The sequence below is a fragment of the Carassius auratus genome, chromosome 4 (assembly GCF_003368295.1).
Source record: "Carassius auratus strain Wakin chromosome 4, ASM336829v1, whole genome shotgun sequence".
Lineage (NCBI taxonomy): Eukaryota > Metazoa > Chordata > Actinopteri > Cypriniformes > Cyprinidae > Carassius > Carassius auratus.
Window position 1 is genome coordinate 24,578,551 of NC_039246.1, and position 144,179 is coordinate 24,722,729.

The window sequence follows — 144,179 nt, forward strand, 5'->3', positions numbered from 1 at the left end:
TTTTACTCACCGCCTGCGGTTCCAACACACGATCGTGACCCTTTTTCGTAGGGACTGTATTATCCTTAAGAAATAAACGATGTGCAAATCCGGCGTCACACTGGGCCTTGTTTGTAAAACAAGCATCTTTGAAATGCAGGGAACAAACAAAAACACTTGCCCAACTCAGTTGATGCTCTCTAAAAATAAACTCCATCCACTGGTCCCTTAATGCTGTTTTTTTTTTTTTTTTTGGTAATCTGTGCAGGGTTGTCCTGCCCTGGCAACCAAAAACACACTTATTTTGTGACATTTTGCGACGCTCTCTCTCTGATCAGTGAATGTCTCGTCTCTGCTCTGCTCTACGGGAACACGCGCTCTTCCGGCAGAAGTGCCCTTAGGACCCATATAAGGAAATTCCGCTCCATCTAACGTCACACAGAGCCATACTCGAAAAAAACTTTCCGAAACTTGTGACAAACCGGAAGGAGTATTTTTGGAACAAAAATACTCCTTCAAACGTACAACTTAATTTTTGAAACTTTGTCCATGTTTAGCATGGGAATCCAACTCTTTAACAGTGTAAAAAACTCACTATGCATGAAATAGTATTTCACCCCCCCCCCCCTTTAACTCATAGAAACGTCTTGTTATAGCTCATGCATTCACACAACCCTGACACATCTTAAATGACTTAGATTTTGGGAGCATGACATGTTTTGATGCTTTTTTTAATGTCTGAGTATATTGCTACAAAAGCTATACCGAGAGCAAACTGTCCCACCCATGAGCATGTGCACCTCAAAGCACACACAAAAAGAGAGCTAAAAAGATAGCTAAAAACTGCCAGCTAGTCTGCTTTGAAGGACACCTTCAGGCCAACCATTAATAAAATCAATGCCCTGTTCTTGCAGGTTACTTCACTTAATAAAACCGTCTATATGCTATATGATTTTATATCTATATAACAATATGTTGGCCTACAGTTATAGATATTTAGACTTTTGAGACACTCCCTAACTTGGATTGGACTGTTTTTTCAGTTTTTATTCTTTGAATAAAAAAATTCTTAAATAAGTCTAAATCACCATCAAATTGTTAAGTATAACTTAATACTATCTTAATATTAATAACAATATAATAAATATAGGCTATAGCCTATATAAAAAAGTAAAATATTATGTAGCTATACCCAGGGCATGCTCATCGGTAGCTTACTGGTTATTTGTTGTGAGAATCCATGTTGCTTTTCCACAACTCGTGACATTCTCGATCAATATTCTGACACAATAAATAGGCTACAACATTAAAGTTTACATTTACTTACATTTACCTGCCAATTTACCTCCCAATCAACATTAGAATGCCACCCTCAGACTGAATTACGCAAGTACAGAAGGGCGTAGGCTAGGCCTATACCTCGGCTAAAAGTGTCCTGCAAGTACTCTGTCATTTGAATATAAAACTTAAGCTACTAATCAATCATAAAGCCTACAATATCATTCTACCCAGAATCAGCCTCATCTAAATTTAATATCATTATTATCATCTTCAAGGCTTCTTTAAATAAAATAAAAATAAAACAAAATAAAAAAAGAAACTTTCAAGTGTGTTTACACCTGACTGATGATTGATGCAGGATTTTGTACCTCCAGGAACAGAATTAGATAGCACTGTTACATAGGCTAATAGATAAAATCTATTTGCAACACATGCTCTCTCTCTCACACACACACACACACCCACGTGGGGAATAATCTGTGAATCTGATCAACCACTCCTTCAAAGAGCAGCTCTCAGTCTTCATATTTAGAGGCAGATATATTGTTTACTAACATAGGCCTACTGCATTTTTGATATCTAAGATCATTTTATTATATAGGTTCTAACTATAATTGTTTTATTTTCATTGTTGATATTATTACTTTTTACTTTATTGTTGTTACTTTTTAGCTATTTTTGCCTTTGTGCATAACATGAAATATATTGTTTGCAAATGAAGTGTACAGTGAACGTCAAACCACTAGGTGACAGCATGTTGTCGTTTTAAATTGTGACCATTGCTAATTCAAGCATCACAGAGATCCATAATCATTAATGTCATTCTGTAAGAAATCTAACAAACAAGCTACTTTCCTAATCCAAGCCACTACTGGCTGTTCTCAAGTTTAATCTTCTTTCTTTCCCTGTCTTTTTCCATTGTGCTGTCTAATATCCTGTACTGCACACATTTATCACATGAAACCAATTTACAATGTCCGAAAGGCGCTCTAATTGAGGAAAATGTTATCATTCAGCACCCATGCTAACACAGTAGAGGAAAGTAAGATCAGTGATAGCAAGGATGCAAGTGCTAGTTTAATCGTGGTTTTGAACTGTAATATTGCAGTCTGGGTCTGTTTATAGTTTATGTGAAAGCACCTTGTGGTTATACTGTGACAGTTTACACAGAGAGACAGGGAGTGAGCGAAAGAGATTGTTTATTTAATAGAGTTGCATGTTTCCACTCTTTCACTTGATAATTTCTTTATCTGTCTCTCTGTATTTACACTGATTATTGACTTTATAAATACCCATGATTCTTGAGACGTTTAAAAGACTTCCTGTCCCTTGCTAACCACCTCAATGAACTCAGCATTATGAGCCAAGTGACAACACTGGGCTAACTCAAGTGCTATATGAGGGCTGAAGTTAAGTTAAGTTTTTTTAGAAACAAATACATAAAATGTTTGTTGAAAGATCCATTTTAAGCAGGTAGCTTGGAACATGGAAACTGGTTTCTAGCTGGTTTAAACTCATCGTTAGATAGTTGCAGAAAGTTAATAGTTGTTTACCGGTCCAACCTCCTCAACATAATAGAAGTTATTTAGAAGAATGTTCATAACCAGAAAGTTTCTGGTCCCTGTTGACTCAAAAAAATTATTTATTAATTTTTTTTGGTTACCAGTATTGTTCCAAATATATTCTTTTGTGATCAACATAAGAGGGGAAACTCATACAGGTTAAGAACAACAACATAATTTTTATTTTTGGGTGAACTATTCTTTTAAAGCAGCCTTATATAGCTGCTGTTGCCATTTGTGTCAGTAATGTAAATCAAACAACAGAAAGAATATTACTCACTGTCCTTGACTGAATCACTTTTTGTAGAATAAGAATGAATGTTTATTGAATTTATACAGTGAATACTATTCAGTCTATTTATACATTTACTTTATACAATGTAATATTTCTTTATTTGTTTATCAGTTTATCAAGTAGGTTGATTTGGTATGTATCTTTGTTCTGTTATAATTTGTGACTGTTTACTTGTGTTCAGTAAGCTTGGTTTTACTTGAACTAGTATTTTTTTTTGTGATATTGAAATTTGTAACAAGAAATTTCTGTGCATCAAAAAATGTTGATGGCATTAAAATCCTATTTATCATACACGCACACACACACATATATGCATACATACATACATACATATTATTAAATATTATTACTTATTGTGATGGGGCCCTGCATTAAGTCATTGCCCAAGGGCCCAGTGAGGTCTGGAACAGCCCTGTCCATTAGCTGTTGAAGCTTTTCATTAGCTGGACTAAGCAGGTCATTAGCTGGTCCGAGCTGATTTGAGTTGGTCATTAGTTGGTTTAAGCTCATAATTAGCTAGTCCAACCTGGTCATTACCAACCTCAACCTGTAATTAGATGATTTGATCTTTTCATAAGCTGGTTCAACCTATACCGGTCCTTACTTTTTCAGACTGGTCCTTGGCTGGTTTAATCTGCTCATTAGCTGACTTAAGCAGATAATTCGCTGAGTCAAGCTGGTATTTGGTCATTAGCTGGTTCAGGCTGGCCATAAACTGGTTTATGCTTGTCAATAGCTGTTCAAGCTTGTCATTAGCTGGCCTAACCAGGTTTAAGCTGGTCTGAGTTATTTGTTAGTTGGTTTAAGCTGGTTATTTATCAGGTAAAGCTTTTCCTCAGTTTGTCCGAACTGGTTATTATCTGGTCCTTAGCAGGTCAGTTGATGGTTCGAGCTGGTTCAAGCTTGTCATTATCTGGTCTAAACAAGTCATTATTCGGTTATTATCTGGTCTTTAGCTGATTCAAGCAAGCAAGCATTTCATGGATAATCCAAGATAGTCTACTAGCATGCACTAGCTAAAGAGCCATTTTGAGCATTATAGACCAGTTTAGCTTCAATGTTCCAAAACACAGTGTCTGGCTCAAACAGAATTTTTCAGCACAGTTATAAAATACATGTCAGTGCAGTATAATTGTTAGGACCCATCTCTTTAACCTGGCTTACACATAACATACCAATATGCTTCTAATATCCAAATCCGTTAAAGGACTTTTAGGCTGCATTAATTAGGTGAACCGGGAACACTTCCCATAATGTACTTGCTACATCATTAGTAGAATGGCATCTACACTAATATTAGTCTGTTTCTCTCTTATTCTGAGGTCACTGTAGCCACCAAATCCAGTCTGTATCCAGATCAGAGGGTCATTGCAGTCATCCGAATCCAGACCAGACCAGATGGTGGGTCAGCACCTAGAAAGGACCTCTACAGCCCTGAAAGACAGCGGAGACCAGGACATCTAGAGCCCCAGATACAGATCCCCTGTAAAGACCTTGTCTCGGACGACCACCAGGACAACACCACAGGACAACTGCACAATCTGACTTTGCTGCAGCCTGGAATTGAACTAATGGTTTCGTCTGGTCAGAGGAGAACTTTTTTCTCCATTCTGTCACCGATGGAGTTTCGGTTTCTTGCCGCTGTCATCTCTGGCTTGCTTAGTTGGGGTCACTTTATCTACAGCGTCATCGTTGACTTGATTGCAAAACGAATGCCAGACACTATTTAAACTGAACAGAGATGACATCACTGAATTCAATGATGAACTGCCTTTAACTGTCATTTTGCATTATTAAAACACAGTTTTTCCCTAATGAATGTTGTTCAGTTGCTTTGACGCAATGTATTTAGTTTAAAAGCGCTATATAAATAAAGGTGACTTTACTATAATTTTAATAGAAGATCTACTACATGCTCTTACAACACAAAACATGGGTGGCATTGCTAAATGTTATGCATAATTCTTTGATATGTATTACTGTGAAATAGGCACAGATCCAAAGGGAAAAGAGAAATAACAAAACAGGATTGGGTAACATTAATTACTCCAGTGTCAATTGATGACGCACAGCACATGCATACGTGTGGAAACCGCCGATTCTCAGCTTAGTTATGGGAAACTGAAACTTTCTCAAAGAGGTTGTGTTTGACCCCCTGGCCTCTAGAATCCTTCAGCTTCAAGTGCATCCCTCTGTCCCCAGCCACAGCACCTCGTCCCAGGCTCTGGGTGTCACAACAGGGCCTTTGATGGCTCACACATGGGCTGCTTCCTGTACTACTTCCTGTGGTTAATGGGGGAGAGCCTGGGTCGGGGCTGCCCCCTTCTGGTCTCTAGGGAAACACAGGGGATGTGACTGTTTGCACACACACACTCACACACTGAGAAATACACTCCCATAATCCCCATTCAACCCAAGCGCTTTCTCAACCTCGCACACACCCTTACTTCCTTCAGTCACACACACACACACATACACTCACACTCCCTGCAGCAGTTCTCACCACGCTTCAGCCTCCAACCCATCTGTGACCTTTGAGCTCCGTCCCTTTGGAGTGAAAGTCCTGCTTCCCATGAAGAGCCAGCATCAGTCAATAGGTGGCTCTGAAGAACACTGACATTTTGCACATGCCAAACAGGGTTTCCCTATTGCTCAAGATTTTGATTTTGCATTGCTAAACACTTAAAAAACAAAGAAGTAACAGTAACTATTGTGATCAATCTTGTAATTACCAACAAATGTGTTTATACATCTGTGTGGATGAAATTTATTATGTGCTACTTTGCATGTCTGTTCCTTCCCTTTTATTTTTTTATTTTATTTTATTTTATTTTTTTAATGAACACACCATTTGTTTGGATATTTATAATGAGCCTCTTTAGCCTTATTGATGGGACAGTAGAAGCATCAGTCAAGGTTGCTTTTTGATTTATGATGGATGTTTAAAATAAATATGAATAGACAGACTGACACATAGAACAGACAGAAAGACCGAATGATAGACAGAGAGAGAGAGAGAGAGATTTTTAAAATGCCTATAGCCCACATGCGAATCCCCCCCAGCCCCCACCCCCCTGCTGAATGAAATCATGCATGACTTCCAGTTCTTTATGTGCGTCGTAAATCCTCTTTATTTTAGTGAGTTATATTATGCACCTGTCAGTGAATCTTCAGGTCTGATCCAGTTATTCTTGATGTGACCTACATCAGGAGCAGCCACGCTCGTGCACGGGCATCCCTCCTTTATATCTGACGCCATAGCAACGCTACGCTGAAGCAGTGATGCGCGCTTTCTTCAATACCACAAGGACAATGAGATACAACACCATCGCGTTCACTGTCTAACCGCTGATGTCGTAGCGTATTTACTGCAAGTATCGACAAAACCTACAACCGGAGACATCTAGGTGAGTGTGTCCGCAGTCTTGGCGCATTACATCTTAAATTAATTCAATCAAATCCCAAAGGTTGATTCTGAATGACGTTCACTGCCTTATCTTATTTACAATGGCCTGTTTATGTTTCCGTGCTGATATTAGGCTACAGTGCCTTTTTATTAAATTTTACGCGCGGTTTTAATGTCGTAAGGTGAATATTACATGGTTAAATGTGCTCATGTAGAGATACGTCACTTATAAATTATGAAAACTATCGAGGTTTCATTGTTTTCCTATGTCAGGTAAGATTGTTTTACAGAAGCAACAACCATGTGACTAGGTGTACCGATTACAGTTGACTGTAAATGCAGTATTTACGAGTAACATCGATAAAACAAATTGTAAGCAAAATTAGATTCGATAATAACATATAAACTTGATGTTTATAACATCAAGAAAGCTCATTAAAATCGCTTTTGTAGTTGTACAATTTTGTAATTGTAACAAATACCTTTAGATTAAGTGACTATAGCCTATAATCTTAAAAAGATTTTCCTATTGTTTACGTTTTGACTGTTCATCATTATTTAAGTATCTATTTTTTAAAAATTTAAATGGAGAGCAAATGCACATTTAAACAAACACTCTTCTATGGCAAAACAACAACAATAATAATAATAATAATAAATTAATAAACAAATAAAGCAGTTAGAAGTACCAAACATATTTAAAAATCTCATGTACTTAACATGAAAAGGGTAACAATCAACTAACAAATGATTTTAATAGAGCAAATAACACATAATAACATCCACAAGACAATAATGTACAAAACGTGGTGACAAAATTAAGAAAAAAAATAATAATTAAACTGGCAAACTAGTAAAAAAATGCTGCCATAATCGTTCATGCCTCAGTGCATGCTGGGAAAACAGAAATGGTCAATGGTACCTTTGCCGGAAACTGGTTGAGCAAAGGGTGCACTTTGACAGAATGTGCTCGTAAACTGTTTATGAACATTATGTTGAACTCATTTAATAATTTTAGAATATTTTTTCCAGAAATTATGCAGAGTGGTACTAAATAAATAAATAAATAATATTTATTATTATTTATTTAAAATGTAAAAAAAACAAGAATGTAATTCTGTTAAATATAATATACATTACTGATATTTAAAATAAATTGCTTTATGAAATCGACACAGAATCATTTGAATTTAAGATAAATATTGAACATTTAAAAATATATATTTAAATTATTAAAATCTAATTAAAATCTTTTTATCATTTAAATAGCATACATTTTCTTAACTTTTCGGTCAGTTTCTAATTGAAACATTGCTATCCCAACTCTGTGTTTGCTAGTTTCTTTACCTAGACTGCTTGTTTGGGCATCACACACACCCATGATGGCCAAAAATGCTGTGTAGGCAGGCAGCTCACAAGATTATGAGACACAGCCACAGTGTCACAGTCGATCTCTATTTTCTCAGGAGGGTCCGTACATTCATGCCAACATTCCTGTTCAAGTTTGGAAATACGATCCAAGAGCTAGAGAGAGAGAGACCATGAGCATCTGATACACTGCAGCTAAAAATAATATTCTCTGTGAATCACTGTCTCTAACACCAGCAACGGTTATGAAAAGCTACTAAAGCAGAGCAATTATTTTGGTAAGTTCTTATTTAATAATTTTATATGGTTGTCACTGTGGGTTTTACTATTATATTAACTATCCATGCTATTCAAAACTCATAAGTAGAGGAGAGACAACTTCTGGCTGTTGGCTATAGAGTGGGTGGCATCTTATAATAATAAACATGAACAGCAGTTTTACACAATAGTATTGAGTATGAATGAGGAGACTATTGTACTGTAGTCTATTTAATGCACTTGTCATGGGCTCTACTTTGTAATTCATTACACATCAACCAAGACACAGCAATGCATTCTTTGGTTTCTATAGCACATTTTCTGTGAATAATATTAATAAGACCATTCATGATTTTTAAGTCCTGCAGTGTCTTAAATTTGCATTAGGTACTGTACATTTAATAAATTATGACATTAAGACAGTCATATCAGTAGCCTAATATAAGCTGTTTTGTTTAACATGGAGAGGTGCCTCATGAGGGCCGACATTTTGTGATCATGTGACCGGCCACACGTTGTTATTATTTATATATTATTTTATCGGACACTTTGGTTGCGGAATAAATGATTCAATATTTAATAGGCTTCCACAGCAATATAAGATGTTAATTTTAGCATTTCTAACTAAAAAGTTTTCTTTACTTTTCATAGGTTTTTGCAAGTTTTTGCAAAATGCATAAACGTAAATGCAAAACTTTTTTTTTTGCCAATATAGTCGTTATTTTATGTGATATCATGATGATATGACCATGTCTATTACAGTTAACTAAAACTAAATCCATCAAACAAATTTTATTACTTGAAATGCAATAAAATATATATAAAATGTATTTTATTTCAGCTAGTTGCTAAAGCAACTTCTCACATTTTCATTTAGTTTATCTTGATGTTCTAAAATAACAAACTAAAACTGAAATAAAAATTTATTAAATTAAATAACTATGTAGACACATTTTGAAAAAAAAAACATACAAATCCCCAAAACATGACAAAATTACTAAAACTTTAACTAAAATTAAAATGAAACCAGAAAATATAAAAATGAAAAATAATTCAACATATTATTATTATATAATAGTTATACTAATACATCCACAACCATAATACAGATATGTTCGTGTAATTTAAATATTTGTCAAAAATATATATATATATTTACATTATATTTTAATGGTGATTTTAATAATCATTTTCATATTATTATAGGATCCACAGCATGCAAGATTCAATCTAGCAGAGATTATTCTGCCCAAGCAAACATTACTGTCTGTTGTGATGTTGTATAATGCAGCTATCCTTTATGAGAAATTAAACTTAGCTGGTAAATTATTTGGCTGAGAGGTACAGGCAGTGTCCCCAGAGAGGGTTTGTTAATCTTGCTCTTACACTGATTGTCAGCAGAGAATCAATGTCAGACAAACACTTTGTCGGATCTCATAGTCAATAATGAATACAGGAATACTGCTTTCACTTGGGCTCAAAGCTGGCATACTGCAGACTGAAAGTCTAAATGAACACTTGATTTTTCATTAAATACATATTTTTTTAGATTATAGTTATCTGTAATGAATTCGATATATTCAAATCTAACATACATGTGTTTTTCTTTAGCCCAGTCAGGTGACATGGCCTTGTCTTTCTGTGGGAACGACAGAGGTAATGCCTACAGTGTGGACAATGGAGTCCTGGACAATGGCTGCTTCGTGGACGCCCTCAACCTCGTCCCTCATGTATTTCTTCTCTTCATCACCTTTCCAATCCTCTTCATTGGTATGAATGCCATTGTCTTTCTTCCCTTCAGAATTGAAATATATAAAATTCAGAATTTAATACGGAATGCCTTTTAATTAGTACTGTGAAACGATTAATCATGATTAATCACATACAAAATAAAAGTTTTTGTTTACATAACATATGTATGTGTACTGTGTTTATTTATATAAATACACACACATTCATGTATATATTTCAGAAAAATAAGTTACATTTATATATTAAATGTATTTGCATATAATATAAATTATATGAATAGAAATATAGATATGTATGTGATTAATCGCGATTAATCGTTTAACAGCACTACTTTTAAGAATCCTAGTATTTTATTTTATTTGATGATATGATACATTTAATGTATCCAGGTGTTTTTTATTTTATTTCATTTTATAATTTTTTACCTAGAAAAGCATACCATTATAATTCTTCATTATAATTTAAATATAAGGAAGTAGAATAAAATTGGAATGGCAACTGTAATTTTTCATAATTCATATTATATATTGACAATTCTTGTTTTAATTTTAATTGATCTAATATTAATAATTAATAAATGTATTTATTTGGAGCCACACAAGATAAAACTTACGAAGTGGAACCCTTACATTGAATGCCTGTTGTGTGATATGTGAATTTCTCTGGATTAAAGCTCAGTAAATTCTAGTTCTTGTCATTCCGATTCCAATTTCTGTGACTTGTAGCCAATTTTCAAGGAAGCCAGTTCTTAAATGGTTTATGGCATACATCATGTTTGGTTCATGGCATACATCATGCCTTCAAAAGCTAAGGGGCCTAGGCATTATCAGAACTAAATGGGCCAATTCATTATCTGTATTGGCTCCCCAAAGAGCATTTAGTCATCCTTCTCGAAAAATCATTTTCTCTGGCGCCACAATGGTGTCAGTGCCATCCCTCATTCAGTCTCATAATGAAAAAAAAGTTTCCCATATCAGAATTACTACTCTTTTAGCCAAAGAAAAGAAAACAATGAAAAATCGAGACAGGCGGGGACAGATACAGGATGGTGATTAACAAAGTAAATGTTAACTGTATTATATTAGACACACAAGGGGATAATATAATTACACGTGTGTGTGTGTGTGTTGGTGTCCAGGCTGGGGTAGCCAGAGCTCAAAGGTACAGATCCATCATAACACCTGGCTGCACTTTCCTGGCCACAACCTGCGCTGGATCCTTACCTTCACACTGCTGTTTGTGCATGTGTGCGAGATCGCCGAGGGAATCGTCTCCAATACGTTGGTTTCAACACACATTCAAAATATCCGAGTGTTTATGACCGTTATGCATTTATGTTTATGTCTTTGTGTTTGAATGGATCATTGTAGACGGATGGGGTCCTATCACTTGCACCTCTTCATGCCAGCGCTGATGGGCTTCATAGCGGCCACAACATCAGTCGTCTATTATCACAATATAGAAACCGCCAATTTCCCCAAACTGCTGCTGGGTAAATCAATGTCCATTTCATTATGCAAATGTGAAGCTGGCTGTTAATAATAAAATGTACTTTGAGTGTTGCCGTTTCATCTCCTACATTATATAACAGTTAGTGTCGGTCCTCTAATTTAAATAAAACACTTTCAGTCTGGATGTTGCTTGGCAACATGTAAAGGTTGATTCATATTTTAGTCAGTTTCTGTCTTTGTACTTCTGTATGAGAAAGAGAACTAACCTCAGAAATATTCTTTCACAGCTTTATTTATTTATTGGATTCTGGCTTTCTTCACCAAGATGATAAAGTTATGGAAGTTTGCAGAGGCGAAGTTGGGGGTGAACGAGCTCCGTTTCTGTATCACAGCTGTGCTAGTGGTGCTGTACGGCTTGCTCATGGCTGTCGAGATCAACGTTATCAGAGTCAGGGTGAGTTTGAACTGGCCGGGTTTAGGTTTAGGTTTAGGCTGGATTAGCTGATAGACATATAGCCATGATTTTCACCATCAAAACTGCTTGACCAATATTATTTCTGGTTGACCAAGGTAGTTAGGCTGTTTAAGTAGTTAAAGTGAACACAAAATCGAAATCCAACATAACATCCAAAACCCAACATAGTAGTTTGTTCAGTAGGGTAATTACATACTACTAACAAATCATATGACCTGAATCTTTTATTTTTCTCTTACCTGCAGAAGTATGTGTTCTTTGCGAACCCCCAGAGGGTCAAGCCCCCAGAAGACTTACAGGACTTGGGCGTGCGATTTCTCCAGCCCTTTGTCAACCTCCTCTCCAAGGCAACATATTGGTGGATGAACCCGCTCATCATTGGAGCCCACAAGCGACCCATTGAGCTGAAGAAGATTGGCAAACTGCCAATCGCGATGAGGGCCTTGACTAACTATATGCGTCTGAAAGACTCCTATGAGGAACAGAGGGTATGTGCAGAAGAACAAATGTTATTAAATAAAGGAACAACATTTTCGTATTTGATGAATATATTGTAATAATGAAGAGTTTCAGTTGACCAGAGTCTCTTTGCTTGTATAATTCTGACAGCAGAAAACAGAGGACCCAGAGAAATCCCCGTCCATATGGAAGTCCATGTACCGTGCATTTGGAGGGCCAATACTCCTCAGCAGCACTTTCCGGTACATGGCGGACTTGCTGGGCTTTGCTGGGCCACTTTGCATCTCTGGGATTGTGGAAAACCTGCATAATTCAGCAAACATTGACAGGACAAACAAGGTGTGTGTTACATCTCATTTTAGAGTGTTCAATATGGTTGTCTTGTGTGTGTCGCCGATGAAAACTCCTACAAATTCATATTCAATAAGGTCAGGCGAAAAATAACGTACCTGACCTGACAGTACTATTTTAACGCCAAAAGACAGTTTGCACTGATGTAAGCTGTTAGTAATTCTGCCCCTGAGTCTTGCTTAATTTTAAAAAGTGAGTTTTTGTGTAATATTTGGTTCTGTTTTAAGAAAGAATTTACAAAAAAACAAGTCATTTCGCCTTCAGTTACTGTATATGCATCTTGATTTATCAATGTATAGTACTAGAAAACAAGACAGAAATACAAATGAAAAAAAAAAATCTTTAGGATAAACCGGCATGATTTTGGTCAATAGGACAATTCAAGGATACCAACAACTGTCAATCCCAAACACATATCAGAGAGACAGTAAAACAGGGAAATGGAGGGATAAAGGAAACTACACAACTTATGTGTTGGAAATATATCATAATCCAGTCACTGTCGCACAGCACTTTGATATGATCTCTCTTACTTTGGAACCCATTCATAATGTGCCTTATTAAATAATTTAGGTTGGATGTTGATCAAATAGCTGTCAGTTAAATGATTTGCTGCAGATACATGGTCTGCTGGTTATGCTGCTAATTACACTATATTTATTTTTCCTGGGTGCAACGTGACAGTATATTGTAGAGAATGATCTATAGTCTGATATCTGATCTTGCCTTGCTATTTATCACGTCCTGTGTGATGTCACAGAGCCACCATCAGAGCTATTAATGAGAGGACTGTGTGTCATTGCCTTGTGATGACAGCATTTATTAGATTTCCCACAGTGTGTTTTTCCCTGCTCAGATGAACATGATGTCATGTGTGCTTGAAGGTTTAGATAAGGATGGATTCTTTGTGGATAACCCAGGATGTGTGAACTTTCAAGATTATTGTGAACTTGCAGGACTGGAGACTGGAGTAACAGCTGCTGAAAATTCAGCTTTGTCATCATAGGAATACATTACATAATAAAATATATTAAAATAGAATACATTTATTTTAAGTGTGGCTTCAATCAAAATACATTTTGGGGTCACTGTAAAAATGTGTGTGACAAAATGAAGCTCAAATTGCACTCCTTCTTACACACACATTGCTGCCAGCAACACTCTGTTAAAGTGACTCCTTCTTTTTATTTAAGTGTGTGTGAATGCTTGTGGATGACCTCAATAAGGGGTTGAAATGCCGTTTTTTTTTTTAATTAAGTTTGTTCACACTCTGTTAATGTCCTGTCAGACAGCGAACATGACTTTCGGGGTGTACTTCATGTCTTCCACTGAGCTGCTGAAGAATACGTCTGTTCTGGCAGTTCTGCTCTTCCTGGCACTTGTGCTTCAGCGAACATTCCTGCAGGCCTCCTACTACGTCACAATAGAAACCGGCATTAACCTGCGCGGGGCGCTGCTTGTAAGTTTCAGAGTTTACTGGAAGTCAAACATGAAGTGAATTATCAGACAAATTGATATTTTAAGAGTCTGCACTACACACTTCAAGTTGTTTTGTACGGCACAAAATATTATTAGACAATTTCTTAGTAGGAAAGTGAAGTTGCTTTATTCTATTCTGTTCTATTCTATTCTGCTTTGACCTGTTTGATTCTCTACTACTGTTCTTTGTCCCATTATTCATTTCTACTCTACTTTGTCCCATATTCTGTCATTTTTATAATTTATACTCTGTTCTATTGAATTCTATTCCATTTATTATATTTGATTATATTTCAATTATGCTTCATTTTGGTCTGTTCTGTTTTTTCTGCTTTGTCCTATTCTATTCTATTCTATTCTGGTTTGTCCTGTTTGATTCCATACTACTGTATTTTGTCCCATTATTCGTCTACTCTACTATGTCCCATATTCTGAATTCTATTCTTTCTACTCTCTTCTGTTGAATTCTATTCTATTTATTCTATTCTATTCTATTCTGTTGTTCATTTCAATTATGTTTTTGTTAATCTATTCTATTTGGGTCTATTCTATTATTACCTGTTTTGTTCTGTTCTGTTCTCTTCTGTTCTGTTCTGTTCTGTTCTGTTCTATTCTGTTCTGTTCTGTTCTGTTCTATTCTATTCTGTTTGTAAGTGTTATTGTAAACATACAAAACGTTTTCATTGAAATGAAGCTGAAAAGAGTATAAACATCAACAGACTAGAGGTTCTAAAAAAACTACAACTATTATTAAATAAAGCTAAATATAAATATTTATTACAACAAAAAGTAATAAAAATGACAAAATTACTAGAACTAATTCTTTTAATAAATATACAAATAATTAGTTAATTATTCAATTATATTAAAAATAACATAATGTTATATAAATATTACCACAATAAAAGTGTTGACAAATATACTATTCTATTATATTCAGTCTGTTCTGTTATCTGTGATATTGCATTGTATTCTAGTCTAGTCTTTTCTGCTGTATACAAGAACTAAAATCAAAGTCAGCATTAAAGTGTTTTTTTGTTGTTGTTGTTGTTGTTGTTGTTATTCATGTGTTGGTTCTCATCCTTAAGGCTATGATCTACAATAAAATTCTGCGTCTCTCCACGTCAAACATGTCCATGGGAGAGATGACCCTCGGCCAGATCAACAATCTCGTTGCCATAGAAACCAATCAGCTCATGTGGTTTCTCTTCTTATGCCCAAACCTGTGGGCCATGCCAGTTCAGGTATATCATAGCTTCTGCATTTGTGAAAACATTAAATCAGTTGTGCACATATGCAAAACATAACTTTTTTCTGTACATAGATCATTATGGGAGTGATCCTGCTGTATTATTTGTTGGGTAACAGTGCGCTGATTGGGGCCGGTGTCATTTTGCTGCTGGCCCCGGTTCAGTACCTCATCGCTACCAAGTTGGCAGACACACAGAAGAGCACGCTGGTGAGCTTTACTTACACCTTCGTGCACGTGCATGCTGTCAACACACTACCAAGTTCATGTTAGAGACTTCAAAATATTTTCTCAGGACTACTCGACAGACCGTCTTAAAAAGACTACAGAGATCCTAAAAGGAATAAAGCTGCTGAAGCTCTACGCATGGGAGAACATCTTCTGTGACCGTGTAGAAGAAACCAGAGGAAAAGAGCTCACCAGTCTCAAGACTTTTGCTCTCTACACATCAATGTCTAGTATGAGAGGCTCCTCCCTCTATCATATGCCCCACCCACATACATAACCACCTCCCACCTTAAAAAACTACTCTGCCCTCAATAAATATTCTCATTTGTTAAACTTTCAGAATCAGGGTTGTTTGGTTCTAATAGTTTGTTACGTTTTCGCATCTTTTTGAAAATACCTGCTGGCTCTTTTTATCTCCACAGTATTTTTGAATGCCGCCATCCCTATTGCTGCAGTGTTGGCGGTAAGAGATGCATCATGCCAGTTTTAATCACTTCTATTTTATCCACCATGTAGACCGTAGTACTCTTCTTGTTCTTGTAGACCTTTGTCACACATGCCTATATTGAAGAGGTTAGGCTCAGTCCAGACAAGGCGTTTGCATCTTTGGCTCTATTCCACATCCTGGTCACTCCACTATTCCTGTTATCCACAGTTGTCAGGTTTGCCGTCAAGGCCCTTGTCAGGTATGTGGCTTAATCATACAAGCAATCAGATTCAACATTACTTCATAAAATTGCCTTTCCTGGAAGAATCTGATCATCTGGTTGATGTCTGCAGTGTACAGAAGCTCAGCGAGTTCCTACAAAGTGATGAGATTGGAGATGACAGCTGGAGAAACGGAGAAATGCCCATGTCTCCTGAGGTCTGCAAAAAATACAAATACCAAGAGAATGTGAGTGCTCACATACAAATTTGAACCTTAAATGTGTTGTCACATTTACAGTCGCTTATTAAATTTTCTGGGGCAAAATCCAGTCATTTTAACAAGGATCGACAAAATTGGGAATTTCGCGTTAGGGTCAAAGGTTTCCATGCAGATTTCTCAACAGGTTCAAGTTGGTTACTCAAATTTGCTGTGTTGACCAACAGAAAGCTGCTTGGTTTTAAAGCAACTTGCTTTATTGCTACAATATTGACAATGGACCTATTATGCCCACAAAATTACTCTGTGACTGCAACTTAAGACATTTCTCAATACTATTCCAAGCCTTAATGTTCAGCAGAGCTCCTTTTAGAGGAACTGTTGCTGATCTTATATAGACTATTTGGATGATGTTGGACACCTAAACTAGTTGGGATGTCATGTGATAATCTAATTTCAATATTAGATTCAATATTTTTTTTAAAAATGCATTCTGTAATATATTTGGCGTCAGAGCAGCTTTTTATGAAGTTTAAAAATGGATATAATGTTCTTGGATCAGTTTTAGGGGAGAAATATTATATGTTGATTAACTGGGACTTTTCTTGCCCTGTAACTGAACAAGAGAAACAAATTAATATTATAAACAAATTACAGTAAATATATTATTTCACTGGAAATTCAGTAAAAAAAATAAAATAAATAAAAATACCAAACATGGAGAACATAATAAGTGGCCATTAATTTAATTTACAAATTTGTACATTTTTTGAGGAAGATATGAGGGCTGAATGGCCATGCGAAACTGTAGAAGGGCTCTTAGTGTTTTTTAGAAGGTTGCTAACTTTTTTTGTGGGAATTTTTTCCACACATTATATTTTCTGCCATGTTAAAATCAAAAAAGGTAATAGTCAAATTCTCCTCAACAAGCCAGACAATTAAAAAAAAGAATTTGACATTTAATAACACAATTTAACAGTTTAACATATTTAGCAACTCGAGTCAATTGCGGCATGAAATATTATCAAAACTCTTGTATTTGTGACTGTGAAGTGTCTCGGGGATTCTAATTGACATAAACTTGACGTCATAACACTCTACATGACCTCCGATAACATCAAACATGAGACTCCACGCGGTCATGTCTCTAGAGATAACTATCCCATGTTTAGGGGACAGAAATGGGAGCTGGTCATTCCTGAGCCAGCATAGCTGAGATCTCTTAAACGTGTTAAAGAGAAGCTCTCTCTTTAGTCAGTCCATGGGCCCTCAGCTGTTCTCTGACAGAGGCACAAATATATGATAGGACTAAAGCTGCACATCCCCAGAGAGGAGCAGAGCTGGAGCAAAGGGTGAGAAAAGGGAGGGAATGAGAAAGTGGGGTTAAGGGTGGAAATGTACACTGTGACAGGAAGAAGGGGGTTCCAGGAGAGGAAATAGTGTTAAGCTTGGAAAATCACATGGCTAGATGCAAGCGGGAACTCATGTTCCGTTTTTTAGGACCTGACAGCAGCTTTTGAGTGCCATGTGATGTTTTGCTGATCCAAATTTCTATCATGTTTTTTAAAACCCATGTGCTGTTGTTTTTCACTGGAACACATAAGTAGAAATGTGAGCCGCTCCATCTTTTTGAGTCGTTTTGACATAGAAAACACATTTTGAGTTGTATGCTTTATTATTATTTATACGTTTCTACTCCACCCCAGCCTCATGATATAATAATTGAAATACGGGGTGTGATAAAATTATTTTTTTTAAGTCCAAATGGAATCAAATTGACTTGATTTAATTTACTAGCGCGCATTGCTAGTCTTGATGCAAACAATTAATCCGTGCAAGTTAATCTGCTGAAAATATCTTTTATCAAAATAATCTTTAATCAAAATCTGGACATTTATATCCGCTCTGAAATGTCATTCCTTTTCTGATGACGTCAGTTTGACGGCTTGGGCAGAATATCCTTAAACACACCCCTCCAACTGTTACCGTAGATTGTACTGAGTGAGCGACAGAGAGGAGGAACGCAAACATAAAACCATGCCCTCTTGTCAATATTCCGATGTCACTACACTGAAATAAAGTCGGCAGCAACTTCCGGTTCACGCGAACTTTAAGAAATTGGAAAAGATTCCAAGCAATTTTGAGGATTTTTACAAATATTGACTAATTATTAAAAACGTACAAATATTATTAAATGCTTTAAAAAGAAAATATAATAATTAAACATTTATTATATTTCTATTACAGTGCATATATTGAACAATATATTTAAAATTTTAGAAATATGTTTTATTGTAGCAATATAAGTTTCTGCCAATGTGCCACACCATATATTACATTTTAAAATATTAAACAAATATAAAATATTATAAAATGAAAATATAAAAATATATTTGTTATTAATGAATTATTTACAGTATTTTCTTTTTAATTAAATTTATTTCAGTGCATGTATTTACAGTTTTAGCTATATACATTTCTGGCAATGTCACACCACATATTAAATAATAAATTATTAAATATTATAAATATATTAAATATAAAATGGATATCAATATATAGTTATTATTATATCACAGTGCATATATTTAACAACCTATTTACATAATTAACAATATATTTACATATTTACATTTATGATTTATTATAGTGATACATTTATCCTTCACATCACATTAAAGCATTATTTATTGATTGAATATTATAATAAAATTGACAAGTTGGTACCTTGTTTTATTAAAGATAAAACATGAAACTGTCTTTTTTTTCTGTCATGTTTATCTTCAAACTGCCCCTTTTGATTAAAAATTATATGGCATGCACAAATATTAGAAGAATCTTTTCCAAACAGCGACAGTTTGTAGTGATCTGGACAACTAAAAGGATGATTAAAAACAGCATTTGAAAGTTGAATTATTTCTTTTAATTGTGTCTTAATCTCTCTGTTTGTCTTTATAATTTTAGACGAAGGCGATCAACAGGAAGGGCCGTTATCGTATGGATAACTACGAGCAGCCCATGCGCAGGCAGCTGCGGCCCACAGAGACCGAAGATGTCGCCGTAGAGGTCAGACATCTCTATCCTCAGCAGAGACACTGATTCTCGGGTGTTTCTCGCTCACAGAGCATGTGCTAAAGTTCATTAAGACAACTCAGGATCTGCATGTTCTCATCCAGATGCCAGTAACCTTTAAGTCATGGCTAATAAGTTGTTTTACTCCTGCTGTGCTGGAAGAAGTGTTCGAAGCCCATTTCTTAACACACACGGATGCTTTTTTTCCCCTTTTTTTTTTGAGCATGTTCATTCCTTTCTCAGCTTTTTTCAAACTCGCCATATGGGGTTTGTGATAGTTTCTCAGACATGGTGGTTTGGGTTCAGCTTCCCTCCGAGTGCAGTTTGGGATTCTCACGAGAAGAAAAACTGGGACTAAAAATCAGAAGGACATTCATTTCATGTGTTTATTTTTTTGGTTTCGCCTCTGTCTCTCGGTCCCCCGAGGGTCCACTTCCTTCGCCATCCCTCGAGACTGGGGTTGGAAATCGTAAATAATGTGCAATGATTCAACTGATTCAGCTTAATCATTCACATTCCTTAATGATTCCATTAATAATTCTTTCTGTAACTTAAACAGGGTCCCACTTTATATTAAGTGGCCTTAACTACTATGGACTTAACATTTAAATTAATCATTTGGTGCAGTGTACTTATTGTGTACATGCATGTTTTTACATTGTACTTTAAAATACCTGCATGTAATTACATCTGTGATTAATTTCTGTATATTTATAATTACACTGTTGACCCATCCTTTACACCTAACCCATCTTTAAACCTACCCAAACGTCCAACCCTGTCCATAATCGTACCCTTTTCCCACCTCAATAGCAGCAAAAGTGTTTTGCAATACAATATGAACACAGTAGGTACACTGTACACTTTATTTTAAATGCAACAGGTTCTGGAAAACAAAAGTCTTATCTAATGAGTTTATAGTGGCTGAACACATAAACACACACGTCCTCATGGACTTTCCCACAGTGACATCCGCTCACTTTTGTTATGAATATGGCCTAATCTATTCTGACATTTACACTCGTTCACTTCAGTCATTCTCAACCATTACTCCCAGTTTACCCTCTCTCTCTCTCTCTCTCTCTCTCTCTCTCTCTCTCTCTCTCCCTGCTCTGGTTCTCACAGATGTTTTTGATTGTTCAGCGTTCTCCCTTTTCCCAGTATTCTGTTCTGGCCTACTGTACTGCTCTGATGGATGGGAGTATTATCATTATTGTAAATAAACATTTAGAAAATAGATTTCAGAATGCATCCAGAATTTGTAAGCGTGACAGAAGAAGATTGTACGAGCAAAGATGAAAAGATCATATCACGTGCATTCTGCTCTGTGCTGGTTTGTTTCCATTTCTAACCCATATGTTTTTTTGTTTGTATTGGTGAATGTGTCATTCAGGTGAACGATGGCTTCTTCACATGGGGAAGCAACTTGTCCACGCTATCGGACATCAACATCCGAATCCCTACAGGTACACTCTAATAGCTACTAATTTTCTCTTAGAGAAACAATGACTCCTTATAATAATAATAATAATAATAAGTACATAATAATATGTTTCTATAATATATAATAAATAGTCTTAGATGAAGACAGCTTGCTATTTATTTAATTATAATAAATAATATATAAATGTTGTAAATTAATGCATATACTCTTAGATACCTTAGAGTCCTTGTCAATTGTTTCTTTATGTATTTATTTAATGAATTATTTATTATAAATAATCTGTAACTATAATAAATAAAACAAATAACTATATATATATTGTCAATAATATTATAAAGTTTTTGGTTGCACTTTATTTTACAGTACGTGTACTAACATGTACTTATAGTGTACTTACAGTGTATTTATCTAAGAAAGTTCTGGTAACACAAGGTAACTACATGGGGTAGGGTTAGGTTTAGGGGTAGGTTCAGGTTTAGTACCTAGTTATTACATAGTTATTGTAATTACTATAATAAGTACACAATATGTACATGAGGAACGGGACTGTAAAATAAAGTGCTACCAAGTTTTTATCTGTCATACTTAAAGTTTAAGTATACAGAACTAACAAATATTGCTACAAGTGTGATTGCATCATATAATAATTGCTGTTAGTGTTCATCGTCTGGTTGACTACACATTGTATACATTTTTATGCACATAAACAGACAGTCACCACTGATAAGCGACTACAAAATATTGTAGAAACTTTATTTTCTGTAAAGTTTCTTTGCAATGATTTGCATCGTAAAAAGCGATATACAAATACACTTGAATTGAATAGAAGTGAACTAATTATAGTTATATATTATTAAATATATTATACAGAGTATTTATATTATCACTTTCTTATTAATCTACAATACAGGAAGGGGATCATCATCTCAATGAAGATCAAAATGTAATATAAATGGTTAATGTTTATTTTCAAATAGATGTTAAACATAAAAAAATCATATAAAAATCAATCAAAACGCTGAAAATATGAATTCCTAATAGTTATTGTGTTGGCTCAGGTTTACTGTTCTGGTTTAGTGGTTTGACAGCCTCATTAAATCAGTGAGCTGAGCACTAACTAACTAGCTTTTGCCAATTTAACAGATGAGCAATCTACCACTGACACTGAACATCACTAAAACCTGTGTGTAGGGGCAAAACCTGTTCATATATAAAACTGAGATTACCCTTCACCTTGTTTCCCTCTTCAGGTCAGCTGACCATGATTGTGGGCCAGGTGGGTTGTGGGAAATCATCCCTGTTATTGGCCATGCTGGGGGAGATGCAAACCATCAGTGGCAAAGTCTACTGGAGCAAGTGAGAATTTACACATTTGCATAGTTACTGTCAAAAATATTGTGATGTTTATGAACATTTATGGAGCTTGTGATTTGTATTAAAACTCAAAGGGACCAAAACTCCCCCCTGTTGTCTCTTGCCCCCTAAAGCAGTTGAATGTTTGCGATAATGTAGCAGAAAACAGGGGAGTACATCTGCATGCCAGATCCATCAGATGCTAATCAAAGTTTTCATCTGTACAAACACACATGCACATAAATAGCCCTATGTCCGATGCATCCGCTGTTATTATGATGTATGTACCACTGTGTGCATACACAGATGTGTGTGAGGGCCGTCTTACTCTTTGCGTTTGTGCGTGTGTGTGTATGTATGTGTCTTACTCCATTCATTACTCTTTCCACTGCTCTCTGATTTCTTCTGTCCTCTTCCCCCACATGTCATTCTGTCATCTGTGTTATCAGCACACAAGGGAAATGCTTTTCTTTCTGTGGATCTCTCCATCTCTCTGCTGGAGATGGTCTCTGATTAGCATTTGGAAGCAAAGCCAAGCAGATCTGTATGTTTTCATAATTCATTGATTATAGAAAGTCTTAAGTCCTTAAAAAGGTATATACAGTGGCTCCAACACAGTATTTTCTTAAGTCACATTTAAAAATGTTAATTACATTAGATGAATAAATACTATACCGTCTAAATGCTTTGTCATTTGTTGCCTTTTTTGAGAATTTACATTTTTAGAGCCTTTCCTTTTTTTTCTTTTTTCGGCAGCCACATGATGACTCCAGTTAATTAGTTTTAGTTCTAAAACACAGATACAAAACAATCAGATTTTATTAAATTCAAATCTATTGTGAAATCTATTTTGCTATTGTTCTCAAGACAGAAAATACATATAGAAAATACTGAATCAGAATCTTGGACATTTGGTTTATTAATTTAATATAATATGTAAACACTCTTGGTTTCTGTTAACAACACATTTGAAAACATGCTTGTTTACTTTATCATAAATATTATTATAATATGGTTTTCTTTAATACTTTATTGTCTAATGCAATTGCATACAAACATTTTTAAATGTGCCTTAAAGATAACTTTAAACTCTTTATAATTTAATTCAAAATGGTTTTAAATTAAATCCCATATAATTGTTTTTTTTTTTAATGTACATACAATGAAAGTGGACCCAGTGTAGCTTTGGTCCCCACTGAGTCAATGGCATTGACTTTCATTGCATTGACAGAAACCACTGACTGTCCAAATACTTTAATTGTAATTAATGAGGAAATCAAATTTTAGACCATTTGTAATACTTAATTAAATTGTGTTTTGATACAAATTCAGTCTCAGTTCTGGCAGGACTGTCTTTGCGAACAGCTCAATGAATGTTTAAGGCGTTTTCCAGTTTCAAGTTCTATAATGACAATGACATTACTCTCCAGCTAAAATATAACGCTTGTACATTACTACACTAGTATTTGGAGCACAATTATATCTCAAATTATCACTCTTCACCTCACAAGGAGAGTATGCCAGTGTTATTACAGAACGGCACGCATCCTGAAGCACTCACTAACTCTGGTCATGTGTGTGTGTGTGTGTGTTTCTTTGTGCCCTCTTCCCAAATGGTGTGCTCAATCAGACTGCCTGATTATGAGATACTCTTCGATGGGAGCATAAGGTATTTCACCGGGGCTCTTCACATGCTTACATGTTACACAGCCACATAATGACCTCTATAAAGCAACACTGAGGACATTTTGTAATATGTAGCGAATGGCCAAATGGATTTTAGCTAGTCAACTTTAAATTTAGATTATCTATTATGATTCCAGCAAGGTTATTCACTTTCTGTCAGCTAACTAGATATTATGTTCTGGCTGATAACAACTTTTAATGTACCTGACTTGCAGCGGGCACGATACATGCCTGTCTCATGAAGAACAGAGGTACACGTTTGTGAACCCTTTCAGCAGATGTGCCATAACCCCCACATGCATTCATTTACCAATACATTTATCCTTTTACATTTATGTGGCCTCAATATAACGGGTGTTTTTTTTTTGTTGTTGTTGTTGTTGTTTTTCATTTGAGATGTGCAGTGAAAAGTGTGTGAAAATGCCGGGAGTCTTCACCTCTCTTGGACATAATGGGGTTTTCTTGTACAGTTACTGATTACGACCGATATTTGGTTTAGTTACAGCCAGACCCCTCCATTGGAAAGTGAAACAGATCTGTTTTGTCTAACAACAGAAGGCCATTCTCATTATCATCAGGTTTATTTTTTGGTTTTGTAGCCATTAAATATGTGCGATTTCAGCGCCTCTAGTGGTTGCTGAGTGTAATTTAAAAAAATGAATGCTACCAAACAGGTTTGGAAACTCATGCCTTTGACTGGGCCAACATTGAAAGAGTACATTTTTGCCAAATTTAACATAGAAATTATTTACTTTCATGAAAGGGCAGGAGGAAATGTCGTAAACAAACACATCAGCTCTCACAGTGAAGGGCTCCCTGCATTTCTTTAATCTGTAGTTTTAATCTACAAATCCGATTCCAAAAAAGTTGGGACACTTTACAAATTGTGAATAAAACAAAATGCAATGATGTGGAAGTTTCAAATTTCAATATTTTATCCAGAATACAACATAGATGACAAATTACATGTTTAAACTGAGAAAATGTATCATTTTTAGGGAAAAACAAGTTGATTTCAAATTTCATGGCATCAACACATCTCAAAAAAGTTGGGACAAGGCCATGTTTACCACTGTGTGGCATCCCCTCTCTTCTTTTTATAACAGTCTGCAAATGTCTGGGGACTGAGAAGACAAGCTGCTCAAGTTTAGCAATAGGAATGTTGTCCCATTCTTGTCTAATACAGGCTTCTAGTTGCTCAACTGTCTTAGGTCTTCTTTGTTGCATCTTCCTCTTTATGATGCGGCAAATGTTTTCTATGGGTGAAAGATCTGGACTACAGGCTGGACATTTCAGTATCCGGGTCCTTCTTCTACGCAGCCACGATGTTGTAATTGATGCAGTATGTGGTCTGGCATCATCATGTTGGAAAATGCAAGGTCTTCCCTGAAAGAGACGACGTCTGGATGGGAGCATATGTTGTTCTAGAACTTGGATATACCTTTCAGCATTGATGGTGCCTTTCCAGATGTGTAAGCTGCCCATGCCACATGAACTCATGCAACCCCAAACAATCAGAGATGCAGGCTTCTGAACTGAGTGCTGATAACAACTTGGGTTGTCCCTGTCCTCTTTAGTCCGGATGACATGGCTGTTTCAACATCCCAGTTTTCCAAAAAGAACTCAAAATTATGATTCGTCTGACCACAAAACAGTTTTCCACTTTGCCACAGTCCATTTTAAATGAGCCTTGGCACAGAGAAAACGCCTGCGCTTCTGCATCATGTTTAGATATGGTGTCTTTTTGACCTATAGAGTTTAGCCAGCAACGGCGAATGGCACGGTGGATTGTCTTCACCGACAATGTTTTCTGGAAGTATTCCCATGTTGTTATTTCCATTACAGTAGCATTCCTGTATGTAATGCAGTGCCGTCTAAGGGCCCAAAGATCATGGGCTTCCAGTATGGTTTTCGGGCCTTGACCTTTACGAACAGAGATTGTTCCAGATTGTCTGAATCTTTGGATGATATTATGCACAGTAGATGCTGATAACTTCAAACTCTTTGCAATTTTTCTCTGAGAAACTCCTTTCTGATCCTGCGCCACTGTTTTTCGCTGCAGCATTGGGGGAATAGGTGATCCTCTGCCCATCTTGACTTCTGAGAGACACTGCCACTCTGAGAGGCTCTTTTTATACCTAATCGTGTTCCCAATTGACCTAATAAGTTGCAAATTGGTCCTCCAGCTGTTCTTCAACACTTTCAACATTTGATGTGTTATCTATATTCTATTATGATTAAAATATAAGTTGTAAATTATTCCATTCCTTTTTTACTCTCAATTTGTACAGTGTCCCAACTTTTTTGGAATCGGGTTTGTAATCATTAACAAGGATATTTTACCTTCATTTCATATCAGAACCATTGGTGTTTGCTGTGTTGGTAAGCGGAGTGTGTTTTTACACATTTCAAGGTTATCAGTTGTTTCTTTCTTTCTCTGTTTCTCATCCTGTCCTGGCTCAGTAAAAACAGGTACTCTGTGGCCTATGCAGCGCAGAAGTCATGGCTGCTGAATGCAACTGTAGAGGAAAACATCACGTTTGGAAGTCCTTTCAATAAACAGAGGTGAGGTTAAAAAGATCTTCGTGAGAAAATGGTATTATTTTAGACCTCTTTGTTTATCAATTTAATTTGTCAAATTCCGTCATCTGTCGACAAAAAGTCAATATTGACCCAATTTACCTTCTTAAGACATAAATCCTCAAATGGTAGGTTCTACCAAAAATTACAATTCTGGCATTAATAACTCACCCTCATGTCTTTCTAAACATGAAAGACCTTTCGTTAATCTTCAGAACACAAATTTAGGTATTTTTGATAAAATCTGAAAGCTCTCTGACCCTCCATAGACAGCAGAACAGTATACTCCTGGTCTTATTGGGAATGATTCACTGGTGCGAATTATTTTCAAAATTGTTACCTCCAAAATTGTGCTCCTAATCAATAATAAAAATAATACCTTTCAATTTTGTTGAAATTACATCATTTAGGGTGGGATATTAGTTTTCGTTGTTTGCATCAGTCATTTCCTTAAATTATGTTCTAATGCTATGATAACTGTTTTGAATAAAATGGATGAAATAAAAAAAAATCTCAGAAACAAACATGGAAAAAGAATACTTCAGAGTCATTATATTAATGACATTATATTAAAACAGGATCTTTATTTATTACATTATTTTATGTTGTAACTTGAATTTATTCATAATATAATCAACAATATATCAAACCTGACATTAGTAAGTTTCTTAAAGCACGTTCCTGCATTGTGAACATTTTTTTACAATGCATCTTTAATCAAAATAATAACTTTAAATTATGACACTTAGCTCATATGAGGTAATGTTGTTGTTGTTTTGAAATAGAATATATGTTTTAGGTTGTGCATGACACAACATTCAGTTTACATTCTCTTAACCTTTTTGCATAGTTTGCACCGTTTTGCATAATGTTGCATAACTTTTTTAGAATTCTGTTACTGAAAAGGTTGCTTTTTAGCAACCAATCAATTCTCAATAGATAAAATGAAGGCATATTCCATATTTGAATGTCTCTTTTTACTTGAAATGTGTTATATTTAGGAAATAAAATTGGTTATGACTGGAGATTACATTGACTTTAAGGCCAAAAGGTGCTGTGAACTTACCATTACGGATTGTAGCTTCAACACCACTTTGATTTTAAATCAGTCAGCACTTATACTGATTTATTGAAGTTTAATGGGTCATTTTTAAAAGCATTCAAAGCTCAACTATAATAAAACTCACTGTGGAAACTCTGGGTCATGACATTTTGCTCCCTCGAGAGCTCATGTTCAAGATAAAAGTTAAGTTTTTGAGGAAACGTTTTTATGTTTTTGAACTCTGAATTTGTCGGACAGATACAAAGAGGTGATTGATGCCTGCTCGCTTCAACCAGATATAGACCTCCTTCCTTTTGGAGACCAGACTGAAATCGGAGAACGGGTAAGACAGGGCTGTGCACTGTATCTGGGCTTGAGACCAGCTCTCTGACCTCAGCTGCTGTGAAACTAATTAAATAAAGAGACTGTTATTGAGACTACCATGACTTTGACGTTATGTCATCAGAATCAAAAGTGTTTAATTGGTGTTTGTGTGTTGTACTCCTGCAGGGTATTAACCTCAGCGGTGGTCAGCGACAACGGATCTGTGTGGCCAGAGCTCTGTATCAAAACACCAACATTGTTTTCCTGGTAGGACCAACTTTTCCAACACAGATAACTTCATGATAGTTTCTTACCTCCACCCTCTACGAGTGATGTACCTGTATTATGAATGACCACAGTTTTAATTTTATTTAAGAGGTCTTCCCAGAGGAGGTTTCTGAACTGATGCATGATAGCATGGTAAATTGTGGTAGTGATAGCAGAAAAACACAATGATGTGTAAGGGTTGTTATTGGATTACTGTACATAACTACACACCCTTCTGGATAGGATCATGAATTCACCTCATTCTTTGGAGTGATGCTATGTCTCACATCCTAGAAAGTCAACGGGGTTGTTGTGGTGTCTTTTCGGGTCAGTCGAGAAGTGATTTAAGCACATTTATAGTACATTTCGATTGAAATATTTACTCTCTACATTTGAACAGTTTTCTGAATGAAAGGGTAATTTCTTTTGCATTTACATACTTAAAAATAAAGGTTCTTTTTTGGCATCCATGGTTCCACAAAGAACCTTTAACATCCATTGTACAAAAAAAGGGTTTGGAAAGGTACTTTATTTGTTACAAATATTATTCTTTAGATGTTCTTTAAGCCCCATTCACGCCAAAAATAATAACGATAATAGCATTCACACCAGCGAACTATATCATCTTTTTTCTAAGCGCATGCACATCTGCTGCTTTAAATTCTCTATGTCATTATAGAAGGAATGATTCTGATTGGATGTCACTTTTTGTATCATTCATCGGCTGGCAAAAAAACGTTCTGAAAGTTATTCCAATGATATTGTTTCTTTCTGCCTTTATAATTATAGTTGTGGTGTGGACTCTGCTACACTTTAATATAGTGAACGATTTTTAGAACCATATCTTATATTCTTATCTTTAAAGTTATCGTCCTTGGTGTGAATGGGCCTCTACACTACGAAAAAAAATGGTTCTTTTAAGAATGACTGAAAGGTTCTTTGGGGAAACCAAAATGTAGCTTTATGGCATCTCTTTGAAAATCTTTTGAAACCTTTATTTTTAAGAGTGTAATGAAGCAAACATTAAGCAAAGCTAATTTAAAACATGACATTATCATGTCTAGATAAGACTTTATTGAAACTTAAGTTTCTTTATTTATTGATTGCGAGTAGATATTGAAGTAGAGTCAACCTAGTTTTGGGGTTTGTTACCTTTAGGATGACCCGTTCTCTGCCCTGGACATCCACCTCAGTGATCATCTGATGCAGGAGGGGATACTGAAGTTCCTTCAGGATGACAAACGGACAGTGGTCTTGGTCACTCATAAACTGCAGTACCTCATCCATGCTGACTGGGTAACTACTGGAGTTTCTTTGCTGACTAAAGATCTAGACCATTTTGAGGCTGGTTCTTCATAAAACTTTGATAAATAACTTGAAAGTAATCAAAAACAAATGACTTCAAAGTTTGTCTTAATTTGGTAGATAATAGCCATGAAGGACGGTTCAGTGCTGAGAGAGGGGACATTAAAGGACATCCAGACACATGATGTGGAACTGTATGAACACTGGAAGACCCTGATGAACAGACAAGACCAGGAGCTTGAAAAGGTCCTTCTGCTTTAAAAACCAGCGCATCTATACAGTTTTTAAAACGGCATGCATGATACACTTACCGAATTTGTGAATGGTTACAGAGAATAAATCTTACAATAAATGACTGGGGATCACATACTACCAGAAGTCATTCTGAACACTGCAAACTCATGCAGAAACATTTGCCTTTTGCAAGGAGATGCATGGCAAATAATAAAAACACATTTTGTATCATTTGACTAGATAGAATCATAGTCTGATGCTAAATAAGTATCCGTGCCCATTATATGTCAACTCAAGCAGCCCAAAATCCACAAACTGGCTTTGAATTTTGGCAACTATCATTCACTTATCAAAACTGCAAATAGGTGCAAAAGTTGTGTAATGTATTTCAGCCTTAAAACAAAGAATGTCAAAAATGAACACTAAACAGTTTTGAAGAAGCATGTGAAAAACTGTTTTTGATTCTATGTTTTAGGAGACTGAAATGGAGAGTCAGACCACTCTGGAGAGGAAAACTTTGAGGAGAGCGTTCTATTCCAGAGAGGCGAAGAACCACGTTGACGATGAGGATGAAGGTAATAGTTCATCAGCATTTCAGGACAACCTTTACTTTTTTAACTTGTAAAAACATCTTGGACACCTTTTTACTGTTCCATAGAGGAGGAGGTGGAAGAGGAAGACGATGACAACATGTCCACCACCACCAGCCGACGTTCTAAAATCCAATGGAAGATGTGCTGTCGTTACCTTTCCTCAGGTGGCTTTCTCATGGTCTTCCTGATGGTGTCGTCCAAGCTGGCCAAGCACTCAGTTATGGTGGCCATCGACTATTGCCTCGCAGATTGGACGTCCCTAAAACGGCATAACCAAAGCCTCAATGATTCGTTTGTCAATTCAACCAATTACACACAGAATGATGACACACAGATCGCTCAGGTGACACGTCACTGCTGTTTCCTCTTTTAAATGTTGTCTTTCATATTCTACATTATAGTTATACTGAAATTGTGCTTTTTGGGTGTTTGACAGCATCGCTCCTATGTGCCAGTGTTTATTATCCTGTGTGGAGCAGCGATAGCACTTTGTCTCATCACTTCCTTAACAGTGGAGTTTCTAGGAGTGGCTGCAGCTACAAACCTACATCACAACCTCCTCAACAAGATCATTCACGCTCCCATCAGGTACTTAACACATTATAAACCCTACTGCCATCGACTGATATCGACAGGAACATCATTATAAAACGTCCTTTTATATCATTGTAAGATTCTTTGATGTCACCCCGCTTGGACAAATCCTGAACCGTTTCTCAGCGGACACCAATATCATCGATCAGGTGAGAGAAAGAGAGACAGAAAGAGATCTGTTCGATTCAAGTGTCAAGTACGTCTCTTTCATGTTAAGCCCACTGAGATGAGCAGCCTTGGTTTTCCACACAAACATGAGACCTCAGTGCTGCAGTAGTCAACATTATCACATTAATGAGATGAAGAATGTGGCATATGCATGCTAATGTGCATCTTTTTTCTTTCTCCACAGCACATTCCCCCGACACTAGAGTCTCTTACTCGCTCCACTCTACTCTGTCTCTCAGCAATTGGGGTCATTGCTTTCGTCACCCCTACCTTCCTAATCGCACTGGTGCCCCTTGCTGTGGCTTTCTACTTTATTCAGAAGTACTTCCGGGTTGCTTCCAAGTAAGTAGTTCTCCTAACGTGATTCAGTCATGGTTTTCAAAAATGTTCTTTATTCAAGACTTTGTATAGGATCAACTTAACTGAATTGAGTAAGCATAGCTTAATGTATACAAATCATAATAACTTGACTGAATTAAGTTAATGTTTTTTTTTTACTTCATGTTTAATCAAAATGTGATAACTTGATCTTCTGGTGAAAATGACAGACTTTCCTCTGCTGATGTACGCTGGACTTGCCCAATCATTTAATTTTCTTAAACCGAACCTTTCTTAAATTTGATTTTTGAGCACAATTCCCACTCCACATTTGTTTTCACACGCAGATGTTTGCCACAAGAATAGGTCTATTAAGTCAAGCCACTTTTATTTTTATACTGCTTTAAACAATACAGATTGATAAACAGGAAACAGCAGAATCAATTATGGAAACTCAACTATTGATTCTACTCTAAAGCAGCTCTAAAAGACGATAGTATAATTTCACTACTAATAATGCTCCTTTAAAGTCAGCATCAGATCAATTAAAGTTAACTATGATTATTAGAATGACATTTTTCCAGAACCAGTCTAAGAGCTATTGCCTTTTGCTGTTCTTTGTCTCCAACAGAGATTTGCAAGATCTGGATGACTCTACTCAGCTGCCTCTTCTTTGTCATTTCTCAGAGACTGCAGAGGGCCTCACCACCATTCGAGCATTCAGGTCAGTAAACTGAGGGTTTTCCGAAAACACATGGTTGTCTGAATAAACCACACTTTCTCTCTCTGTGTTCTTCTAGACTGGATGCAGAACTAAGTAGTTGCATATTGAAAACAGAATTAAATGCGTTTTTGTGATGCAAAACCAATTGTGTACAATATCAGCCATGCAGAGGTGATGCAGTCTTAGTGGCTCCACGCCATTTCTTATAAACACATTGTGCTTATTCACGCATCCTTGACTTAAAGTAATCCAACAATAAACATTAAGAGATTGAGATTTCATCTCCTTTGTTAAGTCTCCAGAGTGTTTACGTGAATCAATTGAACACTCTTATTCGTCACAGCTGTGTTAGCTCTAGTCAGTCATGGATCTGTATCACATTGTAAATGGTTTTGACACAAGGTAAAAGATCTCTGTTTCCAGGCATGAGGCTCGCTTTAAACAGCGGATGTTGGAGCTAACTGACACCAACAACACAGCCTACCTGTTTCTCTCTGCTGCCAACCGGTGGCTGGAGGTCAGAACTGTAAGTCAAGTTGAGTTTTTACTGTAGTATAGGTTGTAAAGAAACCATCTCCAACCGACTTTCAAACACAACGTTAATATAAAGAATGTAGTGTATGTAATGTTTAAAATTACAGTCTTGCTGATTAATTTATCATCATTATTTAATTAAATAAATAATATTGACTAGCTGGTTTTCCATCAAAAGTCGCGAATTTAACTTACGTGCAAAATTGGAATTAAACATTTGCGTGTAAACACTGTTTCCATCAAAGTGGTCAAACAAAACAAAAAAAATGCTAATTCCTGATAAACAGGCACTAAATATCACTAAGAAAATTAGTTTTCGCTTTTGCATATGAATTTTTACAATCCCATTTGTACACTTTTGTTTGATATTCTGAGATTCGCTCCATTAAAGGTTAAGTTTAGAGTTGGAGCTAAACCTAAATTGTATGTTTTTGTATGAATCATATCCTACACATCTGTACAAAAACGCCAAATCATAAAATAGACAAACCACTGAGAGCATCATGAAAGTTTGTTTAATGTAGAAAGACCAACACAGTCTCATAACTATTTTACTTTTTGGCAAATTACTGGCTAATTCATATAAATTCGAACGATGCAATTTGTAAGTTTTTGTAAAATATGTTTACGCCCAACTGAGGGTTAATTTTAGGGGTGGAGCTTTATGGGTTTTAGTAATTTTTATATGATTGTGTTGTAAAAAATTCATTCAGATGTACTGCATTAAAGCACTAAAATACTTATATTTTCTCATGAGATGTAGAATAGAGATACTTTTTAAAATTGTAATTCATTAATATTTATTAATAATTAACTTTTTATCTAAAGAACGAAACGTACAAAGGAATTGTAGTATCAAAATACATACTTTCAAATACTTTACTGTTGTGGTATCAAAGTACAGAGGATTATAGCATTTAATTACAGTAATTATCAACTACTAAAACTTTGGTATCTTAAAATCTGTATATAATAACATTTGTATTTTCCTCTGAGGATTATCTGGGTGCTGTGATTGTCCTCACTGCAGCAGTGGCAGCGATCTGGTCCACATCTGAATCTGGACTGGTTGGACTTGGTCTAACATATGCCCTCACTGTGAGTTATTCATTTAAACACAGCTTTATTGAATTTCTAGTGGCCATCTGTGATTTAAAAGCACTTAGAAGTCCTCAACATGCTTTGTGTTAAGGTGACAAACTACCTGAACTGGGTGGTGAGGAATCTGGCAGACCTGGAGGTCCAGATGGCTGCGGTAAAGAAGGTCAACAGCTTCCTCAGCACAGAATCTGAGAACTATGAGGGATCCATGGGTAATAAATCCTTTCCTGACACTATAAGTATTGTTTCTAATGATTATCCAGAGTACTATTTAGACTCTTTATCCCTACTAGATTAAACCCCGTATTTCTAGCTTCCAAAGCACTGCTACATGTGCATTTTCTCACATTTTAGTGCATTAGGAACACAATGACACAATCCACTGAGAGCATCATGAAAGGGCGTTAAGTACGTAGAGTCTAAACACTTACCTCTAGAGACCAAGCAGGAATGAGCTGAGAAAAAGGAACATTTTTAGCAATAGCCTTTTAGCGCCGCTGTTAGACTTAGACGATAGCTTATTCCCTCTCAGTGACTTAATGGAAAACTGGCCTGGACAGCAGTACGTATGAGTCTAAACTTTGACATTTGGACACCATATATAGCTGTGTTAATTGCAGCTTGTTAAAGTGCTCACTTGGAGTGTTCTGAGTTATTTGTTGCCATTGATGTATCAGTGTTATGTCTACTTTATTCTCTCCTCAGATAAGTCATGTGTGGCGGCACTTAATCCACTGACTGTGCAGAAAGGAAAATTCTGTAGTTAACCATTCTGTAAACTAAATTATACCCATAAACATGCTTTAAATGTTAAAGGTGCAGTACGTTTTTACACTTAAAACGTTTTTGTGTCTAAAGAAATTAAGAATGTGCACTCACATGAAATTATGCCACAATCAGTGGCCCAGAAAAGTTATTTTATTCCACATGAATGTGGTACCCTCATGATGGCGTGATTATGAGATCACATCAGCAGTCGGATATGTCAGTTTTGCTATATTTTATCTCGTAACAGTTAAAACATTGAATATATTAAATGGCAATCTAAATAATTGTTTTCACTTTGATTTCAGATGTCTCACAGGTACCGGAAGACTGGCCACAGCATGGAGAGATAAAGATCCATGATCTGTGTGTTCGTTATGACTCCAATCTCAAACCCGTCCTTAAACAAGTCAATGCACACATCAACCCTGGGCAAAAGGTAAAAAAAATAATAATAATTTACTTTGCATCTTTTTTTTCTTATCCAATGTTTTTCTCAATTTGAAAGTAATTAATTGATTAATGTTGTATGAATAGGCAAGGATGGTGAATCAGCTATTCAAGATGCGTTTGCTAAGCAATAAATCAGAGTTGTTATTGTTAACTAAAACTATTAAAAATGGTTTTCGATAATTGAAATTGGAGCTAAATTAAAAAAAAATACATTACATTTTTAATGTCAGTTTTAATTAAAATTTAGATGAAAATTGGAAATGTTGTGTTGGCAACTAAAATAAATGTTTAACTACTTGACCTAAACTGCTAGGGCTGTCAAATTGATTAATCATGATTTAATACTTCCAAAACGAAACTTTGTGTTTACATGATATAAATAAACAATATTATTACTCTCAGTCTGTCTCATGTATGTTGTCCTAGACGTCACAACCTCCAGCCAAAGCTGACAATGATTATTTAGTAGTCCTGATAGCGATCGACCTGTTGTAGCACATAACACTCACTTGCGGTTTTGTCACTGTAGCGTTTATTTTCTCATCACTGCACTGCGAAACCACAGTTAATCTCTGCCTGGATATCAACTCCACATTGAAGCAAAACCTACGCAATCTGCAGCTCCGTCATAAGCTTTTATCTTTATTAGTCTAACTTCTACGACAGCACAGATGGCTTCTTGTAGTAGCATGGTAACTGTAACTGTCTGCACTAGTTTGTGTAATTTAGGAGAGCAGCCCTGAGCGTGTTTATACAAAAGCAATCTGAAAATGTCAGGCTGTGTCAAGTGCTTACGTGTTGTTCTTTTTGTCCCAGGTGGGCATCTGCGGCAGAACGGGCAGTGGAAAGTCTTCGCTGTCTCTGGCCTTCTTCAACATGGTGGATGTTTTTGAAGGTAGGTCTTCCCGGGACATCTTCCAAATCTTAGCATTCACTGAGCATTACAGCGCTCAGATGTATGTCAAGCTCGCCCGCTGGGGACACATTGACCCTTGTGGATCCCTAAAGAAAGAAATAAAAAAAAGCTGTGGACACTTTTGATAAAGCTATTATTAATGTTCTCGGCTGCTTAGCCTAGAACCATTTATTTCTTTGCCCGTGTTGTTTATTCTCTTACCATATGGTTACTGTCACTTTGACAAGCTGCCATGATGTCATATTTAGACATTAACCATAGAGATCAGAGTCTTACTGTCATCATTGACAGAATTTCTCAGTCAACTTGATTTAAAATGGAACCATAGCTTCATTTGTTGTAAGACATCAAACAGAAAGTGTATACAAAAATTATATTATCTAAATAGCACTATATATTTAGTACAATGTTCACTAATGCATTTAAAACAAATGATGCATTAAAGTAATGCAGTTATAACTAAATAGTGTTATTTTGGGGATATTGATTTTATTATTATGACAAACAAAATACATCACATTTATTTTCTCTGAATTTTATCATATTATCCAGCATGCAGCATTACCATCTCTTAGTCAAAATGAATCTTCAGCCAAATCAAACAGTTCATGCTGTTTTGTGCACGTGAGCACGGCTGTTAGAGATGTTTAAATCAGAAGTGCACGGACTCTCTCTTCACTGTGTCCATATAAAGGTAAAATGAAAATCTCAAGAGCTCTGTTTGGTTTCCTGATATCCTCTACAGGCCACTATGTGTTAAAGTCAAGTTATTGTAAACTGACCTGAACACCCAAAACTAATAAAACAATCCTTCAGGGAAGGAAGGAAAAATTTTATTGTGATTAGTTTGAGATTTTGCATAGAGTTAAATATAGCTATATCTTATAGTATATGTTAAACATCTGGGTAGCTGACGCAAAACAATGTTACATTTATATTGGTATATAGTAGAAAGTTTATGTTTTATGTGCTGTAACTCATTGCCTTTTTAAACATTTTTTAAAATGGTTGAACTTAAAATAAATAAATAAAAACGTTAAATGTAATTAATACGAGCTAAAAATAAAATATAAACCAGGTGTTATTTTTTATTTGAACTATTAACCTTTTCTTAAAATAATAAACAAATAAAAATATATTGAATACATTTAAAAAAAATCTATAATAAAATAATTATCTAAATTCACAGTTACATTAGTTAAAACTAAAATATAAACCAGTGTCATTATTGTTAAGGGAAGTTATTAAAAATAAAATAATAATAATAATAATAATAATAATAAATAATAATTTCATTAATTAATGCGTTTAAACAATAAATGCAAGTACAGATATCAGTGTAGTTTCTCAATTAATAATAGCTAAATATAAACCATTGTTGTTATTGTTAACTAAAACTATTCACAATTGTTCAATTATAATGAATGGAAATTAAAACAAATAATGCAAACAAATAAAAATATTAATAATAGGTGAAAAAGTTGAAAACAGACAAAAATGAGAAAATACTGCTTTGTAAATAACTAAAATAAAATATGCTTAAGTACTACAATTAATAAAACTAAAACTGAAATAAAAATAAATTAAAGCTAAATATAAAAATAAAAAGAATGATAAAAGCATAGAACAAAATAAGTTAACTAATGACAACTGTAAATTCAAAAATAAAATCTAATTCAAAATGTGTGTGTCATGATCTTTTTTTGCTCTAGGAAAGATAGTTATTGATGGCATTGACATCTGCAAGCTTCCACTTCAAACCCTGAGATCCCGTCTGTCAATCATTCTACAGGATCCAGTGCTGTTCAGCGGCTCCATCCGGTATAAACACGCAAACATACCAACAGACACAAAAATACATTTGCATCTGCGTAATGCATGCACCTCACACGCACTCACTGAGGCTAAACTGACCCAAACAGACAAGACCAGGGACAACAAACATGCACTTCCTGCCTGACATTTTTAATCAGAAGTTCAGCATAAACACAGATCATTTACAAAACACAGGGACCCCCAGGATGTGAAATAGGATGCTTTTCTATGTACTGGCATTTGCATAAATCTGCTTTTCTAGGAATAAGCTATACATTCTTATGTATTTATTATTTTATACCCCTATATGTTTCTTTTCAAACAGTGTTAAGTATTTATTTCACTGGATGTTCAATATGGATCTACAAGTGTCCTCAGCTCCAAGCTTGTTTGAACTTCTCATGGATACTAAGTGTCATGTTTGTTTCTGAAGACAGTGAGCATATGGGGTTTGTTTAAAGAGGCCGCCAAGGGATAAGAAAGAAAATAAAACTGAACCACCATCACAAGTCGTCTGGGAATGATTTTGGGCAAGCTGTTGTCATGACAATGTTTATTCGAAGCAGGCCTAATGGATCATCGGGCCCAGGGGACAGAGCATACAAATTATTAGAACAGCAAATCTTTCCTTGATTTTAATTTCGGAAAATGTGGGGCCATAAAGGAAGAAGCTGTAGTTGGAATCTATTTCCCAGCGTGTTAAAAACCGATTTCCTCTTATGGTCATTGGGTGCATTAACACTATGTCCCCTGAGTGTGTTATGCATTAAAAGGGAAAGCTCATTAAAAAAACTGAATTCTGTCATAATTTTTAAAGCTGATGATGTCCCACATCTAAGAAAATAGTTATCTTGAAGAATGACCAAGCTGCTCTTTTCCATAGAATGAAAGCGATCTTTAGTTTTTCATGTTTCTGAAAAAAGTATTTTATGTTCACAAAAAAAGTGTAATTATTTGGTCTCAATTACAGTTAAAACAAGAAATATTATTACAATTTCAAGTATCTGTTTTCTATTTGAATTTATTTTAAAATGTCATTTATTCCTGTGAAGGCGAAGCTGAATTTTCAGCATCATTACTGTCACACGATCCTTCAGAAATCATTGTAATATGCTAATTTAGTGCAGGGGAAACATATTATTCCTTTTTCTGAATAACTTGAAAAGGTTATTTTTTTTATTTATTTTTTTTGGATTAAAAGTTCAAAAGAACAACATGTATTTGAATTAGAATTATTTTGTAACATCTGAAATGTCTGCTAATTCTTTGTGCATATATTGTTTGCACCTGTGTATTTTTAGGTTAAATCTTGACCCCGAGCACACTTGCACCGATGACAGGCTTTGGGAAGCACTTGAAATTGCCCAGTTGAAGAACATGGTGAAAGCACTGCCAGGAGGATTGGGTAAGAATGATCATCCCCAAATGTTCAGCCCTCATCAGGATTGGCTGACACCATAATGTCAGTCACATCATGATTTTGATACGGAGTGTTCTTTTGCAATGAAATGCTGGAGTTTTCTGACCTTTTCATGATGACCCGAAGCATTCGGTTTTATTTTAAGGTGATATTTGTTCAAACTGAACAGCTGTAAAGCATCATGCAGTACGTATGTCTTTCCCCAGACGCTGTGGTGACAGAAGGAGGGGAGAACTTCAGCGTGGGACAAAGACAGCTCTTCTGTCTTGCCCGGGCCTTTGTCCGCAAAAGCAGCATCCTAATTATGGATGAGGCGACTGCTTCTATAGACATGGCCACGGTACAACCACATCTACATCTACAGAAGACCATTTCCATTCCATAAGAACAAATAAATCATGATTTGGTAAACTATAACTATGACATAAAATGTTGAAATTATGAGATTATACATCATAAGTCAAAATTTTGATTAGAAAATTCATTCTAATAATTATGATTTAGTATCTCATAATTTAGGATTATTTTCCTTAGGCATTGGGAAAAGGCTTAAATATACATCTATTACATTTCATATCTTTTGCTAAACATTTACATTAAAAAAACAAGTCTAATTCTCAAAAAAAAAAAATTCTCAAAAAACATTCTCAACACATTTTACTTCCATAATGTATTGTATTGGGAATATAATAAAAATTAAAGGGAATTGATTGGATTGTATTAAAATTAGGTCAATATCATCTTGTTTGGGTTTTGTTTAGAATAATTGCTGAATGCTAAATGCTGGAAAAACTTTTTTTATATATATATTAAAATGTTTCTTGTGGTAAATTCAACAGGAAAATATTCTTCAGAAAGTGGTGATGACTGCATTTGCTGATCGGACGGTTGTCACTATAGCAGTAAGTTACCCTATATCAACGTTTTTTGCTGGTCAATACACAAATACAGAAATAGATCTTTAAAGGGATAAAAGGATTTTTAATGCTTGCCAGGCTTTGACATCTTCAATCCTTTCTCAGTTTTCATCTTTCTTCACCCCTTCTGACAGCTGTCAATCAGTCACTATCAATCTCTTGGCATTAACACAATGGCTCATAAGAATTTTATAAGTCTGCAGCCACTGTAGTCTGTCATTCAGAGCCACAGATACACAAAAATGGCCTTTCTATCTCTGTTTGTGTCAAAGAACACGATTGAGCTCTGAATAAATGCATGATCTCTGTCTGCTGCACTTTTTCACCCGTTTTCCTCTCCTCACCCTCATCACCTTTTTCCCCTCTCTTCTTTCTCCTTCTTCATCCACCCTTCTCTCTTCCTCTGAAACAGCACCTGGTTTCCTCCATCTTGGAGGCGGAGCAGGTGCTGGTGTTTTCCTCTGGGACTCTGGTAGAGAGTGACAGCGCTCCTAACCTCTTGGCACAGGAGAACAGCCTCTTCAGCATCTTAGTCCGGACGCACAAGTAACCGTGCTTTGGCTCCGCCCCTAGTCACCTACACCCTGCCTCATTGGTTGGTAACCAAGAGCTTCCTATGTGTGCAACGTTTTAGAACACTTCAGCGCAGTGTCACTAAACCAACACTCCAAAAAATGCTGGATAGTTTCAACCCAACTTTGGGTCAAATAAGGACTAACCCAACTTTTGGGTTAAAAATTTGGTAACACTTTAGAAAAGGTAACACCTATTAGTTGCTTATTAGCATGCATATTACTAGATAAATAAATAAATAGAGTTGTTATTTATTTATTTATTTTTATATAGTGTTCTGTTAAATTATACATATAATTTTTTTTAATTCATGAAAATTAGAAGAAAAAAAAATTAGTTGTGTGCTGAGACAACTATTAAAAACTTTAAATTAATTTAGTTCAAATAAAATATAAATTCTGAAAAACTAAACTAAAATGTGTAATATTGCTTCAGATACTAATTGTTGAATGCAGAGAACTAAAATTATTAGAATTAAAACTGGCATAAAATTAAACTTAAACCTACATAGAAATATTTATTTAAAGACTAATAAAGATGACAAAGATAAAATTACTAAAACTTTAAACTAAATGTAAAATATAAAAATAAAAGACCATTTAAATATGTAAATAAGTAGTAAAAATGACTCTAGCCTCTTGGTGTTTATAATATATGGACCAAGTTATTTCAGGGCCCTTTGTCAGTTTCACTGAATTAAAGGCCTGCACCTACTACTGTTTTGTGCACCAGAAATGATTGTAATTTTCCCTCAAGCTGGTTTTCATTTATCCTGTAACAGAAGCTTGACATTTTACTCTGATTTCAGAATCTTGCAGCGACAAGATTTGTTTTGAGCAGCAAAAGGGCAGAGTTAAACATAATCTTGACAGCTAAGGTGATGTTGCAGTAGAAATACATTTGCACACATCTTGATTGTGCCTGTTTTCCACAGCATCGTGTCCACACTATCCTGACGGCAGATCTAGTCATTGTGATGAAGCGAGGAAGCATCATGGAGTATGGAAAACCAGAGATTCTCATGGAACAAGAGGACGGCTTATTTGCATCCTTCGTCAAAGCTGACATGTAGAGTCCCTCATCTCCATCACCACATTAGTTTATACCACTTTTGGCCTTGTGAAAAAAATGGCAGCCATCGGAAATGACTAAACTACACACAGACTCTGAAGTGATATTGTTTTATATTAACCCTAAGCACAGTATTAAACTAATTTTTTATTTTCTTGTTTTAGCATTTTCTTACCTTACGGCTCTTTTTCTAACTTGATGACGCGTGTACTATGAAATGCATAAGCAATAAGCATTTAACTACTGTTGTTTTGATTAGTACCAACACTGTACTGAGCACATCTGTCCAGTTGAGGCCTGACGCTCTTGTCTGTCTGTCTGAAGTGCATTGCTGATACAGATTTAGGGAAGGAGGACAAATATAGCAGGCTCCCCAAAGCCTGAACCCTCACATGCCTGTGGAGCCCTCACTTTCTGGGGAGTCCTGCAATGTCCACCAGATCAACCCTAATGTGTTATTCACACCCTATATACAAACCTGATTGTATTTTACACTTTGTACTGTATTCCTCTTATGCAAATTACTTAACCAAAAACCTATTTTTAGTGTGTGGTTTTATCTTCCAAAAAGTCCAGGTCATATTTCTCTAATAACTAAAAATATAAGGGAACACTATGCCTTTTTAGGAACATTTATTTATATAGGGTATATAAGCTAAGGGTATATAAGATTTACCATATATTTTAATGCGTACTCTAAGCAAACAGGCCTACACTTTTTTCAGAGTACACTACAAGTTAAATATTTCAAACCATATAATTTCTCTCTCCTAAGCCGCTATGACGTTTTATTATGGGGATGTCAAAACGAGTCTGCAGTCTTTACAGCCAAGCGATATATATTGTACACATAACGTCCTTTGTTTCTCTCCTCGTCCTTTAATGGAGTGCCAGTCTGTACCCTCACCTCCCTTTCACCTTTTAACCTTCAGCTTGCTTTATTTGATTGCTCTGCTTTCTGGAAGTTACAACCAGTGTTGGGTGTAACGCGTTACAAAGTAACGCGTTACTGTAATAATATTACTTTTTTCAGTAACTAGTAGTGTAAGGCATTACTCGTCTGAAAATGGTAATATTATTACAGTTTTCCCGAGCTAGTTACTTGCGTTACATTTGCCAGTAGCACCTTCATCACACACACGGCACACAACACAGAGAACAGAAGGGAAGGGGAGGAGGGCGTGAATGGAACAGTGATTGGTCTGGGTTTGGCACGAGGTATCATTTACCATCACTGATTGGTCGACAGCCGGCAGCAGAGCGGCACGCTCAGACAGATGGGGAAAAATGGAAGCGTCAACAACGGCAAGCTCTTTTTCAGAGGAAGGTTCCCAGCAACAGAAAGCTAGTTTCGACGGGTGGAGATTCAGTAATTATTTTGTAGGGGTGCTCCGATCACGATCGGCCGCTCGTTAATACGCATCTCAGTAAAGCCGGTTCTCTAAAGCGGTTTATTCCATCAGGTGCGTGAACCATATGTTCATACAACCGTGCCAATAAACGCTGAAAATGAACGTGGATTTGCGCATCTTCTCAGTTAATAACGGCTCTGTGTAGTAACAGCTGCTCTATGTGAAATCACGCACCTGATGGAATTAACCGCTGATTAGAGAACAGGTGTACTGACGAGCAGTAATATAAGTGAGTTGTGTAAACAGTGATTTATGTGACTTCAATTATTTCTTATTAAACTGAAATCGAAAAGTAAAAAGTATTTTTTGGAAAAAACACATCCTGGTGTTAGTCTTCATATGCTGCTGAATAGTGTTAACACGGATATAGAAAAATAAGGAGTGCAAGAGATTGATTCCTAATGTCAGTTTATTTTTAATTAATACTATAGTAGTTCGGTTCCCTTTACATCTTTAACTACCCGTTAATTTATCAATTGAATGGGTGACCTATCCTCATTAATAGAGCAAACATTTGCCCCCCCTGAGAGAATTGGCAGGAGCCGCCACTGATAAAGACCCTAAAGAACACTCCTCCTTTGTATGTTCTCCCTCCATCTGATGCATCTCAGGCAATCATAGAGTAATTAAGAAAAAAAGATGTAACTAGTAATATAACTAGTAATATAACTAGTTACTTTCTCCAGGGAGTAATAAAGTAAAGTAAGGCATTACTATTTTTGAGAGTAATATGTAATATGTAATATATTACTTTTTTGAGTAACTAGCCCCAACACTGGTTACAACTAAAGTTGATCTACACAGTATGTCGTAAGTGACGCTTTCCCCTGCAGTAAAATGATGCATAGCTGCAAGCACTGTGGGAAACCGTTCTGTTGACTGTCAGGGCCGGTGATTTGATGAATATTTGCAGTGAGCTGCGATGTTACACTTGAGCAGTGATATTCCAGTAACTTGTGAACGCAGCCATGTGCGTAAATGTGCAGCTGACACGCTTTACAGACTCTGGTGATCTGTAAACATGACTTAAAATTTACCTAATAGCCAACAGCTGCACATTTTAGTCAAAAAAATAATAAAAATGTCACGGTTTTTGTAATTACTGCCAATTTCAGGTATTTGCATGTTAGTCATGATGGACTGTTTTAAATGTACATATGCCTATGTAATTAATATAGAATTTGTATTATAAGCATTTAACAGCATTGTTCTGTGTGCTTTTTTTTTGTACACATGAAATGAAAATAAAAATTGCTTTGTGTGTTTACTTATCTCTGTTGAGTGCCTTAGCATATGCACTAATATTCAACGAAAGACAACAATTCTTAATTAAGAGTAAAGCAATTATAAAACTGAAAGCGGTTTACTAAATGGCTAAATTGTTTTTAATAAAAGGTCTATTTATTTGTTACATTTAACTCTTGCATTACTTGCAAGTCCATTGGGTAGGAAAAAATTTGTCTGCTGCACAGCGCCCCCTTCTGTTCAAATGGAACTTGATGCCAAGGACTCCCAAAGAGGGTTGCATCCTGCCTCTTTCCTAAAATATAAAGGCAGCTATATATATATATATATATATATATATATATATATATATATATATATATATACAGAACTCATTTATACTTTGAAAGAAACATTAGTTATGATTTTATAAAGACAACAAATAAATAGTTGCCTTTTAAATGAAATTGTACTGAAGCCAAAGCAAATCTGGATCATGTTTACTTTGTAAGTTGCCAGCGTCTTCTACTCTCTATTAGGATAAAGTTAGATATATAAACCTGAAGGAAAACATTATAATTTCAGATTTATTCATAGTACTTTTCACAACAAATACCATACCAAGGCAGTTTTACGAAGAACATTGCCTCAATCAGCAAGCAGCTAAAAACAACATTGGGGAGAAACTCTGCAGATTCAAACTATTCTTAACTTTTTCTTAAGTGTGTGTATGTGTCTCATAGAAGAAAACGTTTACTCATTAAAAAGAACTATAGGCACATTTAGGTTTATTACTATTGTTTCATTGCTAAAAATAGGGTTGTCAACTAAACAAAAATATTTACAATGAATCTTATGAATTTACGTTCTTCATAAAACAAAGCAAAATAAAACAAATATTTGATCTGTGTGTATGTGTGTGTGTGAACAAATATTTGATGTGTGTGTGTGTGTGTGTGTGTGTGTGTGTGTGTGTGTTCAATTAAAAACTAAACTAAAGTTGTCAGTCTTTCTAGCGTCCCCTTGCGGTCCTCTGGAGTCTCCCGATCCCAGTTTGAAATCCCTTGCACTCTTTCAATAACTCTTTACAGTGCACTGACACAGACACACGTTGCTTTTTCTGCATTTAAATTTCTCACAAGATTTGTCTGCAAGCTTATCTGTTCCTATTATATGGTCTATTTTATATAGGCTATAGTTTCTCTATGACTATCTCTATTTTTGGGTACTTTAGTTTATATGTTATTATAGTTTTTTTGTCTATAAAATAAGGGCAGATTTATTTAATTAAATCTTTGAAAGTAGTTTTAGACTCTTCTCTCCAGGGTGAATGTTTCTCGGAGGCAGCAGGACAGTGATGTACCGCCCATGCGTGTAAAGTCCTGTAAGCGCAGCACAATCATCACAAAGATACCTTTTGAAGCCTTTACACGGTAAGTGTTCTGATGTTTATGTGGTGTTTGTTGTATAAGCTGACACAAGAACCTAGATTTAGGTCTAACTGATGCAATATAACTTTCTGAACTTTAGTTTATGCTCGCGGAACAGAGTTAGAGGGCAGATGCAGGATGGTTATTGAACTGGAGCTGCGCTTTTGACAGTCGTTGAATGGAGAATTCTTATTTAATATTTTTTTCTGACCGTTTGCAGTGACCTGCTGAAATAATGCTGCCGCGCAAAAGCATCATTCCCGAAGAGTTCGCGTTCTCCCCGGGGCTCGTGTCGCCGATTCACCGCAAGCCCGTGTTCAGGGACCGCGTGAACAAAGCGCGCTTCATCGCCAAGAGTGGCGCTTGCAACTTGTCGCACAAGAACATCCGCGAGCAGGGCAGATTCCTGCAGGACGTGGTCACGACTTTAGTGGATCTCAAGTGGCGTTTCACCCTGGTGATTTTCTCCATGACGTTCCTGTGCAGCTGGCTGCTGTTCGCTATGTTCTGGTGGCTGGTGGCCTTTGCGCACGGAGATCTGGACACGAACCGTAAACCTGGAGTAGAGCAGTGCTTCACTAATGTCAAGTAAGTGTGCCCAGGCTGTTTTAGTTATTGTAAGAAATAAAAGAGTCGGCATTGACTGTGTTATATGTTTGTGCAGTAATGTAATTCTGTTAAATTGGTACTTTAATAAACGAATTAAATGTATAAATATGTACACCCTGCATTAAAAGTCTTACAGCTTTATAATGGCAAATAAATGAAATAAGATATATTTTAATTTAATTCAAGTAAATGTAAGTTTTTTTTATGTTGGTGTCAGTTAAGCTCAATAGTAAAGCATAAAGCATAATGGAAATATATATATAAAAGTAAATATATATATATATATATATATATATATATATATATATATATATATATATATGAAGAATTAAGTAATAACTCATTTCTCTTCATTCCTACAATTGTTTAAATGTTACTAATTTTCAACATTTAATTTGTTTAATTATATTTATAGAGATAAAAGCCTCTATAAATATTTAAATGTATATATGATTACAAATTGGTATTATATTAAAAACCTTAATTTATTAACTGATAATATAATGATAATAATTAAATAATATGAAAAAATTGTTTGCCTAGAGCCTGTAATACTAGTAAAGTGTGTAGACATACCTCATCCTTTATCTGCATTTTCCACAAATGAATAATGGTATGCTAGCATATATAGTGATTAGAAAAATAATTTAAAGAAAATCATAATAGACATTTCAATATGCAGAATATTAAGTAGAAACCATTAAAATAACTGTTTTCATTTTCTTTTTCCTTTTCTTTTTTATGTGGATGGTGTTGTTACTTGGATATTTAATTCCTCTTATTTTAATCGCCGAATACTCTTTGGTCTTTTCTCTTTATTTCTTCCAGCTCTTTTACCTCTGCCTTCCTCTTCTCCATCGAGGTGCAAGTGACAATAGGATTCGGAGGCCGTATGATAACAGAGCAGTGTCCCACAGCCATCACGGTGCTCATATTACAGAACATCATAGGTCTAATAATTAACGCTGTCATGCTGGGCTGCATCTTCATGAAGACCGCCCAATCCCACCGGCGTGCCGAGACCCTCATCTTCAGCCGCCAAGCTGTCATTGCAGTGCGCAACAACCGCCTGTGCTTCATGATCCGGGTGGGCGATCTGCGCAAAAGCATGATCATCAACGCAGTCGTGCGCCTCCAAGTGGTCCGGAAGACCACTACGCCAGAGGGCGAAGTCATACCCATCCACCAGATCGACGTCCAGACAGAAAGCGCAGTTGCCGGCAACAGCATCTTCCTGTTGGCTCCCCTGATCATATGTCACGTCATAGATAAGGACAGTCCTCTGTACGATCTCTCGGCGATGGAGCTGCAGTGTAGCGATCTGGAGGTCATTGTGATCCTGGAAGGTGTGGTGGAGACCACAGGCATCTCCACTCAGGCTCGCACCTCTTACGTGACCGAGGAGATCCAGTGGGGTCACCGATTCGTGCCTATAGTGACCGAGGAAGAGGGGGTGTACTCGGTGGACTACTCAAAGTTCGGGAACACAGTCAAGGTGGCCACCCCACGCTGCAGTGCTCGTGAGCTGGACGAGAAGCCCTCCATCCTCATCCAGACGCTCCAGAAGAGTGAGTTGTCGCACCAGAACTCTTTGCGCAAGAGGAACTCCATGCGCAGGAACAATTCTATGCGCAAGAGCAACTCCATGCGGCGCAATAATTCCGCCCTCGCCGTGCCCAAAGTGCAGTTCCTCACCCCTGAGGGTGGACCAAATCTAGCAGTCACATGACAAATGGCCTGCTTAGTGATTTTCACCTGTCTTTCTTTAAGTCCTTGTCTTTCTCTTGATCCTTGGCATGCTCTTTTCTACGGTTTCCTCTATTTTTTGATTATTCACATCCTGGGCTACTCTGGCACTCCAGATCCTTTTTTCTGCAGATTTTAGCTCCAACCTTAATAAATACACCCGAACAAGCTACTTGGCGGACTGCTGAAAGTTTGGGAACATGGTCAAGGTGGCCACCAGTGAGATGGACGAGAAGCCCTCCATCCTGATCCAGACGCTCCAGAAGAACAAGTTGTTGCTCCAGAACTCTTTGAACAAGAGGACCTTCATGTGCCAGAACAACTCTGTGTGCAAGGACAACTCTATGCACCTCAACAATTCCACTCTTGCTATGCCCAAAAGTGCAGTTCCTCACCCCTAGGGTTGGACCAAATCAAGAACAAAATTCATGATAAAATGCTTGGTATACGATTTTAATTTCTTGATCTTTCTTTAAGTCCATTCTCGTCTAGGCAACTTTGGCCCTCGAGATCCACTTTTGAGTTTAGCTTCAACCCTAATGAAATAAACAAGCTAATCAGGATCTTTAGGATTACTAGGCCCTGTCCCAAAAGGTATCCTAAGCCCTCATGGTCTTCCTCTAAGACCACCCTTTTGTGAGATAATACTGCTTTGACCGTTGGGTATAAGTCTGCTGTGGAGCTCACCTTTGTGTTGGCTTAGCAGAAGTATGCATTGAGGACACATAGTAGCCACAGAGAATGGAGCTAGCAAGCACACTTCTGAAATCTAAAATGATGAATGGGCCAATCTACGGCAGTGTTTGTCAACCCTGTTCCCTGAAGGAAACCAACAGTGCACATTTAGGATGTCTCCATTATCTGACCCACACATTTCAGGTCATGAAGTCTACTAATGAGCCAATTCTTTGAACATGGGACAGGCTTGGGAAACACTGCCCTATGGTCTTGTGAGATCACAAGGGCCTAGAAAGTGAGGCAGGTGAGTGTGCTCAGGGTTCTCTCTGCAGGAAAGTCAATCTCGAGGGCCGGGTTTGGCCAACCCTGTCATATATGAATTGTTTTTTACATTATAATTCTGAATATAATAGATGGTTTCCTGTATGACCGTTAATCCTAAAAAATAATAAATTCCAAAGAGCTCCACAAATAATTAGGCATATTAATTAGCTTATTGGTAAAAATCATTTTTAACTTTCTTTTTTCACATCTAACTTCTCTCTGGTTACGTATGTATATAAAACAGTACTTTTTTTTTATCTGTTACACTTGCATGAAGATCACTATATGGTAGATAAAAAAAAGAGATCTTTCAGGCCATAGTTTTTAAAAGAACCTTTTTTTCTCAGTGTGAAAATCATTTTAAACATCTATAGAACCTTATTTTCTCTGTTTATATATATATATATATATATATATATATATATATATATATATTTTTTTTTTTTTTTTTTTTGTGAAATGGAAAGTTTCTGTGGATATTAAGGTTTCTTCACTGAACCATCAATGCCAATAAAGAAACATTATTTTGAAAAATACTTCCATTTTAGCACAACTTATCACTGTATGACTCCGTATTTAAATGCAATGTACTATGGACAATTACTATGGACAATAATGTTTCACATTTTATTAAACCTGATCAACTTGTCATTTTTTATTTGATCTTTAATAAACTGTATGTGCTCAACATAAGATATGAGATTTTTATTTCAATAATCTCTATCAATTAAACCTAATAAATGAATTAGGGTTATTAATAAGTCTGAAATTATCCAAGTTAATAAACAATAACATATAAAAATAATCAAAATAAAAGCAATTCAGTATAATATTGGGGTAAAACAAACTGTAAACTGTGAAATGTAGGATAACTGATTGTGATCTCGGGTTCGTAGTGGCCTCTGGTGGTGAACTGGTGAAACTGCATATGTTGGGGCCTCTGGTTCATTGTTTCTCTAGTTCATCTTCCTCCAAGCTTCTTTGCGACTAAGCAAGAGCATCAATGTTGATCATTTTGGAAGACAGGCAGGTAAACATCACACGACTGTGTTGATGCAATTTAGCATTAGCCTATGTGTGTGTTGTGTATATATGTTCTGAGTAATTAAGAGCTAAGTAAGCTGGTCAAACATTCATTGATCATCGTGAATGTCCCGAAAGTTAGCACTCTGAACCGTTTAAATAAGTTATTATGGTCCGAATTATTTTGTTAGAATATATTCCACGATATGAAGACACATACATCTATGTTTGTAGACCGGGGTTTATATTGTGCAACATTTTACACAGGTAGACGTGATGTTCTAATGTCAAGCTAATGAGTCTTCATCAGCTGCAACAACTCGAGTGATAACTTGTCCAACTCCACTGGCGAATTTGATGTTTAATTTGCATTTAAGTGCATATTATTCAATATATTCCAAGTTAAGCACAATGTTAAACAGATTTTCAAACTTTGAATCACTCGAAGCTAAATATATCATGGGGATAATTATTTTGAGATAAATGCCGCCCCCTGGTGGCCACTTGCAGTTCCGACATTAAAAGCGGGCTGCACATTATCTCTGGAAAAACTAATAAGGAAGCACAGCACAGCATTGCATTATTAATGACTGGAGAGAAATTGAACTTTATTTATGCGCGTGCGTCTATGTTATGAAATTACGTTTGCAGACGATTCCTGGTATACTCGAAAGCTGCTCTATATCCCAGCATGCACTGCGTGAGGTCACCCAATAGTCTATATAAACTTATATGTTTAAAACGTTCATAAAACATTTTTCACGACGTACTTCTGCTGCAGCATTTCAATTGCATATCCACCTTCACAGTGACCCTGTCTATAGTAGAGGGAAGAGTGAGTATGCTTACCGTCGAAGGGACTCGTGTGTGGTTTGGTGATGACCCCTTTCTAGGCATCATGACATTAGCTTTGCGCAGTGGCAGTATCGTAGCCTATGAGGTTTATCCGAGGCGCGATTATTGCTAATTGAAAACTTTACCCAATACCCCGCCGGTACGACTTGAAATACAGTCGGCACTGGCAATTTTTGACGGTCTTTACGGGGACTGATTAAATTGGTTAATGCAGAATCATATTTCTTGATGTAATATTAATGAACTATATTGTTTTGACATTCTGTTCTTTAGTCTGAGATTTCTTGACATTATTAGAATTTAATATAAAAACGAATCAAAACTGTGTCTAGTTCAGACTGCTCCAATATTATAATTTATTCTCTCCTAGAACTTACTTCGTTTCTAAATTTAACTAATCAATTCTGTTTCTGGCTCTGCATCAATATTGTAATTTCTTCTCTCCTATTACCCCCTGCATTTCTAATTTATCCCATTTTCCTTTGAATCTTATGAAACCATTGACCATTGTTTCTCCCTATTGCCTTTGCCACATTTTCTTCCGTATCTTTTTAATGATGCTCTTGATTTGCGATTGTGCTAATAACTGTAAAATCGATATGATTCTTTTTTGTAACTTCCTTAGCCATTTTATCTGCCATTTAATTTCCTTTAATCCCATTATGTGCTGGAATCCGTTAAAAAACACCATAAGCTCCATTATTTTAATTCTCTATTGTAATTCTCTCATCTATAGATGAGAGATATGTTCCCTCATCTCAGATATCACATATTTTGAAATTTAAAAAATCGTAGCTTCATCAGAATGAGATGAGACTTGGCGTCTTTTGTCACATTAGCAATATGAACACACAAAAAATCATGGACATGATTTGGATATGTTAAAGAGTCCAAAAAAAAGTCACACTTACCTTTTTCACGGTCAGAAATGACCGACATAGGAAATGAATGGGAAATACGAAAAAATTTGGAAACTCAGTGAATCTTTTGGTGGTACAAACTACAAATCAGCCACTGGTCAGGAAAAAAGTGTGCAGCAATCCAGGGGTGACTCTCCAGAATATCAGGAGTGCAAAATAGACACCAATCAATAAATGGAAAAAATACAAGAGGGTCTCTCTCTCTCTCTCTCTCTCTCTCTCTCTCTCTCTCTCTCTCACACACACACACACACACACACACACACAGAAATGAACCAATAAGACTGCAAGAGAGCACATTGTGAGAATATATGAAATCAGTAAATGAAAAAAAACGTCTTGTCTTTCTCTCTGTCTCTCTCTCTTACACACACACACAAATGAACTGGTACGACTGCATCAGAAAAAAATACTTTTTTTCAAGTTATTGAAATAAAATCAATAAATCAAAAATAGATTCTCATTCTCTCTCTCTCTCTCTCTCTAACATTTAAGTACATTGAATAAAATATTAATTACAAAATGTTTGTATAGTGTTTTGAATGATAACTTTTCATTCTTTATTTTGTTAGATTTTTCAATTATCAAATACTGAGTAAAAAAAAATGCTTTCTATGTGTTCCCTTTTTAACAAGATTTTAATGTTTGACTGTAATCATAGTAATGTAAAACCTGATACTTATCTAACCAAAAAATATCTAAACCTTGACAAAAAGTGATCTTTTAGAATGTCTAGATATATATCTAAATGCAAAACCTAAAAAGAGATGAGGTCTAAAAAACTATGGGAATCCAAGACGTTACGCAACATTACACTAGTTTTTACTTTTAATGCCTGCAGATTGCCCAATTCTCACATAAAAAATTGCATTTTAAATGCTTTCACTTTATTTTAATATGAACTATTTCATTTATTAAAATGTTTTAAATAAATAAATAAATAAAGATATATATATATATATATATATATATATATATATATATATATATATATTAATTCTAATGGAGAAAATATCTCATTAAAATTGTATAAATATTGCATAGTATCATAAAGTTCCCTAAAGATCATATATAATAATCAAAAAATATTATTGAACAAAAATATATTACATTGATTTTCCTGAAGAAAAGTAACATTTCTAGCCTATGTAGCGGCCCCTCGGATATAGATTGATCAAGACGCAGAGAGTTTCAAAACGGGTGTCAATTTATTTCTTCCTCTCAACAAGCACCATGCACCTGGAACACCGTGAAAACTACAGAATAAACAGAAATACAAAATGCTCCATGTAGTTTCACAAATAATTTGCACATAAATAATCTTCACATATTAATCATGTTTACACCCATTACAAATTATTTTAACAAATGACCAATATGAAATATGAAATGTGTTTAAGCCTTCATGACAAATGAAATATCACATGCTTCTTTTAAATGAAACAGAATATATTATAATTGTTTAAAGAAAGAATACATGTTTTTATATTGATGACGTGCAATAAACCCATAAACAAATTAAGTATTGACATTCTCTTTTCTCCTTAAAAGTCTTATTGTTATGTATTTCTAAATTCATGGTTCCAGGGGGTTAATGTTAAAGCTCTTGTATGTTCAATTATTCAGGGAGCAAGAACCCCCATAAGGAACCATACGGCCAAAACAAAATTGTGTTCAATATACTCAAGTAAACTTGCCAAAGTGGTTCCTGTCTGAAATAAGGTAGGAGAAAGTTTCATTTTTGGTGATGTTCTACATGATTCATTCATGTATGTGAATTACATTTTATGGTGATATCATGAAGTAATAAAAAATAACAGCATTTGGAACCAAGGTACCCTTTCTCTTAGTCCTTGACATTTAGAAATTGTTGTTTTGAATTTCAAGTTTAGTCAAAGTCCTAAATAATTACGCTTGTTTTATTTTACTACGAGACCTTTCAAATTACATATAACAACAACCAACTTAGCTGTATGATGTTTCTGACATATTAGGGTACAAGGTACAAAAAAAAAGAGATTTAATTTCTTTAAATATATATAGTCATATGAGTTATATAAAAGATAAAATACAGAAACATTTTAGGTTTTATATTCTGCTTGCCAAGTGTTCAAAGGATATTTCCAACTGATTACTTTAATTCATGGGTTTAAGTATTATTATTAACACGAAAGACGAAATGGATTGTTTTCAATCGTGAGAATCTGCTGTAAATAATTATATGACATTTTACACAATCAGAGCATGAGTTATGAAATCACCAGCATAACAATCCACGAGAAAGTTACACAATGAGCACACTTGGAGTTTATAATTCGATGAAGAATATCTTTAGATCTATGACAGATGATGGTAAACTCTTTTTAATAAGGAGAATTTCCTGAAAATAATGACATCCAATTATGTGCATGTTTCGAGAAGTTACAAATAAAAACTTGTAGCATTGGTCCTTTTTTTCTTTGCTGCGTCATATGTGCCCCTGTCTGATTTAATGTGTTGTGCTTTGAGGAATATCTTTCGATCTGATCGACTGATAATGGTAAATTTTTGATTATTAATCAGAAGACTTTTCTGAAAAGAAAGTGTCATTTTTCAAGATCTAATATTTTGCTCAGCTCCAAGTCTTAATAAATTTTTATGTATTAAAGCTTCATGAGAGATACCTTAGGATCTAAATGATGGATTTTCTGCAAATAATGACGTGCCTTTTTCTATGATATATGATATTTCATGAGGTTACGAACGAAATCTCCATTACAGATACCTTTGATGTTTTTTTTTGCCAAGCTCCTGTGTAGTTTAATGCGTGTTAGATAATGACGGATTATGGTGATTTTGGGCTCTTTTTAATCAGGAGAATCTAAATAATGGTATTTATTTTTGTTTTATGTTTTATAAAGTTATGAGCAAAAAAAATTAAGCCCAAAAATAATATTACTTACATTCATTAGAGCTGAGATATTCGAAGCTTTTAAATAATTGTTTGGTTATTTCATTCAGGGGTTTCTTACTTACTTGATTATTTTTCATGCAGGTGTTCTTTCACTTTCATTTTTATTTTATTTTATAAAATTATTATTATTATTTTTTTGCAGACATCAAAATTAAAATGTGTTTATATTTACAAAATATATTTATTTAATCTTTTAAATTATTTTATTTGTACTTTTGTTAATTAAATAACAGTTAAAGATTAAAGATTTTATTGTAAAACATTTACAAAAACTCCAACCGATAATATATTTGTTATTAAACAATTAAACTTTCATCTGAAACATCACATGGTTTTCTTGTTGTGACTTTTACTCAAGTTTAAATATTTAATAACCATTCAAAAAAAAAATTGTCTATTTTGTTTTTATGTCATCAAAATCAGATTTTTATTCTTAGTATTTTTTTTCATTTATCTAGATTTCTCACAATCCAAAATTATGATTCAGTGAATTGTGATGGCTTTAAGACCTCTTCCCACAATATAAAAAATAGCAGTCAATTTTTTATACTTTGCTTTATTCCATGAGCAAGCAGAGTACGAACAATGTTTAAGTAATGAAATCTGAAAACAGCAGAAGTCAACAAATTAAAATGGGGGGAAAAAATACCAGAAAATAAATTGATAAACTACTAAAGTGACAAAGTGGCACTTCTCTGGGTGTGTGTTCACTGTGCACTTTGGATGGGTTAAATGCAGAGCACGAATTCTGAGTATGGGTCATACTTGGCTGTTTATCATGTTATCTCTCTTTTTTTTTAATTAATACATATATGATATGTTTTATAAATATTAGTCATGATAGTTTTTTTTGTAATATTCAGTGAAATGAGCCATTGTTTACTTATCGGAAGCCAAAAATCATATGTTTGAGGGACATGGAAAAAGTATTGGATTATAGGAAAGTCTTAAAATAACTTTTATGTCCCACAGAAGAAATAAAATCCTGCAGGTTTGGAAAGACATGAACATGAGTAAATGATTACTCAGTGATTACTTGATTATGAAGTTCTTGATTTTGGTGAACTATCCTTTAAGTAAAATACAAATACACCCCTTTAAGTAAAATCAAATACATTACTATATGCAGGGGCGGAGTGGGACCCAAAAATCTACCGGGAAATTTCGTAAACCACCGGCCCTCGGTGGTCAAAAAAAAAATGCAAAAAAATATATACTACTAACGTCATAACCCTTGCAAAATTATTTTAAATATATTAAGAAAGCCACCGCTACTGGTCACGTGGTCTATGGTTAGACCAACATTTACTAGCTTGTGCTAGTTCATGGGCGGCTAGCAATAACGTACGTTAATGCTTGAGCGGTGCCACTGTTTTTTTCTGTCAATTCACCTTGACGCCTGATTTCGGAATAAATCCGTAATTTTTGAGCACTTTGATGCATTCACCTCCAGCGTCAGCTTCTTCTTCATTCTTCTTCATCCTTTTCGGCCCCTCCTTTGTCCTTTCTCTTCTTGCCTTCCATGGGGGTATCGTTAAATGTTATGTAACCACGCTAATCCTTCCTGACTGTCAATTTTTTTTTTCCGCTCCCGCTCCGGCCACTCTCACGGCCATAATGAATAATTTATAGTGGGCCGATTATGAAAATTCATCAACCGTGTTGAAGTCCCGATCGTCCCAATTGCCACTCCGCCCCTGACTATATGCATGAAAGTATACTTCAGATATTACTTATTTTAATATCACTGGATTATAGAAAAACCATGTTCTCTTTCATTTTATTACTTGGTAAAACTACACCTCCGATGATGATGTATTATTTAGAGGGTTAGTGTAATGCAGAGATGTACTTAACAATTTTTTTTTTTTTTTTTTTGGCAGACGTCAATTGAGGCGACGTCAGTTTTGGCAACGTACTTATCACGCGTCATTTGAGGCGATGTCAGTTGAGGCGACGTACTTATCACGTGTCAATTGAGGCGACGTACCCTTTAGTGATGGGAAGTTCGATTCTTTTCCGTGAACCGGTTCTTTCGGGCGGTTCGATTCAATAAACCGGTTGAAAAAAACGGTTCCGCGGTTCTTTTACGCTCGACGTAATGACATCATTGGCGATGACGTAATGGCGTCACGTCTATCAAACATTCAAATATATAAAGTCAGTAATCTTAACTTTAGTCAGTTAAAAACCTCATAAAAAGTTTGAAAAGTTGAAAAATCATGAAAAGTTTACATTTGAGTTTTGCAACAACACCCAAATACAGTAACAGCAATAATGTGCATATGAGGATTTAAATCTTGAAGATATAAAATAAATAAATTAGTTGTCATCAGCGCAGACACCATGATCCACTTACTAAACATTATCCATTGCGATGTATTTGTAATTAAATGAACTTACGTTTCGCCAGATTGCCCTTCATCCAAGCCCTCGGATTACCCGCGCTCATAACATTAGCACAGAATCAGTTCAGAATCAATCACCAAAAGAATCACTTCGGTTCAGACATGCTGTGAGTCAGTTGGCTTCACGCTGAATTGCGCATGCGCAGTATAATCAGCTCCTCGGTTTTAGAATCGGACGTGTCCGAAAGAAAGGGTTTTCGGTTTAGTGTACTGATGATCCGAAAACCAATGCAACGAGAATCGCTCTAACCGGCACGTGCTGCAGTTCAGTATCATCAGCTGCTCTACTTGTGTTCATGTTCTGTTTACTACAAACTCAATTTGTGAATGTGTCATCATTAACTATAAATACAGTACAGATAAATCATCCCTTATTCCTATTAAACATAAGAGTCTTTAGAGTCTTAATTATTGTCCAACTTCCCTGAAACCCATTTGGCCTATACATTATATACAATATACAGATTGGAGACATTCATCAAAAAAAAAAAAAATATATATATATATATATATAGAGAGAGAGAGAGAGAGAGAGAGATTTTATCACACTTTCCTATGTTTAACAAAATACTTAAAAAATTACACACATGCGCAGAGTTAGTGTAAGTCACTTTAAAAAAGTTAAAAGCTTAAGTAATTTGTGGATTAATGCTTATTGGAGACGTGAACCGTTTCAAACGATTCAGTTCAATTTGGTGAACTGGTTCAACCGGTTCACTAAGAAGAACCAGTTAAATTGAACGATTCGTTCACGAATTGGCCAGTACCCTTCTCACACGTAAAAGTACACCACTGTCGACTTCGGCAGGTAATCCTGTCACATTCCACTCGCCATACGTCTCTCGCAGTCAGACAGATGCAAATCATCACTACTTCATTTATTACACAGACTAGAGATGCAACGAGCGTCGTAGCGCAAACGAGGATCATCATCTCAGAGGGTTGAAGCAGAGTCCTGGATCATCTTTGCTCGGAGAAGTGAGAGTTTAAGGTTTTTGCGAGCAGAACTACTGTGGAGGAGCGAGCAGCGTGTTTGAGAGAGAGACGGCGGTCTGGCACGGTGTTCTGAAATATTCGGTTTCTGAGATTTTCGGTGACGCTGGGCGGAGCATACGTGAATATTCATGAGTTTCCTGTTTCGCGTAAAAGCAACTGAAAATATTAGGACGTTTTCACCGGATCACAAAAACTGTTCAACAAGGTAGTTTAATTACGTTTCAGCTTCGAATGAAGATAAGCAAACGTAGAATATATTTGTTCGTTTGTGCACTAAATGTTATTCATTGTTTGCTGTTTTAAATGTTTACTTGACGATTACGGCCACTGATTTGCCAGAGGCAGCCCATCGTTGGAATACGCTACAAGTAAATGGGCCAGCAGATGTTAAATATTTTCTCATATTCCTCTGTTTAGCTATTAAAAGCATGTCATATGATAAGTATGTCGTTTGAAGTTGTGTACCATATGGTGGCACAAACTTGCTCACCGTTTTGTAAAACTGTAAGGTGAGAAATAAAGAACGATAGAAAGACTCTTTTGAAGTAACAACTATTTAACTTTTTTTTCTCCTTAAAAAAATGCAGTTTGTTTGTAATTAATATATCTGTTACAAATCAGCAGAGTTTGATACTTGCACTTCTGCCTGACAATTTTTTCCTAGTTGCAGAAGCTCTTCTAGTGGAGGAGACTTACGTTTTCTCAAGTTATTTGAGGCCACTATTGCACACATACATGAAGACATGGGTGAACATTCTCAGAACTTTTGGTTTTTTATCTGATGCAAGGGATAGTGGATGACGATGACCAACAGAATGTGTAATTTAGTGTAGGCTAATACTTAAATCATATGCAAAATAATAATAAAAAAATTGTATAGCCTACTATTTGATACAAATGTTGTATTATTTAACCAGTTTTAAAGTTTTACTACATTTTATTCCTGAAATACACACTTTTGAAATCAAGATAACCAAAAGTAATCAAACCAAGTACAACCTAATAAAACAAGTTTCATGCATAAAGGGTTTTGTAAGAAAGATCATGTTGGTGATTATTCTACTAATATTAAAAACATGTTGGTTATTCTTGAATGGCTTATTCTGCAGTGGGTATAAACATGTTTCTTCTCCCAACATTTAGACTGATTTCATTGAGTTTGTTAATGGTGTTTAAATCTCTGTTTGTCATTTGTTGTTCATATAGGAATTTACTTTAATAATGTATTTAATAATTGACTTACAACAGAAATTAAATTATACAAATTACTGTATGTTTTGATATAGCCATTTGTTATTACACTACATAACATTTTAATTGTTATAAGTTTGTCGAAAATAAGCAAAACATTGTTAAAGTACTGCAAGGCTGTGGATTTCAAAACTTGACCAGTAGAATTTGAGTCAAAATGATTTTCAAGAGCACAACAATGCAGTATATGATTAAAGACAAAAATAAAGTGTATAAATGCATTTTTACATTTATTTTAATTATATAGTGCATTTTATCTACAAAATTTCACATTTTTGGGCAAATAAATAAAAAATACAGAGATTAAGAATGTTTATATTCAAGTTCATGTGTGCATTAAAAAAAACCTTCAGCTTTTACTTTTGTTATTAAAAACATTTTTTGAATGATTGAGCAACCTTTTTGAAAATCGTTTATGTTTCAGTCACAACGTACTACAATTTTCAGAGTCGCTTTAACGCGAAACAGGAAACTCATGAATATTCACGTATGCTCCGCCCAGCGTCACCGAAAATCTGAGACAGGGGTAGCTGCAGCCAGACATATAAATACCTAGACGCCTCATTGGCCGCTCGACCGCACGTCAACGTCGCCGCCATGTTGGAGCGGGCAACTCTCATAACTCTCAGGACAGAAGAAAACATACCTGACTCATCTGCAGCTAGGGCATCTAAAAACCGTCACTCGATAATAAAAACAGATCTCGGGGTGTTATCTTTCACAGGTAAGACTCAACCGTTATTTCTCGATGTTTTTTGGTCATTTTTAACATTATGTTGACATTACGTAGTTAGCAGTAAAAGCTGAGACTTTATAAAAATTAAAAGTTTAAATGAATTCTTATTTACGTTTATATCATAAAATAAATGGTGTTATGAGCACAATATATACAGTGAGCACTTTGACTGTCTAGATTAGTGATGGAGCTAAAGCATCACTACCGTTGCTTAATTACAAAGATTAAGTGGTAACGCTTTAGAATCATGGTCCATCAATGTTAGTTAATCCATTAATTACCATGAACAAACAATGAACAGTACATTTATTACTGTATTCATCTTTGTTAATGTTAGTTAATGAAAATACAGTTATTTATTGTTAGTTCATGCTAATTCACACTGCATTAACTAATGTTAACAAGCACAACTTTTGATTTAAATAATGCATAAGTAAATGTGGAAATTAACATCAACTAAGATTAATAAAAGCTGTAGAAGGATTGTTCTAAAGTAGTTAACTAACAATTAATTAATGGACCATTATTCTAAAGTGTTACGGATTAAGTTTATCATCACTTAATTTTAAGGATTTCATTGCTTTTCATAATACTGTGAACTGATTCTATGTATATTATTATTATTTGCTCTTTCCTTTTAGCCAGTTGCAAACAGGACAAGGAAAGCTGAGGAAAGCTGTTCTCTGCATTTCCAAGAGACAAGACTATAGCTCCACAGACTAGTGTTGTGTTTGTACTAAACCCAGAGCAGCCCTGAATGAATGGCCAGATTGACCCTGCTCATACCCCCCCCCCCCCCCTCTCTGTTTCTCTCTGTAAAGATAATTTTTACAACAATATAATTTAATATAAATAATATAATTACCTTAGTAAATGTTTCTGTAGTTTTGTCAAATATTTGGAGGTGGATGTGCACACTGGTGGTGTTTGAGGAGATTCATCCTTCTATGTAAAGTGCTTTGAGTGCCCAGAAAAGCGCTATATAAATGTAAGGAATTATTAGTTATTAATAATTAAATATAACCAGTTTCCTCAGTCAATCACAATACTGTAGACTGCATGGCGGAATACCATGGCAAGTGCTTGTAAGCACTTCGTCTTGGCGCAGTAATATCTTCACTCGTGAAAAATCCTCTCACCAGCCCCCGCTCCCTCTAGTGAAGATATTACTGCGCCAAGACGAAGTGCTTGCCATGGTATTCCACCACACAATATAGTTATCCATTTTACACGCTTAGAAAAGCTCAACGTTTTGTTTTGTGTTACCGTCCTAGGTCGAGTTACACTACGCAAGTAACTGTATTTAAATAGGGAAAACGTGGAGGTGTTTGGTAGCTTCTCTGCTTGGCCCATATAGGGCTTGGGCGCCAAGTTGCATTCTGGGACGTGGCGGCCATGTTGCCAGCTTCGCGAATGTAAACATACAGCCAGTTGAACGAGAAGAGCAGAGCTGGGAGAAAGAAAAAAAAGATGTCAAAATCGCGAAAAGTTTGTGGGATTTATAGGGATACGCTAAATAGGGATGCCAGGGACCGGTATGTGGACAAAATCGGCACTATTGATGGTTTGGATCCATATGAAATTCCCAACAAATAGTGGAGTACCGACGGAGACTTGTTGCCGCAAGTTTGCATTACAGATATCTTCAGCTACCTTGTTTGTTTTGTGAGCGCCTACACTTCAGAAAAGTTCCGAAGATAAAAGTCAAGTCTCATGTACAGTTCACAAATGGATGGGTTCAGGAGCTGCAAATCATAGAAATGGAACAGCGGCAAAACAGTATACAGTAATCCGGTAAGCTGTGCTCTACCTAGCTGCTAGTTTAGTAACCGTTAGTGCTAACAACCATTCACACATGGACTTTTAACAATGTGTTTCAAAAGTGTAGTTAGTAGCTGTCCACCCTCCCGTTTTTCGGGGGTTCTCACGTATTTGAGCTGTTTTCCCACTGTCTTCCTGTTTTAGTATTTTCCTGTAAAATATCCTGTTAGCCCCTCCATCAGACCTGTCAAGTCTCTGTGTTGTTGTCCTGTTGCTACTCCTTGTCCTTCCAGCGAAACAGATGTTTTCAAAGCATTGTTTTGCTTACTTGAAAGCAACCTTAGCGTGATGTTGGGCGTTTTAAGATAGCGTGGTTGTTGTGAGAGCACGATTTCACGCCAATCTGTAACTAAAGTCACGTTAGACCTAGCTTCACAAATCGCTTAACTTTAGTTAATGCAGCAGTTTTATAGTACAAATTTTTGCTTTCAGCAGAGGGATAGCAACAAAAAGATGAATGTTGAAATTTCCCGTATTTTGGATGAGTAACCCGAGAAATTTCCCTTATTTTCAATGTTGACTTAAGCTATATAAATTAATATTCAGATGTTATGGTCTCCGTAGTCGCGCCTCCAAGCAGGAAAGCGGTGTAAAGTTAATCCATTCTCATTTTATTTTCCCCATGGTGATTATGTGTTGCGCTATTACACCCCACAATACAGCAACGGTTGAAAATGGTTAAAATAGATTTTTTAATTAATCAAATTAAGATACACGGATGAGAGGGAGTATGTCTAAACACTGCACAGTAGTCCAAGTGGCAGTAAAGGAGGAATTCAACGTGGCGGCCACACCAAGTAATGACGTCACGACGCCCAAGCCCTATTGAATGAATGGGCTAAGCTAAGTGCTTTCAAAGTGTCACCGCACGCCAAAGCGATTGAGTGCACGCACTGAGATGAGAGAGGTATGTATCAACTCGTCTTAGGTAAGGGAAAAACATAGTTTAATATGAAAACACGGTGGAAAATCCCTTTAATAGGGAGTGGGAAGGCTCTCCATAGACGGGCTCTGGTCCATAACTGTCTGATGCTGAATACCAAAATAAAAGCCCTCCAGTGCTCATATTACCAAAGAGTATAGAAGCCCTTCTATACTCTTTGATATTACGACATAAGAGCAATAATATATACATGCTGCAACTCTACATTCAAAAATCTAGATTCTAGATTGCCAAGACTAGTTACACCTCAAATTGAGAGTACACCTTCCAAGTTCCCACAGTGTCAGATGTGTCGTTTCAGGAATGTCTGATGTGTAGTTACAAAATAAGAGCCTCCCAAATCTAAGAAAAAAAAAATCCTGCTGCATTTCTACTTTAAAAAATTGAAGAAAATAAAAGTTCTACATTGCAAAGACTAGTTTCATTTCAGAATAAGAGTACACCTTCAGTATGTGAAACATTTAAGCCAAGTTGTTCTGTGCAGTATTAGTTTTTTCTTTAGTTTCATTTTGGTTTGTATAAGTAGTTCATGTGTGACACCTTGTGGTGAAAATCGTTATTACAATACTCAGTAGAACGCAACAGGAAGCTCGTAAAACAATAGAAGAAGAGTCGTTTTCTGTGATCTGCGATTTAGATGCTGTCTAATCCTTGGAGTAGATACGACCGTAAGTTATAAATTTCATATTGAAAATAACTGCAATAATGTTGTGTTAATTTAATTAAAAGCTGGTCGTTATCAAGATGTTTAGAGATTGATGTTTGATTCTGAAATATAGCGTGATCTGACGGCTAATATGCTAATAAGGTTGCATAGTCGCATTTTCCTTCAAAGACATAATTCGGTTGTTTATTTTGTTGTTTAATTCTGTAGATGTTTGTGAATGTGAAAATGTCCATGCTATTTTGTAAATCATTTTGTAATTTGTATTTTTGTGTTTCTTTCAGTTTTACAGTAAAGTGTGCATCACATAAGCACAACGAAGAACGTGTGATGAAGCTTTATTCCTGTTAGCTATCTGTCAGTCTTTGGTTTAGAACACCATTGCCAGGGCAGAATAGTAAAAGGTCGACTGCACAGCGGGTGAAGACAAACAATCAGGATTCCGTCCAGCTTACATGTAATACTACATTATCAAGATGGATGAGTCACAGCCTCGCAAGAAACAAGAGGAAGTTGACCAACCTTTAGAAACAAGATCACGGTCAAGCAGATCACGTCGTTCGAGTAGATCTTCGGCTAGTGCAGCTGCGACCACAGCAAGAGCTAAAGCAGCCGCATGCAAAGTAAAGGCCTCTTATGCCGAAAAGGAAGCCATCATGATGAGAGAAAGAGCTCAAATTGAAGAGCATCAACAGAAAGCACTAGCTGAGACAGCTCGCAGAAAAGCAGAAGTTGAAGCTGATTTATACGTGTTACAACTGCAGAAAGAAGCTGTAGCAGCATCTACAGAGGCAGAAGTTTATGAAGCTGCAGTTTATGAAGAAGACGGAGCAAGTGTCGATCTAGAAAAAGAATCATGCATCTCAAGTAGAATTGAACGCACAGAAGAGTATGTGCTGAAACATTCTCAGCAAAGAAATTCTCCTAATTTGACTCCTAATTCACAACATGAAAGTGAGGGTTCAAGTTATGTGACACGGAGTTATGTTGCAGGCTCACTAAGTTCTCTCCCTCCAACAGTGAAGGAGGAATTGAATGCAGAGACAATTCCTATGAAGCAGGAACAGACAACTCGGCACAACTTCCAGTGTTCTCGTTTGAATGTAAAAGTTGAGCCATATGATGGAGCTGATGAAGTAAAGCATCAAAAATATCCAGTACGAAAGCAACGTGACTCCTGCCTGCCCTCTCAAGTTCCTGCTGAGTGCTTTACTCCAGCACCACCATCACCTCATGCAAAAGACTTTACTACATATTTGCTGAAGAAAGAAATGGTGAGTTCTGGCTTGTTCCAATTTGATGACTGTCCAGAAAATTACTGGGCGTTGAAAACGTCTTTTCGAGCTGTAACCAGTGAACTCAATATAGCTAGTAGAGAGGAGATAGATCTTCTTGTCAAATGGCTTGGTCCTGATTCGTCCAGTCATGCCAAACGAATCAAATCAGTTCATGTCAGTGATCCTACCTCAGGAGTTCGTATGATATGGCGTCGCCTGGAGGACTGCTATGGGTGTCCAGAGGTCATCGAGCAGGCGATGTTAAAGAGACTTGACGCTTTTCCTCGCATCACAATCAAAGACAACCATCGTCTAAGAGATCTTGGGGACTTGCTACTTGAGCTGCAGTCAGCAAAAGAAAGTGGTCGTTTACCTGGTCTTGCTTACCTTGACACAGCGCGGGGAGTCAACCCCATCATTGAAAAACTCCCATTCAGTCTTCAAGACAAGTGGATTACGCAAGGTTCCAGGTACAAAGAAGACCATAATGTATACTTTTCTCCTTTCAGCTTCTTTGTTGAATTTGTTTGTAGACAAGCAAGAACTAGAAATGACCCTAGTTTTGCTCTTGCTTCAACTGGCTACTCAAACAATACAAAATCTGACGGAGCTGCCAAGTTGAGTAACAGAACTTCTGTCTTCGTCAAGAAAACTGAAATAATGGCTGCGCAACCAAACCAAGACAGAAACTTAGACAAGAATGTAGATCCAGACAAGTTTTGCACCATACACAATAAACCTCATCCACTTTACAAGTGTCGCACATTCAGGAGCAAACACCTAGATGAACGAAAAGCACATTTGAAGGAAAGGTTTATCTGTTTTAGATGTTGTGCTTCCACTAAGCATGTTGCAAGAGACTGCAGAGCATCTGTTAAGTGCAGGGAATGCAACAGTGACCGACACATTGCAGCCATGCATCCGGGTCCTGCCCCGTGGTCCATTGAGGTGTCTGTATCAACTGCAGATCAAAACATGGAAAAAACAGATGAAGACACTGCTGAGGTCAACAACAAGTGCACTGAGATTTGCGGAGATGCTAGTAGGCCCAAGTCATGTTCAAAGATTTGTCTCGTAAATGTTTATCCCTCTAATCAACGTGAAAGAGTCAAACGCATTTATGCTGTACTGGATGAACAGAGCAATAGATCATTAGTGAAGTCACAGTTCTTTGATCTGTTCAACATCGTTAGCAGTTCTTCCCCCTATACACTGAAGACGTGTTCAGGTATAGTGACTACGGCGGGGAGGAAAGTAAATGGATTCTCTGTCGAATCGCTTGATGGGAAAACAGTAGTTGCTCTTCCGCCTTTGATAGAGTGTAACACTTTACCAGATGACAGATCCGAGATTCCCACGCCAGAGATAGCTATGTGTTTCCCCCACCTCACTGCTGTGTCAGATAAAATTCCACCTTTAGACTCTTGTGCTCCTATCCTTCTCCTCTTGGGTCGAGATATTCTTAGTGTGCACAAAGTGCGTGAACAACGAAATGGACCCCTCAACACACCATACGCGCAGCGCTTAGACCTGGGCTGGGTGATAGTGGGAGAAGTTTGCCTAAATGGGACTCATTATCAGTCCAGCGTGAACGCTTATAAGACCAACATACTTCCAAATGGGCGAACGTCATTCTTCTCTCCATGCACAAAAGGTTTCAATGTCATAGAGCGGGGTGAGTCACCTTTTTTGTCATATCTACCCGACCCACCATGTTCTCTCAAGTGTTCAAAAACCAGTGAGAGCTATACAACTGGCTTAAAAGAGAATGTGTTCTTCAGATCTTCAGAGGATGATAAATCAGCTTTATCTGTAGAGGATAGAGTCTTTCTCGACATAATGGACAAAGAGGTGTACCTTGATGATGATAACCACTGGGTGGCGCCACTTCCATTCCGCTCTCCAAGAAAGCAACTCCCGAACAATAGAGAGCAAGCTATACAAAGGCTGAACTCATTGCAGTGCACTCTTTCAAAGAAACCGAATATGAAAACACATTTCTTTGGTTTTATGCAGAAGGTGATTGAAAATGAGCAAGCAGAACCTGCTCCACCCTTACAATCAGGGCAAGAATGTTGGTATTTGCCAATTTTTGGAGTTTACCACCCACACAAACCTGACAAAATCAGGGTGGTCTTCGATTCGAGCGCTCAGTATGGAGGGGTGTCCCTTAATGATGTTTTGATGAGCGGACCTGATCTTAACAATACCCTTTTGGGCGTGCTGTTGCGCTTCCGTAGGGAGAAAGTAGCTGTGATGGCGGACATAGAACAAATGTTCTATTGTTTCAAGGTAAAAGAGCAGCATCGCAACTATCTTCGCTTTCTTTGGCACAAAGACAACTGTGCAGAAAAGGAGATCATTGATTACAGAATGACCGTGCACGTCTTTGGCAATAGTCCTTCGCCATCGGTCGCTATATATGCCTTAAGGCGAGCAGCAGAGTATGGCGAAGCAGAGTATGGTATGGATGCTAAGGACTTTGTGTTACGCAACTTCTACGTTGACGATGGCATCACATCTGTCCCTACTGAAAGTGAAGCCATTGATCTCCTAAAGCGTACGCAAGCAATGCTATCAAAGTCAAGCTTGAATCTGCATAAAGTGGCTTCTAACAGTGCTTCGGTGATGGAAGCTTTTCCATCTAGTGAGAGAGCCAAAGATCTCAAAGGCCTGGATTTTGATAAAGACCCAATACCTCCCCTACGCAGCCTTGGTATAAGTTGGAACATCAAGGCAGACTGCTTTACATTTAAAGCTTCTCAAGATCTCAAACCCTTTACTCGAAGAGGGATCCTTTCCACCGTCAATAGTTTATATGATCCCCTCGGGTTTGTCTGTCCAGTCACTATGCAAGGCAAAGCTCTAGTGAGAGAACTTTCAACTATACAACAGGATTGGGACACCGTTCTTCCGGCAGACAAAAGAGATTCGTGGAAGGTATGGACTTCATCTTTAGCAGAGCTTGATCGATTGCAAATACCGCGATCTTATGTCCCAACCTCACTGTGTGGAGCTCAGGTTCGAGAGTTGTGTATCTTCTCGGATGCTTCTATTTTAGCTATCGCTGCAGTAGCCTACCTACGAGTAATAGACTCAAACGGACAGCTTCATGTGGGGTTTGTAATGGGAAAATCCAAGCTGGCCCCTTTTCCAGCACATACTGTTCCACGCCTGGAGTTATGTGCAGCGGTGCTTGCTGTTGAGCTGATGGAACTTATAAAGGAAGAAATTGACATAGAGTTCCACAATATCCAGTTCTATACTGACAGTCGCATAGTGCTCGGCTACATTCACAATGTAACACGCCGATTCTACATGTACGTGGCTAACAGAGTTGCACGCATAAGAAAAACCACAGAACCTAGTCAATGGCATTACGTCTGTTCTGAACAGAACCCAGCAGATCATGCCACCAGGTTTGTGGCAGCAGCCCACTTACCCCTTACCAACTGGTTCTCAGGTCCAGAGTTCCTTAGGGAATGTGACCCTATAGGATGTAGTTTAGGAGAGTCATATGGACTTGTAAAAGCAGAAGAGGATGTTGAAATTCGCCCCCAAGTGAACACACTGGCAACTAACGTCAAAGAGGACTTACTAGGCTCAAGCAGATTTGAACGTTTCTCAAGCTGGAGATCCTTGGTGAGAGCTATTGCTACTCTGACGCAGGAGTGCTGGATTGTGGCAAAAAATCTGTTTCAAATATCATCCACAAATGTGTGCTGTGCAAGAAACTGAGAGGTAAAATGGAGAGTCAGAAGATGTCGGCTTTGCCCTCAGATAGAGTTTCTGTAGATCCACCTTTCACACACACAGGTCTTGATGTTTTTGGACCATTCACTGTGGCGACACGTAAGACAAGAGGGCATAACGCTGAGAACAAGCGATGGGCTGTCATATTCAGTTGCTTAAATACCAGAGCAGTTCACTTAGAGGTTGTGGAGTCTCTATCAGCGTCAAGCTTTATATGTGCATTGCGACGCTTCTTGGCTGTCAGAGGACCAGTGAAGCACTTTCGTTCTGACAGGGGGACAAATTTCGTTGGAGCAGTCAAGGAACTCCAAATTGACAGTAGCGACTCAGAGTTGAAAGGCTTCTTGCAGAATCAAGGTTGCACGTGGACCTTTAATGCTCCACATTCCTCCCATATGGGAGGAGTGTGGGAAAGAATGATCGGGATTGCCAGACGTATTTTGGAGGCTCTCTTGATGAAAACTCCCACAAGACTCACGCATGAGGTCTTAACAACTTTAATGGCAGAAGTCATGGCCATCATGAATTCCAGACCCTTAACCCCAATTTCATCAGATACGGGCATGCCCCAAGTGCTTTCACCAGCAATGCTCTTAACTCAGAAGGCGAGTGTTGCTCCAGCTCCTCCAGGAAATTTTAAGATAGGGCAACTGCACAAAAATCAGTGGCATCAAGTCCAGATGTTGGCTGATTCATTCTGGAAGCGATGGAAGCAGGAGTACTTGTCTACCTTGCAACCCAGGAGAAAATGGACAGAGGAGAGAGAGAGTATTCAGGAAGGAGACATTGTTCTGTTGAAGGATGGGGAAGCTAAGCGCAGTGAGTGGCCAATTGGTCTCATAGCAAAGACTATAGCCTCATCTGATGGAAAAATTCATAAGGTTATGGTGAAGACTGCTAAGCAGGGGGTATTCAGAGAGTACTTAAGACCTATATGTGATGTTGTCTTACTTTTGTCAAATAATCGGAATGCATAGTGGTATAACACAAGTTATACCAGGCGGGGAGTGTTCTGTGCAGTATTAGTTTTTTCTTTAGTTTCATTTTGGTTTGTATAAGTAGTTCATGTGTGACACCTTGTGGTGAAAATCGTTATTACAATACTCAGTAGAACGCAACAGGAAGCTCGTAAAACAATAGAAGAAGAGTCGTTTTCTGTGATCTGCGATTTAGATGCTGTCTAATCCTTGGAGTAGATACGACCGTAAGTTATAAATTTCATATTGAAAATAACTGCAATAATGTTGTGTTAATTTAATTAAAAGCTGGTCGTTATCAAGATGTTTAGAGATTGATGTTTGATTCTGAAATATAGCGTGATCTGACGGCTAATATGCTAATAAGGTTGCATAGTCGCATTTTTCTTCAAAGAAATAATTCGGTTGTTTATTTTGTTGTTTAATTCTGTAGATGTTTGTGAATGTGAAAATGTCCATGCTATTTTGTAAATCATTTTGTAATTTGTATTTTTGTGTTTCTTTCAGTTTTACAGTAAAGTAAAGTGTGCATCACATAAGCACAACGAAGAACGTGTGATGAAGCTTTATTCCTGTTAGCTATCTGTCAGTCTTTGGTTTAGAACACCATTGCCAGGGCAGAATACAAGTAGTTTTAAGCTCAATTGACTACATAAAGTATATTTTCAGTGTCTGCATCCCATTTTATGCATGGTCTCTCTCAAAAAAAAAAAACTGATAACAGTGATTTTTTTTATTTCAAAGATCAAAACAGAAAATATAATTGTACAGTATATACAAATATAGATTAAGACTAGACCTGACACAAGAAAAAAAATGTACTCATTCTGAAATTCACCTCCATCACTGAGAAAACAATCAACCAAGCAGTAGCCCTCAAATTCTTTGAATTAATAAAGCCCACACAGGACTCCCCTCCTGCCATTCCTCACAGACCGAGGTGGACAGTCTTGAAATATCTCACTGCACCGCAGGCACTGGTTCAGAGAACATGGCCAGAGACAATTTGACATGGCACACAGAAACCCTGGTTCTATTGTGCAGACAATGCACTCCAGTTGTACGACACCTAATTCACATAAAAGAACAAATAATATTAATGCAATATTAAATCATTTTGAAGAAAGGCAGAAGAGCCATACAAGCAAAGATTTTAAAAATGTTTTTTTTAAATATATTATAGGATGATAATAGAAAGTGTTATTTGCTTTGTCTGTAATGTACCTAAGAGATTTAATTCATAACCAGTATTAACATCAACTAAATTAATAAAATTTGTCAAGTCAAACTTTGTTGAAAATGTTATTTGAAAATGTTACAGTTGAGGGCAATAAAGTCTTCAATAAAGAGCAGACAGAAACTCATACTTTTTACACTACTCACTACATGTTAAGGAGTTAAAGAACTGTCTAGCCAAATGAAGTGGGCGTCTTCTCTTAATTTCTTCTCATTGACAATGTCCCTAAAATGTCATATGAAGTCACATGAGGGTAAATTTAAGAGGTAACAATTTACAATAAGGTGTCATTGGTAAACACTAGTTAATGTATTAATAAAAATGAACTAAAAATGAACAATACATGTTACAGTATCTATATTAATATGATAGTGTTAATTAAAAAAATATTAATTTTAATTTATTTATTTTTATTTTTTTTATTAATGTTTTGCAATGGATGCAACCATCAATAGCATTACTTAAATTAATAAAGTATTTCTGCTCTATTTTATGACATCTTTAAAACACGTTTTAGGCGAAATAAGACTTTTAAAGACCCTTTAAAGACCAGGGCCCGTATTCATAAAGATTCTAAGAATCCTCTCAGAAAACTCTTAATTTATCTTAAAAACTTTTATGTAGGATTCTTAGCTTAAGAGTGATTCGGGACCGATCTGAGAGCAACTCTGAGTAAGGAAAAGACAAAAACTTTCATCTTAGTGAGGAGGCGGGGTTGACCCAGTTGCTATGTATGACACAATCTTTTGAAGACTGTGATTGGTTGGTTCTCCAAGCACTTTGAATTTACATGCATAATTTTTCCTACCATTCTCTCTCTCACACACACAAACACACACACATTATATGTGTGTATATAAACCTTTTTTTCATTTACCATGCTTTTAAATTTCCTATAAGGTATTTGATTGCCTTAGAATTATAAAAAAATTGTTCCACTCTTTCCAATTAATGTGATTGCTGTCCTATTTAAGTGGCGGTTTGAATGTTGGTTTTAATTTATCAAATATGGAATTAAAACCAAGAAGGGCGAGAAAGCCAAACTGGACAGAGGAACAGTGTTTACTGTTAGCCCAGTTAGTGGATGAACACAAGGCCATTCTTAAAGGAAAGGGTGGGTGTCACAGCAAGAGACAAGAAGCAGACATAGGACTGTATAGCACAAACTATTAACAGTTCATTGCCCCTGCTTGTGCGCACCTATAAGCCTGCTATATTCATAAATGCAGTTTTTTGAGCCTGCAAGGTGGGAATGTCCTGTGGAATGAACTGCGACACAGTAAGATGTTCTGAAAGTGCTGTAATTGTTTGTGTGATCACTCTGCTTACAGAAGGTTGTGACAGACCCAAATCATCACTATTGCATTGTTGCATTTTCCCAGTTGCCAAATATCGTAATGTAGTGATTACTTTAATTTCTGGCGCTATGGCATTTCTGTGCTGTGTCGGAGATAATAGCACGTCTCTAATAAGATCAGTCACAAACATGATCCCTGCACGATCTCATCTATAGCGTATTATTAACTCACTGTCATCCATTGTCTGCAACACATTTCTTGTGTTGCAGACAAAATAAGTCCTTAGCCGTCTTCAAGAATCGGCTTAAAACACATCTCTTCCATCTTTATTTGACCCTCTAACTTTAAAACTCACTATTCCAATTCTATTTAAAAAAAAAAAATCTAATTACTAATCTACTTATTTTTTATTTATTATGCAATTGTATGTGTGTGTGTGTGTACAGACCTCTAGCTTGCTCTATTCTTTTTCTATTCTATCTGTTTTCTTTTTATTTATTGTATTTTAAAATCCCATGCTAGGTGTACTGTGTTAACCTAACTGAGACTTGTTATAGCACTTATATATCATTGCTCTTCCTGTTGTTTTTGATTGCTTCCACTGTCCTCATCTGTAAGTCGCTTTGGATAAAAGCGTCTGCTAAATGAATAAATGTAAATGTAATGTAAATGTAATTTCTTCTGCCTCTTCGTCTTTCTGCCATTTTCTCCTCTGCTAAAGAAACTCTTAAGCCTCTTAAAAGTCCTCATCTGTGCTCCTAACAAGTTTGACCTTAAGACCTCTTTTAAGGGTTAAGATGCTTTCTGAATTACTTTTCTCTTTACTAGGATTTTTTCTTTAATTTTAAGAGTAAACGCCCACATTTCTAAGAATTTTCTTAGAATTTTGTCACTAGGAGCTACTTTTTGCATTAAGATTCTTTATGAATACGGGCCCAGCACTTCGAACACTATATCATTAAACATGTCTTAAAAGTTTGATATTGCACACATTTGCAATGACACTCTCTTTGATGATTTATCACCTTATTTATGCATCCTTGCAATTAAAAGCCATTTACACGAACACACATTTTTAGGAAAACTAAAGTAGTTAAATGATTTTTGACTTTACTGCCACCGAATCTCAAATCAAACATACCTTATGAACATCTGGAAGTGAATGAACCTGGACATGCGGATTAATGCCAGAATCAATCAGAATGGTGCACATGCGTATTTATGGTGAATACATATACATTACTGCGCATAGACTGCAAGAAAATATGAAGAAGATAGGGCAGAATTAAAGGCACAGATGGATGAACAAAGCATGACACTTGAGCATTTATTAGGGAAAGCATCTGGGAGTGTACACAATTTATTAATAAATAAAAAAACTGGGTTAAGTGAAAGCATTTAATAGGAAGGAATTTTCTTTTGTAAAGGTTTTATATACGTTTTTATTTGATTTATTTACTTATTGAATTTTTTGTTCACCTCTCCTTTGATGTCATTCTAACACCCACACTCCAGTCTAGTAGGTGGCGGTAATGCACCTTCGAGATTAGTTGCCAACCGCCATTAAACCCGAAAGAAGAAGTTACCAACGGTAAACGCTTCTCGGCGCCGGTGTCATGAGAAATCGAGTCCGCTTAGGACCCCGAGTGATCCCATTGGCTCCATAGACATATATAGGTAGACGCCCCATCTAACGCTACTGCCTATTGGCACGAACGAGCCGTGGAGCCGCCATCTTGGACCGGTCGCCTGCTCTACTTGGTGTAACTTGTTTGCCATGTGCAATGAGCTGTTAGCGCATTAAATTAATCATATCTCACTGAATACCTCACTGATTTTGACGCAGGTTTTTTTGCTGCAAAGGTCATTCATGCAGCTATGATACAGGACACATGGTTCAGCGTATTTTAATATTCATAATAGGCATACAGTGACATATTATATTCTGATATAATATATAAGTGACCAGACGACCAAAATCTAAATATGTGAGGTAGAATATTTATAAATCACACACAGTATAAATATGATAAAGAAGCAGAAACAGACAGTTGCAGTAAAATAAGATATTTTAATAAGTTGAAGAAACAATATTATAATTTGACATATACACGATCTCTGGTTCTCTCTCTCTCACACACTCTTCTCTCTCTCTCTCTCTCTCTTCCTCTCTCTCTCTCACACACTCTTCCTCTCTCTCTCTCTCTCTCTCTCACACACTCTTCCTCTCTCTCTCTCTCACACACTCTTCCTCTCTCTCTCTCTCTCACACACTCTTCCTCTCTCTCTCTCTCTCTCTCTCTCACACACTCTTCCTCTCTCTCTCTCTCTCACACACTCTTCCTCTCTCTCTCTCTCTCATACACACTCTTCCTCTCTCTCACACACTCTTCCTCTCTCTCTCTCTCTCTCTCTCTCTCTCTCTGTGCGCGTGTGTGGGGCGAGTGGAGCGTGGATGTGAGAGCGTGGTGGGTGCGTTGGAGAGCGCGTGGTAGTGTGAGTGAGTTTTCTAAACTTTTCTCTTTCTTATTTTTGTTTTTGATCGTTGTTTTTGTTTGAACTTTAGTGTAGGGTATTGTGAGTTGTTTAGAGCGGCGGCTGCAGCATGGCTGCGGGCGATCAGCTCGGTTTGTTTAAGCTCACACGCCGGCACGCTATTAAGCTGTCTCCGCCGCCCGGTTGTTCGGTGGAGGATTGCAGTTTAGCGGTCGGAAAAGAGGTCGGTTATGGAAGCATCAAATCTGCTTCGCGGATGAATAGTGCGGTTGTGATTTTTTTGGATGATATAGATAAAGCAAATCAGCTAATTGAGAATGGAGTTGTAATTCAGGATACGTTCATACCTGTTCTTTCTTTAGTGAATCCTGCAAAAAAGGTAATTATCTCTAATGTTCCGCCTTTTTTCAAAAATGAAGTTTTGGCTAAAGAGTTACAAAGACACGGACAGCTAGTGTCTCCGATTAAGTTGATCCCCATGAGCTGTAAATCCCCTCATTTAAAACATGTCATGTCGTTTAGGAGGCAGGTGCTCATGGTGCTCAAAAACAATGATGAAGAGCTGAACTTGGTGTTTAAGTTTAAGATTGATGGATATGATTACACAGTACATGCAACATCAGAGATGATGAAGTGTTACGGCTGCGGAACTGTAGGTCACCTGGTCCGGTCGTGCCCGGAGAGGTTAGCTGAGTCAACCGCTGACGCGGTGGCGGAACAACCGAGCACAAGTGGAGCCGGCGTTTCAATTACCACAGAGGGGAATAAACGAACTGCAAGTGAGGAAAGTGACTTTAGAAATCCTGTGAAGGAATTAACGAGCAAGCAAAGGGAGTTGGAAGTTCAACAGGATCCAAAGGTAGGCGCTAATAGTATTCATATCGTTACTAGATTAGCTGAATCGGCGCTTCTTGATGAAGATAATGTTGTGTGTGATAGCGAGCTGGCTAAACAGTCTATCAAAAGAAAGGAGCTAGATAACACGAAGAACGCAGACCAGGCCAGTAAAGTTTCAAAGCTGACTTTAGCGCACGGCTCGCAGTCTGAAGAGAAGTCGATGGACTCGCAGGAGAGTGTGTGTGAGTTTAGTGCTGATACACAGGTGGAAGCGGACAGCGTTTACTCTTTCACTAGACTCCGTTCATTCCTACAGGACACTAAAGGCATGAGATCAGTTAGAGTTGATGACTTCTTCCCGGATTTAAAGTTGTTTCTCGATTCAGTTAAGCTGTGTATGAAAAATACTGATCGGACTGATCAGTCTATTTTCAGTGATCAGGAAATCTATCGTCTTAAGAAATTGATGCTCAAAGTTAGATCGCAAATAGCTAATGATGGTTAATTTTCTTTTGTACTTCTCTTTTCTCTGTGCTCTTTTCTCTGGTTTGTTTAAATTGCAAGCTCAATACAATCCTTCATCTAATATGTGTGAAGTAAAGCTTGGATCTTTAAACATTAATGGGGCAAGGGAGGATGTGAAGAGGGCTGCTCTATTCAATCTATTTAAAGTGAGAAAATGTAATGTTGTATTTCTGCAAGAAACACATAGTTCAGTAGAGAATGAAGCAGATTGGAAGAAAGAATGGGATGGGGAAGTTCATCTTAGTCATAAGAGCAATAACAGCGGTGGAGTTGGCATTCTTTTTTCTAAAGATTTTACTCCAATATCTTCTGTTACTGAGGAAATTATTAAGGGCCGGTTATTAAAGCTACATGCTGTCTTTGAAAATGTCAAATTGATTTTTATTAATGTGTATGCTCCAACTGTGGGAACTGAAAGGGTGTTATTTTTAAACACTTTAGATAATGTCATAAGAAATTGTTCTGATGATTGTTATATGATTCTGGGGGGTGATTTCAACTGTACTGCTGCAAGTGCTGATAGAAATCACATAGAACCTCATGGTCCAAGCAAAAAGTGTTTAATCAATTTTATTGAATCCAATAGTTTATGTGATGTTTGGAGGTTTTTTCATCCTTCCCAGCATCAATATACCTGGGCTCATGCTAAAGATAACTCTCTGTCTTTAGCTAGACTGGATCGATTTTATTGTTTCAAACATCAAACGAATGTTCTGAGAAATTGTTCAATACATCCTGTTGGTATTACTGATCATTCTTTGGTTCAGTGTTCAATTTTTATCAAAGATGTGAAATGTAATAGTGCTTTTTGGCATTTTAATGTAGCTTTGCTTGATGACATTTCTTTTAGAGATACTTTTAAGCTTTTTTGGGATGGTTTTAAAAATACAAAATCTGAATATGTTTCTTTGCAACAGTGGTGGGATATAGGAAAGAGTAAAATTAAACAGCTTTGTTTACAATATACTCTAAATGTGACAAAAGATATGACCAGATCTATGAAAGCCTTAGAGAATGAAATAGCGGAGCTGCAAGAGTTGGCAGACTCCACGGGAGAAAAAGAACACTTTACAAGTCTCAAAAGGAAAAAAACAACTCTGTCCAACCTGTTGGGTTTTTCTGCTCAAGGTGCTTTGGTCCGTTCGTGTTTTCAAAATGTTGTTAAAATGGATGCTCCTTCTCATTTTTTCTTTGCCCTGGAACGAAAGAATGGACAAAGGAGACTCATCCATTCTTTGCGAAACAATAACGGACAACTACTGCATGAATCTGCAGAGATTCGTAAATGTGCTGTTGACTTTTATGAGAAACTGTTCAAGAAAGAGTCTCAAGACGTACAAGCAGAAGCACAGGGCTTTTATGAGGGCTTACCACAGGTCTCAGAGGAGACTAACATGGAGCTGGGTGCTCCAATCTCTGAAGCTGAATTATACGCTGCACTGCAGAGCCTAGAGAGTGGCAAGTCTCCAGGTATTGATGGGATTCCTGTGGACTTCTATAAAGTTTTTTGGAATGAAATTGGTAAAGACTTGTTACTTGTGCTAATGGACAGTCTTGAAAAAGGTTTTTTACCACTAAGCTGCAGGAGGGCGATCCTTACTCTTCTTCCTAAGAAAGGTGACCTGCAAGAGATAAAAAATTGGCGACCAGTGGCTTTACTGTCAACTGATTACAAGCTGCTCTCGAAAATATTAGCCATGAGACTGAAAAAAGCAATGGAGCAGACTATACATTTGGACCAGACATACTGCATTCCTAACAGATTGATCTGGGACAACATTATTTTAATTCGTGATGTTTTGGACTTCTCCAGTTTTTTGGGTTGTGAACTTGGTTTAATTTCAATAGACCAAGAAAAAGCGTTTGACAGAGTTGAACATCAATATTTATGGCAAACGTTGGAAGCTTTTGGTTTTAGTCCAGGTTTTATAGCCTTGATCCAGGTTTTATACAGAGACATTGAGAGTTTACTAAAGATTAATGGAGGATTAAGTGCTCCTTTTAAGGTTCAGAGAGGAGTTAGGCAGGGTTGTTCTCTCTCTGGAATGCTTTACTCTCTAGCTATCGAGCCTTTCCTACACAAACTAAGAAGGCTCCTTTCAGGTGTATTTCTTCCTGGTTGCAATTCTGTTTTTAAATTATCTGCTTATGCTGATGATGTGGTGATTTTTGTCAAGACTCAAGATGACATTAATGTTCTTGTTGAATGTATAAATGATTTCAGTGTTTTGTCATCTGCAAAAGTCAACTGGGGAAAAAGTGAAGCCATATCTTTTGGTGTTGAATAAGTTAAAAAGACTGTATTGCCTAATGGGTTGTCTTGGGTTAAGGGTGGTTTTAAGTATCTTGGTGTGTTTTTAGGAGACCATTCTTTTGTGTGTAAAAATTGGGATAATGTCTTAGAAAAAATTGAAGGACGTCTTAAGAAATGGAAGTGGATTTTACCGCACATGTCTTTTAGGGGGCGTGTATTAGTGATCAACAACCTAGTGTCATCTATGTTGTGGCATCGCCTGATGTGTGTTGATCCTCCTGCACAGTTGCTGGCAAAAATACAAGCAGTGTTAGTAAATTTTTTCTGGGATCATTTACATTGGGTCCCACAGTGCCTTTTGTTTTTGCCTAAGGAAGAAGGGGGTCAAGGACTTGTTCATCTCGCTAGTAGAGGTGCTACTTTCAGACTTCAATTTATACAGAGACTTCTGTTTGGACCAGAAAACCTTGTCTGGAGACCCTTGGCCCACACCATATTGAGCCAAAGTGGGAATTTGGGCCTAGCTCAGTCGTTATTTTTAATGGATCTGAAGACTCGCAAACTTTGCAACCTTCCTAAGTTTTATCATGGGGTGTTTACTGTGTGGGGGATGTTCCAGAAAGTGAGGACCAGCAGTGATTCACTGTTTTGGTTGTTGAAAGAGCCGGTGCTGTATGGCACACGTTTTAACATAGAGCTCTTAGCTGGGCCTTTTATGGCACAGCGTTTCATTTCAGCGGGAGTTGTTACTCTGAAACATGTTTTTGATATGACTGGCCCAAACTTGTCTAACACTGAAAAACTAGCCTCTCATATAGGAGTCCGATCTATTAGGACTGTAAATCACTTACTTAACAGTTTGAAAGGTGAACTCACACAGACTGAAATCTCCTTGTGCAATGACTATTGTAATGGACATTGTCAACCGGATAGTAATGATATATTCCCCTCATTAATTCTTGCTCCTGATTTTAAGAACTGCACAGGTCCAATGCTAGAGTTAACTGAAACTCTCACAAACAATGTGGTCACAATGACAGGGAAATCTATGTATAAGTCTTTGGTCAAGATTTTAAATAAAGACAAATTGAATGGGCGAGTTGATACTCCCTGGAGAGCACATTTCGGGCTTGATGATGAGGTCAAGCCTGAGTGGAGAACTCTTTATAAACCACCCTTAACAAAAAAAGTCGGGGATTTACAATGGAGAGTGTTACATGGAATTGTGGCTGTCAATGCTTTTATCTCTGTTATTAATGCTAATGTAAATGAAAATTGTCCTTTCTGTTTGCAAAGGGAAACAGTGTATCATTGTTTTTCAGAATGTAGCAGACTTTGTAATTTTTTTACATTGTTACAACAATTGTTCACAATGTTTGGAGAAGTTTTTACTAAAGAGATGTTTATTCTGGGATATAGATACAGTCAAAACTACAGACAGAAATGCCAGCTTTTTAATTTTGTTTTAGGTCAAGCAAAAATGGCTATTTATATTAGTAGGAGAAATAAAGTAGATGGGTCTCTTGATTGTGATGCAAGCACTTTGTTTGTCAGAATGATGAAAGCCAGACTGAAGGTTGATTTTGATTTTTATTCTTCTATCAATAATATAGAGGAATTCATTTTCATCTGGTGTTATAAAGATGTGTTGTGCTCTGTTGTTGACGATATGTGGTACTGTGGTATATTTTTGAGTTAAATGGTTTTCATGAAATCACTCATAACTTTTATGTTTTTTAAATTTTTTTATTCTATCTTGTAGAGAAATCTTGTTTGTATAAATAAAGATGTTAAAATCTCAAAAATCTCTCTCTCTCTCACACACTCTTCCTCTCTCTCTCTCACACACTCTTCCTCTCTCTCTCTCACACACTCTTCCTCTCTCTCTCTCACACACTCTTCCTCTCTCTCTCACACACTCTTCCTCTCTCTCTCTCTCTCTCTCTCTCTCTCTCTCTCACACACACACACACACACACACACACACCTTTCTCTCTCTCTCTCATACACACACTAAAACCCCTGAAAGAGGACTGTTTTGCGGAGCTTCTTTCTCGTGCTCCCTTTCTGTAGTTCAAGAGAGGAGAGTTTGGCAACATGGTGGAGCCTAATCTTTAGAAACACAGACACAACCAATGACAACATATCAGACTGATGGTTGTCAGTGCCAAACTGGGTCTCCTCAATGTGCTCCCCAGGAAGGAACACATCCTCTGTCCCAATATCCTCCCACACAATGGGCCTCATTCATGAAACACGAGCAGAACTAATTTTTGTGTAAATCGCGTGTAAAGTGGTTTTGGCGTAAATTTTCGGATTCATTAAAACGTTCGTATTTTCCAAATGTTAGTTGGTACGAAAAAAATCTACAACTGCTCCCAGCCATGCGTAAATAGTGCGTTTACCGTCTGAACGTTTTGCTCATTAATACGGCTGCATTTTAATTCATAATCGGGTACATATTTACACAGCATTTTGAAAAAAATATTATATATATTAATTACATACGGTTTTTCTTTTAACTTTTATTATGAGAGCCAGTAATAGCCCTTATGGAAATTAACCATGGTTTTACTACAAATGAAACCAAAAAACCATGGTTACTGTAGTAAATCTGTGGTTAGACAAATGGGAGTCAATACGCCAAAAAACCATGGGTTACTACAGTTTTACTATAATAAAACCATGGTAATTTTTCGTAAGGGAGGATCTGTAATATGCTGCCAAACTTCCTTTTTTATGACCTGATACGCCACTAGTACGCTTGAAAATAAAATTTGGCGTTTTGAATGAACTTCTGATAATAAAACTTCAATTTCTGCAGCTGAGAAATGTGTCTTTTTCAGTCGCTTTTGAGAAGACATGTTGAAATCCTTCGTTTGGTGTCATAATATGATGCTCATATATAGTTGTCAGTCGGATTTAATAGGCGGGATTTATGGTGATTGAGAGTGAGCGTGCACGCGCGTCCCATTTACGACTGATTGGAATTCATTAACACACACACACACACATTTCACTATCACATCTGACGTTTACGAAGTTTTTGTGAATCAGGAGAAGAGTTTTCGGGAAGTTCTCTTTACGCGCAAATCACTCAGATATTTACTCGTATATTTACGAATGTTTCATGAATGAGGCCCAATGTGTGCGACTCTTGACACCTGAGGAGCTTGTATTGCTGAAGATTGACGGATCACCCTCTCTGCAGCTCTCAGCACCTTATAATAATAATACAAATAATACATATTTATATAGCGCTTTACACAGTACTCAAATACACTTTACAGAACAGAGAAAATATGAACAAAGCAACCTTAACCCTCAGATGGTCTTCGGGGTCTTTTTGACCCAAAATGACTTTTGCTCATATTAAAAAAAAGTTCCCTTTGTCCAAATGGTATGAAACCTTCTACGGCTCTCAACACTTTTCTAGATCTACAAAAAAAATAAAAAATAAATAAATTGGAATGATATCTGTATATAGAGGAATACATTTTTGAGACTATAAAAACTGTTCTCTTATCATTTGTCAAATAAAATCATCCAAAATGCAGAACCATCACAAATATAAAGTGGTGACACGGACACCGACAATGTGTGTACACACACACACACATACATACACACACTCACTCACTCACTCACACACTCACACACACTTGTGAGGTTATAAAACTGCTCTCTTATAATTATAAAAAAAAAAAAATCATGCAAAATGCAGAACCACCAAAGAGGGAGAGAGAGTGAGATGACAGGATGAGACAAAATTTAGCACGCACACACACACAAACCTGCTCCAACCCAGTCTACAGAAGTCATGCGGTTTACCATGCTTACTGCCTGCAATGCATTGTAATGTAACATTATTGAAAAACTGGGATTTTTTTCAGTAAAAAATACTAAAATTTGACAAAAAAATATTTTATTTTTGTTATAATTGTGATTTTATAATATTTAGATATGAATCCAACTGAATCCAACTTGTGAAAAGATATTTTTCAGGTAGTCAAATAGCAAATAGCATATAGTGGAGCTCTATAGCCATCTAGTGGTTAAAGTGATTTTTTATTTATTTTAAAACTGCATTTTCCAAAAAATGGGTATAAATGTTACATTAAATCATTTAAAATTATCCATGTTATCCACATGAATGAAAGTTAGAAATCTGTGTCTTTTATAAAGTGAATTTTACACAAAATGCTGTTTTTTTGTAAAAAGCCTATTTAAATAAATATTTATTTATAGAAATGTAGAAGATATCATAAATCCTCCAAAAACTGCACAAATGTTGAGTAAAAACATTAACAAACAGAGTAAAATTACATTTGTAAAAAAAATATATTATCTTGTTACAAAATCAATTGTTATTGTCAAAAAACACGAGTGTGGACAGGAAACGAAGACCATCAGAGAGTTAATATACATTACTTCCTGAAATCACTTGCGCAAACACAAATAACAATAGTAGTAAGAATAGTAATGTTAAAAATCTTACTTGTGAAAAGTAATCCCGAGCCGTACTTGCGATGGTCCGCCGATTAGAACAGGAAAATGTTGCACAGTGCTCTGGCATCTTAACTGCTGCTAGGGATGGCTGACGCGAAACTAACGTTTCGACACAGTTATGGCGGGTGGAATGTGACAGGATTACCTGCCGAAGTCGACAGTCGTGTACTTTTACGTGTGAGAAGGGTACTTCGCCTCAACTGATGCGTGATAAGTATGTCGCCTCAACTGACGTCGCCTCAAATGACGCGTGATAAGTACGTCGCCTCAACTGACGTCGCCTCAACTGACTTCTGCCAAAAAAAATAAAATAAAATATCTGCATTACACTAACCCTCTAAATAATACATCATCATCAGAGGTGTAATTTTACCAAGTAATAAAATTAAAGTGAACATGTTATTCTATAATCCAGTTATAATAAGTAATATCTGAAGGATACTTTCATGCATATAGTAATGTATTTGATTTTACTTAAGGGATGTATTTGTATTTTACTTAAAAGGATAGTTCACCAAAATCAAGAACTTCATAATAAAGTAATCACTGAGAAATAATTTACTCATTTTCATGTCTTTCCAAACCTACAGGATTTTATTTCTTCTGTGGGACATAAAAGTTATTCTAAGACTTTCCTAAAATCCAATATTTTTTCCATGTCCCTCAAACATATGATTTTTGGCTTCCGATAAGTATACAATGGCTCATTTCACTGAATATTACAAAAAACTATCATGACTAATATTTATAAAACATATCATATATGTATTCATAAAAAAAAGAGATAACATGATAAACAGCCAAGAATGACCCATACTCAGAATTTGTGCTCTGCATTTAACCCGTCCAAAGTGCACAGTGAACACACACCCAGAGAAGTGCCACTTTGTCACTTTAGTAGTTTATCAATTTATTTTATGGTATTTTTTTCCCCCTTTTTAATTTGTTGACTTCTGCTGTTTTCAGATTTCATTACTTAAACATTGTTTGTACTCTGCTTGCTCATGGAAAAAAGCAAAGTATAAAAAATTGACACTGCTTTATTTAATATTGTGGGAAGAGGTCTTAAAGCCATCACAATTCTCTGAATCATAATTTTGGATTGTGAGAAATCTATAAATGAAAAAAAAAATACTAAGAATAAAAATCAAAGTATACTTTCATATTATGATCCAACTGTTTTGATGACTTGAAAACAAAATAGACATTTTTTTTAAATGGTTATTCAATATTTAAACTTGAGTAAAAGTCACAACAAGAAAACCATGTGATGTTTCAGATGAAAGTTTAATCATTTAATAACAAATATATTATCGGTTGGAGTTTTTGTAAATGTTTTACAATACAATCTTTAACTGTTATTTAATTAACAAAAGTACAAATAAAATCATTTAAAAGATTAAATATATTTTGTAAATATAAACACATTTTAATTTTGATGGCTGCAAAAATAATAATAATAATAAAAATAAAAAAAAATTAAAGTGAAAGAACACCTCCTGCATGAAAAATAATCAAATTAGTAAGTAAACCCTGAATGAAATAACCAAAATTTATTTAAAAGCTTCAAACATCTCAGCTCTAATGAATGTAAGTAATATTATTTTTGGGCTTTTTTTTTTTTTTTTTTGCTCAAAAAACATAAAACAAAAATAAACACCATTATTTAGATTCTCCTGATTAAAAAGGGCCCAAAATCACCATAATCCGTCATTATCTAAAGATATTCCTCATGAAGTTATAACGCGCATTAAACTACACAGGAGCTTGGCAAAAAAAACAAAAAAAAACATAGGTATCTGTAATGGCGATTTCGTTCGTAACCTCATGAAACATCATATATCATAGAAAAAGGCACGTCATTATTTGCAGAAAATCAATCATTTAGATCCTAAGATATCTCTCATAAAGCTATAATACATAAAAATTAATTATGACATGTAGCTGAGCAAATATAAATTAATTAATTAAATAATATATATATAAAAAAAATCAGAGGTTGCACTCCTGCCAAACATGCATAGATCTTGAAAAATGGCACATTCTTTTCAGAAAATTCTTCTGATTAATAATCCAAAATTTACCATGATCAGTCGATCAGATTGATAGATAGATATTCCTCATAAAGCACAACACATTAAATCAGACAGGGTCACAGGGACACATATGGCACAGCAAAGAAAAAAAGGCCCAATGCTACAAGTTTTTATTCGTAACTTCTCGAAACATGCACATAATTGGATGTCATTATTTTCAGGAAATTCTCCTGATTAAAAAGAGTTTACCATAATTTGTCATAGATCTAAAGATATTCATCATCTAATTATAAACTCCAAGTGTGCACATTGTGTAACTTTCTCGTGGATTTTTATGCTGGTCATTTCATAACTCATGCTCTGATTGTGGAAAATGTCCTATCATTATTTATAGCAGATTCTCACGATTGAAATAAGTCTAAAATCAAAACAACCCATTTCGTCTTTCGTGTGAATAATAATACCTAAACCCATGAATTAAAGAAATCAGTTGGAAATATCCTTTGAACACTTGGCAAGCAGAATATAAAACCTAAAATGTTTCTGTATTTTATCTTTTATATAACTTATATAACTATATATAATTAAAGCATACAGCTCAGTTAGTCGTTGTCATATGTAATTTGAAAGGTCTCATAGTAAAATAAAACAAGTGTAATTATTTAGGACTTGAAATTCAAAACAACAATTTCTAAACTGTCAAGGACTAAGAGAAAGGCTACCTTGGTTCCAAATGCTGTAACTTTTGATTACTTCATGATATCACCATAAAATGTTATTCACATATGAATGAACCATGTAGAACATCACCAAAAATTATTTCAGACAGGAACCACTTTGGCAAGTTTACTTGAGTATATTGAACACAATTTATCTTTGGCGGTATGGTTCCTTTATGGGGGTTCTTTCTCCCAGAATAATTGAACATACAAGAGTTTAACATTAACCCCCTGGAACCATGAATTTAGAAATACATAACAATTAAGACTTTTAATAAAGTCTTTAAAGCAAACGGTGATAATCATATAGATGTATCTATCCTGTAGCCTGGTTATGAAGATGGGTGTCTCTCAGCAATGAGGTCCATACCAGCTAAGATTTAGGAAGCCTTAGTGATCTGAAACAAAGAAGACGACAGCCACAAGGTGCGCAGTAATGTGCTCATGCTTATAATGGGGAGGGAGAGAGGGTTGTGAGCCATTGAGCATACTTACCGAGCAGTGGTACCACGTATATATATGTCCCGTGTCTAATAGGAGAGAGGTGGTGATTGGAGTGATTTGACAGCTGTTCACAGCCTTTCCTCCATGGCCTGACTGAACTAACGCTGCGCTCGATTTATCTTAAGATAAATATTGGATGCCAATTAAGAGAGATATTAAAAAAAATATCCCTTGACCACGCAAATTTCTCTTACATTTTATCATCTATTTCTGCACATGAGAATATTCAGAGGGCAAAGATTTTTTCCCCTAAAAATATAGAAAGATTTCTGTCAATTGATAGCATCCTTTTGACTCTCCTTGCTACAGTTTTTGAGTTATGAGTCATTATTTTTGTGTATGTCAAAGCAAAAACAATATCTTCACTGAGGTGATGCCTCAGGGCTTAAAGGGTTCAAACGGTCTATAATCAGAGTAAATTGGTAATAGGTCAGGGTATCAGGTTTGACTCATCAGAAAGCTATACATCAATTCTGTGCAGTGATGCCACGGATTCTCTCAGATAGTCGGAGACAATGGAAATGTGTGATGTGCTCAGATTAGTCCACTGGGAAAAACAGATGAGTTCTCAGTCCCAAAGACCAATGGGCCATCCAGACTTTTACCAGTGACAGATGCAAAAGAAAACATTTGTTATTGGATGGGGGTTTATCAGAGCAAGGGGAATGGGTGACTGGCATGTGTGAGGGTACACTGACATGGAGGCATTACATGTCATTGGTATTGTACAGAGACATATACTGCCATCAAGATGACATCTTTCAAGAGAAGTCCATGGTTATTAGACAAAGACAACGTCAGCTCTCATTCTGTCCTTCTCTCATTCATGTGCTACAACAGCATGGTTTCGTAGAGACAGAGTGAATGTGCCGGATCAGTCCAGATCTGTCTCCTATTAAACATCATGAACCCTAACCCATCATGAAAAGGACATCCAGGCAATGATGACCACAGACTGATGAGCAGCTGAAGTCTTGTAAAAAAAACTATTAGTATCTTCGATTTACAAACAATTAAACATTGTAATTTAAAAGAGTTGCTGGGACACAGTGTTAAACATGTCTCTGTCCCAGTTATCTTATATTTACAGATTACCAATTATTTGGTCAGTGAAAACATTGAAAATCTTTTCTTTGCACTTTTACCAATCAAATAAACAATAGAATTACGATTTTATTATAAGATCTTGATTTCATTGCATTTTAAAAATCTTTTTCTGATTTGGGGTTGTATTTAATCATATCTTGATGTTTTTGTCTTATTGATGTCTATAAAAGTTAATGTAATGATAAATATAAAATTCAAAGATTTCTATGTACTGTAATTATATAAAACTATACTGTAAGCGCACCATAGTTATGCATATGAAGTAGATCATCGCGTTTGATTCAATTCATAAGGAATTAAAACTTCTCGAAGCACATTTGGGTTAAAATCAATCCCATGGCGCCATCTAGTGGACAACTTTAATATCACAGCCTTACCGTCCCAAATATCATAAATTAATAAACCTAAGCATGTTTGCTTAGAACTACTTTGTTCTCCACGCAATTTAATGTTAAAGATCGAATGTCTAATGAATATCTATTATAAATACAACTTCATTTCTGTTAAAATTACACTCTTCTATGTCAAGATCACAAGAAACCAAGAAAGAAATGTAATTCAAGCAGAAATCATGCATTTCCTCTCAGTCTTTCCCTACTGTTTGTAGCATCCAAGCAAACTGAACATTAATGTGCTTGTACTTCACTTCAACACCAACTTAACAGATAAACATAATTTATCAAACATAAAATAGACTTTATGCAGTTATTATTATGCACTATTACCACGTTTTGGGAAATATCTAAATAACAACCTGTTACAAATGCATCTACTGTAATGCAAACTTTACATTTCGTGTAAAGCGAAGTATACTGAGACGATGTATATATCAGGCGTCTTGTGAGGCGGCGTATATTGAGACGGCGTATATATCAGGCGTCTTGTGAGGCAACGTATATTGAGACGGCGTATATATCAGGCGTCTTGTGAGGCAACGTATATTGAGACGGCGTATATATCAGGCGTCTTGTGAGGCAACGTATATTGAGACGGCGTTTATATCAGGCGTCATCTAAGGCAACGTAGCTAGTTCAGACGTACTTATAACTCGTATTATTTTTGATAAATTTCTTCTCCTTCTCCTGCTCCTGCTAAGCCTTAGATTTGGCAGATTTCACACTTCATACACAGTGTCGAGATCCCGAAGCGTAGATGTTTCGAAACACTGCTCCGAACTGTGATTCAAAACACCCATGTCACGTGACTATGGCTAAACGAAGCTTCTGCGCGTTTCATAAGTGTCTCGACCGACAGGTGGCACGCTTGCCGAGTCTGCGTTTGATTGACAGGGGCGGGAACAAACCACACAATCGCACATCTGTCTCAACTGCCACAAAGTTTAAAAGAGGAGTTAATGCACCTTCACCTCGTGGGTTTTTGTGAGAGGAGAAAGATTTTGAAATAGCGTTTACTATTTATTGACATTTATAGTGCGATTTAGTTAGTTATATTTAGGTTACATTTAAGTTAAATATATTTACTGATAAACTAAAGACAGTGACAGATAGTTAGGATAGATATAGTGACACATTTATATAGGCTAAGTTAGATATTGACAGATAGCACAGTAGTTAGAGATATAGAATTTAGATAGATTCATATATATATAGATAGATAGATTCATAGATATATAAATGTATATATAGATTCATATATTAATATATATATATATAGAGAGAGAGAGAGAGAGAGAGAGATTCATATATATATATATATACTTTCATAAATATATAGATTCATAGATAGATAGATATATATAGACATTAATAGAATAGATAGAAATGGAGGCTCCACAGAAGAGATGCCGTAAATCTGTGGTGTGGGAGCATTTCCATTTGGAAACCCCAAATAAAGTGAGATGTATGTATTGTGATAGGCAGCTAGCCTACTTCAACAATACATCATCCATGATGCGCCATTTGAGGAGCACTCATCCTGCCATTTTGCAGTGTGCAGAGGATGGTAACATTCCCCCTGTACCTAGGCCTGCTACTGACACTGCTGGGCCATCTAAACAAGGTATACATTGTTTGATATAATATGTACTTCATGTAACACTGTTTAGAAAGTCCATAGTTTTAAATAGACTTAGGCTTGTGTCCACCAGCCTTACAACGCAACGTCAATCTTTTCCAAAACTCCCAATCATGTTGAAAACAGCTTCACTCTGAATATGTAAATGTAACATCTCAAAAACTTAGTCACTGTATTACATAGATATTTTTATAGGCTTGAAGACAACATTTTGGTTTTCCTAATTGTTGTAATTTTATATTGTATTTGATCTGTCTTTGCACACTGAGCATAAACTTTTCCAAACTTGAAAAAGCTTTTATTTTTTTTTAAATTTAGTTTTTTGAAAGTACTTTTAATCTTTTATCTTTATTTTCTTTTAAAAGGCAGACAGAGGGAATTGGATGAAGCTCTTGTAGACATGGTGGTAAAGGATTTGCAGCCCTTCACTATCGTGGAGGATGAGGGTTTCATGGCTTTTGTGAACAAACTTGATCCAAGCTATGTCCTCCCATCCTGGAAGGCACTTAAAACGATGGTAACCGAAAGGTACAACATTTCTAAGGAGAAGACAATGGAGGACCTAAAAAAGGCAGATTTTGTTAGCCTTACAGCTGACATGTGGTCCTCCATTAATATGGACGGATACCTTGGTGTTACTTGCCACTACATAACACCAGAGGCAAAGCTGGCAACTGTTGTACTGGGTGTAAGGAGGTTTTACCAAACACACACAGCCCAGCATCTCATGGAGGCTAAAGCTTTGCTAATGGCCGAGTGGGGAATAACCACCAAAGTTCAGTGTATGGTGACTGATAATGCATCCAACATGATCTTAAGTGCCCAGCTACTGAACCTTCGGCATGTCCCATGTTTTGCCCACAATTTAAATTTAATTGTAAAAAAGGCTCTAGATCAAACCCCACTCATCAATGAAATACGACAGAAAGCCAGAAAGATAGTGGGGTTATTTAGATCCAGCTGCAAAGCAAAGGACAAGCTTGTGGAGATACAGGGCTTGATGGGCAGACCAGCTCTGAAACTGATGCAGGAGGTGGACACAAGATGGAACAGCACTTACGACATGTTGCAGCGCTTGTATGAGCAACGAGAGCCAGTGGGTGCAGCGCTATCAAATTTAAACAGTGATACTGCTCCGCTGACAAGTTTTGAGTATAACATTATACAAGAATCATTGTCACTACTGCAGCCTTTCAAACTCGCAACGACAGAGTTGTCAGAGGAACAGAGTGTGTCTGCTTCAAAGCTCATACCACTTTACAGGATGTTGCAGCACAAGCTATCGCAGAAAAAAGGCCAATCAGCACAGGAATCAACTGCACAATTAGGTAGGCCACAATGACCATACTACTGTATGTAATGTATTGGCCACAACTGTCATATTATTTTTTATCAATATAACCAATATGGTTTGCTTGTGTTTTGAACAGGCACACACCTGCAAGAAGGTCTGCACTCAAGATGTGGTGGGTACGAGTCATTCAGAGCCTTGGCTCTGGCTACACTGCTGGACCCAAGGTTCAAAAATGTGGGTTTTGGAAATCCTGCCAAAGCCCAGGAGGCTGAAAAGCAGATCACACTGGAGTGTGCTTCGCTGATGCGTTCAAACACTGCAACTCCTGGTAAGCAGTTTCACTCTTCATCTGACATTATGGAGTTATGTCATCTGAATAATTATGTGACTTATACTTCATATATGCTGTCAGTTTAGACTTAGTAACTAATTGTTGTTTTTACTTTCATTCAGAGCCACAGTCAACATCAGGCCCATCATCATCATCATCAACAACAACATCAACAACAGAAACCCAGGACAGTTTATGGGAACTTTTTGATAGTCGTATCCATGAAACCCAGGCGATACACAGTGCCACAGCAGATGCCACAGTAGAAGTTAAAAAGAACCTAAAAGATGCATTTTTGCTAAGAACCCATGATCCACTAAGTTACTGGAAAGAGAGAGCTGTGATTTTTCCTCATTTGTATGTCCTTGCTAAAAAATATCTATGCATGCCAGCAACAAGTGTCCCTTGTGAGAGGATTTTTTCTAAGGCTGGAGAAATTATCAGTAAAAAAAGAAGTAGGCTAAGCCCTTCCACAGCAGAGCAATTAATATTTTTGAATAAAAATCTTTAAAAAAAAAAAAAAATTAGACCATAGTGGATTTATTTGTTTTATTCATTTTTCATGACCAAAATAACCTAGTTATTAGTATGATATAGGATTATATAGGATATTATTATAGGATTTTAAAATATCACCACATTAACGAAAACAAAATATTTTTATTTATTTTTAAATGGCTTGTTGTCAAAGTTGTTTCAGATAACATGGGCAATTGGCCACTAGGTGTCACCGTGGAGACGGGTGTCGGTAAAGTTTCGAAGCCTCGAAACAAATACGGCACTTTGCTTCAACTGTTTCAGTGTTTCATGAAGCCTCGCTCTGCCCACCACTAACTGCTGCTACTCAACGAAACTAGGAGTACGACCGGTTCAAGATGGCGGCCGCAAATCTCGTCGCCCAGCGGCCAATAGGGCGTCTACTTATATGATGTCTATGATTGGCTCAACGAACATTTAATGGGTATTAATTTTTAGCGCCTGATTACAATTCCTGCTGAATCGCGTTTTTATTTTTGTCGTTTGAACTTTGCTATAATGACCATTTATGTACTTTAAATCAGAGCCATATAGAGAGAGAGTTGCGACAACGGAAGTTCGAAATGTTTGGTTGTCACGTGATTCGTGTAGACTTCAAATAGTTCCAGGAAGCGCGTTGGCGGCCATTCAAACTGATAAGAGTAGAGTGACAGAAATGCGATTTCTGGTAATAAGGAGTCAATAAATGCATTTATTTTATATATTTATACAACACACTGACATATGTATGTAGCATGAGTATGTAGTTACAGCGATGTTGTTTTTAAAATATCAAATCGGGTAATATTTGAGGATTAGTGTTCAATTACCGTTATTTTAAAAACGTATTTCAGGCTAACGTGAAGTTTTATATACACGGGTTGCTGTTGCCTTTTTACGTTACATATTGTCCATTTTTTCACTGATCTAATGTTAACTCATGTCATATTGATGACTTTCAGGGAGTACAGAGACAGGCTGGTGACTGGTGATTTTCAGCTCGCACCGCACTATGGGTCAATTAACTGTTAGCAGCAGTAATTAGCATGTTAAAAAAATGTAAAATGAAGCTTACTGTTTATAATTCTAACAATTACATATAGTAATATAATTATGTATTTTAAATAATATACCTATTAGTTTATTCACATGCCTTTTAGTGTATTGTAATTACATTGCATCTAGTATAATTCTTACAATACTTATTCATGTACACAATATATTCAGGTTTAAAACAACTTAAGCATACTCGTATATAAACATGTACACTGCCATTCAAAAGTAATGATGCTGAAAATTCAGGTTGGCATCACAGGAGTATATTCCATTTTAAAATAGAAAACAGTTATTTTAAATTGTAATTATACAATTAACTATTTACAGCAATTCATGAATACATTTCTAATAAATTTAATAGCATGACAAGCATTTTGTATGTGTCCTTTCTTTAATGTTGTCCTTGCATAGTATCCACCGTGGTTTACTGTGCTGCATGGGGATGCTCCACTCAGTCAGAGAAAGGTGTGCGAATGTATGGCTTCCCCGCTGACAGAGAGGAGAAAATAATGGTTGGCTCAAGTCAGCAGGAGCAATCTAAATACAAATAAAAATTACAACAACAAAAAATTGTTAGGTAATTATACTTAAATTTATTTGTACTTTTTTACATTGACAATGTTTTACTAGAAATAAGGAACAAGCAAAGCCTTGCAAAACCCAGGGAGCTGAGACTCAGGGTGAGACATTGCAGGGAGTCATCAGTGTTACCTATAACTGTGCATTTAACCACCATGTGATATGTACTGTATGTGGGTAGACAAAAAAAAAAGGTGTGTGTGGAAACTAAACTGAAGTCAGTATGCAGACAAATTGCAGCAAAGCAATTTGTCATGACCAAAAAATTCAAGAGTAGGCTGAGACCAGATGCTATTCCCACAATCTTTGTACATCGTCCTGTGGTCAAAAAGAGGAGGGCCCTGCTCCACGATGCACCCCTAGACCTGTGAACATACAAGAAATGGCTGCTGATTACAGCTATGTTATTTCAGGTGATTCATATATAATAAGTACACTCGTGCTAGTTGAAGTAAAGTGATGTGATATTTACAATATTTAAAATTAGCAAAACCATGTATTCTACCTCTATCAGTTTCAAAGGTTGAGGAAAAAAGAACGAGGACACTCAGAGAAGGGAAAGTGACAGTGAAGAAATAGAGGACATTGCTAGAGAGGAGAGACAGGGACAGGTGACACTGCCGAGTCAACCAGCAGCAAGTCAGTCAGCATTCCAGTGAACCATCAGCCAGTTACCTGGGTCTATTAAAAAAATTTAAGAGACAAAAAAAAAAAAAAAAAAAAATCAAACAATGCAAAGGCAGCACTAAGAATAATGAAAATTCAGCTATCAAAAAAAAAGGTCCCCTCAGCTCTCCTGACCTGCATCCTCACTGATGCTCCATCCCAGAACAGTTCAGTGGCACCACTAATCCTCCACCCACCAGCACCCACAGAATGTTACAGTATGTTACTTTTATACACTAACAAGTTTAAGTATATAACACAGTTTTATTATATAAAATAGACAGGTAATAGTCAATGAATCACAATGACTAAAAACACTCCACCCATGTTTTTGCAAACTCAATTCACTCTAAATGTATATCAATAGGGTGCATTTTATTATTAAGTAATTTAATACGTGTAATAAGGAACAAACTTTATAACCTCATTTTTACCACTTCCACTCACCGTTGCCACACGTTTTATTGAACTAACGTAATAGGCTATGTAACGTTAGCTAACTTTCCCCACCCTGCAAAAAAATATGTTTATACTCCTTTTTTTCTAATTGCAAACACGATGGATGAAACTGAATTATGAGAACAGATTTTACAATTATTAGGGTGGTTGTTACTAACTTTATTCAGCTCCAATCCTAGCCTAATCTGTTAGTTGTCTGATAACAAACCTAAAATCTACTCATTTAATGAGTGATAATCTACTAGAAGGTTTTAATTTGCAATTTATTGTTATTAAGATGTACTGATAATATTAAATCTTATTATTTAAACGTCTTACCTGTTAAAAGTGCGTCGCTAACGGTTTGTTCTGCTGCATCTCTAAGGCGCGGCCAAGGGGCAAGGAACTCGACCGGAAGTTGAAGTCGGGTGGGGGCTGCCATCTTTTAGCAGAACTTCACTTGCGTTAGCACTCCCATTGACTCCCATTCATTTTGGCGTCACTTTGACAGCGAATAACTTTACATATGAGGCGTTTAAAGACTCTGTTTGTCCATTATTTATTTCTAAAGATACACGACAATGTATAAAGGGCTCCATTACCTTCTATGTTACATTATGGCCCCGTATAAACAGTTTTTGTAAAAAATAGGCTAACGATTGCGTCATAACCACTCGGCTCTCTGTCGCATTACCGTACAGACAGGAGGAGAAGCTCGCAGGCAATTAACTTAATATGGCGTACTGGCGTTACATTTTAAAATACTATACAAAATAATTAATCAGAATACTTACTCCTGCTCACTCACGACAAAGAACTCCCCGCTCAAGCTCGCCGTCTCTGCAAGATTAACGATGGCAGTTTGCACGCACAGCTACTAGAAGATTTACATCTGGCAGACAGGTTGCTGACGTCGTCAAGCTTCGTTTGAGTCTGCGCGTCAGAAACGGAAGTGCTAAAAAACGCTAAAACTGGGCTTCATTTGTCTCAATTGAGTTCCAATGGGGTCGCTGTGTCCATTTCTTTTACTGTCTATGGGCGCGGCATCGGTTTGCTGCTACTTCCGGGAACTATTTAGAGGCTCCACGAGCCGCCATTACTGTAAAAAAAGCGTTCCATTGGAGTCAATGGAGTTGTCGCAACTCTCACTCTATATGGCTCTGCTTTAAATTACATGTTTCAGAGGCTGGTATATAGCCGACGCACTATAGGTTGTGAAATCAAACATTTATCGTTTTTTTTTTTTGTTGTTACTCGCGTATCAGCATAACATACAGCTACTCGATGTGTGTGTGTGAATTTATATTGTTAATCTAAATTATATAATATCGCAATTGCTTGTGCAGAACCGTGTTATTGTTGTATTATATACAGATATATTATTATTTTATGTAAAACGAATGTTATATTAATTTTACATGAAGTATGTCAGTATGCCTATTATATTTATACCATTAAGTAAGTGAATAATGGTTGTTTGTGCACTGAAAGTAACTAAAAATACAGCTAGATAATTTATATAGATAGCAATAATTGCTATATAATTATAACTTGCAATTAAAATATAATGATTCTACCGGTTTTTTTTTTTTTTACATATAAATGTTCAAGCAATATGCACACTATCAATGTAAGACATTTATAAATTTTTCAAAATGCATAACATTTTCAAAGAATCTTCACAGAAAGACATACTGTTGTGTCTATGTGGTCAAAAACACCCTCACTGTTTTAATAGTTGGTGCTAAATGCATTAGTCGTCATACATACATCAAGCAAGCCAAAAGCAACGGTGGTTAATAAAGAAAAATCTGTAAGATGTCGATACTGGAGTAAAAAAAACCTTTGGAGAAACCAAACTAACCAAAAACACTGGGGACCAGTTCTCCTCTGTATATTCAGTCTGAACATTTGGTACAATATCATTGGTAGTTAACAGTGTTACAGCATTGATTCAGCTGTAAGGTTAGAGGTTAATTGTGCCATGTACAGGCAGCAACATTGTTTTCTCTGTGGCCGGTTAGAATTCGAAGTGCAGATCAATGCACACTCTAAGTGCTAATATTGCCCACAACCCATTGCGTGAGGGAGGGAGGAGCTTTGCGATGGCTTTGCGGTGATGTAAACATGGCAGCCGGATGCAGCAGCGGAGATGCGCCCTCAGCTTTTAAGTGTAAGAATTCAAATGTTTAACCCTAATTAAAGTTATATTTTATTTCGTTACACACATTGCACATGAACGTCAGAACCAGCCGCCTCACAAACGACCTGCGTTTGGTTCTACGACGACGCTGCCCTGCTTCTTCACTCCTCAACTTGGTAGAAGAACACATTGTAAAATGTATTGTGAAAAAAAACGATGAGAAAAAAAAAGATGGAAATAGTAAATAAAATTTTAATGGACATAAAGAATGAATGAAACGTTAACAGTTGTGGTGTGCGTAACTAGGCAACCACGTTGTCGTTCACGTTGCATGACGTCATCGAAGTATGTCCCAGAACATGCATACCCTTTTGCTACACACTCAAAAGTATGTACTTTTTCCTCACAAAAAAGTACATACTTTTAGGTCGTAGTATAAGTAGGCGAATTGGGACTCAGCATCAGTCTATTTTGCATTCAAATATTGCTTTAATTAAAGAGGCAGATGATTTATTTGAGCAGAGTTTGTTTTCTGCCCCCACTATTTGGAAAGAAAATAGACACACACACACACACACACACATACATATATATATATATATATATATATATATATATATATATATATATATATATATCCTATTTTCTATTAAACAAAAAACTGCTGCAATGAAAATCTCCTTTTGATTTGTTGTGCCTTAATTTACTATTAATTTAATTCATAATTATTCACTTAGGCCTACTGAACGATATTATGAAAGTATATGTCTTTGTTTATGTTAAATAAAAGATAAACATGAGTTAAGAGTCGTATCTTCACTTAAAATGCATCTTGAACAATCGGGTCCCACCTAGCGAGGACCCCTAAGATGGCGGCCGTCGCGATGCCTGTGGGCTGGACGCAACGGAGGCACTTGTCCCGAACGAAGGACACGAGACAGTTACTATAGTAATGTACACTAAAAATCTTCGTCAGATTTGAGATCGTATTAACTATCTGCAAAATCCGTTCATATGTGGAAAAAATAGCAGATGGAGTTGATAAAACGCCTGAACAATGAATACAGACCTCATCGTCAAAGATCACGAGAAAAAAGGCTTGAACAATCGGGTCCCACCTAGCGAGGACCCCTAAGATGATTCATTATTATTATCACTACTAACGTTACTACTATTATTTGTGTGCGTATTGTCAGTGTCATATTACTGTACAAGGACAGTGGATAATATTAGTAGTTAATAAGAAAATCAGCTCAAATCATTAATCGCCCCTCCCCTCCGCACCCAAATGCCTGCGTGTGCAGGACGGGTTTAAGCACACCTCTAGTTCTGTCATACTCGTCCACAAATCACACGAAGATTTTTAGTGTGAATTACTAACGTTACCTGTCTTGTGTCCTTCGTGACAACTGCCTCCATCGCGACTTGCGCACAGGCATCGCGACGGCCGCCATCTTAGGGGTCCTCGCTAGGTGGGACCCGATTGTTCAAGATGCATTTTAAGTGAAGATACGACTCTTTTCTCATGTTTATCTTTTATTTAACATAAACAAAGACATATACTTTCATAATAGCGTTCAGTAGGCCTAAGTGAATAATTATGAATGAAATTAATAGTAAATTAAGGCACAACAAATCAAAAGGAGATTTTCATTGCAGCAGTTTTTTGTTTAATAGAAAATAGGATATATATATATATATATATATATATATATATATATATATATATATATATATATATATATATATATATATATATATATATATATTTGTCTTTTCTTTCCAAATAGTCGGGGCAGAAAACAAACTCTGCTCAAATAAATCATCTGCCTCTTTAATTAAAGCAATGTTTGAATGCAAAATAGACTGAGTTTAACAGATTACATTTATGTCTGTTTGATTGTTTTTATAACAACATACACATAAATCATAACTTGATTTTTGCAAGAATTGTAAACTCTACGGTTAACAGTGATTTTTTATGTTTCCTGCTTCTGTTGTATTCTGAACCCGTTCTGCATGATGTCAAGAAAGTCTTCCAGCATACTGTATATTACAAAGGCAGAGAGGAAAAAAAATGTTATTATATTACAGTTCCTAAACATTTTTATATTTTTCTTTACCACATGTAGAAAAGGAAAGTCAACTGCACCATCTGCTGGACACTCTTGGGTATCCAGGTTAACAAGCATCCAGGCCACCATAGTTATCATGCACCGATCACGCGACAGGACAGCCAATCAAATCACTGTGTTATCGGATGACTGTTAAAATAGAACCTTTAAGCTTCGTTTTGCATGGTCAGAAAGAGATGGTTTGTGTTGTTTTCTCCTGATTCCTGTCAAAGTCGTGTGCGTTAATGACCAAAAGTAAGTGTTTGTTTATCTTGGATGGTGTTGTTAACGCTGATTAAGATCATTTGTTGAGATGTTTATGTATAAGATTAGACGATCGCGCGGAAGACCCGCGGCTCTGCACGATCGATTGTTTATGTAAACATAAGCGCTGTAGACCAAATATGTATATGTAGAATCTTCATATTCCACTCATTATTGTGATTGTGCAATATTTACACCTAATTCGAATGCTAATCAGTTCAGAAGTGTGGTTAATGTTTCAAATGTACATTTAATGCATATCTCCATATGTTTACATATGCTGCTTCGTTTCTAAGGTTTACATTCTATAAGTTTATATGCTAAACTGATTATTTACATTTGATAATGTTACCTATTTGTTCTAAATCACTTAATTTATGTAATTTTATTTCTCCTTTCCTTTGTTTAGACCACAAACACACACTCATGTCTATATCCATATGACCATGCACAAGTTTGTATAGAGCAATGCCAACATACCAATGTAACCAGCAAACTTGATGGATATTAAAGTAACCAAACTGGAATTCCTGTCTCCGTGTCCTTACCGACACTCCATGGCGATGACCAAGAATTATACCTAAGAATCAGCACACCTTCCCTTCAAATTTGGTCCTTCGAGCCGGATCCGGGTCGTTACCATGGCAACTCCAGAGTCTGAAATATCTAAATCTGCTCCTGCCTCATCCCAGCGCCCACGCAGAGCAATCCAGAGGCCTGCCTTCCTAGACGACTATGTGGTCAACTATACTGGGAACCCATCAGGACAGACTGTTAAACCTAAACAAAAGGTAATGGTGACTTCGACCCCCATCTCCTCTCACCACTTTTTTGGAACAGCTGGGGCATCAGAAGATTTCATGCTGCAGATAATGGAAATTACAAGGCAACAGAGTGAGACTGCTAGACGCCAAACAGAACTCTTGGAAAAAGTCCTGCTACACAGTACTCCTCAAACATCTGCTCACTCCTCACAAGCATCATCTCGGCATCAGACACCTAGAACCCAGATCCTGAAATCAGTGGAAAAGGGAAGGCCAAAATCCGATGCCAGTCTTGATGTTGTTACTCCAGATCGTCATCCTTGGCCACAGCCTGGGAAAACCCAAACCACCCAACCCCCTTTCGTTGAGGAGCTGTCTCAAATGCTGAGGAGAACCCAAATCAGAGACACTAATTTCCAGTCACCACCCCCAATGAGCAGAGAGACCAGTCTGTCGACACACCATTATGCCTCACCATGCTGCAGCCCCTCAGCAGATCCAATTAGAACAAATGTGCATGCCAGTGCAGAGCCCTGGATGAAACCATTACCTCCTCTCCCAGACCAGAGACCGAGACAAACCACCCAGTTCCCATACTATCAAGTACCACCACCTTCTGAAGCTTTCCCAGTGCAAAGTCAGTTTGCTCCAGAGACTGAGCCAATGTCAAGAATTTCGTACCCAGTTACAACATCTCATCTTAGAGCTGATGCAGGGCCCTACATTCCCCATCCCTCATCATACTGGCCTCCAACAGTAGAGGGCCCCACCTTCCCAGATTTCATTAAAGAAGACAGAGCCCAGTATGTGGAACTTAGGATTGTCCTAGACAACCTGCTTCACCCCCAACTACCAGAGCATTACAAATACTCCATCCTGCTTAAACATGTAAAGGTACCTAATGCACACAGACTGGTGCTAGCACATGCAGAGTCAGTTACGCCTTACACTAATGCTCTACAAGCCCTTGACAGAAGGTATGGCCGGCCTTACCAGTTTGTGCTAAGGGAAATAGAGACTTTGGAGAATCTGCCACCTATTCATGTTGGCGATGAGCGGGCATTTGACAGCTTTTCCCTTAGAGTCCAAGCCATAGTCGGTATGCTCAAAGCCTTGAAGGAGGAGGGGATTGATGAACTGCACAGTGGATCAAATGTGAAACGCCTTCTGAACCGTCTTCCTCGTTCACAACAAACCCAATTTAGGAGGCATCACCTCAAAAGAAACCCAGATAAGACCAAGTTCTCCCTCCTCGAGTTTGCAGATTGGCTGCAGCTAGAAGCCAACTGTATGGAATTTGACCCAACTGATGAGACAAGAACCATAAAACGAGATCAAAGGGCAGTGATTCGGGGACATAGCAAACAAACGACCATACTGCATGGTGTAGAACAAAGACAGGCCACAGAACCATTACCTGAATACAAAGCAGTTCATCCCAAATTACCTGCCAAGCGCAAAGCCGTCTGTCCATATTGTTGTGCAGAACATTACCTCAGCCAGTGTACCGTATTCACAACATTAACTAAGGAGCAAATGGTTGGATGGATCAAAGACAATAAACGATGCTGGAAATGTGCACGCTCCCACATGGCCAAGGACTGTGACCTAAAGAGACCGTGCCATCTTTGCCAAGCCAAACACCTCTCCATACTCCACGACATCAACCAAAGGAAAGGTGAAGTTACCAGTGAGAACAATAGTCTGTACAACTCCACCACAGAGACTCTTTACTTAGACCAACCTCGTTGTGGTGGGAAGGTGTTCCTGAAAGTTGTAAAGGTTACCATACATCATCAACAGAAAGCTTTGGACACATTTGCTGTACTTGATGATGGTTCAGAGCGCACCATTCTGCTTGACACAGCTGCACAGCATCTAGGATTAAAAGGCAAACCTGAGCAACTGAATTTACGGACAGTACACCAAGACATCAGGACATTGCATGGCACTTCCGTAAACTTCAGCTTATCCACTCCAATTGACCCTAAGAAAAGGTTCAGCATTCAGGGGGCCTTCACAGCTGATCAGTTTGGTTTAGCAGAATACACCTACCCTGTGAGTACCCTGCAGGAAAGGTACAGACACCTGAGAGGGATTCCTATACCACCTCTGGTGAAAGCTTGCCCACTTCTTCTTATTGGTTCAGATCACCCTGAGCTTATCACCCCAATTGAACCAGTGCGACTGGGTCCACCTGGGGGTCCAGCTGCAGTCAGAACTCGCCTTGGCTGGACCCTGCAAGGCCCTTCCAAACATCTGCAGGAACAACTCTCAGTATCCCATTGTCTGTTCACATCCAACTGCTCCCAATCTGTAGATCTGTTTCATCACGTTGAACGGTTATGGCAGATGGACATCCTGCCTTATCGCTGTGAAAAGAAGGTAATAAGGTCACAACAGGACAGAGAAGCACTGAACATGCTGGAGACACAGACTGTCCGAGTAAAAGTAGATGGAGTTGAACGATACGCCACTCCACTTTTGCGAGTTAAAACTATGCCTTTGTTACATGCTCCAAAGGATGCTGTTATGTGCCATCTCCGTAGCACTGAACGTCGGTTGGCAAAAGACCTAACATTAGCTAACAAATACAAAGACGAGATCCAGAAATTGGAGAAAAATGGTTACACCACTAAGATATCACCTGAAGAAGCAGCCCAATCTACAGAATCATGGTATCTACCCCACCATATTGTCACCCACAATGGCAAACATAGAGTGGTGTTTAACTGCTCATACACCTACAATGGTCAAAATCTAAACAAGCAGCTGTTACCTGGACCTACTCTAGGCCCCTCTCTCCTTGGAGTGTTGATCCGCTTCAGAGAACATAGAGTAGCCATCAGTGGAGACATAAAGGGAATGTTCCATCAGGTCCGCCTGCTCCCCAGAGACAGACCCCTCCTAAGGTTCCTGTGGCGAGACCTAAAGCCAGAAAACCCACCTGATGTGTACGAGTGGCAGGTTCTTCCATTTGGCACAACCTGTAGCCCCTGTTGTGCGACATTTGCAGTACAGCGACATGTTTTTACTCATTGCCAGCCTGGTGATAAGCTACGACAGTCAGTTGAACGCTGCTTTTATGTCGACAACTGCTTACAGAGTACTGCATCCTTGACAGAAGCCAAGGAGCTGATCAATGGATTAAGGTCCCTACTGGGCTCAGGCGGGTTTGAAATCCGTCAGTGGGCGAGCAATGAGGCCTCAGTGGTTAGCCATCTCCCCAAAGAGGCTAGATCAGAGAACACTGAGTTGTGGATTTCCCTCAGCCAGTCAGATCCACAAGAGATGACCCTGGGATTAAACTGGCGCTGTGTGGTAGACACCCTCCATTACCGCCATCGTCCTCTATCCTACCATGAGGTAACGATGAGAAATATCTACCGTGTTCTCGCCAGCCAGTACGACCCCTTAGGCTACATAATACCTTTCACAACCAGGGCTAAAACCTTAGTGCGACAACTGTGGGTGAAGGAAAGAGAATGGGATGACCCCCTTCTTCCATCAGATCTGCTAAAAGCCTGGCAAAAATGGGAAGCAGAACTAGAACATCTACCACTGATCACAATACCTCGATGTTATGTGTCAGCCATGCTGGATATCCCAGAAGCAGAACGAGAACTTCATATCTTCTGCGACGCCTCTGAGACAGCCTATGGATCAGTAGCATACCTTCATACTGAACACCAAGGCATAGTGGAACTGGCATTTATCCATGCCAGATCAAGAGTATCTCCAAAAAGGCAACAATCAATGCCTAGGCTTGAACTTTGTGCCGCCCTCACTGGAGCGCAGTTAGCCAAGATACTTCATAATGAGATATCATTGGAAATTAGGAACACATTCTTGTGGAGTGACTCAACAACAGTACTCACTTGGCTAAAATCAGAGTCTTGCAGATTTAAAGTTTTTGTAGGAACCAGAGTAAGCGAGATACAAGAACTCACAGAAGGTTACTGCTGGCGCTACGTAGATTCAGGAAATAACGTTGCAGATGACATCACACGTGGCAAAACCTTGCTTGAATTATCCCAACCCAATCGATGGTATAAAGGGCCAGACTTCCTCTACCTACCACCCGCAACATGGCCAGAAAGTCCTGCCATTGGGCTGAATAAGGACCCCACTGAGCTTCGAAACACAAAGTTTTGTGGCCTCACTTTGACTTGTACTGGATTATCACTGCCAGATGCTACCCAGTTCTCGACCTTTGAAGAACTTCTGGAAGCTACTTGCAGATCCAGTCAGGGGTTGGTGGGGGAAACGGGTGACCCAGGAGCACTGGAGTACCAGCAGTCTGAATCAAGTCTTTTGAGGCAAGCCCAATTAGACAGTTTCCCTACAGAATATCAGGCCCTAACAAATGGCAAGCCAATCCCTTTGTCCAGTCGTCTGCTCACTTTGTCACCAGAGTTGGATAAAACAACTGCACTCATCCGTGTAGGAGGACGACTGCGGCAAACTACCAACCTGAGTTACAGTACTCTGCATCCCATAGTCTTGGACCCAAAACACCCTATTACCCGCCTCCTTATAAAGCAGTATGATACCAAACTCGGCCATCCTGGTCCAGAAAGGGTCTTTGCAGAAATGCGAAGATATTACTGGATACTCAGAGGGAGACAAGCAATACGGCGCCATCAGCATTCCTGTGTCGAGTGCCAAAAGTGGAGAGCTAAACCTAAAATTCCAAAAATGGCAGAGCTTCCCCCCGCCAGACTCCGCCTGATGAAACCAGCTTTCTACTCCACAGGTGTAGATTGCTTCGGCCCATTCCTGGTAAAGCGAGGAAGGAGTAATGAAAAGAGGTGGGGAATAATTTTTAAATGTATGACGACCCGCTGTGTCCACTTGGATTTACTGAGTAACATGGATACAGACTCATTTCTGATGGCCCTTAGGCGTATGGTTGCTCGACGTGGAACACCTTCTGAAATCCTGTCAGATCAGGGCACCAACTTTCGAGGAGGTGAAAAGGAACTACAGACAGCTTTCAGTTCCATGAGCCCAGACCTCCAAACCCAGTTAGCAAAACAGAAGATTCAGTTTCAATACAATCCCCCAAATGCCCCACATTTTGGAGGTATGTGGGAGCGTGAAATCCGCTCTGTTAAAACTGCCATGCGTACCATCATCGGGTCCCAAACTCTTACAGAGGAAGTCCTCAGAACACTCCTTATAGAAGTTGAGGCTATACTCAATGCAAAGCCATTGGGTTATGTTTCTTCTGATGTAGCGGATCCAGATCCAGTGACCCCAAATTACCTGTTGATGGGGCGGCCAGATGCATCACTACCACAGGTGATTTACCCAGAATCCGAAATTCTTAGTCGGAAAAGATGGCGGCAATCACAAGTACTGGCAGATCAATTTTGGACAAGTTTTATAAAGAATTACTTGCCCACCCTGCAACCACGGCAGAAATGGATGAGAGATTCCAGCAACCTCACACCTGGGACTGTTGTGATGATAATTGACTACCAACTCCCCCGAGCTCTTTGGCCTGTCGGCAAAGTAGTAACCATATACCCTGGATCAGATGGCAATGTCCGTTCTGCAGAAATTGAAGTAAAAAACAAGCACTACCATCGACCAGTGTCTCGTCTTATCACACTGCCTTTCATTCCAGATAATGACCCTGCAACAGACTAAACAAGGAGGATAGAAAGTACATTTGCACAGCAAATGTAGGGGCGGCTGTAGAAAAGGAAAGTCAACTGCACCATCTGCTGGACACTCTTGGGTATCCAGGTTAACAAGCATCCAGGCCACCATAGTTATCATGCACCGATCATGCGACAGGACAGCCAATCAAATCACTGTGTTATCGGATGACTGTTAAAATAGAACCTTTAAGCTTCGTTTTGCATGGTCAGAAAGAGATGGTTTGTGTTGTTTTCTCCTGATTCCTGTCAAAGTCGTGTGCGTTAATGACCAAAAGTAAGTGTTTGTTTATCTTGGATGGTGTTGTTAACGCTGATTAAGATCATTTGTTGAGATGTTTATGTATAAGATTAGACGATCGCGCGGAAGACCCGCGGCTCTGCACGATCGATTGTTTATGTAAACATAAGCGCTGTAGACCAAATATGTATATGTAGAATCTTCATATTCCACTCATTATTGTGATTGTGCAATATTTACACCTAATTCGAATGCTAATCAGTTCAGAAGTGTGGTTAATGTTTCAAATGTACATTTAATGCATATCTCCATATGTTTACATATGCTGCTTCGTTTCTAAGGTTTACATTCTATAAGTTTATATGCTAAACTGATTATTTACATTTGATAATGTTACCTATTTGTTCTAAATCACTTAATTTATGTAATTTTATTTCTCCTTTCCTTTGTTTAGACCACAAACACACACTCATGTCTATATCCATATGACCATGCACAAGTTTGTATAGAGCAATGCCAACATACCAATGTAACCAGCAAACTTGATGGATATTAAAGTAACCAAACTGGAATTCCTGTCTCCGTGTCCTTACCGACACTCCATGGCGATGACCAAGAATTATACCTAAGAATCAGCACACCTTCCCTTCACCACAGAAGCTCTGTCCCGCGACGCTCTCGAGTTGCGTTGAGACTGATGATTCCCCAATCTTCCACAATGGACTTCACATAGGATGAACTGTTTCCAGTTTCAGCAAAACAGCAAGAATTTATGAATGGATGACTGCACCTTAGCACTCTTCACTGCCACTGCATGCCTCACCTGGGCCACAGAGAAAACAATGTTGCTGCCTGTACATGGCACAATTAACCTCTAACCTTACAGCTGAATCAATGCTGTAACACTGTTAACTACCAATGATATTGTACCAAATGTTCAGACTGAATATACAGAGGAGAACTGGTCCCCAGTGTTTTTGGTTAGTCTGGTTTCTCCAAAGGTTTTTTTACTCCAGTATCGACATCTAACAGATTTTTCTTTATTAACCACCGTTGCTTTTGGCTTGCTTGCTGTATGTATGACGACTAATGCATTTAGCACCAACTATTAAAACAGTGAGGGTGTTTTTGACCACATAGACACAACAGTATGTCTTTCTGTGAAGATTCTTTGAAAATGTTATGCATTTTGAAAAATGTATAATGTCTTACATTGATAGTGTGCATATTGCTTGAACATTTATGTAAAAAAAAAAAAAAATTTTTAGAATTATATTATAATTGCAAGTTATAATCAACAATTATAACCTAGCTGCATTTTTAGTTACTTTCAGTGCACAAACAGCCATTTTTCACTTACTATTACTGATTTGTAATAGTACAAGTAACTGTTGTACTATTTTATGTACTGTGTTATGAGTTAAAGTCAATTACAATTGTAATTTCTGTCATCATAATGAATTTATGTAGTGTGATAATTGCTGTATGATTTTCTTTGAAAACAATAGTTTCTTAAATAATATACAATCATCAATTGCAATACATGAACTGCTTGTAAGCAAAACCATATATAACAACATAAGTACTTATTACAATATTGAAAATAATGTAAAAAATTACATGAATTAGGTAGCAAGTCAAAATAAATAAAAATCAAAGTGTGTGTATATATATTGTACATAGGTTCGTTTTATTAATGATTATCTTTCTACTATCCCACAATCTTCTGAATTTGTGGGCTAAACGTGTTTTAGTCATCACAACTGAATTATTATTATTATTTTACAACTGCAAAATATATTTAAAAGCTGTGCTGAGGCGTTCTAGTAACCGAATATTAAAACTAATTACAATGCATTTTTTATGAGATGTTGCTAGTTTTATGACATTTAAAAAAACATTTTGATCGATTACATTCTGTATGTTGCTTTTACTAAATTATTTTAGCTTGAAACAACAAGCTACCGCAGCTCCGATTAGCTATACAACAATTTATCGCGATAACAACTTTTGATCAGGCATTTAAAACGGCTACCGCCTTAGTTCTAAGCGGACTTGATTTCGCGGGGGGACTGGATTTCTCACCACACCGGGCCACAGCGAAGCTAAGCTACGGAGAGCCTCGTGGGTCGGAAGCGGGACGACTTTTTCGGAGTTTAAGGCGGTTGGCATAAACTGGTTTGTGACTGGATTGAGATGAATTTTGAGAAAGTTAATGAAGAAGATATGGAGTTTGATGATTGGAATTTAGTAGGGAGTGAGAAAAGTCAAGAAAACAGGAAAAAAGGACGAAATGAAGGGAACCTGGTAGAAAGCCAATCCAGTAAACGGGGATTAGAAGGAAACAGTTCAGATGAGGATAATAGGGCTGTTCGTAAAAAGATTGTAAAAGAGAAATTTAAAATAATTCTTAAATTTAGAAAAGAAGATGAGCATGTTAATCTTAGTCCAATGGCATTGTCTAAAGAGTTGAAGAAAAAGTTAGGAGAAGTGGATATGGCTAAGATTTTGAGAGACGGAAGTTTGTTGATAATTTGTAAAACAGAAGAACAAAAAAACAAAGCGTTAAAAATTGACAATATGTGCAAGAAAATAGTGAATGAAAGAAAGATTTTGGGTGAGAGAAAAATGAAGCAGGGAGTGATAACAGGCATTCCAATCGAGGAAGATCTAGAAAAACTCAGTCGAAGTATTTCTGGAGGGGAAGGGAGTAGAATAAAAAGGTTGCAAAAAACAATGAATGGGGAAAGGATTGATAGTTTGTCAGTTCTTTTGGAGTTTCAGGATTCAGTGCTTCCGGGAAGAGTTAAAATAGGATATATGAGTTTCGTAGTGAGGCCATATATTCCTCCACCATTCCGCTGTTATAGATGTCAGAGATATGGACATATAGCAGCGGTGTGCAAAGGGAAACAACGATGTCTGAAGTGTGGAGGTGAACATAGAATTGAAAACTGTGGAGAAGGTGTACAGGATAATTGCTGTAATTGTGGTGGGCAACACAGGGTAACATACAGTGGATGTGATGTAAGGAAGAGAGCAGTGGAAATTGAAAAAGTGAAAGCGGTAAACAACATAAGGAAGGTTCAAGAGCAAAGGAGAAGTGATGATACTGTTAAACATATCATGAGACATGAGGTTGGTCAAGCAGAGGAAAACAATACAAGGGAAAGTATCTTGAGACAAGAGGTTGGTCAAGCAGAGGAAAGCAGCACAGCACTGACAGTGGATAAGTTGATTTTGTTCATTGCTTATGTAATTAATTGTACAGATCAAGTTAAACAAAAAACCGAGAAAATTAAAATAATTGTGAAAGGAGCTGAAAGGTTTTTGGGTATAGATAATATATCTTGGGAAAATATTAAAAAAAGACTGGAAGATGGTGGAAAGACAGGAGGTGCAGGTGATAAGTCGACTTGAATATTTTACAGTGGAATGCAAGAAGTCTGTTAGCTAATGGTCAGGAGTTTAAAGGATTTATAAAAGGGCTTAGAAAGAAACCAGAAATCATATGTATCCAGGAAACATGGCTAAAGCCATTATTAGATTTTAGTATTAAAGGGTATGATGGTATACGCAGAGATAAAGAGGAGGATATTGGGGGAGGGTGTATAATATTTGTTAAAAATGGAATACAATATAGGGTTATTGAGAAAGGTAATGAGTTGGAATTTATAGTATTAGAAGTTTTGAGTAAAGAAGAAAATGTTAAAATTATAAATTTTTATAATCCATGTAAAAGATTATCACTAGAGTTAATGGATGAACTTACTGTACATTTAGAAGGAAAAATTATATGCTGTGGAGATTTTAATGCCCATAGCACTTTATGGGATAATTGCAATGATGGGAATGGAACAGTGATTGAAGAGTTAATGGAGATTAAAGACCTAGTATGTTTAAATGATGGAAGGGGTACAAGGATTAATGTCAGAACGGGCACAGAATCAGCTATTGATCTTACACTTGTATCAAATTCACTTGCGGGGGTATGCTTATGGGATGTAAATAGAGAAATGACTATAAGGAAGTGATCATTATCCTATAGTAGTAGAAGTTAATTTACGTATAGAAGAAGGTAATACAGAAGGAGTGGACAAATGGTTTTTTGAAAATGCTGATTGGGAGTCTTTTAGGTATATTAGTGAGCAAGAAATGAAAAAAATTGATATTGAAGAAAGTGTTGTTAATGTTAATAATTCTATTTGTAATGCGATATTATTAGCGGCAAGTCAGACTATATCGAAGAAAGGGGGTATAAAAAAGAAGAAGATTGTACCATGGTGGACAAATGAATGTGATAAAGCAATTCAATCTAGAAATAAAGCTTTTAAAATGCTAAAAAAGAATTACAGTTTCCAGAATTTTATTGAATATAAAAGGAGGCAAGCAAATGTAAGGAGAATCATTAAAAATACACAGAAGGATTTTTGGAGGAAATTTTGTAACACAGTGGGAAGGGAAACAGAAATTGGTAAGGTATGGGGAATGATAAAAAGAATGAATGGGATAAAAAAAGAATTTGGGTATCCAATATTAAGGGATGGAGAAACAACAGCAATAAGAGATGAGGAGAAAGCAGAAATGCTGGTTAAAAATTTTGTTAAAATTCATAACTCAAACAATATTAGTGAAGAGGGGAAAAAAGGAAGGGAAAGTACATTGGAGGAGTATAAAGAACTATTACAGAATGAGGAATACAATAATGACCAATTAAATATGTTATTTACAAAGACAGAATTAAATCGTGCTCTCAGGAAAACCAAGAAATCAGCTCCAGGCATGGATCAGATTTGCTATACAGGGAGTGCAGAATTATTAGGCCAGTTGTATTTTTGAGGAATAATTTTATTATTGAACAACAACCATGTTCTCAATGATTCCAAAAACTCATTAATATCAAAGCTGAATATTTTTGGAAGTAGTTTTTAGTTTGTTTTTAGTTGTAGCTATTTTAGGAGGATATCTGTGTGTGCAGATGACTATTACTGTGCATAATTATTAGGCAACTTAACAAAAAACAAATATATACCCATTTCAATTATTTATTTTCAGCAGTGAAACCAATATAACATCTCAACATTCACAAATATACATTTCTGACATTCAAAAACAAAACAAAAACAAATCAGTGACCAATATAGCCACCTTTCTTTGCAAGGACACTCAAAAGCCTGCCATCCATGGATTCTGTCAGTGTTTTGATCTGTTCACCATCAACATTGCGTGCAGCAGCAACCACAGCCTCCCAGACACTGTTCAGAGAGGTGTACTGTTTTCCCTCCCTCCACGTTGTGGAGTACTTGGACGCGTGTGATGGAGCATTGTCCTGCATGAAAATCATGTTTTTCTTGAAGGATGCAGACTTCTTCCTGTACCACTGCTTGAAGAAGGTGTCTTCCAGAAACTGGCAGTAGGACTGGGGGTTGAGCTTCACTCCATCCTCAACCCGAAAAGGCCCCACAAGCTCATCTTTGATGATAGCAGCCCAAACCAGTACTCCACCTCCACCTTGCTGGCGTCTGAGTCGGACTGGAGCTCTCTGCCCTTTACCGATCCAGCCACGGGCCCATCAAGACTCACTCTCATTTCATCAGTCCATAAAACCTTAGAAAAATCAGTCTTGAGATATTTCTTTGCCCAGTCTTGACGTTTCAGCATGTGTGTCTTGTTCAGTGGTGGTCGTTTTTCAGCCTTTCTTACCTTGGCCATGTCTCTGAGTATTGCACACATTGTGCTTTTGGGCACTCCAGTGATGTTGCAGCTCTGAAATATGGCAAAACTGGTGGCAAGTGGCATCTTGGCAGCTGTACGCTTGACTTTTCTCAGTTCACGGGCAGTTATTTTGCGCCTTGGTTTTTCCACACGCTTCTTGCGACCCTGTTGGCTATTTTGAATTAAACGCTTGATTGTTCGATGATCACGCTTCAGAAGCTTGGCAATTTTAAGAGTGCTGCATCCCTCTGCAAGATATCTCATTATTTTTGACTTTTCGGAGCCTGTCAAGTCCTTCTTTTGACCCATTTTGCCAAAGGAAAGGAAGTTGCCTAATAATTATGCACACCTGATATAGGGTGTTGATGTCATTAAACCACACCCCTTCTCATTACTGAGATGCACATCACCTAATATGCTTAATTGGTAGTAGGCTTTCGAGCCTATACAGCTTGGAGTAAGACAACATGCATAAAGAGGATGATGTGGTCAAAATACTCATTTGCCTAATAATTCTGCACACAGTGTATAATGATAAACCAACTCATTGAATCATCCAAAGATGTTTTATTAAAAATGTACAATAAAATATGGGAGGAAGGAAAATTACCACAAAGTTGGAAGGAGGTGGTGATTGTTCCAATACGTAAACCAGGGAAAGATTGCACAAATCCCGAAAATTATAGACCAATAGCTTTGACATCTAATGTCTGTAAAATAATGGAAAAAAATGATAAATGAAAGGTTAATGTATTATGTGGAAAATAATAAATATTTATCCAAATATCAGAGTGGTTTTAGGAGAGGGAGAAATACCATGGATCCAGCTGTATGTTTAGAACATGATATAAGAAAAGCACAAATAAATAGAGAGAGTGTTGTGGCTGTTTTCTTTGATATAGAGAAAGCATACGACATGATGTGGAGAGAAGGGCTGTTAATCAAATTAGGTAAGTTAGGTATTAAAGGTCAAATGTATAGATGGATTAAGGATTTTTTATTAGGGAGAGCAATAAAAGTGAGAATCGGAAACAGTTATTCAGGGAAATTTATGATAGAAAATGGAACGCCTCAAGGAAGTATAGTTAGTCCTTTATTATTTTCGATAATGATAAATGATGTGTTTGAGGATCTGGAAAATGGATTGGGGTTCTCGCTTTTCGCTGATGATGGGGCAATCTGGAAAAGGGGAAGGAACATTGATTTTATTGTTAAAAAAGTACAGGAGGCTATTAAAGTAGTTGAAAAATGGTCATATAGGTGGGGTTTTAAATTTTCAGTAGATAAGACAAAGATAATGTTTTTTACAAGGAAAAAAGTTGGAGGTGAGGTAAGTCTAAAGTTATATAATGAAGTACTGGAAAGAGTGAAAAGTTTTAAGTTTTTAGGGTTGTGGTTTGATGAAAGAGTTACATGGGCGATGCATATCCAGAAAATATTGGACAAATGTAAGAAAGTGTTAAATATAATGAGGTGTTTAGTAGGAAGTGAATGGGGGGCTGATAGGAAGGCATTAAAAGCCATATATAGTGGGCTGATTAGATCTGTATTTGATTATGGTTGTGTGGTGTATGGATCAGCAGCAGATACATCACTTAGAAAGTTAGACCGTATTCAGCATCAGGTATTGAGATTATGTACAGGAGCTATAAAAACTACACTAATCGTAGCACTACAGGTAGAAATGGGGGAAATGTCTTTAGAAATGAGAAGGATACAATTATCATTAAGTTATTGGGCTAATTTACAAGGCCATAGTCAAGAGCATCCTACACAAGACACTTTAAAGCCCTGTTGGGAAAAAGAGAGGAGAAAAACTAAAAGTTTTGGATGGACAGTAATACAGAAAGCAATAGAATTCAAAGTTAATCAATTAATAGTGAGTCCAACTGTTCCGCTACCAGTAATAAAACCATGGTTACTCTCAGATGCTACAGTAGATTTTACATTGTTAGAAAAGAAAAACAGGGACAAAGAGTGGAGTTCATGTAATGTGCAGAAATATATTAATGATTACCACAGCTATGTTCAGATATATACAGATGCATCAAAGAATATAGACAATAGGATAGGAGTCGCTTTTATTGTTCCAGAGTTTCAGTTAGCAATAAGGAAACGGATTAGTGATGAGTTATCGGTTTATACAGGGGAAATGATTGCAATATTATTAGCAATACAGTGGATAGAGGAGATAAGACCTTTAAAATCAGTTGTTTGTTCGGATTCAAGTTCGTCATTGGCTAGCATACAGTACAGTCATTCGGAAAGTAGACCAGATATCTTAATAGAAATACAGCAAACATTATACATAATACAAATGATGGGGCTTACAGTGAATTTTTTATGGGTACCTGCACATATTGGTATCCAAGGAAATGAAATGGCAGATAAGGCAGCAAAGGAAGCCTTTAAAAATAATGAAATTAACTTAAGTGTTAGTATAAGTAAGAATGAATTCAAGAGTATTACTAAGGAAAAGTTGAAGGTAAGGTGGCAAAAACAATGGGATATGGAGAAAAAAAGGTCGATGGTTTTACAGAAATCAAAGGAAAGTGGGAGAGATGAGAAGTGCAGGAAAAAACAGGAGAGAGGAGATAGTAATATCAAGGATGAGATTTGGACATACAGGATTAAACGGTACACTTTATAAAATGGGTAAACATGATACGGGAAGGTGTACATTTTGTGGGCAAGAAGAAACTGTGGAACATGTTATGATATACTGTCAGAAATATGAGCTTGAAAGGAGGATTTTAATAGAAAAATTAAGAAAAATAAAAATGCGATTTATTTTAGGGGATATTTTACAAAATAAATCCGGAAATGAATGTTATAGTTTTATTTTTCAGTATCTTAGAATAAATAATTTGTATGAGAGGATATAAAATGTCATTTTGATCCACACTCCATACCAGTTGGTGGCGGTAATACACCATTTTGTTGCTTGTCAACCGCCAATAAAACCTTAAGAAGAAGAAGAAGAAGAAGATGCAAGAGGAAGGAATGGCTGAGTTTGGAGGAATGAGGTGATCCCAGGGGGCAAGGAACTCGACCGGAAGTTGAAGTCGGGTGGGGGCTGCCATCTTGTAGCAGAACTTCACTTGCGTTAGCATTCCCATTGACTCCCATTCATTTTGGCGTCACTTTGACAGCGAATAACTTTACATCTGAGGCGTTTAAAGACTCCGTTTGTCCATTATTTATTTCTAAAGATACAGAACAATGTATAAAGGGCTCCATTACCTTCTATGTTACATTATGGCCCCGTATAAACAGTTTTTGTAAAAAATAGGCTAACGATTGCGTCATAACCACTCGTCTCTCTGTCGCATTACCGTACAGACAGGAGGAGAAGCTCGCAGGCAATTAACTTAATATGGCGTACTGGCGTTACATTTTAAAACACTATACAAAATAATTAATCAGAATACTTACTCCTGCTCACTCACGACAAAGAACTCCGCGCTCAAGCTCGCCGTCTCTGCAAGATTAACGATGGCAGTTTGCACGCACAGCTACTAGAAGATGTACATCTGTTAGACAGGTTGCTGACGTCGTCAAGCTTCGTTTGAGTCTGCGCGTCAGAAACGGAAGTGCTAAAAACACGCTAAAACTGGGCTTCATTTGTCTCAATTGAGTTTCAATGGGGTCGCTGTGTCCATTTCTTTTACTGTCTATGGCTGATCCGGGAGGTGCAGGAAGTGACGTGGATGAAGGAAATGAGATTGAGGTAGACACGGATAACGAGGGAAATTCAAACAACGAAGAATGGAGGATAGTGAATCGGAAAAAAATGAAAAGAAAGCAGAGAGAATCTGATGGAGATAAGGGAGAGGAACAACAAAGTTCAGAAATTAAAGTTATTCTGCGATTTCAATCTCCTTGTACATCAAATCCTTTGAAGGTTAGTGATGCTATTCACAAGCTGGTAGGTGACGTGCGGTTTGTTAAAACTTTACGAGATGGGAATCTACTGATTATATGTAGAGATATAGTACAGCAGCATGGATTAATGAAATGTAAATCATTGCTTGGGAAAGAGGTTAGGCCACAAGTTTGGGAAGATAGAGGGAAGGTTATGGGTGTAATATCTGGAGTGTCAACTGAGATAACTGAAGAAGAAATTAGGGTTAATGTCAGAGGAGTGCGAGTAACGAGAGTTAAACGATTACCTTTCACAAGAGATGGTGTTAAAGGGCCTAGCCTCTCTGTATTGTTGACGCTAGAGGAAGACAAAATCCCTGAAAGAATTAGAATTGGGTATGTCAGCTATATAGTAAGGCCATATATCCCTCCCCCAATGAGATGCTTTAAATGCCAGCGTTTTGGGCACATAGCAGCAGCCTGTAAAAGTAAACTCCGTTGTGCCAAATGCGGAGGGGAACATGAATACGGGAAATGTGAGAGTGGAGTTAAAATCAAATGTTGTAATTGTGGAGGAGAGCATAGTGCTGCTTACAAAGGATGTGATGCACATAAAAAAGCGGTTCAAATTCAGAACGTGAAGGTAAAAGAACGTTGAGGCAATTAGAAAGGTAAAATCTAATGACAGCAATAGTAGACCAGCACTTGTGACTCAGCAGCATTTATTTATGCTTTGAACTGGGGGTTATGTTACAAAGGATACACTTATAGTGGAAAAGAGAAAGTTTGTAGCGTTTATGGTAGAAATCATCAACTGTTCTGCTCAAGCATGTAGCCGAACAGAGAGAACTAAGATAATAGCAAAAGCGGCAGAAAAATACTTGGAAATGGAAGAGATGTCAGTAGAGATCATTAATGCAACACTTATAACGGGGATATCAGATACACAATCAACATGTGGTGGTGGAGATTAATAATGTTAACCATTTTACAGTGGAATGCGAGGAGTCTAATTGCAAACGGACAAGAACTAAAGCAGCATATTCAGGAGCAATCTGTTAAACCTAACATTATTTGCATTCAGGAATCTTGGCTAAAACCCTCACTTGAATTTACATTGTATGGTTATACAGCAGTGCGTAAGGATAGAACCCTTACTATGGGTGGTGGAGTAGTCACCTTTATCCAACATGGTGTTAACTATAGAGCTATCAACAGTAGTGAAGAGCTTGAGATAATTATAATTGAGGCATGGGTCAATAAAACAAAAATTAGAATTATAAACTTTTATAATCCTTGTCAAAAAATAACTAGGGATATGTTGGAGAGTGTATGTGATGTGGAAAACTCCAAAGTTATAGTATGTGGAGATTTTAATGCATATAATACCCTGTGGGGATGTGATAAAACCGATAGAGATGGGTATATCATTGAGGAGTTTATGGATGATAATCAGTTAGTGTGTCTAAATGATGGAAGAGGTACTAGGTATGATGTAGCTCATGGTGTAGAATCTGCAATTGATCTTACTTTTGTGTCGCAACAACTAGCAGGTACTTGCATATGGGATGTGAACAGTGTTAATGCAATGGGCAGTGATCATTATCCTATCTGGATTAAAATAAGGAGTCAAAACATTAGTTTTGAAGAAAATTGGATTTCAAGGTGGAGAATGAAAAGGGCCAATTGGGGGCTGTATAATTTTAAAACGAGCAGCAAATTAATTGAAGTCAGGCCAAATTTGAGTGACGACATTGAGGAGTTGAATATTATGATTACTAACATAATATATGAGTCAGCAGAGGAAACAATAGGTAAAACATCTGGAGCAAAGAAGAAGAAAATGGTACCATGGTGGTCTGATGAATGTAGAGAGGCTGTTAAAAACAGGAATAAAGCCTTTAAAATTGTTAAATCTAATCGTTCATTTTTTTATTTATTGGAGTATAAAAGAGCACAGGCTAAAGCCAAAAGAATCATAAGAGAAGCTAAAAGTAAATATTGGAGAGATTTTTGTAGTAATATTGGGACAGGAATTAAAATTAATGACATATGGGGAATGATCAGAAAGATGGGTGGCATATGAAGGGACTTTTCACTACCAGTATTAAGAGATAATTTCACTGAGGCAGTAACCAGTAGAGAAAAAGCGGAGATGCTTGCAAAATCCTTTGTAAGCATACATAGTTCACAGAATCTCTCCAGTGAAGAGCTAGATATAAGAAAGAGGATCATTGAAGAAAATAAAGATATGCTGGGGATGAAAATGGCGGGGGAGAGTTCACTAGATGCAGATTTCACACTGTTTGAACTAAAAAGAGCATTGATAGGTGTTAAAAATACCTCACCAGGGAGAGATGGGATATGCTATAAAATGATTGAAGAAATATCTGATGAGGCAAAAAATTTGATACTGGTTTTATATAACAAAATTTGGGAACGAGGAAAACTGCCTACTGGGTGGAAACACTCAGTAATAGTCCCTATAGGGAAACCAGGAAAGGATAAAATGAATGTCAAAAGTTACAGACCAATAGCTTTAACGTCTAACCTTTGTAAACTCATGGAGAGGATGATTACTAAAAGGTTAGTGTACAAATTAGAAAGCAGAGGGCTGATCACACCATATCAGAGTGGATTTCATAATGGAAGAACAACTATGGATCCTGTAGTCTGCCTGGAGAATGAGATACGTAAAGCACAAGTTAACAAAGAATCTGTTTTGGCAACCTTTTTTGATATAGAGAAGGCTTATGATATGCTGTGGAAAGAAGGACTTTTAATTAAGTTGAATAAAATGGAAATAGGAGGTAAAATGTTCAACTGGATCAAAGATTTTTTAAAGGATAGAACTATAGAGGTCAGGATAGGGTCTGAGTCATCAAGCACGTACACAATAGAAAATGGCACCCCACAAGGTAGTGTATGCAGTCCAATACTGTTTAATATAATGATTAATGATGTGTTTGATGGAGTGAACCAAAGAATAAACAGGGCATTATATGCAGATGATGGAGCATTGTGGGTAAGGGGCCGTAATATTGACAATTTACAGCAAAGGATGCAAACAGCAATTAGTCAGGTTGGAAAATGGTCATTTGACTGGGGGTTCCACCTGTCAGTGGAAAAAACGCAATTCATCTGTTTTTCTAAGAAAAGGGTAAAACCCACAATAGATCTTAAGATATATGGACAATCTCTCAAACAGGTTAATGACTTAAGATATCTTGGTGTGTGGTTTGATAGTAAACTTACTTTTAAAAATCATGTTCAGAAAATGGTAGACAAATGTAAGAAAGCAATCAATATTTTAAAGTGTCTTTCAGGGTATAACTGGGGGGCGTCAGGCTCTTCTTTGAAAAGAATTTATATTGCATTAATCCGATCAGTGTTTGACTATGGAAGTAGTGTATAAAAAGGCAGCAAAAACTACATTAGCTGAACTGGACAGGGTGCAGGCCAAAGCTCTCCGGCTGTGTAGTGGAGCCTTCCGAACATCACCTATCCCAGCGCTGCAAGTAGAAGTAAGGGAGATGCCTTTAAATCTTAGGAGGTTAAAACTTTCTCTTGCATATTGGGTAAATTTACAAGGGCATGAAAATACACATCCTACAAAACCGGTGTTAGAAGAATGCTGGGAATATGGTCGCATTGTGAACAGTAGTTTTGGATGGAACAGCAATAAAGAGGCAGCTGACATGGGAATCAGTACTATACCTTGTAGCAAAAATGTTAAATTGAGCACAATTCCACCTTGGTTTTTCTGCTATCCTGTAGTTAATTTAGAAGCTAAAAATATAATCAAGACGGGATTGTATCAAAGCGTACAGCAATACATAGAAGTAATGTATGATGACACATTACAAATATTTACAGATGCATCCAAAGAACCAGCAGGTAAAACAGGTGTGGCGGTATACATTCCTAAATATGAAGTTATAATACAAAAAAGAACCTCAAACCACCTCTCAATCTTCTCTGCAGAGATGATGGCCATCATAATGGCACTACAGTGGGTAGAAGAAGTGAAGCCATATAAATCTGTTATTTGCTCAGACTCTATGTCCTCCCTAACTAGCATTCAGACTGGGAAATCTGCATGCAGACAGGATCTTTTAGATGAAGTTCATCAGATGATTTTCAGGATAACTCAACAGAAGCTATTATTACAGTTCACTTGGGTTCCAGCGCACACAGGTATTGAGGGCAATGAGAGGGCAGACGAGTTTGCAAAAGAAGTACTTAAATCAGAACAAGTAACAAATAACTATATTACTTTGAGCAACCTGTTGAGTCTACCTGGAACACAGTCTACAACCAAAGCAGTGATAGAGTTTATAAAAGAAACACAATTAGCAAGAAGACTTTAGCCCAATTATTTTTTTTATTTTTTTTTTTTCCGGGGGTTTGAGCTGAAGTGGAAGCTGGAGGAGCTGAACACGCAGCGCTAGCTGAAGCTTGGGCTCTGATATTTTTTTTTATTATGTATATATATATATATATATATATATATATATATATATATATATATATTCATTTATTTATGACTTCCCAATGTGATCACACCTCAATCCAGTAGATGGCGGTAATGCACAAAGATTGCAAACTGCCAATAAAACTCACTGAAGAAGAAGAAGAAGAAGAAGATGATGATGATGCAAGGTAAACACGGCACGCTACAGTCAGTGAGCAGTACTTGTTCGGGACCGGAGCTACGCCTCCCAGCCGCATCTGGATTTAAGATATACTTTTATCTGCCTGCTTATATTAATATATTGATTGATTAGCAACACTAATGGCCAAAGTTAGCGATAAGGTTAAGCAAAAGTCGAATTACGATAGTGCTAAGCGCCCTTCCATAAATCGAAGAAGACGCAATGATTCAAGACCCAAAGCTGCTCTTGCCCGTGGAGGGGGTAAAGTCATCCCTCTGATAAACGGTAAGCAAAAGCCCAACGCAAAACGAAGACGACGCAATGATTCAAGCCCCAAAGCTGCTCTTGCCCGTGGAGGGGGTAAAGTCATCCCTCTGGAAAACGGGAAGCAAAAGTCCAACGCAAAACGAAGAAGACGCAATGATTTAAAACACATCGCTGCTCTTATTCTTGCTCGTGGAGGGAGTAAAGGCATCCCTCTGAAGAACATCAAGATGCTGGCAGGAGTTCCTTTGATCGGATGGGTGATCCGAGCAGCAGTGGACTCTGGGGTGTTTGACAGGTTTGAATGAATGGGACGTCACTCAGTGATTGCTGTGCTATGTGGCAGTAGATCTTATGCTGTTTATGTGTTTGCAGTGTTTGGGTGTCCACTGATCATGATGAGATCGAGAAAGTGGCCGAGACTTGGGGGGCTCAGGTGCACAAGAGGAGTCCAGAGGTGTCCAAAGACTCCTCAAGCTCACTGGACACCATTCAGGAGTTCAGCAGACACCACCCAGGTTGTAAATCAGGATCAGTTGTTCTGTATATAAGGGGTATGACTGCAGCTTGTAAAACGAGTATGTCCACCTAACTTTACTGCTGTTTCCTTAAAACAAAGAAACAGGTAATGCCACGTAAACGAGTTGTCAATCTTGCTGCCTGCCACGTCTTTGTTATTTGCATTGTAAATGAAACCTGAAAAACAGACTCTACAGCTGACAATTATTCATACACTGATGCAAGGACATTTTTATAGTGTAGTTTGATTTTGGTATTTACCTGCAAAGTAAATTTTGGTTCTGGTGAATAAGGGGGGGCGATATATCAGTTAGACGATAATATCCAAATTGTTGTCTGGACATTATGCAAAATTGGGATATTGAATATTTAATCATTTTTACAATTCAAACTCCCAAACATGAAAAGAGCTAAAAGGAAGTTAAAGAGAAAACAAGTAATTACAATTAATAAAATAGCTGCTAGAAAAGGCAAATATGCGTTGTTTGCGGAAAACTTCAGCTTCTTTAGCCTGGAGATGGTTTGGTTTTGACAAAAAAGACGAGCAACAAACGTCACCTATCTGTAGAATTTGTCGCATACAGATCGCCGTATAGCTGAGCGCCACAGCCAACCTCTTCCATCATCTCCGTACAACACTCAAAACACAGTTCGAAGAGTATGAAAGGCTTCGTGCTGAACAAAACAGCACTGCTGCTACAAACACTGTACAAAAAAAAAAAAAAAAAAAACGACACAACAGACCAAACATTCACAAAGAAAACACCATATGACATAAAAAGCAAAAAGTGGTAAAATTATTACAAAGTCTGTAACGAGTTTTATTGCAAGGTCTATGTTGCCAATTCAATCAGTCAAGAAGGATGGGTTTCAAGAAATGTTACAGACTTTAGATTCCAAATATAATCTGCCTTCAAGGAGATATTTCAGTGAAACAGCTCTACAAAAACTGTTCAAGTCTAGTCAACAAACGCTGTCCCATAAATTGCAGGTCACCTATTGTGCCACGACCTCCGATCTGTGGTCCAGCAGAGCCTTGGAGTCGTACTGCAGAGCAGTGTCTGTGTTATTTATTTTGTTCCTTTTATGTTTTCTTTTATATTAATATAATGTGTAAAAAAAAATTATATTGTGTTGTGTTCTAATGTTTACATTTTGCAAAACACAACCTTTTTTAAAGAGGTAGTCACATTGTTGTTAGTCTATTACTAATAGAGTACTGTTTGCAAAGCACAAAGTTAATTACGTACATATATTGCACTGAAAAAGCACTGTTCTTTAATTAAAATAAAATTATTAAAGAATTTAAATAATTAAAAATATTTAGTACAGTAACTTTAGTTTAAATGAATAAAAGTTTAAATCAATAATGTCTCATATCTTTATGTACTAGTAATTCCATACAATAATAGGTCAAATGCAGCAAGTCAAAAGACCAACTGGACCTTCTTTGCCAATTTGCACACATTTCTTTAAAGGATTGCAAAATTATCGTCTGAATACCGATGTCGAGATATTGAAAAAAAAAAAAAAATATCGAGATATACATATTGGTCAATATCGCCCACCCCTACTAGTGAACAATATTTATTGCCATTCAACAAAAACACGAGAAAGACACAACACAGCTTGTTCCTCAAGGTTGCTAGATTTGGCACATTTGTCACAATATTTTGTCAAATTCAACATTCTTATCGTTAAGGCTTGAGCAGTATTCTCTTTAGACCCCTGAAGGTTAAAAAACGTGGGAAAATATACTCAGGGGCCTGTACAATGAAGCTAGATTAGAATTTGTTGAGCTACCATCATGGTACAGGCCCCTGGTTGAGCTGCACTAGAGAAGGCAAACGAGTGTTACAGTATATCACTACGTCAGACACGCTAGCTTTCTCAAGACAGACGAGCTTAGAGTGGTTACAATCATCCGGTATAAATCACGCTAAAATTTATTTGATTTTGATGCAAAATTTACACTGAAGCTCGCAGGTGTCTATTGTAAGGGAAATTACATTTCCCAACCAGGCACCTAGTGGAGCTAATCAAAACACACACTACCTAGTATGAGAGTCTGTTCAAGTACGGGTGTACCCCCCACCCCCCAAAATAAAGACTTTATTAAAGAGTATAATCGGACCCCTTTAAATGGCTACAAATGGAACACGATGGAAGCAGTGGTTGCGGTTAATGTAATTTAATGTTCTTGCGCAGAGGTTGCCGTCATCTGTAACATCCAGGCCACTTCTCCATGTCTGCACCCTCAACATCTCAAAAAGGCTGTGGAGTGCATCACTAAAGAAAAGTGTGATTCCGTCTTCTCTGTGGTCCGGCGACACCATTTCCGATGGCAAGAGGTCAAGAAAGGTTTGTTGGAGTGCATTCTGTAAATGTTCAGTTTGGGGTCAGTACAGATTTCGAAGGGGAAATTTCACCTTTATTCAAAGAGGAAGCATTATATTGCTAGAAAGTAACACATTTATTGTTCTTTTGAAACTTCTATTCATCAGAGAATCCTGAAAACAGTTGCATCACAGTTTACACCAAAATATGTAACTGTTTTCAACATTAGCAATAATAGGAAACGTTTCTAATTATTATGTTCTTATTAGCAACAAATCAGCATATCAGAAGGATTTCAGAAGCGGCGGAGTACTGGCATAATGGCTGCTAATAATTTAGATTTTGCCATTACAGGAATAAATTGATTTTGTTTGAAAATATTAAACTTATGTTAAATTGTAATCATTTTTTTCACCGTATAACGGTTTTCTTTTTTGATCAAATAAGTGCAGCCTTGATGGGCATAAGAGATTATTTCATTTTGAAAACACTAAGCTTTTTTTTATATATATATTCCAGATTGCCAATGTACAAAGCCATTGAACCTGAACCCATCTTGCAGGCCACGGCGTCAGGACTGGGACGGAGAACTGTGTGAAAATGGCTCTTTCTACTTCGCTACCAAAGAACTTATAAAAAAGGGGCTACTTCAGGTAACATTTTGGGTTTTAAAATGAGTAAAGGCCACCATTTAACTTAATGACCTACATAATACCGGTATGTGACCAAAAAAAGCTTGACATAACAATCCATAGGCAAGAAAGCATATTGTCAGTCTCCCCAATCAACCTCTTTGTATCTTGCATAATTGTCATTTTTGTAACATTTCACAGGGTGGAAAAATGAAGTACTTTGAGATGAAGCCCGAGCACAGTGTGGATATCGATGTTGACATAGACTGGCCCGTTGCTGAACAGAGAGTGCTGAGGTGAAGGAACAACAGGCTCCATGCTACTTCATATCAGCAAACACACACTGTGCAAACAGTGCAAAGTCTGAATATGTGGGTGTGTGTATTTGATACAGGTTTGGTTACTTCGGGAAGGACAAACCTGAAGTTGTGAGGCTTCTGCTGTGTAACTTATCAGGATGTCTGACAGACGGTCAGATGTACATCTCAGCTAAAGGAGAGGAGATGTTGTCCATCAACACCAGAGACCAGGCTGGCATCGACATGCTGAAGGAAGGGGGAGTGGAGGTGATTCTGGCTTGTTTGACAACCTTGTGTTACTCAACTACTTATCCCATCATTAATTATCACAGGGGCTCCGACACACAAGTACTCAGACATCTTCTTTTGGTTTGATATCTTTACGCAGTGGCAGTGTCGTAGCCTATGAGGTTTATCCGAGGCATGATTATTGCTAATTGAAAACTTTACCCAATACCCCGCCGTGATGACATGAAATATAGTTGGAACTGGCAAATTTTGACGGTGTCTACAGAGACTGATCTATTAAAAGAATTGAAAGAAATGAGCAAAAAAATTAATACTCAAGGCCATCCTTAAAAATATTTTTGTTTGCCGTAAGCGGATCCGACCCTGTCAATTTAGCACCGACTCAATTTTTTTTGCTTTTAGTCCGACCGACTTGCCGATTGTAAATTTGCGTTAAGACAGACCCATTATTTTTTTACTCTTCATACAACTAATACAAACGCAATAAAATACTATTAATTATATTTAAGTATTGTAAATATATAAATTGCCTTGGCCTACATACAAATGAAGGCTATCTTCTTTAATAAAAAACAAAAAAACCTTTGACGTCATCTGTGTTTACACGGATGTCACACTATGGCCTGTGCGTTCGCTTGGTCTCATACTCTCACTCACTGTCAGAGCCAACGGTTCGCAATTGGTAATGATGGCTGCGGCTGCAGTAAACTAAATGTTCGCGGTCACTGTTCAAAGGCATACGGGTTCGGGCACCATAATACATATAAAAAAATTCATTAAAACAGCTCGACACTGCTTTAACTTGGCACGAAGTTCTGGAAAAGCTGTGCCCAAATCTTTTCCAATCCCTTCTCCTCTTTAGTCTAAAACCGTGACCGTGTCGACTGTCACTTTATGTTCGAAAATCTATTGCACGAATCAAGCACGAATCAACCAACACAAGTTTCGAAAACGAAAATATCGGAGCGCGTCCGTTTTTTTTTTGAACAGGCATCACACAGCAACTGCAGCTTCGGACAAACGCATAACAGCAAATAATACTTCTGCACGTTTCTCTTTTTACATTAGAAATGTGAATTCAGCCGATATTCAGTCTCATACAGTTTCGGGCTTGAATCGCCTAGGGCTGTAAAAATAGCTGAAAAACTAAATTAATTTTTTTTTTTTACTTAAATATGATCAAAATTTCACTTAGGGTGAAGAAAAGCTTCTTGCTTCTCTTTTGAGGCTCAAGATAGCGCATCGAGCAAAATATTACTGCATGTTTATTCAAAGCATTAGCATACATGACTGTGAAAAAAACAATATTTAAAATAATGTTTATGAACCAATTATTATTAAGTTGCTTAAAGAACTATAAACAAAACAGCATCATGTATGCAAGCATTGTTAAATAAATAAAAAGGGCGGAAAACCAGTCACACAGGATACATTTTTTTACAATTAAATTAATACATAAATTTTACATGTCTTTCTAAAAATGCGGCTCTCTTGTGCAGATGCGAGTCCAACGGTGTCCCTCTAGAAAATGCGCGGAATATGCGTTCTGTGTGAATGGCTTGGTTTCAGTTTTGATGTAAACAAGATCTTTTTTTTTTAGTGGCTTCAACTGGAAAAGGTAACATAACCTTATAATGCAATAGCACATACATCGTAATCGCATCTCGTGCGCGTACACGAGGTGAAAGATTAGACAGCAGATAGTGCGTGTCGAGCTCGTCCGCCTTTGAAAGTTGTGTAGACACAGCTGTGCGCGCGGCGAAATGGAATGTAACACGTACTGGGGCTCATAAGGCAGCTTCCTTAATGCACACCTAAAATTCGAATGCGGATTTTTATTTTAAATTCAACGAATATTCGAAAAAATATTTTTTTGACAGCCTAAGAAAATCGCCTATGCAATTTTTTTGTTGTTGTTGAAATTTTATCATAAACACAGCCATGTTGAAGCCTGCAGTAAATGTTTTGCATTATGGCAGTCCACTCTGCTTATTGTTTTTCGAAAATGTTGCACTCCTGTTTGTCATTGTGCACGTAACTTCACGCCAATAAATCATCAGAAATATTGGTCTTTACCAATATATTGAATCTTTACGTTCGTCCTGCCTGTTGTCCGTGGATTTACCTATATTTGGTGTTATTTGCCGTATAAAACTTTAGACATGCAAATCGATTTTACAATCGATTCAATGAACACTCGTCCCTCAAATTAAACAGGATTTTTTTCACAAAAGTGACAACCCAAGAAAGCAAAGTAAACGCGCTCTCATTTGTAGGTTGCGTTGATACATAGCGGTGGATGCAAGTAAAACAGTACCTCATTTTTCTTTCTCACCTGAAATTCATGCAATAAACATGTTTTTGACAAAGATTTAAAATTGTTTGTTGCGCCCGAAGACCCAGTCAGTGACGTCACGATATGCTAATTTGTTTAAATTCATACCGACGTCGTCACCATCACAAAAATGTACTTTTTTTTTTTTACATTGAAAAAAAAAAAAAGACCGACCTTACGACCCTTTTTTTTATTATTACCGTTACTGCAAACCAAAATATTTTTAAGGATGGCCTAATTTTTTTTTTTTTTTTTTCCCTCTCCTCTAGGTTATTTTGATAGAAAAAAAACCCATTGCAAAAGCCTTAGCTAACCAACTCTCAAAGAGAATGAGCTGTAAGATGCTGCAGAATGTGCGTGACAAACTGAAGAAGGTGCAGATGCTCATGAAGAAAAGAAGGCTGGAGTGGAAAGAGGTGGCATATTTAGGTGAGACAGGAGCTCTAGGTTTCTTCCAGTTACATCAGCCAAATCCCATGATCAGTAAGAACATGGTGTATCTTAGAAATGGTGTGGCTAATACAGGTTTAAAAGATTCGACCTCAATATTAACAACAAATACTAAAACCTATTACTTTTATAATTTAATCGTTTTTTTAGAATGACTTAAACACATCAATGTTTCTTTAAAATAACTCATTCAAAAGACAGAATGATTGCTCAAAATATTTTTCCGGACTTCTGTCTATCAGGAAACGATGAGCCTGATGTAAAGTGCCTGGAACTGGCAGGGTTGAGCGCAGCACCCATGGATGCCCCAACAGTTGCGCTCAACCATGCCAAATACATCTGCCACAAAGCAGCGGGTCATGGAGCCGTGCGAGAGTTTGCCGAACACATCCTACTGCTGAAAAAGAAGGCTAAGTCTCAGATGGAGCAGGATAGAATTTGCAACACATTTTAGGAGAGATAGAGGTGTTCATATGGGCAAATGGTGCAATTGTCAAGTTCTGATCTATTCCACACTTGAAAAGGACAATCCCTCCACATGAAGCTTTTAACTGGATTTCACTCAATAAACAGCCATGGGAACAGTTGTTTGTCTTTTATTTACCATTCCTTGATAGCAGTAAACAGGCGAAAAATCTCAAAAGAAATGACAAATACCAGTTATTATTTGAGTTGACAGCCAAACTAAACAATTCTTCACATTCACCTCAGCTAAACACAGTACTGTCATTGCAAAATACAAGGTTTCCACTTTTAAGAAGTATTTTCAGTAAATTATTCTAAGGCATCAACTATATCCTTTACAAAAAAAAAAAAATTGTTATTTTAATTTTTTCAGAATTTTCTTATCTTTTAACCAAGTATCTGTAGCCAAATAATTTTTGACTATACATTTTTAACTGAATTAAGAACTTGGTTTATTAAGATTTCTACAAAGTTTAAAATTACTTTTAACCATTTCAAAACACATTCTTTGTCAAACAATGAATTTGGCTTTTCTTACTTTTCCTTTATACCCCACAAACAACATTTGAATTTACAAATACCACTGCAAAAGTCCTATCAAAGTCAACAAGAGTTAAGAATTTGTGTTTTCCTGAGTACCATTAGCGCTGCTTAAGTCAGTCTAGACAAACATGGCCAATATGGCGCTTACCGGCTGTCCTTCACAGTATTGTGGAAGGCTTGGTCTTGCACAGTCACCTTGATGACAAAGATGGTTTCCTTGGTCTTGTGGTGCCTTAAATGCTCCTTTGACTGCGGTCTAAAGACAACAGAGCCAGGTACTGGCACGCTCAGATTACCTGGAAGATTTGTTCCACCTGGTTCACCACTGATTGAAGGAGGAGGAGTTTCACCACTGAGGAGCTCCCAGGCAGTTTGTCAGCACACTTCCCACTCGATCTTCCCACGGGAACTGATGGAAAGATCGCAAATCAGCAACTGCTTACTGCCAGTCAGCTCCGAGTTTGGTCCTCAACTGGTAGCAAGACAACCAGGCGTCGAACATCTCTGTGCAGGACTGTGGTTTGGAAAGCTTCTTTCAGGACTTTAACTGATGGACGGTTTAGTGCAGGTTTTGTGACAGGAAGGCAGGAGCTTTGGACCACTTTGACGATCATGTCTCGAACAATGCCCTTAGCATCTGGATTGACTCTCACGACCCGTCCTAGCTTGAATTGGCCCCTCACTGCATTTTGGTCGCACAACCAGACAATATCTCCGACAGCAACATTGCGATGCGAAGTGTGCCATTTACTTCTCAGAAATAAGTTTGGGCCGGCAAGCTGGCTCCAAGACCTCCAGAACTTGTTGACCTGGTTCTGCATCTCTCCAAGTCTCTTGTAAGGGTAGTTTGCAAAGTCAAATGTTCTGATCTCACCACTCGAAGAGGCTCGGCCCAGGAGAAGTGTGTTGGGTGACACATACTGCACACTTTCTTCATGGCTCTGCACCCTGGCATCTATTGGACATTTGTTGGCAAGGTTTGCAGCAAGTTGTAGTGTTGTCTGAAGCTCGCTATAGCTGAGGCCAGTGTTGTTGCCCAGGCTCTGCAGTGCCTTCTTGAGAATGCGGCCAGTGGCTTCAGCAGCCCCATTGCGGTGAGGTGAGTCAGCAGGGTGAATTGTACGCTCCCATTTGGTACCTTTTTGAGCCGATATCTCTTCTATTGAAGTTCGATTCTGAGCATCCAGAAACTGGTACAGCTCTCTTAGGACAGGTTGGGCGCAGATGAAGTTTGTCCCCGGGTCGGACCAGATCTTTCTTGAGTGCCCTCTTATTGCAGTAAAGTGTTGGTAAGCCATCAAGAAGCTCTCTGTCAACATGGTGTTGACCAGGTCTGCATGAATTGCCCTGCTGATCATACAACTGAAGACGACACCCCACACTTTCGTGGAGACGCGTTTCTTGATGTCATCTTTGACAAGGTACGGTCCAAAGAGGTCGACTGCAGTGAACTCGAATGGAGCTGCAGGTGTGGTTCTTTCAGGAGGTAGGTCAGCCATTACCTGTTTGCACCTTCTTGCTCTTGACTTTTTGCAGAAAAGGCAGTTCTCCACTACGTTTTGGGCAATTTTCCTCCCTTGGATGACCCAGGCTTTCCTCATTTTCAGCAAGGTTGCAGCCACACCTTCATGACCCTCATCGTGTGCCTCCTGTGCCACTAAAGTAGAGACCCATGCATTGAAAGGCAGGAGGGGAACTGCAGCGCCATCTTCCCTAAAGCCATGGATTCTCCCACCACAGACTAGTAGCCCAGATTCTGGCTCTCTGTACACAACCAAGTGGTCTGTAGTAGTGGCTGGAAATGTTACCACTTCTTGAACAGCAAGATAGATGTCTCTTATTGCCTCTTGACGTTCTGTGGCGGTGATAACTCCTTTTGTGGGAATTGCCTCCCACTTTAGGGTCTCAATGGACTTTGTTGCAGATGTAAACCTTTTGGCGGCTCTCCAGATAAAAGCAACAGTCTTGAGTAGACACTATAGACTACTAAATCGCCTCTCATCTACTAAGTTTAGGACAGCTGCACCAGCAGGAAGTCGTCCCGCAAGACTTGGAAGACTTTTCTCTTGAGCTCTGGTGAGTGCAGCCACGAATGACTTCTTTTGCATATTGTTAATGCTTTCTCGAGCTGTTACAGACACATCTATTGATGACATAATTGGCCACTCGCTCTCTGGAAGATGTAAAAACTCTGGCCCTTGCTGCCACTCTGAATGCGCATCAAGTTCCTTTGGCCCAGCTCCTCGACTGATAATGTCGGCTATGTTGAGTGGTCCAGGGATCCACCACCAGTCCTGTAGCCATGTGCTCTCTTGGATCTCTCCAATTCTATTAGCGAAGAAAGTCTGAAATCCATAGCTTTCACGCTGGATAGCTCCAAGAACAGTCTGACTGTCTAACAAATGGTACCACCTCTTTATCTGGATCTGGGTATGCTGTTCAAAGTACTTTTTCAGGCGACTTGCAAAAACTGCACCACAAAGTTCTGCTTTGACCGCATCCCCCTTCTGGTCTAGAGGTGTCAGCTTTGCTTTTGACTCCACTAGTCGAATTGTTAATTGTTTGTTACAGTTCCACCGCAGGTAGAGGACAGCACTATAGGAGCTTTCACTGCCATCTGAAAAAAGTGACAGCCACTGGTTCAGTTGTTGCCTTTGGTGGAGTAAGGGCTCTTGGGAACATCACTTTGCTTAGCTGGACGTACTCCTCAAAAATTCCAATTGCATCTTTGCGGAGAAAGACAAAAGAGACATCCATGTCATCTTCCTTGACCTGGCTAATGCCTTTGGATCAGTTCCCCATAACCTCCTCTGGGAATCCTTAAACTTCTTCCACGTTCCATCATCTGTCACTAGTTTAGTAAAAGCCTACTTCGAAGACCTGCAACTGTGCTTTACAACAGCCGACTTTACAACATCATGGCAGCGCGTAGAAGTAGGCATCATGGCAGGCTGTACAATCTCACCCCTGGCCTTCACAATGGCCATGGAGGTCATCATCAGGGCTTCAAGATGGGTGGTGGGGGGTGAGCGAACTAAGAACGGGATCCGCCTTCCACCTATCCGAGCATACATGGATGACATGACCACTCTGACCACTACTGCAGCATGTACCAGGCGGCTACTTGGTAAACTGCAGGAGAACATCAAGTGGGCCCGGATGAAAATCAAACCGAACAAGTCACGAAGCATCTCAATAGTTAAGGGACAGCTTAAAAATGTGAAGTTCTGTATTGGTGATGACCCAATACCAACAGTTTCTGAGCAACCTGTCAAAAACTTGGGTAGATGGTACAACGCAAGCCTCGGGGACAAAGACCAAGTGCAGCAAGTAAGGCAGGACATTACCAACAGTCTGGAAGACATCAACAGTACCCTACTGCCAGGGAAGCTCAAGCTCTGGTGCCTGCAATTTGGACTTCTCCCTCGGGTAATGTGGCCACTCACTATTTATGAGCTCCCAATAACAACGGTGGAGAAGATGGAGCGAACCATGACTTCATACATCAAGAAATGGCTCGGCGTCCCACGCTGTCTGACTAACATCAGCCTCTATGGCAAAGGGGTCCTTGAACTGCCTATCACAAGCCTCACCGAAGAGTACAAGTGTTCTAAAGTGAGACTCCAGATGACTTTGAAGGACTCCAGAGACCAGACCATCAGCAATGCCGTTCCACTCCTGGTAACGGACGGAAATGGACACCATCTGACGCGGTGCAGCAAGCTACCTCAGCCCTGAAGCACAGTGACATTGTAGGGCATGTCCAGTTGGGAAAAGGAGGCTTTGGCCTTATGGCAAGTAAGCCAACTTGGCGTAAGGCCTCAACATCAGAAAGGAGGAAAATGGTGGTCGAGGAGGTGCGTCGTCAGGAGGAGATGGAAAGAAGCGCAAAGGCTGTCTCTCTTGTTAGACAGGGACAATGGATGAGGTGGGAAGGTCTGGAGAGGAGAACGCTTAGCTGGAGGGAGCTCTGGGAAATGGAGGCAAGCAACATCAGCTTCATCATCAGAGCCACCTATGATGTGCTCCCATCTCCAAAAAACCTCAACCAGTGGTATGGCAAGGACCCAACTTGTGCCCTCTGCCCAACTCCAGCGACTCTTAAGCACATCTTGGCCGGTTGTAAGACCTGCCTCACACAAGGTCGTTACACCTGGAGACACAACCAGGTCCTCAAGAGTCTGGCAGCAACTCTTGAGAGCCAGAGGAATAACACTAACTCCCTGCCCCTGAGAGCAATCAATTCCATCACGGCCCCAACCTTCATCCGAGAGGGACAGAAAAAGCCCAAACATCCCCCTAACAAAACAGAAGCTGGACAGCTAGCCATGGCCCGGGACTGGAAGATGCTAGTTGATATTGGCCAGCAACTAATCTTTCCACCTGAGATTGCAGTCACCACCCTCAGACCAGACTTGGTTCTCTGGTCCCCTTCTTTGAAGACTGTTTACATCATAGACCTCACAGTCCCATGGGAGAATTCAACGGATGAGGCCTATGAGCGCAAGAAACTGCGCTATATAGAACTGGCAGCAGACGCTCAACAACGAGGATGGAAAGCGAAAGTCTATCCGGTTGAAGTGGGATGCAGAGGTTTTGTGGCTTCTTCTACCATCAGACTACTGAAAGACCTTGGCATCCATGGACAGGCTCTGCGACAGACAATTAAATCAGTCTCTGAAGTGGCCGAAAGAAGCAGCCAGTAGATATGGATTAAAAGGAAGGACCCTTGTTGGGCTCAAAGAGCATCAACATGACCCACTCACTAATCCCCCCCACTCTATAACCCACTTGAGAACCCAGGTCACAACCCTCCATGAAAAGAGTGAACAAGGTATGCGGTCAGCTCTAGGCTTGACTCAGGGAAGAGGACGCCTCCTGCCTTGCATAGTCCATAGTGGGCTGCGCCATTTAAACAACTAGGCAATTTTCATGATTGGGCATGGGACACAAGCTCAGGTTTGATCACCCTGTTGCTGGCCACCTTTGATGAGGGTGTTTAGTATTGAAAGGCCGAAACACCCCATGATTCAAAGGCATACTAGTGATGATGTGTCCCAAATTTACATCTTTCCCATATCTGAGGTACAGCTCCCACGCCACTCTTAACATTAAGGCAAACCTCATGTGCATACCATCCATTGGCACAATGGACAGTTTAACATCACGTCCCGTGTTTTTTTGATTCTGCATCTTTGCGGAGCTCATCTGACAGGGGAAGGTCCCATGTGTCCTTGACCATGCTGCACTTTGGTTTTGCCTCTTGGAATGCCCTTTGGACCAAGATAGCCCCTTTTTGCTTTAATGGTGTTGTTAGGCCAACTGGGTCGTACAAGCCAGCCACTTGACTCAGCAGTTCACGTCTTGTCAGCGGGTCTGGTGTCTGTGCTCATACTTCTTCTAGCAGCAGGTTTTGTCCAAGTCTCATCTTTTTCCTCCGCCTGGAGAAGTTGACCCTCACCATGACATGCAACATGTCTTCATCCACAATGTAGCTCAGACCGAGTGCCTTGTTCTCTTCCTCCTTAAGCTGGTTCGGCAGGACAACAATATTTGGTGATGCCTTTTCTCTTTCTCCTTTACTTTGGCCTGAGAAGACCCAAGGCTTCAATGCAAACCCTCCTGCTTTTAGAATCAGCTCCACATTCTTTGTAATGACTTTGAGCCTTTCACTGCAGTTGTGGGATGTCATCGACATAGCTGTGCTCATGTAATACTTGACATTCATCTGTGAGGTGGCTGAATTGAGGCAGATTAGCCGTCTCCCTCATAGCAAGTTGTGCTATGCATCCTGCTGGCTTGTCCCCGATATTCACTCTGGTTATGGCATATTGTTCTAACTCATCATCCTCTGAATCACGCCACAAGAACCAGTGTAGATGGACTTCCCTCTCTTCAAGCCACACATCTTTCTGACATCTCCTAGAGCGGCGAAGGAGCCTTGGCGGAACTTGAGGAGGACAGCTCGAATAGAGTTAATAACGTCAGGACCTTTCATCAAAAGGTCATTAAGACTTTTGCCTTTGTACTTCTGACTGCTGTTCCAAACAAGTCTTGTAACAGAGTGGGGGTTGGGCGCAATAAGATGACTAATATACCAGACAGGTACATTCCAGTTTGTTAGATCCTCTTTGGTCAACTTCTTTGCAGCTCGGCGGTCAACCATTTCGTGGACTTGAGCTCCATAGGCTTTTCTCCACTGCGGTTCTTTGGCGAGCTGTCTCTCCGTTCTGAGGAAGGTTGTCTCCACTGCTTTTCTATTGTTTGGCAATGAAGATGGATCCATGAGCCAAGGATATCTTGCATGCCAGTGTGGACTATCACTGTGGTCATCAGCACCAACATAAGTCAGGCCACCCCTTACAACTTCCAGCTCCCTTTCTTCAGCCAGAGTAATTTCTTTGCCACCAGGTTGACAACTGCCGCAGCGACATCCTCCACATTTTGGAGTGCAGTGGGCGCCAATGCTATCCCATCGCCACCACTCAATAAAATCCCGAGTGGTACTAGCAGAATAAGACGACTTGATGGTAGGTTTGGTGCAGATATGTTCTTCATATATCAATGCTACTGTTCTCATAGACCTGGCGAAGTGTGCTCTGGACTCGTGTGCTGTAACTGTAACCTCTCCAAACAGACCAGGGTGTGTCCCTGCAATTGTCTTTCCCAATGGCCCATCCCATAGTACAAGGTCCCCAACTGTGCGCATTTTCTGTGGGACCAGTTGCCCTTCCTTATGGCTTATCAAAAGCTGTATCTGTCTTGGTCTCACAAGTTCATTTTGGGGGACATCCGGAAAGAACTTTTGGAGTCTTTTGGCTGTCACATGTTTGTGGATATCTGTAATGCTGTCCAAACCATAGCAGAGAAGTTGGTGGGATCTGAAGTTGCCCTGCTCTGTGCGGATCCGGATCTTTAGGAGGTACTGTTTTGTGGTAACTTGAACTTTCATTCCTCCCACGCCGTGGACAACAAGGGTAATGGCTTCACTTCTAAGCTTCAAACGATCAGCTGCATCATGAGTTATGTAGTTTGTATCCGATGCCAGGTCGATCAAAGTCCCAACTTTTTGTCCTGCATTGGCCGTGACCTCTAAGAGCATCATGATGACTGGCCACTCCACTATTCCATTCTTTGCTAAAAGACTACTTTAGTTGGACAAATGAGAGGTACTGCCTACAGTGTTGCAAAAGGCATTGTGGGACTTCTCTGCAAGTTCAGGTGAGAGACTTTTAACAAATTCTTCTTGAGCTTGGGTTTAACACTCTCTTGTGTCACCTCCCACTTTGCCGTTGTTATTGGACCCCTGGACAACATTCCCTTTGAACGTACCAGCTCTTGGGCAAAGGTAATAGTGGTGTTCTGCAGCACGTTGTTCTATGCAGTCTGGCCTCCTGCACAGAAACTCGGATTTACAGTAGTCACCTTCATTGTGAATCTCCAGGCATTTTTTGCAGGCTTCCTGACAGCATTTCTTTTTTCTGACAACTTAAGAGTGCAAAACTTTTGGCAGAAATATAGCCTTTTCTTATGCTTGCCATCTCCACAGACCACACATCCTTGAACCTGGTTGCTTATTTGGGTGGAGGTTCTGGTTCGAGCTTGCCGAGGTTCAGATTTTGGTTTTGGTTCCTCCTCTCTCAGTTGGTTCAGCTTCTCATAGATGGCTTCTTGACCTTGAAGAAACTTGAGGAGGTAGTCAAATCGCTTGTCTTCCTCCGCTTCATCATCTTTGCCAGCTACATGAAGAAGCCATTCCTTCTTCAGACCATCAGGAAGTTTACTTTCTATCATTTTTGTTACAAGAGGGTTCTTTATTGCACCGGTCTTGCCAAGCTCGTTCAGATCGACCAGGGCTTTTTCTACAGATTGAATTAGCTCAACAGTCCTCCTAGGCTGGTTACCTTTAACTGCTTGGAGTCTTTGGAGCTCTTCTACTATTTCAAGGGCTATAGTTGTCTTATTACCAAAGCGGTTCTCCAAGACCCGGAACATGTCCTCAGCAGTTATGCAAGTTGTAAGGCGGAGGTCTCATATTATCTTCTCATCCACACTGTCAAGAAGTTGGAACTTTTTAACCTCTTTGGATCCTGTAGGTTCTCCCTGCATCTGGAGCGCTTCCCAATCTTTTTTCCACCGGTGAAACTCTCGGCAGATGCCAGAAAACTTTGGGAGGGCAGCTGGCTTTAATTTAATTGCTGGTGTGGCCACACAACTGATTGAAGTAGTACTCAATTTGCTGGTTTCTTCTCTGACGTGTGCCCCTGTAAAGTCTGCTTGTCTTAGTGAAAGTTTTGGCAGGATAGTCTCAAGGCCTTGAATACGACTCTGGAACTGTTGTTGCTCTGCTGGGGGGGCCCAACACTTCCAATGTTTATGCACCTCCTTCGCAGCGTTCACAAATTTCTCTAGTTGACCAATCATGAAGCGATATGCATCTGGGTTTCTACTTGGGTCCACAGCTCCCACATTTTCTGCTTGCGACTCTGCTGTTGTAATTGATTGTGTCATGTCATATTCCCCAAAATTTGCCCACAATGTCTTTTGTATGAGGTCCTTTAGCTCTTACAATTTCTTCGCACTCATTAGCTGTTTTGACCAAGTCCCTCTTTTGCTGCTCACTCAACTCCTCTGCATCAGAGCTTTCTTCAATACATTGCCCCTCTACATCATCGTTGGCTTCCAGGACTTTGCCAGCTTCTTCAGAGATCTTAAAATGGTCTCGAAGCTCCTCTTCCGACAAAATTGTATGCATTCATAGCACATTATTGGCCAACCTGGAAAACTGACGTTTTGCTGATGTCCTTGCGGTCTTTAGCTGCTCTAACAGTAATGAATCAGCCATTTCAAAACACAGCAACAGGGCGGGAACAGTCTTTTTTGTCTCTTTGGACACGTGTGGTCACTTTTCTGGTCCTTCTCCAGTCTTCAGTGACTGTTTTTCACTGTCAAGTTCTGATCTATTCCTTGTGCAATTCCCCACTTGAAAAGGACAATCCCTCCACATGAAGCTTTTAACTGGATTTCACTTAATAAACAGCCATGGGAACAGTTGTTTGTCTTTTATTTACCATTCCTTGATAGCAGTAAACCAGTGAAAAACCTCAAAAGAAATGACAAATACCAGTTATTATTTGAGTTGACAGCCAAACTAAACAATTCTTCACATTCACCTCAGATAAACACAGTACTGTCATTGCAAAATACAAGGTTTCAACTTTTAAGAAGTATTTTTAGTAAATTATTCTAAGGCATCAACTATATCCTTTACAAAACAATCGTTATTTTAATTTTTTCAGAATTTTCTTATCTTTTAACCAAGTATCTGTAGCCAAATAATTTTTGACTATACATTTTTAACTGAATTAAGAACTTGGTTTATTAAGATTTCTACAAAGTTTAAAATTACTTTTAACCATTTCAAAACACATTCTTTGTCAAACAATGAATTTGGCTTTTCTTACTTTTCATATATACCCCACAAACAACATTTGAATTTACAAATACCACTGCAAAAGTCCTATCAAAGTCAACAAGAGTTAAGAGTTTGTGTTTTCCAGAGTACCATTAGCGCTGCTTAAGTCAGTCTAGACAAACATGGCCAATATGGCGCTTACCGGCTGTCCTTCACAGTATTGTGGAAGGCTTGGTCTTGCACAGTCACCTTGATGACAAAGTTGGTTTCCTTGGTCTTGTGGTGCCATAAATGCTCCTTTGACTGCGGTCTAAAGACAACAGAGCCAGGTACTGGCACGCTCAGATTACCTGGAAGATTTGTTCCACCTGGTTCACCACTGATTGAAGGAGGAGGAGTTTCACCACTGAGGAGCTCCCAGGCAGTTTGTCAGCACAGCAATGGTGAAAGAAATCATGTGATCGATTACAGAAATACTACAGTATAAAATTGTTTTTCCATAATCATACAATTAAATTATTGAAATAAAGGCTCCTAATCCAGGGTTCCCACACATCCTTGAAAATAAATGTCCAATTATCCAGTCCTGGAGGATATAGGGTCGCCAACCGTCCTGTATATTGGGCTAAATGTATGTGCCCTGTACGTGACCTCCCTCGTCCGGTTTCTTTACTGCTAACCACTGACTGATACCACAGCAGTGTGCTGAATGCTGATTACATGACAATGATCACCAACACCAATCACAGTCACCCTTATGCAGTATAGGCCTACGTTAAGATAATCAGAAATCGTGAATATAACTGTGCAAGAAAGTCTGCGAAATCCACTGCCTAAGATCAGTTTCATCCGTATTTTGACTTCAGTTAATCAGTTTTGGCAAATACAAAAAACGTGATTATTTTTCATGAGTCCAACCTTCTTTCAATGGCCTATTGTAATCTTGCAAAATAAAGAAAAAAATAACGTATTTACATTTACAACTAAAAGCTATACATCTATTAAGTTTTCTTTTATTGAGCCGCCATCAGAATAAGAGCCCAAACAGCTGTCAAAAACATCACAATAATCCACACAACACCAGTATCAGTGTATTGTGAGGTGAAAAGCTGCGACTATAATCCATAATAATACCTCCTGAAAAAGTCCATCCCCTGTTGTCCTCTCACATCAGAATCCACCGACATAATTGTTTGGTATATCTGAACTGTATATCAGATAGTAAAATAATTGTTTAAGGTCAAGTTTTAGTGATGATTTTGTTTTTATGAAAACACAGACTTTCACTTCACACGGTAGAGTGTATGACCTGAGGGTGAGTACATTTTAAGCAAATTTTCTCTTTTGGTTTAACTACTACTTTATTGCAAACTAAACAAAGGCAGCTTGTGTTCTCAAAATATACACTAGAGGGCAGCCTTGTATAAACTATTTACTACATTACACACCTCAACAGAATATTATATTCAGCTGCTAAAATAATACAGTGTCAACACAGAATATGTCCATGAGTCTTAAGTCTACTAAACAAATGATAGTTGCTCAAATATTATTTTTGCATTAAACTGATTAATGGCAAGTAAAATATCAGAAGATATCAAAATAATAGAGCAATTTGTCATTGTACGTTAATCACAATCATCTTAAAACAATATAAAGTGACATTCTCTCCATCAAATAAGGGAAAATTCCCTCAAGCCATCATCTGAATTTGTTTCATTTACTGGCTACTTAGACAACTTCATTTATATTTAGTAGATTGTCGCTATGATACCCTAATTTGCATACTAAACGGTATCTTCGACAGTTTCTTCACCCTCGAGATTTTCTTTAGTGTTTGGCAGCTGTAAGTGACCTTTAGTTGTCTGTGTGATGCCTGAACGGTGATCAGCAGGGTAAAAGCACAGAGGCCATAATGAGGGTGAGATTTCCACTCAGCAGACAAAATTATGACTCAAAAGGTCTGTTAATTTATGATTGCTCTTAATCTATGCACCCTGAGAGAGAGGGCAAACCCAATTAACTCTCTCTTGTCGTCCTCTGGCACATTATCATTGTGTGCTTGTCATTGTGTGTGCGCAGTGCAGTGGCATCCGAATACAATTTAGACACTAAATCACCCAAAGTCAACTTATATAAGATAAGACATTTCCCTGGAAATTAAATGTTAATCCATAACTTGGGTTCTGCCATAAATTAGATCTAGTTCTGTTGGTTTCAAAGGCTAAAATGGGAAACTGATTGTATGGAAATGTATGTATTGGAGTATTGGGTTTGTGTTGATGATAAGCTAATAATTAAACCTAAAATGAATGAATGTAATGCAAACATCAGAAAATTGTGTCAAATGTCTAAAATAATAAATGTAAAAATAATAAAATAATGAATAATAAATGATTTAATGTTAAAGGAATTCAGCTGAAATAAAATCCTTGCTCTACAATAAAATAGTGAAAGTGACGAGACATTCAGCCATGTATGGTGACCTATACTCAGAATTCATGCTCTGCATTTAACCCATCCAAAGTGCACACACACACACACACACACACACACACACACACGCTGCGGTGCCCAGGGAGCAGTTGGGGGTTCAGTGCCTTGCTCAAGGGCACCTCAGTCGTGGTATCGCTGACCCGAAATTCAAACCCTAAGGTAAGGGGTCAAACTCTAACCACTAGGCCACGACTTCCCCACAAATAAGCAAGTAAATAAATAAATAGAATGTAACATGTCAAAAAAATATTAAATGTGGTATCGTAACATGTATGGACGCAAACTACAACCAAACTAATCTGTTTTTTTAAAGCCAAATAAAATTTTAAATACCAAAAACCACATTTAAAATGCTAAAAGATAATAATTAAAATTATTAATAAATACTAGAATAATATATATAAATAACACTGACCCTTAAAAATATTTAAGCCTAAATTTAAGATATATGTATTTGATTTGCATAATATACAATTTCCACCCATTTGAATTACTGTTAAATAACAAACACATAAACTTTGTGATTAATGTTTTTCAGTCATAAATAAAAGAAACCGATAAGATTTCTGAAATAGTATTAATAAACTGAATGTATTTTAAATACACGTAATTAGGTTTTATTATAAATATGAATATGAATAGGCCTAATGCTTATTCCACAGCTAGCCATATTTTATGTTCACACATTTTGAATGCTGATTCTAAGCAAAGTTGATAGATCCATGCAAATAAAATGAAATCGATGCAAATAGTTAATAAACTATGCCATGTTTTGTTTTTGTTTTTATGTGGCAAAAAACATTCTACTTTATCTTGTCTTTGTTTTAAAAGGTCACTGAAACAGTTTCAGCGAATAGATTTAAAGATCTAAATGGATGAAATAATTAAAAATGACACTTCACTGGAGTAGCAGAGTTGAGGGCATTCTTACGTTCAGATGGTTAAATAAACTAGTAGCTGTAACTAGAGCTTATTAACTGGAGTTAACAAACTGCAGTCTTTCACCACTGTTGTTGGTGTTGTCTAAATAAATTAACCTCTGACACTGACATTACACATGACCTTCCTAAAAGACTGGACGATAGTAAGCTAGTGTGGGAATTTTAAGATTCAGGCAGTAAGTTGCAGAATCAATACATGCACCTCTCACTAACTCCTGCTTGTCCACTGGAGCCAATTAAACTGGGTCAGTAGAAACTGATGAGACCCGCTGCATGGGGGCAGGTGTGTCAGTTCATACTTTACCCATCATCTCATTAAATAAAATAAATAAAATAGGCCAAACCTTTCAGCCCGTCTGTTTCTGAGCGCAGTCACAGGTCCCTCTACAGTGGAGCCTCAGGTGGTTTTGGAGGAACTGGATTGAGTTTGATCATGGTTTTAAGCCCTGGGGATGTTTTAAACTTAGAATGGTGAAAGATGGTATTTCTGCATGGATAGGATCTGTATATCACACCGTTATTATTTAACCATGTTGGCTTAATGCAAATACATCTTCAGCGTAATATCAGAACCTTTTAAGATGCCGTGAGAATGGTGCAATGAAAGCCATGGGTAAGAGTAATTAGCATTCAGGGTATTTACATGGTTCTCTACAGCAGGGTTTGGGTTTGTGTTGATGATAAGCTAATAATTAAATCTAAAATGAATGAATGTAATGCAAACATCAGAAAATTGTGTCAAATGTCTAAAATAATAAATGTAAAAATAATAATAATAATAATAATAATAAAATAATGAATAATAAATGATTTAATGTTAAAGGAATTCAGCTGAAATAAAATCCTTGCTCTACAATAAAATAGTGAAAGTGACGCGACATTCAGCCATGTATGGTGACCTATACTCAGAATTCATGCTCTGCATTTAACCCATCCAAAGTGCACACACACACACACACACACACGCTGCGGTGCCCAGGGAGCATTTGGGGGTTCAGTGCCTTGCTCAAGGGCACCTCAGTCGTGGTATGGCTGACCCGAAATTCAAACCCTAAGGTAAGGGGTCAAACTCTAACCACTAGGCCACGACTTCCCCACAAATAAGCAAGTAAATAAATAAATAGAATGTAACATGTCAAAAAAATATAAACTGTGGTATCGTAACATGTATGGACGCAAACTACAACCAAACTAATCTGTAACAAATGGACAAAAAACAAAACAACTTATTTACATGTTTTAAATATTTAAAGTATTTTTTATTATTATAAAGTACTAAAGTTACTTTTGAAATAGACAAATGCTTTATGAATAAATACATTTTAGAATAATTAATTTCTTGTAAATACACTTACAAGAACTGTAAACTGTACTTATCCAGAGTGAGAAAAAGGGCTGTCAAAATCACTCTGGACCCCACACATCCAGCACACTTCCTCTTTGAACTGTTGCCATCTGGTCGACGCTACAGAGCACTGAGCACTAGAACGACCAGACACAGGACCAGTTTCTTCCCTCAGGCAATCCATCTTATGAACAGCTGATAATAACGGCGAACACACTACACTTTATATTTATATACACACACACTTTATTTATCTAACACACATACTTAGTATACACTTAAATTTTGCACACAATATATATGTACATGCATAACTTCATTTTGTAATATACCTGCCTACAATTGTCATTTGTATATTGTCATTCACTATCTACTTATTTGTATTTTTTATTCGTTTATTATGTGTTTTATGTTCTGTCGCTGTCATTCTGTTGTACTGCGGAGCTTCTGTGACGAAAACAAATTCCTCGTATGTGTAAACATACCTGGCAATAAAGCTCATTCTGATTCTGATTCTGATTCTGATTACAAGAAGTTAAATTACATTGCATTAACAATTACATTATTCTTTTTTTCCAATTGTATTATTATTATTATTATTGATATTTTATGTTATTTTGGAAGAGTTTTGAACTGAGGTCCTGCACTTACCTCATGGCCACACAGTGTATACATAATATCTGCTTATTAAGTCATGATATAATAAATACTGTTTCTTGGTCCAAGCCTTAACTCGTTTCAACTGAGCCGTTTATGTGCACTGTTTATTCATATCACACATTTAATCGAAGCTGGTTTATTTTTATATATATATATATATATATATATATATATATATATATATATATATATATATATATTAGGGCCGGGACTCGATTAAAAAAATTAATCTAATTAATTAGAGGCTTTGTAATTAATTAATCTCAATTAACGCGTTAAAGTCCCGGCCCTAATATATATAAATAAATTACAGGCCATATGAAAATGATTAGACTACAGTAACGATTTTTCCTTAGTATTATTGCTTGCAATGGCTGCAAATCAAATAGATCAGACAAGTACAGTAGTATGTCCAAATTGACAGTATTCATAAAACAACAGACAAAAATTATCCAGGTTATCTGCTATTTAAGCGAGATTCTGAAGTAAAGTAATTAAAAAAGAGGTACTCAGAGAATATGTGTGTGCATAGCCCATGAGTGTACATTAGCATGGTTTGTTGATTGCTTTTGGGATCTGATGGAGCGCTTGGCCTCTGAAACAGAGACACGTGACGTCAGACTTAACAAGCATTACCAATGTTACATTTACAGAGACTTACAATTTCCCTTGCACTCTAAAATATGTCTGCGCCTGGAGAGAGAAAGTGACCTGACAGTGATGGAGGGCTTGCAGTGAGTTTTCACGAAGCCTCCCAGTCATGCATCAATCAGATGCCAGGACTAACTCTCAGTTATGAGTCTGTCAGGTATATTAGTGCACTTTGAGTTTGTGGTTCGCATTTTTAAATCATTTAGAATGACATTTATGGGATATCTGATGTCCAGAATTTTGGGGAAGTTTAGTTCATTTACATTATTTACTCTATGGTGTGATTTGGAGCTTTTCTTTTGAAAAAGGAGGCCATGATTCATCCGTAATTTTTAAGATGACAGTAATAATCTCAGCTCATGGAGACACAAAACTTACTTTCCGTTGCTGCCCTGCTGGCATTACACACGCTCCCATCCATCAAATACAGCCCAAACAATGAGGCTCATCAAATGTGACGATGATGAATGTTCCATACGCAGTCTTCTTTAGCAATAGCACCCATATCTAGCCTGTCCCTCTGAATTACAGTCCACTGGTATTTTTAGGTAAGGTTTTCTTCCTATGAGGTCAGAGCACTTTAATTTGCCGTGCTGACATGCTCGCTCGTCAGCCTCATGGAGGTTTTATTGGACAGTGACAGCGGCTGGATTGCTGTTGACGTCTGTGTGATGTCCTAGCAACATTGGTGTTCTGTGACCCGTGGACCTGCTTCCTTGTAAAAAGGTTTTATTCCCTTGATTACTGTCTTTTCCCATTGCTTTGGCAATGAAATAACATGAGACGTCTGCTTTAGGTACCTTGGGACAAATAAATCATAATCCAAATGGACAAGTCACTTTTTTAGATTTTGGTTTGCACTGAGACAAACTTTTGAGCAGTTTACACTCATGAGAATTTGTATGTTTTTGTGAAAGTTGATATAGATTTGAAAATAAAAACTCATTTGTATGTTTTTGTATTATTTGCTTACACCCCACTGAGGGTTA

The 144,179-nt window shown here is 37.6% G+C and overlaps 4 protein-coding genes and 2 non-coding genes across 17 annotated transcripts; all 6 read left to right on the top strand.

The window, feature by feature from the left end:
• The first annotated feature begins 6,204 nt into the window (after positions 1-6,204).
• Positions 6,205-42,691, top strand: LOC113063483 (ATP-binding cassette sub-family C member 9-like). Of its 10 annotated transcripts, XM_026233924.1 has the most exons (42): positions 6,205-6,524; positions 7,990-8,169; positions 9,761-9,919; positions 11,040-11,181; positions 11,272-11,393; positions 11,640-11,806; positions 12,073-12,315; positions 12,437-12,625; positions 13,926-14,096; positions 15,205-15,360; positions 15,441-15,575; positions 15,661-15,823; positions 16,016-16,056; positions 16,137-16,279; positions 16,374-16,488; positions 19,423-19,524; positions 20,924-20,996; positions 22,225-22,330; positions 23,958-23,996; positions 24,229-24,264; positions 26,477-26,578; positions 27,894-27,978; positions 28,146-28,226; positions 29,385-29,522; positions 29,652-29,777; positions 30,241-30,340; positions 30,424-30,701; positions 30,795-30,946; positions 31,032-31,101; positions 31,305-31,462; positions 32,070-32,162; positions 32,586-32,688; positions 33,693-33,794; positions 33,889-34,009; positions 34,871-35,001; positions 35,832-35,910; positions 37,644-37,752; positions 39,048-39,151; positions 39,373-39,506; positions 40,006-40,068; positions 40,496-40,678; positions 41,591-42,691. In XM_026233924.1, exons 3-41 carry the CDS (start codon positions 9,775-9,777, stop codon positions 40,631-40,633), a joined length of 4,755 nt encoding a protein of 1,584 aa, XP_026089709.1. In that variant the 5' UTR covers positions 6,205-6,524; positions 7,990-8,169; positions 9,761-9,774; the 3' UTR covers positions 40,634-40,678; positions 41,591-42,691. The 10 variants fall into 10 exon arrangements, with proteins under 10 accessions (XP_026089709.1, XP_026089717.1, XP_026089737.1 ...); XM_026233932.1 differs by lacking the exon at positions 40,496-40,678; XM_026233952.1 differs by lacking the exon at positions 41,591-42,691 and having other exon boundaries at positions 12,440-12,625; positions 40,496-40,660.
• A 2,876-nt stretch (positions 42,692-45,567) lies between these two features.
• LOC113063728 (ATP-sensitive inward rectifier potassium channel 8-like) lies at positions 45,568-49,181 on the top strand. Its single transcript, XM_026234059.1, has 3 exons — positions 45,568-45,796; positions 46,014-46,381; positions 47,231-49,181. The coding sequence occupies exons 2-3, from the start codon at positions 46,029-46,031 to the stop codon at positions 48,129-48,131; spliced, it is 1,254 nt and encodes a 417-aa protein (XP_026089844.1). The 5' UTR covers positions 45,568-45,796; positions 46,014-46,028; the 3' UTR covers positions 48,132-49,181.
• A 1,898-nt stretch (positions 49,182-51,079) lies between these two features.
• Positions 51,080-51,220, top strand: LOC113068769 (U4 spliceosomal RNA). Its single transcript, XR_003279597.1, has one exon. It is a non-coding gene; the product is annotated as a U4 spliceosomal RNA (small nuclear RNA).
• A 17,435-nt stretch (positions 51,221-68,655) lies between these two features.
• On the top strand, positions 68,656-70,071 carry LOC113063769 (uncharacterized). Its single transcript, XM_026234092.1, has one exon. It carries the CDS (start codon positions 68,744-68,746, stop codon positions 69,725-69,727), a length of 984 nt encoding a protein of 327 aa, XP_026089877.1. The 5' UTR covers positions 68,656-68,743; the 3' UTR covers positions 69,728-70,071.
• Positions 70,072-119,598: 49,527 nt separating this feature from the next.
• Positions 119,599-127,258, top strand: LOC113063685 (N-acylneuraminate cytidylyltransferase A-like). Of its 3 annotated transcripts, none has more exons than XM_026234027.1 (9): positions 119,599-120,151; positions 120,229-120,235; positions 120,311-120,371; positions 122,581-122,733; positions 123,229-123,362; positions 123,543-123,637; positions 123,736-123,907; positions 126,494-126,653; positions 126,917-127,258. In XM_026234027.1, exons 1-9 carry the CDS (start codon positions 119,730-119,732, stop codon positions 127,126-127,128), a joined length of 1,416 nt encoding a protein of 471 aa, XP_026089812.1. In that variant the 5' UTR covers positions 119,599-119,729; the 3' UTR covers positions 127,129-127,258. The 3 variants fall into 3 exon arrangements, with proteins under 3 accessions (XP_026089812.1, XP_026089816.1, XP_026089804.1); XM_026234031.1 differs by having other exon boundaries at positions 119,601-119,796; positions 119,896-120,151; positions 120,229-120,371; positions 126,917-127,128; XM_026234019.1 differs by having other exon boundaries at positions 119,602-120,151; positions 120,229-120,371.
• Positions 124,017-124,157, top strand: LOC113068782 (U4 spliceosomal RNA). Its single transcript, XR_003279601.1, has one exon. It is a non-coding gene; the product is annotated as a U4 spliceosomal RNA (small nuclear RNA).
• Positions 127,259-144,179: the final 16,921 nt, after the last annotated feature.

Excerpts from the sequence above, each read along its gene's own strand:
- LOC113063483 (XM_026233924.1), top strand. The coding sequence starts at position 9,775 with ATGGCCTTGTCTTTCTGTGGGAACGACAGAGGTAATGCCTACAGTGTG. Across the intron at positions 30,702-30,794 it reads ATGACACACAGATCGCTCAG|CATCGCTCCTATGTGCCAGT; the intron begins GTGACACGTCAC and ends GGTGTTTGACAG. Across the intron at positions 32,689-33,692 it reads GGTGGCTGGAGGTCAGAACT|GATTATCTGGGTGCTGTGAT; the intron begins GTAAGTCAAGTT and ends TTTTCCTCTGAG.
- LOC113063728 (XM_026234059.1), top strand. The coding sequence starts at position 46,029 with ATGCTGCCGCGCAAAAGCATCATTCCCGAAGAGTTCGCGTTCTCCCCG. Across the intron at positions 46,382-47,230 it reads CAGTGCTTCACTAATGTCAA|CTCTTTTACCTCTGCCTTCC; the intron begins GTAAGTGTGCCC and ends TATTTCTTCCAG.
- LOC113063769 (XM_026234092.1), top strand. The coding sequence starts at position 68,744 with ATGGAGAGTCAGAAGATGTCGGCTTTGCCCTCAGATAGAGTTTCTGTA.
- LOC113063685 (XM_026234019.1), top strand. The coding sequence starts at position 119,730 with ATGGCCAAAGTTAGCGATAAGGTTAAGCAAAAGTCGAATTACGATAGT. Across the intron at positions 123,363-123,542 it reads TAAAAAAGGGGCTACTTCAG|GGTGGAAAAATGAAGTACTT; the intron begins GTAACATTTTGG and ends AACATTTCACAG. Across the intron at positions 123,638-123,735 it reads GCTGAACAGAGAGTGCTGAG|GTTTGGTTACTTCGGGAAGG; the intron begins GTGAAGGAACAA and ends TATTTGATACAG.